This window comes from Galendromus occidentalis, unplaced genomic scaffold, assembly GCF_000255335.2.
Source record: "Galendromus occidentalis unplaced genomic scaffold, Mocc_1.1 scf7180000077515, whole genome shotgun sequence".
NCBI classification, from domain to species: domain Eukaryota; kingdom Metazoa; phylum Arthropoda; class Arachnida; order Mesostigmata; family Phytoseiidae; genus Galendromus; species Galendromus occidentalis.
In genome coordinates, this window is record NW_003805503.1 from 583,275 (window position 1) to 693,318 (window position 110,044).

Consider the following 110,044-nt stretch of genomic DNA (forward strand, 5'->3'; position numbering starts at 1 on the left):
GGTATGACAGTCGGAGCCTGTCATATGTAGTAGGTTGTCCATGCAGAGGTTGAGATGCATCGATTAGGCCATCGAATCTCTGAGCTCCTATGGCACCGAGGATAGCTGAAGTGTTTCGGTGAGACACACCGAACAAACAGCCGTCGGCATAACAAACAGATCGTCATACGATAAAGCTCCCACTCAGCTCCGTAGGTACATATCAGGGAACCGATCATTTCCATTCGATGGCTAACCGTCCGCGCCCGGCTCCGATTGCGGCAGCGTCAACGCCGGTGTGGCGTTTCCCTGTGGTAGCAACGCCGTCGTCGACGTCGCCGGTAGATGCGGCGGCGGCGACGTAGTCCATTGAGTCGGCGTGAGCTTAGTGGCCCGGCTCATCTCATCTAGCTGTCTGTGTAGCTTGTTTGGAGCCTTTGCCTGAAGTGAGCAGGCGAACCGCTTGCTTTCTTGCTACAAGGCCGCTCGATTGGAAACTGCTCCATTCCTACCTCCCTCCACATCCCAAGGAGCGGGTAAAGTGGCAGACTGACTGTCCGAGCTGGCACGCCAGGTGTCAATCCATCAATCTGTGCGTGCGAGCGTGCGTCCGGAATAATGTTTGTTCTATTTCGCGGTCTGCTGTGCTTCTCCCTCGGATCTCAGCGGTGCTGACTTGTTGCCGCTGCTGTTGGAGCTGGTTTCGGAGAAGTTGTTGTTGATTGTGGCCCCGCAGCCCCCTCCCCCGCTGGACGTCGTGCTCAATAGGTGACTGCATCCAGTCGATGATGAGTGGGCGAAGCAAGCCGGTTTAGCCGCTAGCTTCTCGCTGATAGCTCGTTTGGAAGCTCCGCGTGACGTCACTGGCATCAATGGCTTCAGTGGTGGCCAAGCTCAAGAGGCGGATGAAGAGAAAGCTAGTCAAGAGTTTGTCTGGCGAAGACCTCCCCAGAAGGTACGCAAAATTGACATATCCCCTGTCGCTATCGCCGCCAAGCTCGGTTTCCCCGGTCATATTACTATTTGTTACTATTTGAAATGGCTTCCGAACAGAAGGAGTCCCGCACCCTATTCATGGCAAACGATCGATTCTCTGATGAGTACGGCACGAGTCGTGCCAGCCGGTGCGCTTTCCGAAGTAGGGATATTCGCCTGCCCCGAAAAATTAGAAATCCGGAACACGGGGGTTGTATAGCATGAAAACCTATTACTATACCCTCAATATCATAGCCTCGAATATTGCTCACGGCACGAACACTTCGATGTGGCTGACGCAGTATTTTATTATTTTTGTGAAAACCCGCCGCTTCCCCATTTCATTCACGTTTTTTGAATGTCTCCCTCGCTGTGAATCAGTCCTAACACGAACGCAGGCGTTGAGAACATTCAGCCGATGATCGAAAAATCAGATCCTCGAATTTTCGGCGCAGTCATCTTCGACAGGGACGCCCCACTGAGTTCACTCGCGGCTTGAAATAGATCCACCATATTGGCAAAGGAGTCCGCGTAATACAATCCAGTGTACACACTGGAATCTCCCGAACTTGATAGAGGTGCCGACGAACGGTTCCAACGGAGCTATTGTTGTCCACGAAGCCCCGAAGCACGCCAACGGTTTACTTGCCCTCCCGCCAGCCAGCCAGCCTGCCTGTCTGCTCAATGACAATGGCGAAGATTAATTGCGTCGAAGCAGACCTCTTCGTCGGAAATTACGGATGTGACACAGCGAGCGAAACCTGTCAGAAGATATTTTGTGGAGCGCTTCAGAGCTCTAGGTCGTCCCGGTCATCCCCAAAGCGTCAGCTCACGTCATGCATACGACCCTTCAGCACACGATTGGTCTCTCTCGTGGCTTGTTGACTCGGCCAGGAACGAGATGTTTTGAATTTCTGAAAGCGGAACATCTTCAATCAGATCCCGAAAATATTTTCATCTTCGACTCCGATAACGGCGACGCGGAACTCCTGAAAGAGAAGTTTCGAGCTTGCTCAATTAGCACGGGCGTGCCGTTTCGCCGAGTTTCCGATCCGTGCCCGGAGCTTGATTTATAAGATCTGGATCCGTTGCGAAAGCGGAGTTGGAGAAAATGACGTATCGTCTCGCGCTCAGACAAAAATAGTACGGAGTAGTGGCCTGAGAAAATCATCGTCAGCGAAGACGATGACTGAAACAACACCATTCGATCAGAGAGGAGCTCCACACGAGAGTGTCGTCCGTGTATCTTTGGGTTGTGTTCAGGTTTCGATCAATAATAATAATCAATAATAAATGATAATAATAATCTACTGCTCGAATAGAAGAGGTCGGGGACTCGAGCGAGATGAACCTAGTATGCTTCCCGCTCGTCGTTGGCGCAACGGTTCTGCCGAGTCCTCCTCTGCTTAGGAGGGATTGCTCCGTAGATGTCGGCCGAGCGAGCGAGCGGGCAGGCTGGCGAGCATCAGACTACACAGCCTGGCTTCCCAAAGTTCGATACTCGCTGTGATGCTCGGGAACATCCCGAAGTGTCGTTACTGTGTGCAGGTAGCAAGCGGGCGACAATCAGACAGATGAAGCAGCAACCAATGCCAGCTCTCGTTTATTGTGTGACCTGCGGCAACAACGTCGCGCCGTCGTCGTCGTGAGGGAACTGCTCCTGAATACTGTCAAGCAAAAGTTCGCTGGGATCGACAAACACGCCGGTCGATGTCTCGCTGTATTGGTTACCGATGATTTTATTCAGCAGCCGTCGCGGAAGCGGGCATATCATGAAATGGAGGCTGTCGGAATCGTGTATCATTTTCTCCCGATCAATCCATTCATTTTGATTACCTCCCGCCCAATAGGTGAGCTCACAGCTGATCGGCGTATCTCTGATCCGTGCTCGGATGGAAAACGCAGAAGAATGCGCGAGCGATTCGAGCGGGGGAATTCTTTTGGGGGAATATCCTTGCGACGACCCGGTCGCAGCAGCGTACACGACCCTCCTCCTTTTTTGGTGGTTGGGCCCAGCACGTCCTTCCCTGGCCAACATATCCTCTTGCCATACGGTACGGGACCCGAGCGTCGACCCTCCCTCACTCGACGAGGCCCTCTCTCGTTGCTGCTGCCGCGCTGGCTCGCAGGCTCAACGGCTACACCAGCCAGCTGTAGGAGAAGGCCGAGGGAACATCCTCCACAGCTGGAATGGTCACGGCTTTCTGGCCTCGGAAACTTTAGAACAGTGACCCAGAATCGTCGACTACCACGGTGGCTTATGGTGGTGTACGCGTGGCCAGGAGACATCGAGCAGAGTGTCGTTCCGTCCGCTCGATTCTGCACGGGACTGGCGTCGACTTGTCAAGCTAACAACTTGTACAGAGCTTCCCGTGAGGTGGCGAATGGGACACGAGACACGAGCTCGACTCGGAGCGAGCCGATGATATGAAGTGAGAACATTTCAACGAGGTGCTGTGTTGTGACCGAGGATGGTTCTACGGCGACCGTGTGGCTCTCGTCAAACTCAGGGCAGCTTTCGTCATCAACCGTTTTCAACAGAAATCGAGCAACAAACGCAAAAACATTTCGAAAATATCGTCTCTGACACTCAACACAATTATTGAGTCGAGGAGAGTGGAGCATCTCTAACATAAACCTAGGATAGAACTTTGGCGCGCTGTAGACACATACCTGTACTGCTTAAGCCTCCGGAGTGGCTGAGCTGACTCGGGGCTGTTTTTGGAACAAACACCGGAGCTACCCTCCAGCTCTGGGAACTCGTCCTCGATCGTCGTTTCGCGAGAAATACGGATTCCGGAGCGGAGGACATTGGGAGTTCGGAAACTCGCTCGTGGACTTCGGTTTCACGAGCTCACCTCACACTTGGACGGAAGGCTCGAACGGGCTCCAGCGGCCCTGTACGGCAGGTTTCGGTCTACGTAAGGGCTTCCCACACGATTTTTGACAGCAAGCGACTTTTTCCTCCCCTCACGTGCTCACCCCGGCTCGCAGGGTTCTGTCACGCGACTGAAATAAGGAGAATCTCCGGCAGGAGCAGCGGAGCTTCACTGATTCATCTCGCTCATCAATAATTCGACGATACCCCTGAACAGGGGAAGGAGCAACGTTATCTCTGGAGCACATTCCTGGAGCACGGAATCGCATTCAAAATCCATCAGCCGGGAACTGAGGACGGAGACCTCGAAGATCAGCGAGCGAGGACATGCGAATGAAGTCATAATGTTGGTTAATCGTACCGAACAAAAAGGAGGTGAGAACGCCGCCCCAGGGGACGCGAACAGCGGCACCAAGAAACGGAAAAAGGTTCAGCTCGTGCTCGGCGGCCTGACCATGAACTCCCCCGACACGGCGACTCAGTCGTACAGCCCCCCTGACGTCCATGATTTCCCCATGGCTCCCACGTCTTCGTCCAAAATGAAGGTGATGGTACAGCATGAGGTCAAGGGGCCCATTCCTCGAAGGGACAGGTCTAGGTCCCTCTGCGTCGAAAAACTGCCCACGTTTCACAAGCAGCCCCCGAGCCCTGTGTTTAATGTGAAATTCCGCCATCTCGGCACTGCCAAAGCGAACGCCATCCTCGGTCGACGCGGCTCCGAGTCATCTGGAGCTGTCGCGGATAGACTATCCGTTCAGGCAGCCTATGCATGGTAAGAGCTACGACGGTAATCCCATAGCTAATGATGATAGCTATGCAGCTTTAGTAGTTGAGCTCCCTCCTTATGGCGACTGCTGGCCCTCCCACTGTTCCTGGACGGAGAGATTTGTGACACCTAGATCATCCCTGGTATATGTACACACATGAAGGCAGGAACGAACAATGGCTGCAGCTTCTGGGCGGTCGATCGGTCCGTCGGTCGGTCTGTCTATCTGTCGGCCGGTCGATTGCTTGAAACAAAGCAACCAGTAGTAGCCGACGCGTGATCAGGATCGGCTCAGCTGGTGGCTCAGGCTTGTGAATGAATTGCGCCCGTACTCTTCGCTCTCCACCTGTTTACGGCGACCATCAGCACTCTTCTCGACTTTCAGCGCCCGCGCGGTGGACCTCGCGGGGATAATTGACTCGCGCCGGAACCTGCCGCCTCGATGGCTAAGCGGGATTAGTTCTCAACAGATGCCGTTTAATTACTCGGCCAGATTGGTCGTAGGATGGGTCCAGATTCTATGCAAACCACTCCGAACGCTATTCCCCCGAGTGCTTCCTTCGGTCCGAAGAGATTGAGCCGTTCAGTATCTAAGGACCGGAATGCAATGCCCGATCAGTTTGTAAATCTTCCACCGACGCCGCATTATGATACTTTATGGTTCTGAATGCCGACCCAGAGGTCCGAGATTATCGATTGGTTGATTGGTTGATATATGAATTTGCCAACCGTTCCGGGTAGTATACATTTTGTTGTATGCGAGGGCCCCGTTCGCGAGTGGTGACTTTCCTCGATTGTTGAATGTTGGTGAATCCGACGAGCCCGGGAAACTAGTTTTTTCGTTTTCCGCCCCCTCCTCTCGAGACTTTCTTTTGTTCGCTCTACTGTTCCTCGTGTTGAGTCTTCATGCCCAGAGGCCTAGTTTCTCCACAGATCCTAAGGATCTCCGAGAAAGGCTCTGAGCCCTGTTCCTCCTTGCATTCCATGATGGCGTGCTCCAGGGTTTCTCTGAGGCGATAGCGGGACTCACAATTTGATATTATATCCGAGTAACCGTCTGCTGTCAATCATTCATGACGGGGAGCTGAATCGCTGGTCACGGTAGCTACATGAACGGGACTAGCTCGAACGAACTACGGAATTACGCTGATGTTTCTTTCTGTCACCCATTGGTCAAGTGGTCGCATCGTTCATATTAAATGTTTAATGTTCCATAATTGACAACTCGACAATCGCTCATCGCAGTGAACGCCGCGGTAACCAAGCACTCTTGACTAATGAGGCTGGAGTCTAACAGGTCTCCTGCGCGTGCAGCCGATGTCCCGATCCCGGTCGAGAGACGGCGGCGGCCGGAGGGAGTTTTTTTCCCCATAACACTGCTCCTGAAGAGAACGATTTCAGCAGTTTGAAAATTTCTCCCGAGTTTTTGCTCGGAAACACGAGATCGTCACGCCCCCCCCTTGTTCGACTTCCTAAGAGTCTGTCTACGTACTCCTGTTGATCCATCGACTCCCCGTCGACTCTTATCGTACACTTGAGACCTTGAGCGTCACCTGACGTCGGAAAGTTCCGAGTGAAGCCTCGGAATTCCGCTGCCCGTTCATGGAGCGACGCTGCATATGGTTCCTTCATGCATCAGGTCTCGAGAGCTCATTTTGCCTTTTATTCGCAAATGTGCCCACCGAAGGGCTTCGACTGCTAGTTCGAAGAGGCTCTCATCCGAACTTCTCCTCTGTCAAAGGTGGCGTTACCTTGATTTATTCTCTGGCCGAACTCGTGCTTTTTCTTCTCCGCCTCGAAACCCTCCCGAGGTTCCCTATCGACGTCAGTGCACGGTGTCTACTGACGTACATCCAATGCAAATTGAGTTGGTCTCTCTCAGTATGATCCGGGGTGGTGTCATCGAGTTCATCGGCCTTCCTGAATTTCCTATTACCTTGAGACGTAGACGTCCATCATAGCTGAACGGAAAACCTGACACACTGCTGGTAGGGAAAGGAATCTTCTCCATTATCGAGAACGTCGATGGTCCTAAATCTCCCTCTCCCGCGAATGGAGGACTTCCATTGTATGTGCCTAGGATTAAAGAGAGGATGACGAGGAACAACTCCCATGAGCACGAAGTCGTAACAAGCGAACTTTTCCGAAAAAGGAACTAATCCACTTTTCCTCTCGACTGTTCTACTCGATAACAGCATGCCGATGCTGAGCGCTTATCTCACTCACTCAGTCCGTATGCCTTCCCTCTCGGCGTTTTACCGTCGAAGAGCCTCGTGTATCCATTCCTCCCCGACTGTCGAGCTCCTGCTGCACTCGCTCCCATCGCTGTGCCTTCTGACTCCCCAGTCTTCTTGTCTCACCTCCTTCCCTTAGACTCCGCTCATCTGATTCCAGCCGGTGAGAGGTCTCTCTCTCTCCTGTTTATCATTGGAAAGAGTACATATATGGCACGCTACGAGACGTAGGTATCAGGCTGCGGGAAAGAAAGAATTCCTCTAAGGTAGGTAGTACATAAGATTTCATTGAGCCACATCGATCCCGTGCAGGCCTGATGCTTTCCCAGAGAATTCTCCATCGATACGATCGGCTCATCATAGTCTAGCTTCCTATTGCTCGATGTTCCTTGTTACGCTGCCCAATCCCAATAGAGTTGTAACGCGCAGCTTGCGATACATGCTCCACGTCTGATGATATAGAGAGAGCACAGAGAGAATATTCATGATATGGTTCCGGCGTCGGTTCCGACCAATCGCTCGTCAGCTACTGGAACGACTCATGGTCGGGTTTGTTTGTATCCGCTCATTCACCAAGTCCTGTAACTCCTTGTACGACTCGTGACTCCGGGAGCGTTTCTTCCCGGAAGATTGGCGGCAATCAGCTGTTCAATGATCGCAAACGATCGACCCTCGCTGTCCTGAACTTGGCGCCAGGACTCCAATCCGAGAGGATCGCAGACGGTGGTGCTCGGTATAATCACCGCTAACGTAGCGAAAATGAAGCGCGAGGCGCCCGATTCCATTAGGTCCTTATTTTTTGAAGGGACGTTCCCATCATCCGCGGAAAAACACGAGGCGAGTACACTATGTATCTTCTGAAGCTGAGCGGAGGTAGGATCAACCCGTGTTCTTGATTCCCAACGTTTTTCCGTTGAGAAGTGCAGCTGCTGTTCCTTATCCCGGGTGAGCTCCCAAGTGTCCACAAGTCTCAGTTCCGAATTGGAGCGAGGATATGGCTCCGATATTTCCTAGACTCGAAGATTCGAACTTTGCTGAGAGCCAGAACTTTTCCTGCCACCATGAAGTCCCACGGTGGATCGTGGCCCGGGACTGCTGCGAGTTCCACCGACAACAGGACTTGAGTCCACAGACGGAGCCGACGGTTCCAAGCGCCCGCCGTCGGAAGTTTGTTGCTCTTTGGGGGAATTCGGAGACGAGTCTCACGAAGGCTGCTGTCTATTGTTCACCGACAATTAGCTCTCATTGTGAGGAGTGAAACAATGAGCTCACAAAGGCGAACGACGTTCGTCGTTATTGCCATTGCTTCTCCAATTGCTGGGGCTTCTCTTCGTAGTGCACGTCCTGATCGGGATGCCGGACCCGTTCTGGGATCGCGGAGTCCATCTTCAGCAACAACGGTCGAGCACGTCTGGATATTCGAGCTGTCGCCAATACTCGTTTTATGATATGACTCTGCGTGCGCTACCATCTCGAGGAGGAGTCTCAGTCGTAAGGAGAAGAATCTATCACTCACACTGGTGCAACCAGCCGCGAGATCGGCCACGCCCTCCGCCAGAGGCTTCAGCTTTCAATATTCATGAGACGTGTGAGCATCGTATTCGTTCGTTCCTTCCTTCGTTACTCTGCAGATTTCCTTTCCGTGATGCCGTTTCCTCTCCCACGTTCGCCCCTGCTTCCTCCGTCGACTCCTTCCAGGAGAAAAGCTTCCCGTCCTTCGGCATTTTCCCGAATTTCCCGCTCTTTTCCTCCGGTCCGCTTTCTCTGTGCGGATACATTATTTGAATGGACTTTTCAAAATCTATTATTCCCGCTTTCCGGAAAATAAACCACCATCTTGAATATGCCAGTGGGCGAGGTCAGAAGGGTGGGTGAATGTCCGTCATGAGTGAGGCAACGACCCGCAGCTCGGTCAGGCCGTGAACGTCAGTGAGCGGATATGGAATTTAAAAAAACCTGTAGCGAAGGCAGGTGCGCAGCTTCCCGCTTCCGCTGCTCCCGCTGTCGCCGACCGATGTTGGGTATAGCGAGCCATAGACGCGAAGTTCGCATACCTCTTCACCGGACAGGTCGATAACGAGATTACTCTTGATCACCGCCGAGAATACCGTGACACTCGGATAGGGAAGAGAGTTTGCCGTACCGCAGAGCAACCAAGCGTTGGGTTGGTTGACTGAGCGAACGAGCTCTGCCGGTCCATCAACAGGCACTCTCTGACGTTCTTGTTCCGTGTGAACATAGAGGAGCACCGACAGCAACACGACGGTCGGTGTCTGAGAACGAACGAACGAACGGATGAATGACACGGGAAACGGAAGCGTCCGAGGGGGGCCCGGAGGCATTACGTTAGGCATTGCTATCGGAGGAGCCTTCCGGCGTCAGCGTCTACGACCCGCACACACCGTCGTCGGAGCCCTTGAGAGAATTTCGATGCAGGCGCGAGCTACCGCTGCGGTAGCCAAGCGCCGCGTCTGTGCCTTCCCTCTTTGTGAGAGTTCAGCTCCGAGAGCGGTACGGAGAAAACAGAATCGACGCTCGCGAAGAGGAGGAGGCGTCGCACGCGGGAAATTCCGTCGAGGGCCGGGAGATTAGGTTTTTCTGCGTTCCGTGGGTTTTTCGTCTCCGGAGCTTATTTCCCGGATGATGAACGAAGTTTCTCGACTGCTGACCCATCACCGTTCCGTCTCTCGGCAAACTGCGGGCTAGAGCCGGGAGTCGACCTCTCCGCCCCGTGTCTGCGGAGTCAGCGAAGCCTTCGGCAAATAATTTCACTATGAGAAACGCAGACTCGCTCAGGTCACCTCTCGCACAATCAGAAATGACGGAACTCCGGTTCACCGCGGGACGTCGAGGGCAACGGCGGTTTCAGACGTTTTCCGCGAACGCAAACCCACTCATGAATGCATAAACATGCATAGAGCCATGGTGGGGCCTGACTGGTCCGGCTGTCCGACGAGTGAGAAGGTGAGGGCGGCCGGAGCTTTTCTGTCTATCGGAGCTTGCCCAAATATATTATACATTCCTTACCATCGATGTCGCCAAGGGACGATCCGCCAGGCTCACACATTTGGATCGGGGAAATCCCTTTTTGAAGATTCAGAGATTACTGCCTCGTTTCCCGAGTAGAGGAAGTCGCTGATCCTATTCTTGCTCCAGCATGGAGAACATAAAGAATCGACTGTTACGAACGGACTTGCATTGGAAAGCCCAGTTATCCGCCGCCGTCATTCGTGCTGTTCGAGCCCCGTCGACACTCAGGAGGGGAACTCTCGTGTCCGGAGAGACGTCCTGTTGCACTCTATCGGAGCGTCTAAATCCCTGCGCGACGAACTTGCACAAACACTCATCTATCTGCAAGAGCCCGCAGTTTCCCTGAAGGTCACCGAAGACTCAGTCGTTCCACCTCCTCGACGCCGCAGGCTCCTCGGTATCCTGTTGACTGGCACCGCTTCGAAGCCGCTGGAACCATCCTTGATCCCGGTCTGGAACAGATTTGGCGATGAGCACCGTAGTATCGGGACAAAGTCTAGAGTCTAACTCAGACCGAGGTCGGACTCCGGACCCCTGGATCCTGCCGGGAGAGCCGGAGCTCGGCCGAGTCCCCCTGAGATTTTTCCTCCGATCGCAAAGAAGCTTCCGATGCAGTGGGAGGCGACGATCTCGCAGTTCGATCGATCATGGGATGAGTGATGCATTACGAGGAGGGCTCCGCTCCGCTGGGGAACACTCGCGAAACTCCACCGTGACAAAGAACAACCGTCGCACCGTCCGTCTCTCCTCGATTCAGTGGCTACCCTCCCACGCATTGCCGTACTGGCGGAAGCCCGAGGTGCCCCAGAGGCGTATCCAAATGACGTGCCCAATCGTGAGCCTCGGGGTCTGCGCGACGCTGGGCTGTGGACTTAGGTTTAGAAAAACTTTGGCGTATCGATTGCCTCTCCTCGCACTGACTAGTGAGCTTCGCAGCGGTGCTAAGGTGCTGTATATCCGCGCTGTGTATCCATTCAACCCAGTCTTGCCTAATCTAGCGTTATAATCGAGTATATGGCGCGACGGCGCGAATATAAAAGATATGTATACGTCCGTCGGGAGTTCCGGCATGAGGAGGTCCACACTCATAACGACAACAAACGAGTTGACCTTTGATGTGTTGATCAAATTAACTGGGGCAGCTGCTCGCTACGCCGGATGCTCGCCGAGCAGATGACTCGCGAGGGAACAGAGACCGGCGAACACCAACGATGATAACATCATGAGTGTCGTTCCATTGGATTCTTCGGATAAAGGGCGAGCCTCGCGTGCATAGCTCGTCCGAACTCCGCAGTTCGGTGCCTGGATCTAGCGCCTTCGAATCACTTCATCAGCGTCACGAGCCTGGAACGACCAGAGCAATCTTTCAGGATTCCTCGAATCCACAAGAGGAAGCCTCTTGTTACTTTCGGAGAGGGTATTGGGAGTTCCAGGGCTCGTCCTTCCATAGTTCTGCCCCCAGAATGTATCACTTTGGATGTGCAGGTCCGACGCGACGGCTTGTTTCCAGGATTGCATCTTTAAGTTTATCCTCAAGCGGAAGGGCCGTGACGCGTTTCACTCTGCACCGAGGTGGAGGTGCCGCGGCGAAGTTTTATTCCCCGTGGTGTGATTCCGTCGTCTGTTGGTTACGAGTGAGTGAATCGTAAGACCTCGCGACAAGAATCGAGTTTGACGGCGAAAAATCGCTTTCGGCATGAGGGACTATGCGGGGACAGACCGAAGCGGATGGGAAGGGAATCGAGTCCTCAATCGGCAATCGAACCCGCACTTGCGATTGAAGGTCCCCGCGAGTTTCTGAATGGATCAATAAGTCTCGCTGAATATTCGCGGGAATGGGCAAACTCGGCACTCCGGCCGAAGTGAGCTGCGCGAGCGAGCGAGCGAGCTTTTTCTCGACGCAGACTCGCTCATGTCTCGCGTCGAGTTTGATTTGCATTATTATTCGGAATCACTCCAACACATGGAGTCAGAAGTGTCGGTTCAAAGGGCGCGGTTCCTTTGCGGAACTTTCCATCAGCGGAACAAGGGTTTCCGTGGGTGTACCCTGTGAACTTCCGGTCCCCGCGAATCTTCGCAAGCGGAAGGCATTGTCGAGTTCTGTGCTCAGTCGATGGCGTTGTCGCGATGACTTCCCTGGAAGCGAGCGGACAGGGCCCTCCTACTTTGCACCCTGACGCCGCATGAATCGTCACGATCACATAATTGAGAACAGTTGTTCCGGTGAAGATTCGCCGAACGCGTCAACTCCACCCCCGGCGGATTTCGTGAGCTCAAGTGTGGAACGAGGACGAAACTGTTCTCTCATTACTCGAATAAAAACACTGGAATGCCGCAAGAGTCATGCACAACACCCTCGAGATCAGCGAGCAGCGAAACACTTGACACTCAAACGAGCCCTTGGGGCCACATTTTGGACTCTACGGCTCTACGCAGCAAGCCGGCTGGCTGGCTGGCTGGCGAACGAGGATGCTACGAGGAAGCTCCTCTTTTCACCTCCGCTCGGTTGTCTCTTAGCAACACAACCGAGTTAGCCGTTACCGTGGCATGCGTGGGACATATCGCGGCACCCCTACGACCAACTAGCATCCCGTTCGAAGCCAATGGTAGGCCGGGCGTTATTGCCTTATTGCCGAGGGTTTCCGGAACTTGGACGAATTCGTACCGAATCCAATCGTTCCCTTCGGAGACTCCACGATCCCTCCGCCATTGAGGCGCCGCGCCGCTGTCATCTCTGACCTCCGTATGGCGCTTGCCGCAACTTCATAGGCCTAGCGGTACATGCTCCATCGCGTTCAACTTCTGAACTGTATGGGCAGCCTCATCGCCGGGTGAAGGCATCACCCTGAGAATCGAATTCACTTTTTTCAATCCTCCGGTTGGTCAGACGGTCTATTTTTCGATCGAAATTCTCTGATCAGCAGGTCTATTTTCCGAACGCTATCCCCCGATCAGAAGGTCGAGCGTTCGGCCATAAGGAACTGTCCGACTCACTCCGGATCTATAAACGTCGTGTAGCGAACTTCCCAATACTTGCGAACTCCCGCCGCCAGCGACGAGTGGGAGTTACCAACACCTGTCGTGCTAAATTCTTGCACTTCCGCGTCCAAAGAAGTTGTCGGAAGGAGAACTTTGTCTGATAATAGTTTCACCAGGTCATCAGGACGCTCATGCAACTTTGGAAGGTCGTTGGGTCCAGCTGTGCTCGCGCAGGGAGGTGTCCTTGGATGCTAAATCCACTACAGTGGGATGGGAACAGGGTAAGGGGCAGATAGGCTTCCAAGCAGGCGGCCAGCTAGCCTACTTTTCAGGCCGGCAGATGTGACATGCTGTGCCTTTCCTTAATATCGACCGCCTGGTCGGGCGGATCTTCGTCCTGAAGTTCCCGGCTTATTCAACAGGATCGAAGCGCCCGACTTTCCAGGACGGACCTGATGAATAGACTAGGGGCCGAACCGTTTCTAGGAACGATTTGGCTCAGGAAGCCGGTCTGGATTCCGGTAGTGGTGGGAACGAGTCTTGCCTATGGCCTTGGAAAAGAAGAGAGTTCTCCGTCTCCGATGGGAACTCCGTGGGAGCCTCCGGGTCACTTTTGTCACGGTCGAGGGCGACTGCGAGACAGGGGGGCAAGACCCGGGTCTAGAGGCTGAAAACCTCGGGATCCGTTCCCCGCAGGACGGTGTCATTCTCGAGTTTGAACAATTCACAAACGGCCAACTTCCGACCGGACGGAAGCGCGAAGCCCGAAGGAGCGGGACTGACCGATCCCGCATTGCCGTCGATATCACGTGCCAAGCAGCTTCCGAAGCATTCCGGATCCCCTCTCCCCGAAGTTTCCGCCCTCAGGCGACTGGCTCTGGGGAACCTGTCGGAGGCCGTTGGTCCCTTATTCCGATGCACAATAGACTCGGTCAGGGATGAATACACGAAGAGACGATTCCGTAATACTCCGGGCACGCGATCAAACGGGGAACTCATCAAAGACTTGAGGGCCCCGATGTAATCGCTCCGCGGTCGGCCGCGCGAATAATAATTGAAGGCAGCGCGGTATCCTTCCCTTGGGGCGATCCTACGGGGGCACGCGGCCAGCAGTGGGAACGGACGAACACGCGACGCACATACATAACCACTTACAACTAAGGTCGACCGACAAACGGCAATGCGATCGCAGTCTGGACGGAGGGCGGAACCGGTCGTTGAGAAGATTCGACCGCAGCGATTCGGGAATCTTCGACAGCGGCGCTCGATGCCGTGAACGGCCCGAGCGCTCATGCTCAGCTCCGTTCCCACAATCCGATTTCATCGCAATTCTATTTATCCTGGTAATTAATTTCTTCCCAATCTTCGAACCCATGCGGAGAGCGCAACGACCGCGTCCCGAAAGCTGCGTTCCTCGAAGTCGACGGGGCCACAAATAGCCGCAGGTGCCCTCGCGAGTGCCTGTCGGTATCGAGATTCAGCGGAGGGAATCACTGCACGTAACAAGTATCAACCACCAGCAGCGGGGAAATATCGAGGGGAGCTGGAAACCCACATTTACTCAGGCAGCCAGCCAGCCAGCCAGTCGGTCGGTCGGTCGGGGGATGAGTGGGTGTGTCGGTCGGTCGATCGTGCGGCATTTTCGAAATCTGAGGAGAGCAAAAGAAATCGTACCCGGCGTTTCGCTCCACTTGTTGGAACTGCGGGAAACGGAAGGAAGGAAAGACGGTCAGGGTTTCGATGATATTACTTCGTTCGAGAATTGATGCGGGACGCAAGAGGGAAAGCAAACCAAATAAAGGCACAAAGAATTCGTTCGAGATTAAGGCTCCCGTACGAGCAGCCACGAACATATACAGAGCCTTCGCTCTTTGAAAGGATGTTTTTTATTCGTTCAAAGCCTCAGAAAGCTTGTTGTCCTGAGGCCAGAATCGCTTAACCTTACGCTGACCGCCCGTCCGGAACCGCGCGGCGGCCGTCGTGCTTCTCGCCATGTTTCCCAGTCTTCTGAACGTTCGAGCGACCGAGGAATCAAGCTCGCGTTCGCCGCTGTGTCCCAACTCCACACGTGAGGGCGTTTCGAAGCGGAACTGGCCGACTGATGTCTGTGTTCGATGCTGCTAGCATACTATGCACATCACCGCCGCGCTGCTCTAAGACGGATCTCGGATTGGAATCCGAACCACGACAAAGACGCTGCTGGAAGTTCCATCACAGACCGGAGTTCTAAGCCGACGGCTCGTCAAGGAAAGTTGATTCTCCCACACACATGTATCAGGGCTCACCGACTCGCTCCTTGTCTGGCTTGCACGCACCGCTCGCGTTCCGAGTGCCGTTTCTTGTTCTTGATTCAGGCGTCTGACGCCCACACGACAAATTACGTGCGTCTCGTTGGGCATAACGGACGACCTGTTGTTACTGAGCAAAGGGCGAACAGCGGCTCAGCTGGGACGTATGCTACGAGTCGCGGTCGGATGAATTGCAGGAAAGAACGCCCCAAGCTTTCAACGGACGGGCTCTCCCATGCAACGGTGCCTCGGTCTGATGGATCGATGCGTTCCCCTGGTCAGTCGCTCGGCGACCAGAGAGATCGTCGGCCTCGAAGAGTATTGTGAGCGTCGACATGAAGCGGCACCTCCAAGAAGAAGGCTCGGAGGCCTCCCCATTGTCGCCGCGGCGGGCATTGAGTTCGGAACTGCGGCTTCAGACTCCCGTGCCGTTTCCATCCAGAGGTACCATGAGTCGTCCGTATGTTCTCGTTCGCCACATTTGTGTCGATTGAGTTTCTTTCCGAAGTTTCCGGCGTGTTCCCTATTTGCTTCCCAAATGACACTGTCTGCCGGAGTGTCATTTGGGGAGGAAACGAGCAAATCAAATTCACTCGGCCGGACATTTTCAATTTCCTCCCTTCCTCCGTCACGAGGTCGGGAAGCACTTTTGAATTCGTCCTCAAACCACCATCGCTCGAAGCGGCCGTCGCCGTCACCTTTACCGCTCCCGGAACGGCCATCTACTTAGCCAAGAACAGGAGCTGCTCTGGGGAGTTCCGGTTGGAAAAAGCCTGAATCCTCGACGTGGGGTTGTGACCGTGTTAGGCGGACAATGAGTATCGAGGTCACGGAGCGGCGATGGCAGCTTGCTTCGTTCCTTCTGGTGCGGAGGCTTCCGTCGGAGATTCCCTCTGAAGAAGAAACGCTCGGGCGTCAAGATATCCAGAGGGATCATTAGCGATGTCTCGGTTAGACAGGATTTATCTGGTCTTTTCTGGGAAAGGACCGAGAAGCCTGTCGTCTGTGCTCACAGAAAGACATGGAACTCTGAGGACGAAACTTAGAACATGGGTACGTGCAAGGGGCGACACTCGTGCCGGACGAGAAGCTCCAGAGGTGCCCGCTCTCCTCAGTTTCGTCTTTCGGCTCTGGCCGAGCTCACTCGGGACACCGAGTCGTATACAAGGCTGGTTCGGAATAATCGGAAATGCAGATTACTGCATATGTATCATACGAGGATCAATTATCGAACCATCAGCCTCAGGAGCTGCCTTCTGGCGAGCCGGTGGCGAATGGCAGGAATCGTCCTGTATAGGAAGAAGCGAAGTTTTCCGCGACCGGGCGTATCACCTCTCGAACGACCAAGCTCTCCGAATGAACCGAAAAGCCAACACGGAGGCTGCTCAGTGAACACTCTCCGTCGTCTTCAGTCCGTGTCATCGTTCAAACCATCGAGTTCGCTCGCTCGCCCGCCCGCCCGCCCGCTCGTTCTTCCTACCGCTTCATCCACTCACGTCCTCCTCCAATCCGCCGCTTCTGCTCAAGAAGAATATAGAAGAGAGCAGAGAGAGACTCTAGAAACGAGCTACGAAAAGACGTACCTTCCCCAAAGTGACGACGGTCGAGGACGCCGCTCCAGCCATAGCGGCAACAGCCTATACGCATTGTTCAGTCACGTTCGAAGTACGACGTGTTCTATCGCTCGCTCGGCTTAGGGGTGACGTGCTCGTCCGGCGCCGGCCGCTGAGCACGAATTTCACTCATTGAATGCTTCTGCGAGCTCGGCGAAGACCATCGCTCGCTTGATTTTACCTATCGCGATGATTCAGTCAAGACGCGGTCCGAACTCTTCTCGATTCTCCGACCGCAGGGCTCCGTGGCTCATTGCAGAACAATGCCAGCTGCGTGTCATTCCTACCCCCGCTCGTTGTCGCGTCGGAGGGGGGAACCGCGCGCTTTTCCCCGAGGAATTCAGATGGGCCGCCGATGGTAACTTCGGACAAACTGACTGCGATGGTCGCAAGCGTTTTTCTACTGACGGGAGAGAAACGACGCAGAGCATCTGGAGTTGGATTTTTTTCTCTGTTCCATCTTCTACGCAGCGGTTCGAGCCGACGGAATAAACCCCGCAAGCAACCACTCGGCATTTGGTGGCAGCCGCCGCTTCGCCAGAGAGCCCTGCAGCGGACTCGATAGCTAATAGTACTAAAAGCTCACTTGAGACCAGGCGCATCAGGTTATAAGACAACAATGACAAGATCTAGTCGCGGCAAGTGGCTGCTCACGCCGTTCGACGAAGAAATGAAAGCCATCCAACACCTGTCACGGACGCCAAATCGGTCCCTCGCAGCGACGACGGGGTCGCCTCAGACGCTGCGTCGCGTGCGGGAGGGGAACCTACTATCTCGCGATTCGATTTTTCTGCACCGAGTGATCCTCATTAAATCGCTGAAGCTCCTCCCAAGGCAGAAGCGAACGTGCTCAACATTCGGCCCGCGGAGCTACGAGCGCGTCTGATCCTTCTAATTTGCTTGACTATAGAATGGCGACCTCCCCATGTTTTTTTTCACCCCTACTCTTCCCGAATCGAGTTTTTCCCGCGCAGGTAGCCAGATCCAGAACCCGAGGCGGGATTTCCCGTTATCCGGATGAATGAGGAACTGAATTTTGCAAATCTTCCTTTCAGTTCATCCGCCACCGATCTCGCCGCACGGAGAGGTGTCTTCAGTCGTCGACACTATGGTTCCGTCGAAATGGTGAGCTCTGCGAGATATCGCCGATTGCTGTGTGCGATGGATATTAAGTCGATGGGAACACGCCATATGGATACGAGACTGTAATTTATAGCGAAAATCTTGAGAGAAACTGGGAGCCAGTCTGTTTTAGAGATTGAGCCGTCAAGTGCTGGGGCGTTGGGCGGAGATCCGTTCCAAAGAATCATTTCAGCGCGAATCGTCTGTTCCTCGGACATGACAGGGAGTTCCTCGTGAACGAAGTCGCTCGCTGTAACGATAAGGTCGAGAATGTGAGAGCGGGAATATATTATAAGAAGGCATTTCCGAATGAGCGAGACGCATGTAATGTGTCTTCGTTCACGGTAGCGATCGGCTTGAATATACGTGATGGTTCCACGGTGAGGATCGCCAGAGGTAAGGGCAAACGCTCAGATCTCGTCCGGTCGACTTACTACCTTCTCATAATAAAATATTGGATAGCGGAAGCTCACGAGACAAAATCAAGGGAGCGATCGAAGCGCGATCCTTGAGTAAACGAAATTTCCGCATGATTGAAACGACGACCTTCAGTTGGTCGCTTCATTCATTACATTAGATGCTCGCTATCTGATCTCGGGACAGTCGCGAGGAGGGAAACAATGGAATCCGGTATCCCTTCAAAGCCAATATTCCTCCACGTTTCCATAGCTGATTCGACTATTTCCTCGCGATTATCCGCGATATTTCTGTGATCAGGACCTGGCGAGTATCCCGTGACGATGTCTAACGATCATCAAAACCTGGAAAAATAACTTCCATCATCTCGAAAAAGTGTTCGGGTTCTTCTGAGAGCATCGTGAGCATCAGAGGAGGTGATGGGCAATAACGCCCGTACCGCATCCGGCTTCCTTCCCAGGAACCCAGGGATAAGTGACAGATTTGCTTGGAGCTTGATAGACGATGTTTCAGGCGCCTACTTTCTGTGGTGCGCGTTGAAATCGATCAGATCTCGCATCTCCGTTTTCGTACGGAACTTTTCAGCGAGGATGCTCTGGAGTGAGATTCTAGCATGAGGCGTCTCTCGATGTAACTCAAGCCTGTTATCGGGTGGAAATCTATCCGGAATCGCCTCGAGAGGCCCCTCTTGAAGAAAGATGTTTCCGATTCCGAGACCCGTCGTGCGCACGATTCTCACTATTGGAAAGTATCGTCGCAAACGTCGGCGGAGCTCTGGAGCCGCGATGATGATGTGGAGAGAAGGAAAAGAAATGAGGAAACGAAGTTCCGCATCCCGAGGCGTGACGCCGAAAGGGAAGAATTCCGGAGAGAAGTCAATCGGAGCATTATCCGTTACTCCACTCCTGCGAACGACTGCCCGAGAGACGCATGCTATCTTGCGAGCTCTCCGTTGAGAGTCGGAGCCTTCTGTGGAGACTTGTGTTCCCAGAGTCTTCGGCAAGTATTGAGCACCGTATCCGAAATTTGCATTCTCCGATATATTGTGGTATCGATTGGAGGAACCGACTCCGATCAGATCGTCCTCAGATATATGTAGAGAGTCGCAGTCCATTACCATGAACAGTTCCGAGCTCTGACGGTGCTCTCCGCCAAAACGCAATTACGCCATCGGAGCTTTAGCTCTGAGCAGTCCTCGAATGTGATTCGAGAGAATTCGGTTCCTCGCTATTGCGAGACTTACCGGAATGAGAAAATGATTTGACCGGAATACAGCGCACCGTCGGAAAACCAATTTAGAACTTTATAATCAAGTGCTTGTCTTATCAACGGTCCCTTCTGAACGGCAGGCGCGACAGCGTTGGGCTAGGCTTCACTCCCCCAAAGAATTCGTTCGCAAATCGAGGAATGGAGACCGGAAGAATTTGAAGGCCTCCGCGTAGAATATTCGCGGAGTCAAAGAGCTCTTGTTCTGAGGTTGAGTCCGAGCGAGCAACTTCGGTTGGCCCCACGATACGCGAGCGAATGTCTCCAGCGACAATTTCGGGAGAGGCTTCGACCCTTGAATCGAGACGCCAACGATCGATGCTCTCGTACGATCTTGTCGATAGGGAAAACTCTTCCAGTTCAGCGAGGCAGCAGACATAATCCGCTTCGAGGAGTGACTCCGGCTCCATGGCAAGCTTGCCAACAAGGGATCGAGTATGCTGCACGGAGCAGACGAGTGAAGGAAAGAGTGAGAGGGCAAGCGTTCCCGGAGGTATTGCGCAATTTCCCCCTTTAGAGCTCTATTTATGGATTCCTCAGGGTCTGTTTGGCCATCTCGATATGGCGGAAAGATTTTATACTCCGACAATCTATGACCGAGCTACGATCTCCATACCTTTTGAACCGGATGCCGCCCACGACTCGATACACCCACCGAGCCTTAGATCGAACCGATCGACTGCGATCGCTTGCGACTGACGCATGCGGCGAAACGACGTTCGAACGTAGGAGACGATGCTGCAATGACTACTGACGTCTCTTATCAGATGTTCCCAAGTGAGGTCGCGAGTCGGCTGCGTCTTCCTGCTGCGTGTTTTCCCGCGCTAATGAAGGCACCTGTCCGGTGGTAAATTCGACAGCGGACATCGAGCTTAAGGACGATAACCACTTCCCTCCGCACGTCTCAAGAGAACTCACCTATACGTAGATCTCCATGCAGAAGCGCCGCACTCACCAGAAGTATTTCTGTCACCGAGAACCTCCAGAACCCGTTCTGTTCTCCGGGGATTTTCCTCCATGCTGGGCAGATGAAGCCTGGTATCCAGTCGCGGTCCCCGGCACTCAGTCGGTGCCTAATTACCCCGCTTGCTTGTTGGCAGGATCCCGCTACCGTGCCGTAGTGGGTTGTTGCTAGGCTCAATTTTTTACGATATCGCATTGAAAGTTCAGGTGAGGGACTCGAAGAGGCAAACAATACAATTACTTCGCGGGAACGGAATGCTTCGAGGATCGAATTGAGCACCTGCGCATCGAGCAGCCCGCCGTGGCAGCGTCACCTAAAGCAGAGGGAGATTGCTCTGGACGAGGGAACAAATCCTCAAGTGTCCGGTGTCATTTGAGTAACAATGAAGATCGCCCTGCTCTGCCGAGGGTAGGAAGCTTGTTGTTTTTAATGGGAGACATCGAGCGTAATTGCTTGTTGTGCAGCTTGCTTTATATATCCCTCGTATCCTGGATCCTGGTTGAAGTTGACGACTACGGCGAGGGCGACTTCGGCGCGGCAGTCGACTGGTGAGATGACAGCGATGGCGATGAAAACGATAGGAACATCGACGGCGAATAGTGATCGCTTAGTCCCGCGAACGTCGCAGCGACCCCATGGGGGAGCAATGAAGCACGTCGTCATCACAATCGAATGCTCGCGGCAAGACACGACTCATAGTGAAAATAATGTGCACACATATGTACGTCGGAACGATTCGCGTCCTGAGAACGATTTCGGGCGAGGCGTATCAGGGCTCTATCCCTCAACCGGAGGGAGTTCTGCTGGTTGGCGGGGAACTCCGAAAGCAGACGGCAGCAAAGTGGGCCGACGCAAACGCCGCGCCGCGAGTGAACGATTGGCTCGTTGCTCCCAGCACAGAACGGACGACGCCGTGACCGGAAGCTGAGTCGGAGCGAGATTTATTAGAAAGCCCTTCCGAGGAAATAGTTCTTCTTCTTTTTCTCGGCGACCGGCGACCACATCATCAAACCGGGAGACCAGGGAAGAGAGCGAGTGCACAGAAAGACGAACCGAGAGGGGAACATTGTCTCGTGGGATTCGACGGCGGATGTGTGGCTTCGCTCCGTGAGGAGATCCGTTGCCTATATCCAATTAGATCATTCCGTGCGGACTCAACGAAAACAACTCGGTTTATCGTGCGTCGCAACAGAGTATTTCCCTCAAAGACCCTCATTGCCGTCTGCGCTAGAGCATTGGCCGACTCCGCTGAGAAATCCCTCTCCGGGGCTGATCTCAGCCCGCCGCAATCGCGATTGGGCACCGCGTTCTGGATTGCCAATCGAAAGAGGGTCCGGATCGACGATTGGATGCATGCGGCCAGAACTTCCTTGTTCGAATTACCTACACATGGAGAGTTTAGATCGAGCAAAAATGCATACGCAGCTGACTCACATGGGGAAATGGGAGAGAAAAACTTCCCCCCCCCCCCTCCACCCTCAAGATCCAACTCTCGCCGCATTCCGTACAATCCTTGTGAGTGAGGCGAGGATGGTGAGTGTGGCCATTCGCGACGGAGGGGTCACCCTCTCAAGAGGGTCACAGTCGTTCGCCTTTCCGATCAAGGTTGAGCGCTTGGCGAAACTGAAAACTGCCCTCTCAACACAATATGGAAATGGTCGCCGGGACCGTCTGCCTACCACGATTATTTCTTTTCGGCTTGGCCGCAAATCTGTTTTCCATCCCAATGTTGAGCTCTCGTGCATGGAGACATCATCATCATCATCTGCTGACGCGGGCTCGGCGGGGAACCTCGCTCATGAGGCTTCCGCGGATCCCATTCAGCGGGTGTCGCGTCGCTCAAAGCACATCATGGCGACAAATGACCGTCTCGTGGTCTGACAACGCCTACAGCGATCCTTGCCGTCATGGTGGACTTCCGATGATCGACCTCGGTCTAGAGAAAGCAAACACAGACGATCGCGATTCCCGGCCACGCATCTACTTTGTGTTCGCGGGGAGCGAAAAAAAATAGACGAGAATCCCCCGCTTCTGAAGTTGTATGTCGCGCGAGTTTTCCCCGCTTGCTTCCCGTGCGAGAAGCGGCTCTGAGCGGTGCAAAACGCGGACAAAGTTCCGCGTCGGAATTAAATTCCCAGACAACACGTAGAGGATGGGGAAGACCCACTAGGTAGCGAGCAGAAGACAGTGTATTTTTTCTCCGATAGTCACTCACTCGAGCCGTTTTCAATTTTTCGCAGCTTGCTTCCTGTGATGGAGATAGTGAGAACGTTGTCAGACGATTCCGCGTCGAGACCGGTGAACGCTCCGACAAGGAGGAGGTAAGTATTGCCGATCGGATGTGAATTTGATTTCCCTGAGGGTCTCGCTCTCTTCGTTGACGTATCGATTTCCTCAGCGGACGTAATCGTTCAAAAGGAAAATAATAATGAGGAGGATCAGAACCCATCACGTGTACGACGCTCGACGTCGTGGATGAGCGAACTAAAAATAGATAAATAATCACCGCACATCGAATTCTAAGCGTAAATGTCTCCTCCTAACTACATTTTTGACCTTCATTTGATCTCGATTGGGCCAATCATACCGATTAAGGCTCGACGGTTTCTCTGGTTCGCGAATCTCAGGAGTTCCTGGAGCGGAGGCGCTCGTTTCTCGAAAATACTTGACTCGGGCGTCCGGGAACCGATTTCCGTAGACGAAAACCTTCTCCACGCCAGCTCCGTTTCTCGGACGTATCCTGGGCTTAGCGATCTCGACGAGCTAGCTGGAGTTGATGTTTTGCTAGAGAGGAATAATTGGCTCTTGAGTGCAAGCGTCGATGAGATGAAGCTCCGATTCGACGGTTGTTTGCTAGTGGTGGTCTAGGAACCTCCGCCGCCGCCCGCTGCCTCGAGCCAAAAATAACCCGATGTCTCGTTTGGCCACAGAACTCCTCTTTAGGCTCTTCTGGAGTGTCGGCAGCTTCGCCCGGGTCGCACTTCCGTCGGGTGCCAACTGACGAAGCTCTTAAAGTAAATATCTCGGTATACCCGCCTCAATTTGTCGATTGTTGCTTTGTGCTTGAGTAGCTAGGTCTCTCAATCAGTGCTAGAAGCCAGCCACTGTTCATTCTGCACGCAGCGCTAGACCATGACACGACAACCGTAGAGCGTATGACACACCCGTCACCAAGAGAGTCCAATCACTCCGTGGTAGGAACATTCCCGAAGTGCTCGTTCCGCGCGGGTCTCGAACGAGTGAGATCGAGCTTTATTCAAATCGTCGATCGGACCCGCTGCGGATTCGAGTGCACTAATCAAGGCCCGCGTCCCGCTCGAAAGTTGCCTGGAAAAGTCGATCGGAACATGAATATCCGATGGAGATAGCCGAACTTTGAGGAGGAGCCCTCCTCGGGACCCATCTCGTTAGGAACATTCTCCCACTCCCTGGGTGACTCGGCGCGTAATGAGAGGCGAACTCATTTTTTGAAGCTGCGGTGCGGCTTCCTCCACCCCTGGCGGTATTCCAGCACAATGTAACAGCGAGACTCTGCCGGAGCTATCCCGGGAGTAGAAGGCCACGAGAATCGCGACCGAAGCTATTCAGAGGCATTTTACGCACAATGACTTGGCGCGAGGGTGGCTTCATCTGGCACACACTCCTGGCGACTTTCCAGACAAGATTCCCCGGCTGGCTGCCCGATGGCACCGTTCGAACATTTCGGGGAAAATTAGCGCAGTCCCGTACATGCCGATTCATTTCCGAAGCGTGTTGTGAGGTCTACACCACGGGACGTTGGCGAGAAGAAAAAGTGGTAACGATGAACGCTGGGACCCAACAGCTGTGATTTTCGTTCTCCTTGGCGCGAGGCCGGGCTCAGCGATCTCAACACGCGATGCGCTTTCTGAAACAGGTCATCATCAACCTCGCTGCTACACCCCGTCGGGGTGCCCGATACCTCCGTGTAAGCTCCTACTACCATGATGCCTCGCAACGAGAATGGGTCTCCTGCGATCTCGAGACTCGATGGCGCGCATGCTTTCGCTCGCCTTTATCAGAGCGGTCACGGACATTAACGCGTGCTCCTCGGCTGACTTCCATTCCACTTGGCGGACATTCGGTTGTGGTGACGAAATGAGGAAACCCAACCAGGAAGCTCCCCTCACGTGCATCTAACGTCTTTTATGGAACGTTCCCGATACGCATCAAGCATACACTATCATGCCGTACGTTCGCCCTCATCCGAAGGACAGTCTACCTTCACGCGTGAACAAAGACCGATTTTGTGATGCGTCATCGCTCGGCTCGATCCCGGCACAGAGCCCTTCGTCTGAGCAACACGGGACGGGTATTTCGAATGTTCAGAACCTCCGTGTGGATCCCCTCGATGGAAATCGCGCCGAGACCCTTCCCCGGGCCCTCGGAGAAGAGATCCATTCCGCAAAAAATGCCCATTACACCCCCGAAGAACAATCCGATTTCCCATTAGCGACTAGAAGAATTCCATTAGTGTTCGAACATAAAGCACCGCAAGCATGTTCGGCTACTTGGACCTCCGAGAGTGATGAGGCTAGAACAGAGAGCTAAGGAGAACGATTGCCTTTGCAGCTGTTCGGATCCCCGAGCACCCCCGTTCTTGAGAATCCAGAGTATCAGACAAGATGGTACTTCAAGTATTTCCTCGGCAAACGTGAGTGTTCGAAATTGCGGGATCGGGATCTTTCTCTCGCGATTCGGAATGATTTCTGATTTTTTCATCTCCTCACCCCATCCCACAGTTCACCAAAACTACGTTGGAGCCGACGCTGAAAAAAACCCTTTTTTCCTGTCCGTCGTCTTGACCGACGCGAATTCTCAAGGCACTCAACAGTACAGAGCGATTCTCTGGAGAAAGACGGTACGTATCAATTCCTCTCTGCGTTTACGTTCTCGACGGCGGCCGGCCGATCCGACTCGAGAGGATATCGCCCATATGAGCACCAGGTCGGAAGCGCCAGGCGATCGTGTCCGGTCGAGCAGCTGACAATCTTTCCCGTATTGCTTCAGAAATTGGATTTTTATTAGAATCAATAAAGCTGCCGACAAGCTTATTGGAATAAAGCTGTCCTTACCAAGACAAGATGCTGGCGGCGGGTCGGAACGAAGAGGAAATTCAGCCGACTGCTTCTGATAGTGCCCGAATTGATATGGGTACAATTACTTTGAATAGACTTGGCCAGAATGAACGTGGCTGCGAACGGCCTTGGTGCACATGAGGGGAAACTTAGCTGCTTTTCCTTTCTTTCTCAACAATGTGTTGGGTTGGGACTTGTGCGAGGCATCCGCTTTCGGAGAGCTGAAGTGACTAGCCCGGGGCGTGAGCGGTCCTAATATTGCGTTATCTTAATTGCAGGGGGCGCTGCGGATTTGTCTTTCACATAGCCCCAGCAAACCATTGACTGTGAAATCTATTCTCAGCAACTTCGAGACGCTGGACAGGGTCGAGAAGGGCCCCAAAGAAATTTTCTCCCCCGATATCCAGAAGGTGAGCGCGAACGATCTCAACTATTATCCGTTATCCGGGCGTAGACGAATACTTACATTGTACATACCTCTACATACTACGAAGTTGGGAGAAGGCGAGCGGTTCGGGCCCAATGTTCGTTAGGGAACGCGGGAGAAATTCTCAACGCAGAGCCGCCGCAAGATTGTGATGGCGATGGCGTGTCAGAGCGTTCCCCCTCCATTAAGAGCGTCGTGCCGGGGAATGCGTAAGACGACAATTGCGCTAATATCAACCAACGGCGCCATTCTCAGACTCGAACCAGGGTGTGGCCCTCACGGCATTGCGTGTATTCTCCGCCGTCGGTCCAACAATTATTGTCATTATTCGCCGTCTGTTGCGCTCTGCCGGAATAGGAAATGGTGATTTGCGCACTCTCGTCATCTGGGAGATGATTTTCCCACAGTTCCGGGCGTTTCACGTCTGGAAACGCTTCCCTGAATTTTCAAGCCACATTCTGATTGAACGAACACGAAAACTGAGTCGACGGCGCGGAGAACAAGTGAGCTCCGGAGGAAGATCTCCTCCATGCCTATGGACGAACTCGGGACTGTTCGGCAGTCTCATTACCCAGTGCGGGGTACAAGGCCGCTCTAATTGAGTGAATTCATGTACCTCTAAGCTTGACAAAGCGACCTTCGACCAACGAAGAGACCGTTGTTGCGCCGTCGTCCCTGACAGAAAAAAAGTCACGGATTCGTGTTTGGACGTACACGTTGATCAGAGCGGAATCATCATCGATCGGAGTTCCCACTCCACCCTAAACAGCCCGCTTGCTGATCGGAGCGAACAAAGGACCCGACCGTATGAAAGAACTCTTTGTCGCGACGACTTCGTCTTGTGAAAAACTCTTTTTGCAAGTCGTCAATCAATCCTCTCCGTTCTGAAAGAACATAGTCCCAATCACGCGTCCCTCCTGAACGGATCAATTCATTGATTGCGTCGTTCCAGGACCTCCTGCTTCTCGAAGAACAAGAAGGCTCCGTCAACTTCAAGTTCGGTGTACTATACGCTCTAGCAGGCCAGACGACCGACGACGAGATGTTCAGCAATGGTTTGTATTTCTACTCCAAGATAGTGGCCACATTTCATTCTATACCACGCTTTCGGGAAGATCCCGAGTTCACCGATATTCGATCCTCCAGAGAGCGGCAGCAAGGACTTCGAGAAACTCGTCAGTTTACTCGGGGATAGAGTGCGTCTCAGAGGATGGGACAAATACCGAGGAGGCTTGGACGTGAAGGGAGACATGACCGGCAAACAATCAGTATATACCATTTACGAGGGACACGAGATCATGTTCCATGTCTCAACCCTACTGCCTTACTCGAAGGACAACCGACAACAGGTCAGTTTTGAGCGGCAACCTGATGACGACAGTAAAAATCCCTCAACTCCGAGAGACAGTCGCCCAAACCGTCGGCGTTTTCTCTATCGGTCGAAAAACACACCGGGTGCTCCATTCATCGACGAGATTAAATTCCCGATGACAATACTCCCGAAAGTAGCCACTTCAGGGTACACATGGTGCATCGAGAAGAGATCTGGGGAAGCAATTCCATCTAGTCAGATTCGAGTGAGCTCCGGGTGGAACTGACAGTTCCAATCTCGCTGAGTGATTCTGTCCACAACATTTCAGGTGGAACGCAAACGACATATCGGCAACGATATAGTGAATATCATTTTCTTAGAAGGAACCCATGAAGACCATATCAACTTCAAACCATCGATGATCAAATCTCAATTTACTCGTGAGTAGGAGCCGTCGCTCTTGTTCCGTTTGTCGGAGCGGCTCTCGCGACGTTCTCCCGGAGATTCCCCTGAGCGAAAAAGAATTCTCTCCCAGCCAAATCAAATGCTTCACAAATTGATATTAATGGTATCTTCGCAGACATCTTCGCCGTCATATCGTACGACCGGAGTGAAGACGCTTTCCGTTTATCGCTGTTTTCCGAAGAATCTGTTCCTCTCTTCGGGCCGACGCTCCCATGTCCTCCACTGTTCCACAACCATCAAGAATTCCGAGAATTTCTGCTCGTCAAATGTGAGTTAACAAGGTCGCATTCCTATCGCAGTGAATACCGAAACAGACAGGAAACAGCAACAAATCCAATCTCGATGTCTGCTAGGATGCCTCGATGAAAGCGACTGCCGCTACTCCTCGAGGCATCGCAACTTTCTCTCGCGTCCCTTTACCTTTTCCCTGATTGCAACCGATGAACGATTCGTTAGACCTTCCTTTGACGACCGATGTATTCGATTGGAAGTACCGGGAAGCGGAGAAGGACCGTGATGTCTTGCGGGAGTCCGAAGTCGTTCTCGGCGAATTAGACTCGAGTATATTCAGGCGATGGAAGGCCCGAGGCTCCATCACGCGTCTATAGTGACGGGGGTCCGATATCAACATTTGCGTACTCCTCTGGTTCATTCACCGAATTTAATGCTCGATTTTCCAGTGATAAATGGCGAGAAGGCAGCTTTCAACACACCGATCTTCGCCCAGAAAAGAGAGCGTACTTTGGATATGCTCATCAAGGATCTCTACCACGAACACATGTCAGACCGAGGGGTAAGCGACTCAGTAAGCCGAGCTGAATATTTGTCTGGGTCAATATCTACAGTCATACATGGTCGATTGTCGTTCCGCTCGGGACAACTCATGGCTCATATGTATGATGATTTAAATTGCATTCTTCCCCTTCCTATGTCATGCCATATACATACATACGCTTTCTTCCTCTGCTTCGGACCCTAACATCCATGCCTTCGTTCCCTGACCTAATGCTGTCCTTGCTTCGGATCTAACGCTTGCTCTACGACCATGAATGCAGCAGAATCGGGATTTAAAAGGCGGCAGTGGTCCGGGCCCCACGAGACAGAGCCTGCACTGCAAGGTAGTCAATCGAACTGAGCGCAGCTGTTCCACTCCGACTGTTGCTCTCTGTCCTACGCGTTGTTGGAACCTGTCATTTCACCCATAGATATTGAAGACCTGCAGCTCGGTGGACATCGCCTCTGGGCCGCTATCGAGGATAAGAGCGCATAAGGCTCCCAGCCTTCAAGCTCCTCCTAGCTTCCTATTCCCTCCGACATTGGAAGGTGTCCGATGGAAGTCTCGGACCCGGTTCTGAGCCCGCCGAGGATCCGGTGTCGAGCACACACCCCCTCCCCTCCACCAAGGCACTCTCAGATATATAGGCTCCAACTCTAGCGGTCCCGAATAGAGAACTTGACTCGTCTTAAAGCGAGTCCTAATTAGGCTTTGCGACCGCGGTTAATAACCGCCATTGCGGTTTTTCTTCAACATGGGACTCTATGGGAGACAGCGAATAACCGCAGTCGATAACCGCGGTTTTCCATGAATTTTGCGGTTTTTCGCAAAGCCTAGTCCTAATCACGGTCGTGAATGCACCAGATCATATATGCTCGGACGCACGCATGCATCCCGTAGCCGGACGCCCAATCTGTTCCTGTGCATTTATTGGTGGTTCCGAATAACCCTCGCAGCAGTGAGGTTGGAAGACCTTCAGGTGATTTACTACCGCATGCATAAGCCTCAGGATCAGTCAGACTCATTGTAGGACCGAAGTCGGTCGAGTCGCTTCGGTGTATTCGAATTTCAAACTGATGCGGTTCGTTACGGCTGCGTCGCGTGTTACAAGCTCCGTCGTGACGCACTAATCGCCTCCGGAATATCTCTGCTCTTCCCCGCAGGAGTCATTCGCGTTCCAGAGGCGAAGTATTCGTCGTCATAAGCGTAGCGCGATCGTTCTTCATTTCTCGAAAACTATCATCGAGTCGCACCTAGAATTATATTGATCCACAGCGGAGCAGTGATGTCGCATGAGAAATCTCTCTGATGCTTAGCTCTCCTCTGCATGTAATCATGGGACTCGATGCTCTCAGCTTATGATCGATCACCCCTTCCGTGGTGTATTTCCCTCTCGGGCTGTCTTCCCCTCAGTACGATTGCCTAGAAGCTCGGACGAGCTATTTGCCGCCACACCCTGGGCATGTCCCCGCGGCGACTCTGCTCCGAGCTGTATGCGGAACATTTTCGTGCCTCTATCCGCACCGGTCAAGTGGAAGAGGAGACGCACTCCGGGCACTGTCTCGCTCTGGCGCTGAATATAATTCAAGTCCCGACCATTTTTTCAGACGATGCTAAACCGACGGGCGTTCTCCGATGTCCTTCCTGAAACGCCTCGTGGATCTCGAAGGAAGGAGGAAGCACGTCAGGTGGAGTTCGTTCGAATCGGACAGGCACTGAAGGTGAGACAACGATTCGGTGATAAGACACTACACTTCGCGGGACGAATCCCGTACTACGACGCCACCTCCGACCTATATTGGTCGAGGGTAGTCGTTTCCTCTCCTCGCTCGGCACGTCTTAGGGCGAGCCGCCTGTCCGAAAGCGGAGTGCTTTTTTTATTGATCTCTCAAGGTCCACCATTTCGTCTGCTCGTGAAAGATCCGCCCGTACCGTCGATATCGATGTTTGCTTGACATCATATCGAGTCTTATAAGAGGTGCTCCATCTCTCTGTTCTTTACAACCTGTCGATTCACGAAGGAAGTTGGCGCCCCTGTTCTTTTCCGCTTAGCCGTCCCTTGTGGACGGGGCGCCTCACATCAATTGATTTGTTTCTCTGTGCGATCCTTCGCTCCGCTGCAAATATAGATATACCAAACAAATCGGAGAGATTCCTCCTGAAGGACCTGTCAGCTCATAGATCCGCGGTGGAGGGGAGCGTGGCGGGAATCAAATGGACGGGATCTAGATGGCGGCACCTGAATCGACTCCACGATGTTCCTGATGACAGATTCTCGACTTTCAGCTGGATACGATAGTCAAAGGCGATGCTCCGACGTCATTAGCCACAACGTCACTCTTTAAGAGAGAGCCCTGGGAGCCTCAATGCTTCTATCCAGACTTCCCCTTCGATGTGGTGTGTGGAGATTCTTGGGGCGAAAATCGCCTCATCCTCGCGACTGAATCAGGCATCTTTGTTATCGAAGGTGAGTCAAGTGCGAGACTCAAAAAACCCGGACGCTCTCGAGCTACAGGGACTTCCACCATAGGACTTGTGAACCGGGAATCGGCGCTCCTTCCCTTCTCACAAGAGCCGCCTTTTTCAGAGGGACTTCAACATCGAATGATTTTCGACAAGAGCGTACAAGTGAAACAGCTGTCCGTCATCGAAGCACACGGGATCCTCCTGATCAGAACAGAACGCGGTCGAGACTCCCGAATTCACGTGTTCCGGTTATCAGACTTCGACCTGGATCCCTCCCTGGTCGTTCCGAAAACTCGTCATGACATTCGAGGTAATGCCTCCAATTAGTTTGTCTCTGACTAATTTCGTTTCACAATCCTCATTCGAGAATAATAGCGCTGATAATGGCTGTGATAGAGAAGCAGGTAATTTATCATTCTATTCGCGGAATACGTTTACGTGTCATTGGTGATAATTTATTTATCCTGGAAGAGAGCCCGATTGTTTTCATTGGAGGAGACCGCCCGGTCTCCGGGAAGAATTCCTGTCAGGAAAGGAAACACAGACCCACATGCTCCTCCCGCCACAAGCGTCATTCCGGACGGGACGGAGGAACATTCTCTCGTGAATATTAACCACCCGCCTTCAGAGTCCTAGCATCGTGTGGGGAGGAAGGGCTCGAGGGTGGGATGCTCGATGCGCAACAAATTCGAGCTGCTTCGACGTCACCTAGAAGAGGGGAAACAATAGCAAAACCGGAACATCCTGCGGCGATTGCGACTTTTGCGCGAGTTCACGAAAATGTCAGCCGCGAATGCAGCCAACTGACCGGGTCATACGTACGCCTATTCTGAGCTTTGAGCTTGCGTCGCGATCACTCGAGCAGGAAGTTGACGGAACGTGTTGTCGTAGGCATGCGTAAACACGTCTTACATCTCGTACTCTCGCTCGTCCCTTCCGTTCTGAGACATGCTTTACGCGATCCGCAAACAAGGAAAATCTCTCCGAAGCGATGGGGACGGGTCTTCATGGCAAACCCGACATCAAATTCTGCTCCGAACTTCGGAAACTTATGAGCTTAGAGCTTTCGGTGTTAGGTTGGAGTCAAAGGGGAGGCGACAAATCTCTGAGGTCTGATCGTCACAATTCGTCACAGAACACCGGCTCGAACGGACTAAGGGATGCCACCTGTATTCACTGAGTAGACCCGGGGGAGGTCATTTAAGAGTGGCTGTTTGCATTGGACGCAAAATCGTCATCATGCAATGGAAACACTCAGCCGCGTGGACTGCATGGTGTGCGGCATCCGATACCGATACCATCGAAGGATTTGTCTACACAAAGGTGAGCTTTTTCTTACGAGAATAAATCCCTCACTTTGTCATATCCTTTACGGGAAATCCTCGACGACGAATTCCGGAGGGATCGCCAAAGAGAACAGATCAGATTGGGGGGCTTGGCGATCAAAGTTTGTTTTGGGAGCGTCCGGGGCTTGTTCAAATTCGGAGAGTCCTCCCAGAGTGTTCACTAAGCTGGACGAACCCGCCCGCGGTCGAGACAGCTGAAATTCGCTTTCCACGGCCCGCTCGAATTGTTGCGAGAGCCGAGTTTCCAACCGGAGGGATAATTACCATATTGCTTCGAAACTTCGTCAACGAACAGAAACTCTTCTCCAAACACAGAATAATACGGAGATCTCTTGCAAAGCTCCCGCAAAGTCTCCGACAGAGCTCTGGGAGGTTCCAGCGGGTAGGGTTCCAGAGCATGTCCACAGAACGACTCGGTACACTCTGAAAGTCCCCCTCCCGAGAATCCACACAAGACGTCCACCCAAGCAGAAATCAGGAACTGTTCAAACTGATTCGAATCTTCGATCCGACAGGAACTGAATGTGAATGAGCCGCCAGTGGTTTGCACTCTCGTAGACAGCGTGTCTCCAAGTACAGACAACCAGATTTGCATCGGTTACCGACATCAATTCGATCTTGTAAATGAAAAAACCGGGGACACTATACGACTGCACAATCTGGATAAAGTGGAGAAAGTTCACCTCGTGACGGCCTTGGACATATACGAAGACGACGAAGCCGAGGTCTTGCTCTGCTACAACCGTAAGTCTTCGTCATTTTTTGCACCAACCATTCGAAGGTCGGATCAGGCGCGTTATCAGCACGGAGGTTTTCGTCGATTCCTGGAAATCACGTATGATTCGCGTCGGATGCGGAGGCTCATCCTGAGCTTCGACCTCAATAGAAGAGTCATTAGTAGTCTCATAGTCTTATCAGAAGAGATTCGCCTCAAATTCGTTTCAAAAGGTCTCGATGAGAATTCCGACCGGAACCTGATTCCCTCTCCGCAGACACGACGCACTTCAAGAAGCTCCAAGAAGATAACACGAACGCCTTCGATTTTCAATGGAATGCCATACCCGAGGCAGTCGGTGAGTCGAATCATCGGCGAGAATCGGAGAGCTTATGACACTCATTCGGACCGAGTCGCTGTCGCTGGCACAAGCCCGAGGCGATTCTATTCCCTCCTCTCTTTTTCCGCTGCAGTTTGCGTCTTTCCCTACATCATGGGATTCAATTACGACAGCATCGAGATCCGGCTTATCATCAATGGGAACCTGGTGCACAACCTCGCAATGCCGAAACTCAAGCTGATCACATCGAAGAGCGACATTTTCTTCGTTTCTACAGCACCTGAATTCTTCCAAGTACGAAAAGATACGAAAGTCCGAGAGGACTGTCACAATGCCCTGCAGCAAACGAACAGCTCAGCCCAGCAAGCCTCGCAAGCCGGTCTTTTCAACAGGGACTCGTCGATTTCACCGCCCTCGTCGCCACACTGTAAGACCACGACGTCGATTTTGCGGGAGAAAGAAAGGAAGAGTTTGTTCTGGCTTTTTTCTCGTCTGTCTCTGTCTGCGAGTCAATCAGTCTCGCGATTCCCTCGAGAGCTCCCACCGCGCACTAGTATACACCTTCGTCATTGGTTTTCGGGCAGCGTCGCTTTGTTTGTTTACTCATTTTGATTGAAAGATTATACAACCCGACCGGTGTCAATCGACCTTATCCGGCTGATCTCACGACTAATGTGGCGATGCGATCGATTTCAGCGACCGGTAGCACTGGTTCAAACGATGGTGCAAAACCTCTACGGATATACAGGATTTCGTTCAGCGGTTTGACTGGTTTCGCAACTCCGAGCGAACGTAGATGTCCCACCCCGTCTCTGCCTTCGCCGGCGCCTTTCATGGGTGCCACACCGCAGAATAACTACTCGCAGCCCTATTTGTCGCCGGACTTTCAGGTTAATACGATTTTCTGCTCAATCGCACACCGTGCACTACATCCTTGTCGTTCAATGTTGATCGGCATCGACCGAATACTCTGATTGTATTATCCGTGTCCTCTTCGTTCTCGCAGCTCGATTCAGACTGAATCACTCGCCTCGACATCGAATTGTCCCAGGCACTAATTACGAAAATAATTCTCATGTTCGCAGGAGGGCTGTGGAAGCCGTCCGAGCCGTAGCGCGTGTGCATCTCCTGTTCCTCCTCTACGCTCGATATCTCCGTGTGGCGCAGCCACTTCGAAACGTAACCTCATGCAGAACGCCAGCTCTAACAGCTCCGACTCGGGTCTTGGCAAGAGTTTAGGCTCCAGCCCCCCTGCAAGCCCGTTCCCAAACAAAGACCATTGAACTTCCACAGCGAATCCAACCACAGCTAGACAGTTATTAGCGAAGCTCGTCAAGCACCTGCAAACAGAAGCTGATCTAACCTCGAGAAACCTTGTGACAGATTGAATGCTCTGAACACTAGATTCTTACCTGACAAACACAAACACGTCTTCGCTGAAACCGCTGGAAGTCCAACGAATAGCTCTGCCAATCGCTGATGAAGCTCAAGAATCTCAGCATCGCCAAAGATCCCGATGAGTTCATCTAAACAAGAGCTCCATCGGAAAATCGGTCTGCATTCCACTCCTGCTTCTCAGGGGAAGTCCCACGGATTCTGATTCTTCCCGTCCTGGGAACCAGGAGCATCGGGTCTGACCTGCGGTCCTTCGATTCGAATAAGATAGTGAGAACATTGGCGAAAACCGGCTGCTTCAGCGTCATTGCTTGTTTGTGATGGAATGGATACCCGGGATAGACATGCTTTCCATATCTCAAAATCAACACCCGTCGTCTGAACCGGTGTCACCTAGAGAGTTCAAAAACTCCTCTGCTGCGACGAATTCCGACTCGGAAACGAGAACACGACACAGGTCTCTGGCCCACGGAACCTCCCACTTGTGAAAACATACAGCGAATATCCTAACTATATTTGAATATTTATCGCTGGATTGTCGGCATTAGTCGCTGACGGAAATGGGCACTGTATGCGGGCAGTGGAATCCGAGTTGAAGCGAACCCAGAGAGTCGGTGGATCAGCGTCATCATGACAGATTCATCGGGCCATCGCTCGCTAATTGATGAAGACACATAAGTATACACTCATTCTTCTGCTGTATGAACGATGAAGCATCGTTGAAGCAAATCTCCCGAGGATTTCTCTCCCCTACGACGGGAAGTGTTGATCCGCGATCCCATGCCTTGTGTGGCCCGCGTAATATCCGAACATGGTGCCCCGTTCGGAGACGATTCGATTATCTATAATATCGGTTCTCAGCGATCGAGATCCTCTGAGATCATGGATAGATCGAGAGCGGGAAGAACGATCACTCGGTTAATCAGTTTACAATCCAGTGCCCTCGATCACTCAAATGCACATGACGAAATTTACTCCGGAACTAGGGTGGAGTTCGCTCTTTCTTTCGATTCCCGAGTCGTGCGAATGAGAGATGGATAATGATTACCCATCCCCACGTCTTGTACACGATACTTCCACGTAATTTTAGACCAGCAGAGGCTCTCCCGATGGCTTCATCAAAACTCTGTCAGTCGCTGGGCGCGCGCTCTTTCCACTGACGAGTTTCAACGTGTAGATTGGCAATAGGTACCTTGGCAATAAGGTGTTGACGAGGCCGAAGTGCCCTTCGACACAGAGACACAGTCAATCAGAGACGAAAATGTTTTGTCCACGGCTCGGTTGGCTTTTTTCGCGGCAATCGCAAGCGACCGCCCGGTAATTGATGAGCAGCTGACGCATGGCGAGAGATATATTTGATTGTGAGACTCGAGAGATTTTCACCAACGCCGCCAGCCAACGATCCCCGGAGTTCATTGATACCACCGTCGTTCCCACGTACGAAACCAATCAGTCACTATACCAGTCAGCAGATCAATCAAGCGAGCATCTACTACAGCCGAATAGTACGCCCATCCGGGTATATTGAGTTATCGTGCCGTAATGTATCGTATCTTAATGACGAGCGAAAAATGCGAACTCATCAACCTAGATAACAGTGATAGCGGTGCGTCATCCCGTCCCACATCCCAAGCATTCTTTCGGGTGCGGCATGGCAGTGCTCGACGGGATTTGACATGCCGCGGAAAGAGGGTTTCACCTCCGATAATGAATACTCAATGTTCAGCCAAACCTTCAAGAATCGATGACAGATGTTGCTTCACAGATTTCATGAGAATGTTGTTCGTTGCGCAGTTCCTTACGCAGTTAGTGGAGCTCTACGCTGTTAGACGTGGATCTTAAGTCACTTGTCGATTTGCCCCGCATATATCTCTCGAAAATGCTGTTTGTCGTTGGATTGTTCAAAGTGGTATCACGAAACATGACACGCGATGTTGGCGTCGAAAACGAAACCGGCAACCGAAACACGTTAACCACGGAGATTTTGAGAATTCTATCCCTTGATATGGCCTCTCGTTGTCATATGAGCGAGAGGGAACGAATAATAAAGAGTCGAGTTTTCTAAAAAAAGTCACGGTGTCTTTCTGCAAGTCCGTCTGTCAGCTCCTAGGAATAGCGCAACGATCAATCAGAGGCTTGACCCGAAGATCGTTCCAAGTAAGGAGGCTGCCTCTTTCGAAGGGGGAGCATTCAAGTTTTCCCTGACACGCTGTGAAGTTTGACTCAATCGACACAATGTGTCCGCAAAGGGACCCGTTGCTCTCTACGACACGTGAACCCCGATCCCTTGCCAATGGAATACGTGGACGTTCAAGGCATCCCCTCGCTTGGTCGCGTACCTTGGTCGAGCTTTCCTACGCGTCTCTTCGGTCGATGCGGTTACTCGACTGCGGCGAGCTTCCAGATCCGAATATTTGAATATTTGAATCTTACCGACTACCTCGACCAAATTACGACCGGAGGGACGATCGTGTTTTTATTGCGCATCCGGCCTGCTCGGACGTTTTTTCAGAGCCGTGAATAAGTTCTCCTCTAGTCGGGAGAGGAATCACTTCCTTAAGAAGGTGGACTGCAGCCTGCTCCCTCGGAAAGGCTCCGAAGTAGTTCACGCTCGCTCTCTGGGATTTTCACTTAATTCAGAGCATTCGCCTCCCATCCGCAATTCGCATCGCGATCCGATACTGTAGCTGGAGTCGCTTCGTGAGCCCTTGAGCGGGAAACTCAATCGCTGACTGAGTCTGCGAGTCCTGATCCTAAGCCTCAATCGAAGGATGAGGTGGATTCCAAGGCGTTGGCCAGAACAGAAGCGAGTTTGCTGGTTGCCAATGTGCACGTTTCCAATGTAGTGACGGGACACCCAGAGCGTGTCGTTCCATCCCAGGAATAATTCGCTCGTCAACGAAGGTGAAGAATCCCGCCAGTTTTTCCGTCTTCAAGTAGGAGCCCAAGTTTCCATCCGAAGGAGACGGGCAATCGCGAGGTAGCTGATGTCAGTGGTCGACTTTCCCTCGCAGGAAATTCCGTTGATCCTCATGGCGCGACAAGAGGATGCCACCGCCCCAAAAGAAGAAGAGGAAATCGAGTTCGTAGACATTCTGAACGTAGTGCAAAACCTGTTCGTGTCACGGATCCAAACGAGCGCATACAACCGCTTCAGGTCGTATTTAGATCAACCACGAAGAGGTTAGTTCGATGGGGATCTGTCACCAGGAACCATTAAGACCGCAATGCCAGCTGACTGAGCGAGGCAACCTGTTCGATTGCAAGTTTTCGTCGCTCGATGTTCACGATGCAGCAAGCATCGACTCCTACCGAACATGATCGATCCTGGCGGCCTTCACTTCGCGCGAACCTGTCTGACTAGTGAGTGCCTCGAAGCTCCCTGTCCTCTAAATTATCCCCCCTCTTCCACCCGTGGGATGCCGAACACAGATCGATATTTTTTCTTCGCTCAACATTTTTCGGCTAGCATCCTTCCTCCGGGAATTGGAAAGATGAGCGAGCGAGATCTTTAACTTGACTATCCACCCAATCGCAGTGAAGAGGCAGTGTTCGGAGCCGAACGAGCATCCAGGGCCGGCTACGGAGCCGCAATACCTACCCGGGAGCTTTGTGATTGTCCTGAATCCACTCAGCTTAGAGTTCGAGCCCGCGATTGTCGAGTTCTCCCATGATGCGTCTGGCGACTACGTGATGATATCGCACGATGAAAAGGGCGTACCCGTGAGAGTGAGTATTTGTTCTAAGGAAAATACCGCCAGCTCGCCTTTCGCATCGGCAGCCCCACTTTTCTTCCCTGTCGGGTGTCTCCTGGACTGAGACAGAGCATCCTTTCCAGATCGCGTACTTTGTGACCTTCTTAACGCACCGCGACCGCGGACCCACGGGTGGCTGGTTCCCCACGGAAAGCATGAAACCCTTGAAATATCCGATTCCGACGAAAATAACGAGCAAGACTGTTCTCGAGGCCTTCAGGGAATGCCGTCCGTACGAGTGCTATTCTCTGCGAGATCGATTGTTTCACTACTCAGTGATGTTACCCATGTTGAGAGTCAAGAGAGATCCGTTGGCGGATGACTTGAGCGATGATGAACTGATTGAGGCGGATGACTTGAGTGATGATGATCTGATTGCGACAGAGGGAGTGGAATCCTGATTCCTAAATCGATTATAGAATGTATTTTTCTAGATGAATGAAAAAATGACCTCTTGAACTGCCGAAACCGCCCTATTCCTCTCACGAAACCATTCGGTGTCTTAGATATCGAGCCTGGAGAAAAACTCCTAGACGAGTAGGATGTCTGATCTGGTGGCGAAGCCGAAAAACAACATCTGAGTCTCGGAGATGTCCAGCTTGTTGTCTTAGAAGTGGGAAGCTCCGATGGAGCAGGAACCCCCCGTTTGGAAGCTCAGACCGCAAAACCAACTATCCACGATGCGGAAATTCTGTTACAGATGCCAGTCGTCCGAGAGCCGACGATGCTCGAGGGTCATACGGTGGAAACGGGAAATTCGAACGCAATGTAGCTAGAGAGTCAGGCAGCCTGGTGATGTTGGTGCTTGTACGTATCGTCTCGTCGTATGCACGTAAGCCGCATGTCCTCCTTGCCGTCTGCAGAGGCCCGCAGCCGACAGAGCGTCAAGCATCCATGAGCAGCGGAGGTGATTAATTTAAAACAAGAGAGAATTATTGTGATTCCTCAACTCAAAGCTGCAGAAATGTTTCCACCACAATCAGGAAGTGTGAGTTACCCCTCTCCCAGCTATCGGGTCGATGATCAAACCTCTATTCGGGCATCGAGAGACGTCGACTCCGAAAGAATGCCTCAGATTCTTACCGACGGCTCTCGGATTTGAACCAAATGTGATGGTGCCAGATTAATGGTACGAGCGATCGATTGGGCCTCAGGTGTTCTCTGCCCATCGAGCTGTCGGTCGAGCCTCCGAGAACTTCAGAGTATATCTGGGAGGAAGAAACTCTGCCGTGCTATTGGCGCGGACGTCGAGACCCGACCCATCCAGAGGAGAATAATTTATCCAATCACTCGTTCGATGACTTGACCTTTCCAGAAGCCTGAGCAGTTAAATACCTTCGGTCCTATACACACTCTAGAGGTTCCCCCGCTGACCATGGATAAGCTGACGACGTTCCTGAACGAGACTCCAGATTGTATGGCTCTCAATATTACGGCTCGACCCTTGATGTTATCCCCATAATATCGTGATACGACAGTGTAGATCGCTCCAGGCCGTCGCGGAGCTCATGTTCCAACCACACTCAAATATCCTTGTAGGTTTTGTTTTCGAATGCGCCTCTTGCGGGAAAACCAGGAAGGACTCTCGCATCGCGGATCCGGGCCTCTTGTTTGAAGCGCGAACTTGCGCCATGGGTGAGTTCGAATGTCAACGCTCAGTGCCGCAAAGTCATAAATTGAGAAGATCCTTGTACATAGATATACGAACGAGACACAGTATGGGGAGGTTTGAACGATCGGCGAAAGATATGAATTGTGAACCCTCAGCGCGGAAAAGTTGCGATCGCGAGGAGGACCCATGGACCGCGAATACGCCCGAATACTTGCCCGGTAGTTTAGTGTTCGTCGATTACGGAAACACGCCATGGCCGGCTATTGTTGAATACTCGATGGATGAACATTGTGATTACGGCCTGAAGAATCCCGGCGAGAAAGTGCCCGTGAGTTCGGAAATTCCTTCCTCTACTTACGGCTCCACATAATTGACACCCAAGATCTGTCCCGAAGCAGGGAATTGAGCTGATTTCGAACGACTTACAGTACGCCTACTTCGTCACGCTCGTCGGCCTCGACAGCCACGCCTCGTACGGGGGTTGGTACTCGACACAGGCGCTCAGGCCTCTCAAAAGGATACCGACAGTGAGGTCCGATCCACACCGAGAGCAGGCCCTGCAATCTTGCTATGCGACCCTCGACTTGAGCCTCCGTCAGAGACTTCTCGCTCTATCATATGTTGCTAACAAAGTAATCTACCTTCGATTCCATCAGAATTGTTTTTCCAATCACGCTAACCTTTTTCCCGCTGAATTCTCACGTCGGCGTCGTTCCATTGAATTGCAGCTCCGCTTAGCAGGTTTCGTGATCGATGGCACCCCGATCGTGGGGGTAAGTATCGTCATTCCATGATGCCGCAAATAATGAGGATGTCATCTTCAAAACCTCGAGTGTGAGGCCGAATCTTTTCGAATTTCAGGATAACGAGGAAGTTGGGTATTCGAGTGATTAGGGGAATCGAGCTCCCGGATCCTCTGAGTGCAGAATTAGAAGAGGCAACCTCATATACACGCAGCGAACTGGAATTGTTTTTACACTCAAGTTTTTACTCGGTGCGCAGGATTGCCTTACCTGGGCGGTACCAAGTAATCAATCCATGCCGAACACGACGGATCGATTTAAAAAGATCCAATTTTATTGTTCATATCCAGTCATGCTCGATTCCAGGAGAGCCGCTCGGAACGGGCGAACAAATGTTTTCATAAATCTGGTGATTATAAGTACATACGAACATACAATATATATATATATACAGTATCGCTCCGAGATATCCAGAGGGAGCCGTCCAAAGGAATCGCCTGTTTTCATTCGGCAGGAGACCCTAAGAACACTTACAGCGACCGCTCTTCCGATTCTCGATGGAATACGCTTCTCGGAGTCGCCGGGAGGACCCTACTCCCAGCTCCCGTATTTCCCTGAGAGATCCGGGAGACAGGAATCGTCCCCCGAGGCTAGAGTCACGGCAGTAACTGTAGGGAGCCTCCGGCGGTGTACAAATGTCTTCCCCCGGCGTACGGATTTCTCTCCCGGGAAGAAGGACCGTCTGGGAACTCACTCTGCAGCTGGAACCACGATCTGCTGGAATCTCTCCGCGTTCGATTTTCTATCAGAAGAAGATGATGGGTCGCGCTTCTCAGATCGATTCGAAGCCAGGGAATGAAATCGAGGCATACCGGGGACGACTTAGAAAATGACGGTGGAGGCACCTGATATCGTCAGAGGAAGTCATGCATTTGTATGTATTCACGACGTCGAGCTGGGCCCGAGGCTCCTAGACTTGCCTCCATGGTCCGGCTCGATACGATGATCACGACTCCGGGAAGCTACACAGGACGCGAGTTCTATTCCAAGATCGCGCATTCGCGAGATGATTCCTCACCTGCAACGAGGTGACTACGAAGTTTTCGAGTTTGGGTACTCGCTCAATCGACCGATGTTCGGGACAAGAATTCGCGGATCAAGCCCTCGAAGAGCTTTCGATCGAGCTGTGCTGGATCCGCTCGCATCCGAACCTCGTTTATCCCAGGCTCTGATTCGCTTTCCGAGCCTGAGTCCAGCTAGATAATTAGCCAGAGCATGTTCGTGACAGGCTTGACCATCGCCGTCCACATCGCCTCAGATTGTAGGTGTTCCGAAGATGGGAGCAGCTCTCAATACACAAGCTCCAATGGGAAGCACTCTGGGCAACCGAACGATTCCGGGGCAGGCAGCCTTTTGTTTTCTCGCCTGAACGATTTCCCCTTGGATTCGCCGCTTCATTGGAGAACTCACTCGATCACATGAGTCGGTCGTCCCCCCTATACCGTCGATCCATAGCTGAGCAGGATGATGAGGTTTGAAGGCGTCAGATGCTGCGCTGTCGGACGGTGGAGACGCGCCTCTCTCCGTCGTTCCTAAACTCACCTGACGAGCTGTCCGGCTATTTCTGGCGACGTGTTCCTTGAATCATATATTACTGTCCCAGGGCGAAAGAGATCCACCAGGGGTACCAATCGAGATTCAAATTTTCCCACCAGAGACGGAGTAGACCGACACGACAGACGCTTTCTAAGCCGATACCCGTCAGAGAGTCATACCTAGGAGAATCCTGTATTCGGGTATGCCCACGATGCTCTTCATTGAAAACCGCTTCTGCCGCGCGCGCACGTGATATGGAAGTCATATCCGGCTTGATTCTCAGCTTCTGTGATCGGATGTTCAAAAGAACAAGGGAATCATATCGGAGAAGCTCTCAGACCTCGCCCCACTACTCGTCCTCACGGAGTGCGACGATCGTGGGCGGAGGAAACTCGCCCTTCTGAGAGTTTTACCCAGCCGGAATCGGATTCGCTCTTTCGACCTAGTCGACTCATCTCTGAAATACTCGTTACTCTATCGCTCTACCTCGTGAACGGAATGAGCTTCCTCGACGAATAGAACCTTCTGGGTGGAACTTGATATGCGCTAGCGCGCTACGAGTCCAGGACTCACGTTTCCGTGGAGCTCGGCTATGGACTCACTCCTCAAGCCCCGATGAGCTCTTGCCGCTCTCGACCACTTTTATATGTACGAAAGAGCGGGTCGATATCCGAACGCCCCCCTTCGCCCGCTACGATTATTCATTCTCTCAATCGAATCAGCCACGATTTCCATGGATGGAGTCGGATGAATCACTCGCCTTCCTCGCGACTGACCTCTAGCGAGGCTTCTTTGTGAGCTTCCTCAAACTCGGCATGAGCCATGGTGGGCCCCATGGTTCCCTATTGACCGATTCAGCCCTCTATACATGATGTCCGCGAGTTCTCGTTGGTTGGAGAAGGGATTCGTCGGGCGCATCGGATGGGCTGTCAGGGGAAATTCCATGATATTCGATTCCGGCTGTTCCGATACTCGGACATAACCCAGAGGGTAAAGGACTCTAAGCGATTTTATCGAATTCCCTCATTCAGCCGAATTCGGGAGAGAATCTGGAACTTCAAGTTTAATCGTGCATCTCCCAGTTCCGACTACCGATTCCTGATCTGTCCATTTATACACGATTGTCATCGTCTCTGAACTCGCATTCCTTCAAGTGCCTACATTGTCCGACGCTAAGAAATCGACTCGGAAGTCCGATGACTGGATTATGGACATTGTTTATTGGTGTAACGACAAATGATTTATCACAGAAGTTTGGGTACATCACCTTTCCATGATCAGACTCCCAGCAGTATACAGCGACCTTCGTGAACTTTACGGATGTGTTTGTTCATGTCCGCGCGTATATGGCATCTATAGTTGCAGTATTCACACATGAACGTCCGTTTGTCCTGTGATTAAGAATTTGATGAGCTCTAGATTAGGTGTGCCGAAATCAGGTGTGCCGCTACGATGTGAGAGAATAATGGAGAGTCCTTTCTCGAAGGGCTCATACCTTGAAGTGACGTCGATTGAGATGATTGTACAAGGTTGCTTGTTGAGCGCATCGGAAATCACATTGATTGCAGGAAAACGGTTTCTCCGAGGTATGGGTCCTGCAAGAGCACTCGACACCCTTAAAATGGGCTTCGATAATAGCAAAGACTGCTGCAGGCAGAAAGAGAATACTGGCGACAGACCATAATTATATGATTCTCCTCTGGAGCGGCTTTCTTGCTCGGGGTGCACTACCGTATTACCTCATGTGGTTGTTCAAGTGATCGCTCCGGGCTGTTCGATACTCGCATTCTAGGCATTGATACCTTTTTCCTTCGGCGTGCGCCTGAAATCGGTCGATAGCCTTGAGCTGATGCGCTGGAATCGTTCGACGAGGGGCTCCATAAGAGGAACAGGCTCCATGGAAAGCAATCGACGCTCACCTTCATGTGCCTCTGCAGGTAGCTTCGATGTTCAGTTATGTAATTGCAGTGAACACATTTGAGAGCTTTTTCCTGGGCATCGTCTTGCTTGGTACACCTGAACACCACGTCGTCCATCGTATCATCGCCGAGGACGTTCTCACATTCCTCTTCGTCATCCTCCCACGGAATCACGATCGGGGAACCCACTCCGTGATCGACGAGGGGACTCGACTCCCCATCGTTTGGATAGCCTTAAAAGTTCTGATGATTCAGAGAATTCCTGGCGTTTACTTACGCACACGAAATGGAGGGTTCTAGAAGACATAACGAGAAGAGTGTGGAATATATTTATGGCTTTAGGTATTTGGACAGGGAAGATCCGTATCCTGCTCAGGCTTCTTCGGGAGTATTTGGGCTCGAAACGCTCCTCTGGAAGGAAAAGCTCATGAGACTCATTATTACTATTTTATTAGACAACAATGAATTCATCACTCATCACTCATCATCGGTTTCGGATTCTCGGGCAATCGACCGCCCTCCCACATAGTTATATACGGGTGGAGGCCAGCACCATCGCTTCCGTGATTTCCATGCGTAGTGCAGGCTTTGGAACACCTCTCAGGTAAGAAATTTCAGCGTTCGAGGGAACCCTGATCCCGGAGCTTCAAAATTAACTACTTCGAGGAAATCGAACAATCTCTCGCCAGAATTGGATATCGGGGAATTCTCCACCAGGAATCGTCACAACTCAGCTACTGACTAATAATTGAACTTTTTCAAGAAGGAGCCTCAGATGCTTCTTCGAAGTGTCCGCTATCGAGAGAGCCTGTTCGCGCTGTCTGTTTACTAACACAGCTTTCTGCTCCTGTCGGAGGGAGGAGCGGCGTGGCGCCGGCGCAGCAAGGTGCAGAGAGCAAGACAGCTCCCTTCTATGGCGATACTAATTTGTGGGATGGCTCGGGAAATGGTAGCATTTCATGGGGAATCTCGTATGACGAGTCGCCTGTTGTTTTGTGGTTCACCAAGCGGTCTAGACATCCGAGAATCGGGAACACCGCAAGAGAGTCGGGAATGCCACCTCAGAGCTAAGACAGAAAGCCGGCAGCGATCTCTTCGAACTCCCTGGCGTGTCCCTGGGTTCGGGATATCCGTCGAATGCCTCGATATTCGCAATTGCCAAGGGCCCGCGGAAATTCTCCATTGATAACGCCCAGGAGAAAATATTTTCCATCGCAATTACCCCGGCGCCGTTATTCGCTGCCGCGGGTCCTCCCTCATCACCTCATCGTCTGTTTGATGTGCGATGGCAACCGAGAAAGGACCGGGAATATTTCCTTCCGGTGGTTCGGAGTCCCTCCTCACTCCCTGATGCAAGATTCCAATTGACTGAGACTCCAGTCAAGTCTCTCGCGGTGAAGCGACAGATCCGCAAGCTCAGAAGGAGAACTGCAAGTCATGATCTCCTTCAGAACATGAACGGAGCTGAGTAGGAAACGAAGCGGAGAATGTCTAGAAGATCGTACTTTTTTCCCACTGTGATAATCCCGTCCGTTCCGATACAGTCATTCCGATCAAACCATGGAGGAACGGAGTCTCGTAGAATGGAACTCGGACTCGTATGAGATTCCACCGTATGTCTCGCCAGAGGAAGGATATCGATGTCTTCCCTTCGTCGGTCCTCGGTGATCCCCGCATAACTCCTTACCTTGGAAGTCGGACCTTCTTCCAAGGAACCGATAAAACCCGACTCCATTCTACGGGAAGGAGCCTCGAGACAAGCACCCTACGGCTAGGTCGGAAGATCGGGAAACACGACTCGTACGTGAAGGAATGCAGTGATAGCCTCCCGTGGAGAGGGCGAAGCTTCCGTAGAATCAGGATATCGAAAATAACGCTCAGAATTTGTCGGGATTTTATTTTACATCAGAAACTCCTTCGCGCTCTCGTTACAGTTTCGTTTTGAGAATACATCGATAGGTGTTACAGTAGTTCCTGTGAGTGTTTACAAGAATTATTGTACAATGAGGCGTCTTCTAGGAGTGGACGCCGGAGACTAGCCGGTCGGCGGTGCCGTGAATGACGTGAAAGAGATTCTCGCTAAACTTCTTGACCAATGTCTGTCTGACTAATGGACAGGTAGATCGACAGAACGATTATCGATCCTGAAATTTCTTTGCCGGCGAACAGCTCGGCGGTTGTCTCTCGCTTTGTGAGCCTCAGTACCGAGTTGAGAAAGGAACGTGCGCCTACGTAGACAACTTTTCTTTGGCTTCAGTGTCACACGAGTGTCACATTTGCTAAAATTGAGTCGATAACAAGAGTTCCACGATACTGTCGCAAGACGACGAGACCGGAACAGCGGACAATTCACGCATAGCCTCGTAGCGGATATCGAGTCCACGGGGGTCAAGGTTTTGGCATTCGGCATTTGGCAGTTGACGAGGGGCACCCTCCACTGAGGGCTAGAACATAAATCATACTCGCTTCTTGACGGTCTTCTTGGAGCTACCAAAATGGTACCACTTCTTTTCTTTGCCGAAGTCTGGGGCGAAGTGAGAGGGAAGGCTTCCGGAGCGATCTTTCAATGAAGGAAACCTACCCTCTTCGACGTCCAAAGCCTCAGTAATTGCCACGTCAGGTCGGTGCGCTCTCCGGCCCTGCACTGAAATTCCGGAAGACCGAAGTCAGGGGGATTCAGACTTTCGATCGGCGTATCGGGAGCGTCGATCAGAGGTTCGAAATCGGCTCTACTCGACGTGATTGAAATCAGTGGGAACTGGGGGGAACCAACCTTGTGGTCGGGCTTTGTTCAGGATCGAAAGCCTGGTGAGCTTCCTCGTGTTTTCGCTGATCGTGTAGCCTAGCTCCTTGTCTTTCCGAACGATGTCTCTTTCTCGGTCGAACGAGGCTAGCCAACGATTTTTATCCTTGAGCGAACGACAGCTGAAGAGGAACCATCTTTCCGTACTGGCACAGTAAAGCTTGAAGGCGTGTTTGACTGTGATGCCGAAATTCGGTTCTTTTCCGTCCGGAATGTTGACCTAGGAGGGGAATTCGACGTTAGTAATGGGCTGAACAAGGGAAGTGCTCGGCGGGGTCGCAACTCTCTGAGGCTGATCAGAGCATCAAAAATCACAATATAATGCATTGTATCAGGGGCTCCTCCGTAATTCATTGCCGGTCCTCCCTCACCAGAGTCAGAGCGCTGGTGTAAATGCGTCCTCGGTATGAAAGTGAGCTCCGGATGAATTCTCGACGGCAATAGATGATCACGTTATCGAATAACCACATGGTGACGACTTCTTTGTTGCAAGAACCTTGGCCACTGATGCCCATCGTGTAACGAGTCACATCTCCACTGTGGATCAGGAGAGAGGAGGTCTCAATCAATTCAGGGCCTTCCCAGTTCAAGACAGCTCTCTGCCATACTTCGAGGGTTTCGAGACTCTCCATCCGTCGTTTCCGCTCGTTCACCTGCAGATGGACGGGGGAAATGAAAACGATTGCAATATGTATAGCCGCGATCTTCGGATCGTTGTCAGCGAATTTTGAGCCGGAGTACCGGTATTGAAGGAATCTCCGGACATTTAGTGAAGCTCACCATGTGTGCGACTCCACGCATCGATTCCAAAGCAAGCGTGACGTGAGCGCGGTCCGGATGTCCCGGTGGCGTATATTTCAGGAGTTCTGCTAGCTGGAGCGGGTACTTGCAGATTCTTTGCACCGGCGTCAAGAGGAAGCCATCGAGAGAAATATCACTCATCCCGCCGCGGAGCCTCCGGCACTCCTCGAAGAACTGACAGTATTCGGGCTTCCGATACAATTGTTCGAGCTCCGCCATGGCCAGTGGATGATTGTTGCAGTATTCGGAGTATATTGAGAATTCTTTGCGCTGGAATAGAAATCGGTTTTATGAGAATTGCCATGATATTGCCGAAGTGCTCCCGGTGAATATCCTTCCCGACTTCCAGCACATGACGAGATCACTAGAATTGACATGCACATGCAATAGCGCTCAGACATCCGGCAAGGTTTCGATTGTAAGGAGGTATACAGGAAGCTGTAGGAAAATAATCGGATGAATGCTCACGAAACGCAAAAAGCACTCCCCGACACAACTGGCATGGGGCTGTTGGGTGTTGACGCAGGATGCGAGCTTAGTGAGGAAGCTTTTTTGGAAGACGTAAAGCTGCTCGACATTCCCGAAGATTGTGGCTATCTGCTCCAATGTAAACATCGCGGGCCGGCTACGGCAGCGCAGCAAGTATCCCTGCAGAAAGGAATCACCGTTATGAGTCCCTGTCACGACGGTTCTTCGCAATAGTTCAGTCTCCCGCATCTCAAGCCATGGACGTTTGATCCGACGCACGGAAAAGACGACGCCGTTTACCTCGACGATGTCTCTTAAATGCTTCACGAAGTCCTGCTCCGTATTGATGAGCTCCTGGACAACTTTCGTGCGGATCCGGTTCATTTCCTGCACTCCAGTCGATGTCTGAGAGTAGGGAACGTAGCCTTCCTTGTTCTCTTGATCGACCCTGCAACGCGAGGTCGATATTTGCTGATTATACTGTGCTGCGATTCTCAGCTCTCGTTATGATTTTGAGAATCGTCGAATGAGCTCATCAGTCAGCGGTAAAAACGAAGAATTAGGAACTCGAAGTACGAACCGTAATCGTACGAAGTTGGCAGGGAACCATCCCGTTCGCTGTTCGTTACTTCCTAAAGCGCCCCACCACCAATCTCGGTCACTTCGGTCTGAGACTCTGATCACTTCTCCCGCGCGGAACGCTAACTCTTCGGGGTCAAGAGTAATGTGATCCCAGAGAGCTTCGACGTACGTGACCTGAGCATTGTGATCGCGGTTGCCGTTATCGATGGCGCAATCTTCATCTTCCGCATCTGAGGAGGTGTTGATCTCGCAGGGCTGACTCTGGGACCGTCTGGAATGATTACCGGGTATCGTATCAGTATCCTCAGAGAAAAATCAGGGGGGGAAATTAGACATCGATTGTGGACAGAGGGGACAGAGGGCCCCACCTCAGGTATCTCCTAGAGCTTCTCTGCAGCGCTCGAGACCTCCTCGGATTGAAGGAGTTATTGCCATCCTCGGAACCGCTCTTCGATGAAGTAGTTTCTTCATTGCTATTCGAATTCAGATGGATTCCCGAGTCTTTACTCAGAGACGGAGAGTGCTCGACGCGATTTCCGTTCCGATTGGCTGTTTCGTTCGACTCAGAACTCGGTAACATATCAGTTTCGAGTGAGTATCCCTGGAAAACGATCGACTGCTCTTTACTCTCGACCGGGGAGTACAGGCAGGAACAACAGGACTGGCAGTCGCGCACATCGAATTCTCATCGTATCAGAGAGCGATTCCCCGAGAAACGAAAGATCCCCAAGCGGAGCGACGCCGATATCGTATCAAGAACGAACCTTTCCGAGCGGCTTCTTCTTATTCCTTCTGAGAGAAAAGGTTTTCGAGAACTTGTTCAATATCTTCTGAGGACTCGAATTGCACGAATGACTGGTTGGTTCCTGAAGGTGACTCAGTTGCGCGAGATCCATGGCAACGACGGGCGCGTCGCAACGTCCGTTGAATAAACCTGCAACGGGATTTGACAGATTTTGAATTACAGCACGCCCGCCTGCCTGTCCATCTGGCCGCCTACCGATTCTCCTCTCCCGGTGGCTTAGAGCCGAAAAGGAGCTATAACAAAACTCATCATGCAGCTCCGGGCTCTCCTCGTTCCCCGACGCAAATCCACGTAATATCTCCACGAGGATGAATATTCCGAGATAGCGGAATAGAGTCGCCCTGCCGAGGCTCGAAAAGACGACAGGCGCGCTCATAGATCTGATGATAGGAGCGATCAGATGAGTGCGCTCAATCGTGATAAAGACTTTGAAAAATGAAGAAAAACTCCGCTGATTGTGGAATGCTCCTGTGGGCCATATGAATAAAACAGCCCATCAAGACCGGACTCGTCTGATATTCCATCAAAGGCGAGTGCTCACAGCGTGCATGCGTGTTCGCGTGCCAGGTTGCCCTCTCATACGGCAGCAGCCTTTCCGTACGGGAGATCTCTCCCCGCAGGTGGCCTCGTGAAGTGGTCAAAAAAGATCCAACTGGCGGAGCGTTGACGTCGCTGTCAGGCTGCCATCCCGTCCGCGCGTCCGTCTGTTCGTCCGTCCGACCGAACGCTGGCCACTGAGCCAGTATTTTCGGCCGACGGAATCGTATTGTCCGATTAAATGTCATTGTGTTTCCGCGGCGGTGTTCGCCTTTCAACGACGCCATCGTCAGCGCGGGCTCCCTTCGTCAACTCGACTGAACGTGACTGACTGAGTGAGTGAGTGAGTGGAGGGAAGAGCCCTTCAGGTGAGAGGTCTTCATTCAGTGAAGATTTGTTTATAACGCGGAGATCTCGTAAACGCCTCGCCCACCGATCTCGGATCAGTGTTCTCGGAAGCTCTCGGATATCCGAAGTTTATTTCCCGGAACGGTGTTCACGTCTAGACGAGACCTCTACGGCGACGGTCTCTCCGCATCCGGTCATTTTCGAAATCTCTCCGCGATAATATCGTCCCGAGGAAATTATGTCCTCAACGAGACGTGTCACTCATTGTGGAAAACTCGTTTTCCCCTTTCGTTGCAGATTGGCGAAGCCGAAGGCTCCTGCTTTGATTGGACCCCCTGACGCGCGCCGAACAGCTTCCGATGGAGAATGTGAGCGACATCCACGTACTGACGTCTGGTCTCATCTTACCGACGAACAGCTCCGAGCAGGACGAAGAAGAGATATTTTTCTACTCGACCGTCCAGAAGGGCCACGACTTCATCCTACGTAGTTTCCTGGTGCTAGGAATCGCTGGAAACATCGTTAATCTGTTTGTGCTCACGAGACCCTCTCTCCGTGGAGTGACGTTCGTGTACCTTTTTTGGCTGGCTATTTCCGACCTGTGTTTCCTACTGATAAACCTGTGCGGACACGTCATCTACTTGATTGATCCGGAGCTCCGTTTCCATAACTATCCCGTAATGTTCGGCCTGTGTCGCATTTTGTTCGCTGGCAGCAATCTTTTCTGTGGCAGCAGCGCGTTTTTGGTCACCGTCCTCACAATAGACCGACACCGTGCAGTGTTGACGCCATTCAAAGGCAAGAACACCCTCAGTCCCAGGAGAGCCTTCATAAGGATCTCGCTCTCGTTTCTCCTGGCCTTCGTTATCGACGTTCCAATGGTGTTTCAAACGAACGTCGAGCACTTCACCGAAGAGGTGCTCTCGACCACCATCGACATAAACGGAACGGCTCTGTACGACCAGAAGGACGTCTATCTCTGCGGGGCAACCAGTATCACCGAGAACGGCTACTTCAGAGCGTATGTCGTCCTACGGGAAGGCATTTCGAAAGCGGCGACAGTGCTCATCGTCACGGTTCTCAATATTCGGATCATCATCGCGCTACGGAAACAAAAAACCGAGAGGAAAAGTCTCGCGTGCTCGGCTCAGCGGAACCGATCGGCTGAGGAGCAGAAATTGGTGCAACTTCTGCTCGCAATCGTCATCGTCTTCCTCGTGTGTACGACCCCGCAGCTGATTTTCTGGATCACCTTCTCGCTGGATCTGCTCAATTCAAAGACATGGCTTATACTCGACCAGCTGGGAGAGTGTCTGCTAGTTTTGAATGCGTCAGCGAATTTCTATATATATTGTTTTTCTTCGGTTGCCGTCCGCCGAACTCTCCTGAACCTGCTCCGGTCGTGCTACCGACCACCTCACAGGACGGGATTTTCATCTCCATGGACTACCTCAGCAAGTGTTCCGAACGATACGACACAGACCGAGAAAATCTCCCTCGCACCGACGCGGAGCGACGCTGTCACTCAGTTTTGAATCCTACTCTTGTGAGATCCCCGAGAGTATCCGAGAGCATGATGTGTAGAACTGTTACCAGTTGTTCCCGCTCCAAAACTGTGTGTTCCTGACGACAATCCTTTTTCGGAGAGATCCGGTTTCAATGGGCCTTCCGTGGACGGACTCGTTTCATGTCCTGTGTCGAGAAGCCTCAGGAAAAGATGAGCCTTCACACCCGGAACCTGCTATCTTCTTCAATCCTCGCGGACTCTCTCCCGACTTTCGGAACGCCGAAACGATACGCGCGAGCTCGGGCTCCCTGACTGCCCGAAAGAGACCTACATGGGTAAATCTGCTCCGCCTTCAAACTCAAGTCCAAGACTTGACTCACCTGGAAGACTGTTGGCGTTGTGAGTAGCAGTGAACATCTGCTCGTGGAGAGATCTCGGTCGGCCGGCGTTCGGATCTTTGCTGTAGTCCAATAAGGCAAAGTCATTCGCTGGCCCTCGGCCATTCCCGATTCCGTTCGGAAGTCCGGAGTAGCCGTCACTCATTTCGGGGATGCTTCGGGTCCGGCTCAGCTCGGAGGCATCAGAAACTCCAGTGTAAACCGCCATGAAACCATAATCGTCCATATCGCCCTGTTAGTCGGAGAGGAACCGATTTACATGATATCGATTAGAGAGATTCCCTCTTTATCGTGGGAATGACATTGCCATGTATTTATACTGAAGAAAAGCGTGAGAAAATATCGAATGGATATCATTTCGGGATTCTGTCGGCTCGACAACGGATCAGAGAAGCTACGTAATCGAGCTACACCTCAGATATTGCTTCGAGCAGGGAACTCACCGCATCTTCCAACCCTCTGTAAGGCTTCGTCCTTACAGGAGTTTGGGGCTTGCCGATCTGCACGCTTTTGTTCAGGATGCTCGACGGCTCATCACATGGGCTCCACATGTTTCCAGGCGGGAGTCCTTTGCCAACAACGCCGTTCAAAGGAGCCAAAACCGACGGCAGCGGAGGCTTATGCCGGAGTCGAGACTCGGCAATATTCGCCAACTGGTTCAACAATTTGGCAGATTCCCGACTGTCAGCCCCGACCCACCGATTGACAGCGGCCTCCTGTAGAATTAATCCCATGAGAAAACGGAATGCGACGCGACGACGTCGACTTTATATGAGCTTCGCATCACTGTCGAGAGAGGCATCCCGAAGATGACGCCGACCTTAATCTTGATTATATTAAACTCTGTGAATAATTCCGAGACGGTTCGAATCATGATTTTTTTGAAGGCAGGGATTCTCCGATCTGGATCCTCGAACCAGTTAATGCAAGCCTAGCGAACGATCCCTAGTCTACTTACGATCGCGGTCGTGGGATCGCTGTCTTTGAACATTCCTGGAGGTGACAGAATTCCTGTCGGGTCATTGCTGTTGGGATTCCGTAGAAGGGGAGATAGGAAGACCTGATCCGCGAGAGTCAGTGGACGCCTCTTCTCTCCCTCAGGATGTTCTGATTGGAGCCCGTTCAGGACCTGCTTCCGATGAGGGGAGTTGTTCTCGCTGCGAACAGCCCCGCGATGAACTGCCGACACTGTGCTTTGGTTGTTGCACTGGAAAATCAATGAGCTCACCACTTGTATACTCGAATCCCTCTAGATAGGGACCGATGACCCGAAAGCATGGAGATATGGGGAGCGAGCTTGGAACAGAAGGCGGGTACTCAGGGCGGATCGAGTACACGAAGTAGTGCTCGTCGACCATGTGCTATCGCGCAAGGTGTGAATACTTACCGCGCACGTTCTCGGGTCGCATTTTATCGTGGTACACTGCTCGCATTGATTTCCCTGACGAATTTGTTGAGGGATAGCTGGCGGCTTTTCGTATCGGGGCGGACTCGTGACAGTTCGATAAGTCCCGAAAACCAAGTGTTCGATATTCGGACTGTATCTGGAAATCAGACCGGAACAAATGAGGATCAGACTCGCTCGGGCACTTACCAGCTACGATGGAGCAGAGGAGCTCCCCGGACGCCCCACGCTTGGTATGTCAGCGGACTTCCCTGTTGGAGACATCACGGGGCGTGTTCCCCGCTCAAATCCACCATCGATACTCTGGAATGCATCAACTCACCCAGGATCGTTTTTGAGGCTGACAGATCGATGTGTGCTGCTGGACGCCTTCTTCTTGGTCCTAATCGTTTCGGCGAGTCGGAGGAGACGGCCTCGATTCTGACTAAGGTCTTCCGGGACGGCCAGAGGAGCCGACATCTTCCTCCTTCGATGCTTCAGCACAAAGTCGGCAAACTGTCGTACGGTGTCGTCCGAGTATCTGCGGAGAAAAAAAATTGCTTGATGTCCCCTCTTAGCCGGCTCGGTTGGTCCTCTCGTGAGAGTGTATTCGGACGTCCCGGAGCATCCTCTCGTCGCCGCGGCTAGACGGTGGGAGATTCTTCTTATCGAGGTACTAGTCTCGCATAATTCAAGTCGGCCATTGTGGGATCATGGCGACAGAACAAGCGTTTATGATGCGTGACGCAACGCCGTCGTCTACGTACTATGTAGTCGCGGCGTGCATGGAGAAAAGTCCACGTGCAAGAATATCAACGACGAGCAGCTGGATGTCGTCTTTGTTGGCGACTCGCTTCCATTACAGGCAGCCAGCGAGCTTTTTGATGGATCCTTCGGAGCTCGCGCGCATGGCCTGGACTAGTACAGCAATAGTTCGCGTCGTTCCGTCTCGTATTCCTTCAGGCTTCTAGACAGATTTTTCAATTTCGAACAGCTCCGCCCTTGACTCCGTTCACCGAATAGAGTTCGAGAAGCGGAACTCGACAGAATCTCTCGACCGCCGTCAGCGGACTCGGCTCGTTTCGAGACAACGAGGAAAAAACAATAAGCCTCGGCTTTAAATAGTACGGCTTTGTTGCGCGAGCTCCCTCTGAATTTAGACGGATTGCGAGTGAACTCTTAGTTTATCGTGTTAGTGGTGTTAGTCGCCCCAGCGAACGAGCCAGGAATAGAGACCTGCACTTGACAGCTCCGAAAAAACTGTCGTCCGTTTGCGCCGTGTCGAGGTCTTCGGCGTTCATGAAAATCTAAATTCTGTGACCTTTCGAGGCTCGCAAAGTTTCGGGAATCCACTGAACTAGATTTCATGATGAGAAAATTTCCGTCGCGCGCTATTCTGGGTTCTCTGAACTTTTCCCATCGCCACGACTGCATATCAGAAAAGAACTCATTGATGCTCATCCACGGCCATCAGGGGAGCAGGATCTTGCGGATCAAGTCCTCTCGAACAGGTCGTGCTCCGATTCACCGACTCAGGTACCGTTAAAGGCGTAGTCGCAGAGTCTTTCGTTGTTCTCGTTCTAATCCTGCTATCGTTCGATCATGGAGCCGCTTCTCTCGATGCAAAGGGAGGGAAGCGCCCTCAAATCGGAGCAGCTCCGGTGTTCCACTGGCAGGAACAACCTATTTGGGAACGATCGCCGCACACAGTGCAACCGTCTGCGCGCAATGACTCCTCCCGCGGGGAACACCCGCTCCCGAGTGTGCCTTTTGGCGTTTCCATCACGGTACTGACCACCGATAAGGATGCATTGTAACCCATGAGAGTGTCGAGACGCCTCTCCGATCCATAGCGAAGAATGTGCGGAGCTCCCATCGTTTCCGGAGTCGGATTCCCGCCGCAGTGTGTATTCCGATCGACAGCGGTTCTCAATTCGGAGAGCTCCGTCGCCGGACGCGCAGCATGACGTAGTCCCGCTGTAAAGCTTTTCGCACTTTGTAGACATTCGAAGGTCAGTTTCCGAGGGGAAAAGGTGTTCTCATACCCAAGGTATGTATGAGGTCATCGGGCCCTCGGGCCTCGAAATTTCGTTCGCAGGCGCAGGCAATCTCCCGGGGCTTGCTTCGAGCGAGCACGAGGCCACGAACATAATCAGGCGATAGCCCGCAATACGGTTCCGTCCATTTGGCCCGCGCACGCCTCTCAAAGCCTTGTACATACTCTTTCGAATGGGGAAAAAAATGATTTCCTCTCCGTTCTCTTCTGTGTTCTTCAACTTTTCATTCTCGAACAAAGTGCAGAGGGTCCTGCAGTCTGTATGCTTTCGTCGTGTAGGATTATCATTAGCGCAAATACGTTGCCCTCGGAGCAGGGTCATTCGATTAGTGCCGGGCAATCAGTGAATCGGGAGACGTTCCGTTGTCAATGTGAATATTCTGCTCCCGAGAAACCGTCTTCGGTAACTAGCGATGGTTCGATCCCTTGACCCGCGGGCAGCGTAGACGAAAAACCCTGTCGGAATGAAGAGCATTCGATCTAATGGACGCATCCCCCGTCCTTCCAAGGCTTCCATGAATAAGGACGGCTGACGCCTCATACGCCGAGCCTCTGGGAACGACTCTGCAAAGAAAGAGAGGAAGAGAGGGAACTGCTTGTGGCTATGCCTCAGATCTTCCCGACTAGCTCGGATGGAGTTTTCAGGCGCATGGCGGATGCCTGCGGCCTTTGCTTGCTCGGAACACGGGAGGCGCGTCAGCCGACCTGCCGACGAGCATACCGTTCCTTCCGGAATGAGTTTGGCGTCCTGCCTTTGTGACTACGCGCCAGTCGCCTGTAGTGGGCAATGACCCACGACGCGGAAGGACATGTACGTCGTGGTGCCGGTGGCATGCGACCGACCAAAGGAGTGAGGAGCTCTCTCCCGTCCGCCCACAAAGCTGCAAAGCTGTCACGAGTTGTTTCCACACCCCGTTCGCTATAGGCTGTTATCCTCCCTTCCTGCCTCCGGGGCCATTCTTTCGGACCGCGCTTGCAACGAAGCAGAAATCTGCTTAAAACATTCTTTCATCAAGCCTCTTCTACTACTACGAGCACGGACTCGGTCAGTGGCAGCCGACGTCGGGGAAAGGAGGGGGAAGGGCGTCGGATCGTCCCTAACTCGAATCAGTCTCTTCGACGCGCTCATTCTGGAGTGTACCCAAGTCGACCATTACCAAATCCATCGACGCGGACTCCTGGCGTCCGGACCCAATCGGGCGCCGAGTCGAATTACCTGACCAGGGCAATGATACGCGAGAATCGACCATCGGGAGGAGAGACGCTCCACCGAGCGGTCGACCGGTCACCCGTTCGCAGCCTCTCGATTACTCAGTTGTGATTCCGCTCCACCGAGTCGGGAATTCCGATTCGCGGACTTGGATGAACCGGTCAAATGGATGCGAGGACAAACGCGTCGAGATTTCTCCGATCCCGCTCCGAGGCTAACTTGGCGACTCCCGCGAAAATTGAGGTCGTGTCGACGAGGAGATTCCGAGCTGCGCGGAGAACCCTCCCACGAGAGTGTCCGTGTTCCGTTCGTTCCCGACTCGGAGGTCACATATGATTCCGCGCTTTGTGGCGCTCCGAGAAGGCCCGGGGTTCGTGCAGCTGATTTGTAACAATGGCGCCGGCCATCTCTTCGATTTCCTTGCGTGTTAACAACGGGAGCGACCACCAAATCAAGCGAAGCCCGCTCCGACAAGCACCGTGACCGAAACCTCGCTGCTGACGCTGGTGCCGGAGCGGTAGCCGCAAAGTGGCTCGGAGAACGGTCAACAAAAGCTGATTTCTCGCGGGCACTGACGCGAAAGAAGGCGCGCACGCATGCGGAGTCCGTTCTGTGTACCAGCCCCCATCCCCTCTCCTGCCCACGAATGTCTGCCCTGTCCTCTTGTGAGAGTCCGGCTGCGAGGCTTGCACACCCGGGCTAACCCTGATCGTCCGAAAGGCGAACGCTACGTGGCTTCTCCACCTCCGACGCTCTACCTGATCTGCGCATCCTTGATGCAAGGGCTTCCCGTTTCCGTGAACGGTTCGAATCAAAAGTAGGAGCGTAATGTAGGTAAATGTTCGATGCTGGAAACGACGGGCGGTCCAAGGAGTCCGAGTTTGGATGGCTCTCAAGAAGACCCAGAAGATGAATGATGCCACGATTGAGCGCCGAGACTGAGAGGCTCGGCGGGCCTACCTTCAACGGTCGTTGGTAGTTTATTGTATTTCGTACAAGCAGTAGAGGGAGCGAGGGACGAAAAGAGGGAACGCCGCTGACGAGCGTTTAATGTTCGAAGCTTTCAAGTCCCAACTCCAAAGGCCTTCATGTGCACGGACATCAAAGAAGCGGAGGACGAACTCGGCTATCATCTATCATGTCCGTCCGCGCCACCGGGTAACAACAACAACCTCTATACCGATGAAGTGGGGGAAAGTGACTCCGATTGACTGACCGCCGAACAAACGTACTGATGGACGACGGGAAGGACAGGCGCATTCGCAGGAGCGACTCCAGCCGGGCCATGTCGTAAGACTCGAGCCTCAAGGCTCGCTTTCAAGGTCAATTATTAGAGGGCTCGAAAAATGGACGGACGGATGACGGCGATGACGATGATGCCGGAGTCGAAAGGGGGACTTCGAGAGTTCTCTCGACAGCGAGCACGAGGTTCGCATCAGGTCATCGAGTTGCGTCGCTCATTCCCGATTCAAGTCTACAATTTCCATCCAAACCGCTCGCTTTCTTGTTCGACTTGCCCGAGTGTTTCGGTTTCTGATGCCCGCGTTATCCGATGCGAGTCACGAACTGTTTGCCCTGCATCGTATTGCGCGCGCGCCAGTCTCGTCGATGACCCGCGCAGGAATCTAAATACCCCCTCGGATGACCAGACTCTGGGAACCATGCGCTCAGAGCGGGAACGAAGGCTCTCATTGCTCAGAACGAGCTCATACGCACGTCTGAATAGGCATTATCAGAACTTCCGGCGCAATAAGGGCGGACATTCGGTACGAATGCCATACCAAGGTTATGCTCGTCATGCGGCGCTAATTGACGATCGGAAACTCATACTTCGATTCATCGATGAGCTCTGCCAGCGAATTCTCCGCGAAACCGTGCGAAAATCATCGTGATTTTCAGAACTCCTTCTAGACAGTACTCGGGTATTCGCGAGCGCCGTGCTTCCGGGGATCTATGGGAGGAGGACAGCACGCGTCGCCGCCGACAAACTTGTGCGAAGCGGAGCCTACAAATCGATTCCTTGCAGAATCTCACGAGTCTGTGATACAGAAGATCGAATGATCCATGCACCTTTCGGGGGCTTGCCCATCCTCTCCTCCACGAGGATCGGGGAATACTGAGGAATTGCGCCGTGACGAGTCGCTGCTCGGCACAGGAGCCTTGATCATATCCTCTTCTTTCACTTGGGATTTCTTCCGCTCGATAGACTACGGATTGCAAGTTCCAGGAGCGTTGTGCGATCATTTCCGACGCGTAGGCGTGAACGAGGAGTACCGACCGCCGCTCCGGAGAAGAGCAGATCGCTCAAAATTCGACCCGGGTCGAATCATCCAATCCAGAGGAACGAGTCTCGGGCTTTTTTTTTCGGTTCCGAATATCGCCCGAACAGGGAGGAGTTATCTCCTTTCCTCTCGAAGAGACGCCCGGATTCTCAGCTTCCCTGAGGATCTGAGGTCCCTTTCTCTTTTCGGTAACAAGAGGGGTTATCACTGGAGAAGAAATGCATACGTTTTCTGGAGAGCTCCTTCCACGTCTCGATGGGAATTCAAGTAATTCTGATAGCTGTTGAACCAGAAAACTCCAATGATTTTTGCGGAGCTCGATCGTGATCTGACCGTCCGTGCTAGGCCGTTTTTTTTCTCAGGGTGGCTTGATTTCTGAAGTCGGTAGAGCGAGGGATCTAATCTGCGCTTACGAATCCAACAGCCTTGACCCAGGACGCTTGTGTCGTGACGCCTTCCGCTTGCCCACCGTGCAACAAACCAGGCGAGATACTCACGATTTCATTACCGAAATTCCGAAGACTGTTGTTTTGGGGCAATTACGGTGAAATTACGCCAACCCGTCGTTGTTTGTCACCAGCACACAAGCAAGCAGGCAGGCAGGCAGGCAGGCAGGCAGGCAGGCGGGAGTACACGCGTCGCGATAACAAGGGACTCACATGGCAGCCCAATCAAATGCAGCACGACCGTTGTTCAGCATTCTGTAAGTTTACGTACACGTGTCCAAAACGTGAAATTGAATTGATAGGCGACCTCGAGTGCTCATGTTTGGGCGACTGCTACCAGCGAAAGGGCCGACTTGCCAGGGCGAGCGCTTCCGTTCAGCCGCGTCTGAGCGAGCCTCCCACGTTCCCTCAACCCCGGATGACCCTCGATACAGAGAGTTCGACCCGAAACAGTATCGCGTACGTTTCGTGGTACCGGAAAAATACTTGCAGGACTACCTGACTGGGAATGAAGCGGTCCACGTAGGTTCACGCACATACGTTGATCTGCGCGGACTCTGGGTCGACGACTTGCCGCATGTCGACTCATGCATCAGAGGACGTGAGTTTTGCGGGTTCTCCGTAGAGTGAGACTGACATCTGAGGTCATCGTGGTCAACCAGGAGCTCAGAAAACGAAGAAACCCACATCGACCGATGGGTGGCTCACCGATATGATCAGTTGCGTTCTAGCGGGCTCTCCGTCGCATATCGTCGCGCTGCTCTACTCAGGCTATCACCACACGCTAACGTACCAATTATAGCCACGGCTATCAACCAATCAATCACTTCTGACGATTAGGGCCACATATCCACGAGCAGACCTGAATTAAAACGTCCATCGTCGGCGGGTGCTCGAATCAAGTTTCTCTCGAAAGCTCCTCACAGACACGTATACGCGTCTACGTCAACAGATATCGTACATGGCGCGGTGGCAACATGTTTGCATACATGCTCGCATGAAGGTGATGTGATGCAAACAGAAGAGCAGCTGCACGATAAACAGCGGCCGACAGCGGCAGTAAAGATATAATAGGTTTAATAAACGAACTTTCAGGTAGCTAATGAACATCACCCGGAAACGCGTGGCATCCTCGCAACGAGTTATTGCACGTTTTACGGTCGGTGTACATGGCCGGCACGCGCATGCGAATAACATACGATGCGATTCTACTACCTGACCGTCCATCAACGAAAGACGACTCCTAAGAGCTTCACCCCTTTACAACCCTGGGATTCCAGAGACATTCATCTCCAGTATCGCTGTCGTTCGATGGACGTCCTGACGGACGCCTGATCTCGGATCGCAAATCGCAGCTCTCCACAAAGTCAATCAGCCGATGGTCCGATGATCCGAGGAATTCATCAGCGATCTCATCTACCGAGAGCTCGTAGGCTTGAAATAAACGGCAGTCTCTGATAGACGGTCTATTTCCAGAGCCGAAAATCAGGTGATTGCACTCAAAGAAGCCTCGCTCCATCCTCATCTTGGGGGACGGGGAAATGGCAGCCTTGGACATATGCTCATTGAGAGATTCAAGAGATCATTGAGCGGATCAGTATCAGTGTTCGTCAAGTGGGTTTTCAGTGAACGGATCCGATCCCCTCGTAAAGCCCGTGCCTCCGGAGTCGTTGCTCGTTCCAGATTCACGTTCGGTGTCATTTTTAAACGAGTTTCATGAGCAGAAAGTGCACTGGATGCCATCGTAGTTCAGCTTTGACGACGAAGGAGTCCGAATGTTTTGGATCGCATTGATTCTTCTGACTCTTGTTCAATAGCCGCTGCGTGTGCGGCCGCTGAATTACTCGCCCTTCGCCGGGCGTGCAGCTCATCCGGAACGCTCCGCTTGTCCGCTCTTCGGAGCGGTTCTGGCTTTTTTTCTGCAGATCGAATGAGGATCTAACTGTCGCATTCAGTTCGGGCGTTCTGATTTGAAGACGGCACCAGGATCGGCGAGGATCGATAGGGTAGTCGAATATACTGATCGAAAGATGGCGGGTCCCAGCCTTCCGGTGAGACTCCTCGCCCGACCTGGTAAGCCGCAACTCCAGTTTTCGGCTCACCCGAGTTTTCTCTACGATGTGTGCTTTTCGATGTTCGAACTTTGAGTAGAATCTTTCCTCACCTGCAAAGGAAAGCCCCCTCTGAGTTCGAATTCCGAGGCAACCCCGCGGTGAAACTTCACCTCTTATCTGGAGGATTCGCTACATGTCCCACAGAATTGTCATGTGGTGAGCATGGGGGCCGGCGAAAGTTGGTTTTCTAAAAAAAGTAGGAATTCTCCGACGTTTCGTTGAGAAATCGGATTGCTTCGTTTGTTATCCGAAACACTGGTTCAAGGAGGACTTGGGTACAATTGTTTCATGCGGGCTAACTTTCTAAGATTGGCACGGGGCTGCGGAAACGAAAGTCGGACCCATTTTTTTTAGACAACAATGGACCAGCTGAATAATCCACGGATGAAGTTTTGAGGATAAACGAGATCGGTTTGGAAAGCGACCACGAACGATCTTGCGGTTCCATCCAGAGGGCTTGCTCGAAGTGCTTTTTTTGCGACGGATTATTATCTCAAGGTGCCCCTGAGAGCAGTCCGAACCCCTATCGACGCTCGAAATCCTTTTCGAGGGAGGTAATCAGGGCGCAGAATTTGATTCATTTCCCTCTCGCTAAACTTGCTTGGAAAACTTTATAACTGGCAGTTGTGATAACAAAAAACGTGTTGCAGGAGCTCACGAATCGCTCAACTGCCCTGAGTGCCCTCTCCGGCAATGCGAAGCACAAACCTAACGCGGTACCGAATGAAGGGAACCTCGGCGACGCCCAGAGCAGAACGATGCGGGAGAATGGCTCGAGCAAAAAAGCAACGGGCCCACAAGCAACGGAATGGATTGATGTCTCACTGACCGTTGCTCTGACTCTGCGGCGTTTTTTGGCAAAGTGACTGTGCGAGGAGCTCCCTGCCCCACCGACCGATCGACTCACCGGCTGGAGGGAGGACTAGTATTCTTCATTCGAATCATCTCCCTGTTGCCCCATTTTAATGAGTCGGATCCCTCACAAAGCGGGAGAAGCCCGGAACCAAGTCAAAGGAGAGGTTTGTTCCAACTTTTCGAGTGACGTCTCCGCGACTGTCTCGTGGCTGCTTTATTCCCTCTCCGGAAAACAATACCGATTGTGGTTAATGATGGAAACCGCCGCTCTCACAACGACGTTGTTCTCGATCGCATCCGATGTCTCGTTTCCCGTCGTTGGCTTCACCTTTTTCCCGGGTCGTTCGCGCTCCTTCTCACAGGTCATATTTCATGCAAACACAGGCAACTACAATTAATAACAATCCACACCATGAAACGACATCCAAGGGCAGCTGTTCGCCGTGGAAGCATTCGCCGTATGTCGCATATCTTGTTTACGTGCCGGGATTTTGCCGCGTCTCCTATTGAAGTTTTGAACAGCCATTTTGGAATTTAGGAATCGGTCCTCTCTGTATTCATCGACGGCTGTATCTTCGTGATCGTTTATCGTGGTGGTGTTTTTTCTTCATGGACCTCCTTCTCTTCACGTGCTTGATGGCTTATCCCACTCCCGGAAAGACAACTTCGGATTCACCGATTCCTTTTCGATGACAGAATCGACGCTGAATAGTGATTTTGCTGTCGTGGAAATCGGCATCGTGAGATGGAAACCTTCCGAGAACTCGCGGATCTCTCCCTGAAATTTGCGATGCTTCCATGGAACTCACGAGCGCTCTTCGCGGGTGGAGAGGAGACGATTCCGGCTGGCCAGAATCTACATATATCCGTCGGAGCGAGACTTCTCGGGAATGCTTCATTCAGAACGTAAATAGAGCTCCTATGGGCATACGATCAACAAGTCTCCGGTAAGTCGACACTGCCCCTCCTGATCTTATCATACTCTCGGATCGTTCCTTGGGACCTTCCCGGGGCCAGCAGAGTCTCGTCCCAGCAGTCGGAACACATCATGGACGCAGCGTCAGATTTCTCGACTTCCGCACTTTCATGAAATGGGCCATATAAACATCTCCGAACACGGAGACCTCGACAGCTCCATGGAATCGGGTCAATGGCGAGATATTTGCCCGCTCAGCTTTGTGTCAGGAAGTATATTTCCGTTGCCTGACGTCCTCGACCGAATCAGCTCCTTAGAACTATGGCCGTCCTCCTTCTCTCGATGGTCTCTATCGACTATGAGCCGATTCGACAAAATTCTGATGAGACCGGGAGTGACATATACCGACTCTAGCGGATTTCCGATATCCATCCCCTGACCCTGACTCGTGAAGGAGAGAAATGCCCACGGACATGAGTATTTACCGCTGTTTCGATCCGAATCGGTCTTCAGTTGGGAGCCCTCCAGGGACTCCTTCAAAAACGGCCGGAGTGAACCGCAGTTTCTCTCAAACGGAGCATCATCTGCTTTGCATATTTCCGCTTTGTCTTTCGCGTAATTTGCCATGGCCTTCTCGCTTGCGCAGCGAATTCCTGAACGTTTTCCATCGCGTCCTTCTCAATCAGACATTCGAACGTTCCCTCCGCCATTGTTTCCTGCCTTTCCAGAAGAAAGAGCTCAATCTAACCTCGACGCGGGGTTCGCCTTCCTCCCCCGTTGGTCCCCGTGCTTCCGTAAGCCTTTCCGCCATACCCGTTTTGTCGGGCATGGCATCTGCAGTTGCAAATGAGAGTTTCCGCAACAATCGTGCGATCGCAATGAAGAAGATCCTCACCGGGGTCCGCCCCGTTGGGAGGTCGATGCGTCTTATTGATCGTTACAGGGAACGTTCCTCGATAAAGGTGTCGGAGAACAAGCGAACTTTTCTCCGGTCCGCATCGGTTCCCTTCGGTCAGTGTTTCCCGGCACGAGATGCCTCAGACTCGATCCGTACCTATTGGAATCAGCAAAACTTCTAAACACTCGGATACTTCGACCGTGGTATCGAGAAAGAACCATGTCGCTCAGTCTGAGAATTAATTACGCCCACAATCGATCGGGGGCGGACCGGTGGAGAAAGCCGTCTCAGGGGTGGTTAATCTTGCTTCCACTCCAGCCAACGCTTCCAGGCAGCCAGAAACAACGACAGCAAGATGGAATCCCTCGAAGACAGAGTGGAGGCGAAGAAGCGTATCGAAAGATCTCAGTTAAAGTTGGCATTGAGACGGAGGCCTTGGAAAACCTCGTCCTCTCCACCTCCTCGATCTTCATAGCCGACGAACGAAGAAGGGAGCGATCGATGATCATTTTCGCTCTCGGTTCGGCGCCAAAAGCAAGACAATGGCACCCTTCTCCATCCCGATAAAATTCCCGCATTAATTTCCTCCTCGATTCCAAGGGCCTTGTCTGCGTCAAATCGACCAGGGAACCTGTCAGGCCATCGTTGAGCTACCCATTCTTTTTCTCATCACCCGTTTTCCCCATCGGCGTCTACAGGAAGAGGTGCTCGAAATATACATGACAGAATCTTCCCCTATTGGTCCGTGGGAGCGGACCGAGGGCGAGACGCAGGAGCAACGATTTTCGAACATCATCATCGAGATTCTCGCCCTTATCCAAGCAGACAGGAGGGGACGCTCGGTCGACAGCCTAATTGACGTTTCACCGGTCAGAGGCAATGAGCAAATAGAGACGGAAAGGACCAATGGAACATCACGGCACGGGGGACGCGATCATACGGCAGTCTTGCTCGAAGAGAAAATCAGACAGGCGTGATCAGCTTCCCGAACACGAAGAGCACGGACCCATGGTCTGTGTCCCACTGCGCTCGTTACTTTTTCCACGACTTCGCCACTGATTACGACGTGGGGAAAATAAAACATTCATAAAAATTACTCGCCTCTATTTGTTCCGCTGATCGAGCACATTTCGATATTCCATGCGCACTCACGGCCGCTCACGGGCCTCGATCGAGGCTGTCGCCACTTGGGATATCCTCGACGGGAAATCCCCTTCGAGCGCTTTTCAGCCCCAAGCTCACTGGAGGAGGGGAATTAGCCGGGCAGACATCGCGCAGCTCACCCGGAGCTACACTTCCACTTCCACTCAATGGGGTTTAGTCCTCGCTGCGTCAATTAAAACCTCATCTGAAGACTCGGCTCAGCAGAGCGCGCCCTTCTCCTTACGACGAGCGAGCCGATTGAGCTTTCGATCTTCCGATAGAGATCCGCATCGCCGCCGTGCTCCATCCGCCGTAGATCTGGGACCCACGCCAGGAATCCTACCGGATCTTCCGATAGGTTCCGTTACCGCCCCTTATACAAACGGCTCGAACATCACTACCCAGGCCAGCGCCGGGGATCTTCCTCGTGCTCCGCACAAGATTCTGTTTATACCGAGGAGCTGCGAAGCTCCCAGCGAAGCTCAGCCCTCTCCTGCAGAAGCTCGACTCCCAGCCGCGGACTCGGAAGTTTTCTTCGCAATTAATGGTACGACACGTTCATTCCTGGCCGGTGCATCTGTTGCAAACATCCAGACGCCGCTCTTCGAGGGAAAAATACATCGGAATAACCGGCACGAATAACGGAATCAGCGTCGACGTCCCTTGGTGCCCTCCCGAACTTTATTCATGGAAGCCGCTTAGTTTTCACGTCTACCGTTTGAATTCACGCTCGGGAGCATTGGGGACCATATTGAACATGTTCAAAAATAAATACAAATGGTTTGGGCTCGGCGGAGCGCATGACGCAGCCGTTTTGAAATTTCCTCCCCTTCGCGGCTTCTCTTGCTTCCCCGTTATACAGCAAGACTTGAGATCTCTCTCTGAGTGGGTATTCCTAGAAAGGTGCTCGAGTCCTGAAGTTCCCATTTGACCGTATGCCCCCCTGTTGGAGGGAGTAGACCCCCATCGATTTCCGCAGCACATGGACGAGGACGGGATCAGGAGCCGAGATCACCGATGGGACGGCCACGCATCGCGGCATCGGGCCGGAGCATGAGCCCAAGAAAAACGCGAGAGGATTTTTTTTCGAGTCCCGTATCATTGTCTTTATTGTCGGTCTGAATCTCGGATCTCTCGGAAGAGGCATTTTTCTTCGCCTTTCAATTCCGATCATCATCAAACAGCTCGCTCGAGTTTCCACATGGGAGCTTCCCGGGGTATACGCGACTGTATGATGGGTGAATGTCGCCATCTCTCGCGCCCACCAGGATCACAAGCCATAGGCTGGATCGAATGGTTGTTCGTAAATATGTAAGTAGATCTCGTGGTCGCGCGGCTCTCCTTTCGTAACTTCTGTTCGCCCGGACGTCTGAGCTCTCCTTGGGAGAGAGAGAACTTTAATACTCCCAGCTCTGCCTACGCATTCCCGTAGATTCGCTCGAGTGGTCCGAGTGGGCGATCCATAATCCCCGAGCACGAAATGAAATTGTCTTCGAACGAATTTTCGCTTCATCAAAGTGAATCTCCCGCTTCTTTCTCGGTCCCTCACTCGCAGGTGTTGTAACGTCCCATGTAACAACGCAAGCACCGACTGCTCAGCGCTCTGACACGGCAAGCTATGAGGGACGAGCAGGGTACACGCGGGAAAAAAATCTGACCTTTGCGCTGAAAGATCACATGTACGGAGGATTCCTCCTATCGTGCCGTCGCCCACCGATGTTCGCTCTCACCAGCCCTTTCAACCTATGAGCCGATGCCTCGAACATCGATTGCGTACGACTCTGAATCGGTGGCACCAGACGTGTAGGGCCCGATTCCTAAAGACGCGCGCTCCGGCGGCAGGAGCGACAGCGAGCTGCTGATTTTCCGCGGCAGCCGCAAATACGCTCCTTATTCAGCTGCGATGACAAGATCGCGATCTCCTCGCGATTCGGGCCCGCACTGACACATTGTTACAGAAGACGGTCCGTTTTCGAGAAGTTTCCTCGGATTCGGAATAGCCGAGAACTTTTAATGCGGAGCCTAGTTCTCTCGTTTCCGCTTGTCGCTGGTATGAATCCTCGCGCTTCCGACAACGGACGAAGTTTCAGACTCGTTCGCCCGGATTCACCACCGTCCATCGTGTGGCTCTCGTCCTCTGTCCACATCACAAGACAAACGACGAGTCACTTGTTGTATCCCGAATGAACAGCCGAATCGTGCGTGACGAAGGCGACTCGTAGACATGGAGTTCATGTGTTTAAAGACGCGGGGACTCTCCGGCAGAGAATAGTACACCCCGATGTGGTCTGAACGGATTAATGCGTGAGCAGCGTAGTTTTATTTTAGAGAGTCCGCGCAAGCCGGTGACGAGTGCGTCCCTTTCGCCCATCGAGAATCCGGAACATCGTCGCATGATGGAGATATAATTCGGTGTTTGCAGAAGCTCACGGGCAAGAGAGGTCAGCTCGATTCTTCCGTCAGAGAGCTGTGTTCCCTTCGATTCACGAAACCTGAAGTTACTCATGAGCTCCATATTTTCTTAATTCTCGATTTTTAAACGAATGACGCAAGAATGCGATGCGGGAGAAGGATCGGGATTCGCCTCATTCGCAAGAAACCTTTGAAGCAGAGCTCACAGAAACTCCCCGAACCAAGATGCGTGGGGGAGTTCCTGACGAGGCGACGCCTGTGTACCAAAGTTCACAAAGACTCTCCGAACCAGGATGCGAGGGGAGTCCCTGACGATGCGACGCACGGGAAATCTACGCTAGATTTTGCGTAGGGCTGTCGGTTGTGTTCGTTCGGAAACGACTTCGGAGAGGATGCCCGTTCGGTCGGTCTGACATCAACCGAATATTGACACACTGAGGTCGACGCCTCCGGTTCCGTCGCCAAATGGGGCATTCCTCGAAACTTCCGACACTTCCTGGGCTCGACTTTTGTGCAGCGGAGACGACACGGGCCCACCGTCAGGTGCACACTCTGACAAACTCATTGCGTTCATGTGTTTACGAACGGGTTTTGAACATCTTGAACGGACTACATTCATCCAGGGCTTGAACCTGACTGAGATACAAAAACCGTCGCGCTCCCCAGCGGATTTGTGTTCAGCTTCTCGGCGCGAACAACAACGTCGACATTAGGAGCGGCGACTCCTACTCCACCGAGGAAAACCACCACAGAAGACCGGTGGAGCGGTACGAGCAGAGGATATTCGGAGCGCTGGTGCAATCCCCGGGTTATTCAGCGCTCATTCTTGGAGGAGGTTCTTTCGAGTAATGCGACAGTCTCGGCACCGTCCGATCCGGGAGCTTTCCGGACTTTTGCTCCCTCAAATGCACAAAGTATATTTTCGCTTGCTCGGCGGGCTGTTAGTTTACTCGCCGCGAACTCAATTACGTAACGACCGACACGAACTTCGATGTTGTCCGGTCGCCGATCAAGGGCTTCTTGTTGCTACACGTCGCTGAGCCCAAACTTCACAGCGGGACGAACTCGGGCAAATCCAGAATGGGATACCGGTAATTTATCTGTTTAGAGTGGTAGGAACCCGAGATCGCTGAGCAACGAAAACGCTCAGGAGAAGTGCTTTATTCTTTAGTTCAGCTTCGTTCGTTCGTCCACTCTCTCCTCATTTCGGTTAGCGAAGGAGGGCGGATGCGTGAACTCGGAAAGGGGAAAACGAGTCCACAAAACCTTCTTCAGGAGCTCAATTCGGATTCAACTGAGCCTACTCTTTGCTCGTCGGCCGTTCGCCGACTGCGAATTTCTACGGTACGGGTCCGTTGCGCAGCCAACCTCGGCGCCGCGCACAAATTGGGAGATAAGACCGCCCGGTCTACCGTCCGCCCGCGATCGTCGCCCCCTCCTCCCGAGACGGTTCCCCGAAAGGGATCGGTACGTTCCGCGAGGGTCCATCCTCGGGTTTCCGGTCGTATCTGTGATTCGACGTAGCTCTTACAGCTCACGGAGAAAGAATTAGATGGATTTCGAGAGAGATCGCTGAATACCATTCGCTACCAGCTCTTTATTCATCGGACTCAGCCGTTCTTCTCTTGCATTAGAATGTTTCTATACTTGCAGGAGTAACCTTGAGCCGCCGCCGTCTCCCTGTTTGAGACGACTCTGTTGTATAATGGGACTTTGTTTAGAATTTTTCAGACAATCGGACGGAATCCGAAATGGTCACCTTGCTGGCGGCAAATCCAGCTTAAATGCGGAATTCGATGCGAGCCTTGATATGATCACTGTTCTTGGCGGCAAAGCAAGGCGGTGAAGAAAATGGTCCGTTGGAGTAAGCCTTTTTGGAGCATCAGGAAAAATTCTGAAACTTCTGGACCAGCGATGAGTGCGTTCCCCAGAAGCCGACTGTTTGCAGTGCTGCAGGCTGCAGTAGCTTCCACCGGCTGTAGGTGCTCTCTCTAACACCGGAAGATACTCTCGATAACGCTCGACTTCAAGCGAATCTTTAGAGTGAAAAGAAGATTCCGGCAGCGATAATAACTCATTCGCAGGTGTGTTCTCTTTCAAGGAAAAAGTTCGCGCGAGGGAAATCTCGCCGGGAAAAAAATTCCCCAGAGAACAGCTCCCGATCGAGCCCTATCGATCCGTATTTACCGTATCGACGAGACCCGATAATTAAGCTGATCGACAAACAAATATTGTGTTAGCCCTGGAGATAACGAGCGAGAAAGACCGTGCAAGGAAAGAATAGCGATCCGCGCGGCCGCGCGGGCCCATGGCATTGACTTGCGCCGACCAAAATCTTTTAAACAGAGGTCGCAAACCATTGTTCCGAAAATTCCAGGTAGACTTTCTTGTTCTTTTTTCTTGCTTAACATCAACTTCTCATCATCAAGCTAGTTTAGCAAATCTTCCTTGAGTGTGAGGTGTACGTTCATCGTCGAGCCCCTCCGCTGTTTTTTTTTCGTTTTTCAGCTGATGCTGATATTAACGGCTCCGGATGAGTCCTCCAAATTTTCCCATTCTGGAGAGACCAAAACTCAGACTGCATAACTCAGAACGCGTTATTTCTATTCGCTAATATCAATGAGCCAATATTCCGATCGACATGGATATCGCAGGATTCCCAATTTTCGAGGAATTCCCTGATGCTGGCGAATTTATTATCCCTCCCTGGCGCAGAGCGGTGCAGTCTCTCAGTGAGTATGCCAGGCCCCTGAGCGAGGCCGAGAGAGCAACGATTGCGTACCACATTTTAACGATACTCCGCTTCGGAGTTTGTTGGTTGCTTTATCTAGCAAGACTTTAATGTGACGCAATGATCCAGAGCTCTCCATAAATCACACCGTATCAGACTGGGGGTCCCTCAGGAAACTCCGCAGCGACCTAGTACTGCTGCTGCTGATGCTTGGAGCCCTCGAAGGAGAACACGATAGCTGCCGTCACAGCTGCCACCCATCATCTGTGCCGCGAGAAGCCGCCTGCACCTGAAAGCTCCCTCGCTGGACTTTCCCTCGTTCGCTCGCGCGTTCGCTCTTCCGCACGTCATCCGCGCGATGTGCTGCGCCGAGCTGGATCTGGCAGTTGGTGTGAGGCGTTTGAGCTCTTTCTCTCTTACCCGACAGAAAGATAGATAAACCCGGCATCGAGCACAAACACGGTTAGAGTTCTTCTCGCGTCGAAGAGATGAAAACTCGGTAAGTTCCGAGTCCTGACCTCTCAATGTGGAGTCACCGGGTCGCCTCCGTCTGCGGGTGGGAACTTCGTTTCATAGCCGCTTGTATGACTTCGACGGCTCCGGACGGGGTCGGAAGTACGGGGCGCAGCAAAGCTCGGCTGTGTTCCGATCGCCGGACGTAACTATCACTACGCATATTCGTGCCCTCGGTGTCAAATTATCGTCTCGTCCGCGAGCCCCGTGCGAGACTCGCGAAACGATCAAAGCGCCCATATATATAGAGGATTCGATCCTTTATTTTCTTTCCGCACCTAGCGAGACCCGATTCTGACCCCTGGATCTCCCGATCGAGCCGAGACCCCGATGGATCATTTCATTTCGGAACAAGAACGCTTTCCGCGGCGCACCTATTTAGCTACCAGGTTCCCTCTGCTCTTGTTCGTTGGAATTCTCTTTCTTGGTTCCATCATCGCTGTTCCTTTTTTCGAGTTTCGACGGGACCGGCCGTCTGAAACCACTCCCGATCATAGAGGTTTGAAAACAATCGATCCGTTCCATTCAGTACCTTCCATAGGCTTCTTGCAAACCCTCCACAGCGGTAGTTCCGATGAGGGGAATAATCCTCTGATTGAGGAACGATAACCAGTACTCTGAAGCCACGGACTTGCATGGAACGTCGGATATTGGTTCAGATTGTTTTCCTTCTTTCCTTCTGGCATCGATAGACCCGCTGGGCAGGAATACGAGCGAATCGAATGGGACGGTGCTCCCAAACCGTGATAATTGGTTCCCATTCAAACTCTCACGGCGGCGCGACCGAGTCGTTGACACGAGATTCGATACCAAGTCCCAGTCTGATCTCTGCACCCTATCGCTTCAAGCAAATGAATGGGTTGTATGAGGCGCGATATTCCATCAGAAAGGACCTATAGAACACGAGCCTGGCTCTCGCCCGTCGTTATGAGAGGTTGTTCGATGTACGAGGCGACCGGACGAGGCCACGTAGCGGTTCGATATTAAATGTTGTATGAGCAACGGATCCATAAGGGATGAGACCCCCATGAGATAATTCGAGTTTAAGGCCGCTCGGGCCGAATTGAGTCGTCGGTTCAATCGAGCGGCCTCCTCCGGCTCTCTATCTCGCTCCGATATGTCGCAAGAATCTCGCCGAAAATCGTCGTCCAGCTCTTCTGCCGCTTGGGGGGCTGATGCGCTAGAGTGGTTCCTGTTCCGTACTCTACAGTGGCCTCGGAGCGGGCGCAGGAGAGCCGCAGCGGACCTCAAAAGAAACCCGACAGGCCGACGCACCGACACAAGGAGGTCGAGCACGAACAAGTGGCGGCGTAGGGAGAACGACTTTCACGAGAGGATCGTTCGACATTCGCCTTCCCGCAAGGTCGACGCAGAGGCTTCATTATCGAAAAGACAGCCGACGAGACCTCTGAAGGCGTCCGCGAGAGTCAGCAGAGCGCCAGTTGGTTATTGTAGAGGCCGAGCCGCAATCGAATTGACTGTTTAGGTCGAGTAATATTTTCTCTTCTCAACAAAATCGAGCGCGCGCTGGGAACAGGCCCGTCGGCAACGTATGCCACGCGACGTGAATGCGAACTTCACATAATGAGGAGCAGATTTCTAAAAGCTTCCAGGCTTTTACGCCCTCACGGTCGAGTAAATACAATTCTCGAGCTTCTGGTCCGCAACGAGTCCCGATCCATTATTCCCACGGACTCACAAACGATCATTTAGAATCCCACATTCATCCTTAGATAATTTCCTCACGAATCCAATAGTTGGTTTTCGATAGGTGGATATTGGGAGCTTCAGACGATGACTATTGAGGGACTTTAAAGTCTTCCCGGGACATTTTATTTTTATTTTTGAACGCAATCGGTTCGCCGACGTCGTACATTACACTACCGCCACGGGGATTCGGGGGAGCTCATTATTGAGACAGAATCGAAAACTGACTGAGCGATCTCGGTGTTCTTTCCTTGGAAATAGAATTAGTGCGGAATCAGTTGAGCTCCCTCGCGCGTGCGGTCAGCTCATCATTGTCGATTCAGTACTTCGGAACCGGTAGTTCGTCAGAGTAGCAAGCGGCTTCCTCTGAATCAGCGGTCGAGATCCAGCCGCGAGGATAGCCCTGAGTCAGTGTGTGAGCCTCGAGAGCTCCGCATCCGCCCACTTTGCGGGACTCAAATGTTTCCCTTGACATTACCCGTGCGACGGGGGACAAGTTCCCCACGGCAGCGAGGCGGGTCGGGAGACCCGCTCAGATCCGACTCGGAGGGTCTCTCCTGTGCGGGCTCCCCAGGCCCCTCGAGTCCAGTAAGGAGGTTCGAGCGAGAGAGAGTTCTCAAATCACGAATAGCGGATTGAATCACGGAGGATTGGCCTGACGGGCGGAAAGAATGTGTGCCTTGAGGGTGGCCTCGACTCATGGAGTTTGAACACTTTGCATCGCAGGACCCTGTCGATATCCCAAGCTTAACGAACTGGTACTGTCGATCGATCATGCGGACGCATGAACTTGGGAAATCAAATTCAGCCGAGCTCGCCTCGACGAATTGGAGGTCACGGGAACCCTCACGGAAACCCTCGCAAAAAGTCTCACGGGAAACCCCTACCTACCATTACACCTCATGAAGAGCGTCAAGGGAAGCACGAAGACATAATATGTCGGGAGCGTCTCTGAATACCAGAAGGAACAAGCCAAGCTGCTGCCATCGGTGCTCCATGACCCCGAAATACCCTGCTCCGCGCGCGAACGGGTACAGCCCGATTCCAAGGGGACCGACGATGTTTCCACCGTGTTTTGTGATAATTTTCAGATCGGTTCACTCGGAAGTCTTGTGCGAAAGCATGTGACGTCCGATGGCCCTTTCATTTGCTCGAGCCCTGTCGGCTAGCGTGTAAAATTCAAAACAGGCAAAAAAATTTACAGCCGATTCAGCTTTACTCATCTGTTAGTCGCCGGCTTCCAGCGGAAAGAAATACTTTTCCCAGATCTCTGTCCGCTCATCGCCGCCAACGCTATCATCATCACAATCACCATCATGATCGCGGTGGTCGTAGTTGTAGTGGTGAGGTGGTGGCGGCGGCGGTGATGCTACCGGTGGTGGTGGTAGTCGGAAAAATCAAAAACGCTTCCTTCTTTTTCTTCTCGCAGCGCTTCCAACTTTGCGCTTAGGCCCTTCTCGGTCCTGGAGACCATTCCGCCACCGTGGACTACATCTACGAAGCACAGAAGCTGCGAACATCCCGCTCCGTTTTCGCATCGGACTGCGAGTCAGTATAACGGACGCTGATTGCAGCCGGGGCAACGTTTTGTTTCCTTCTTCTCTCCGACCGGTAGCGATTGATCGATCCATTCATTCACTCTACGGGCTGACGATCGAAGCGATACGACATCGCTTGTTATCGTGTTTAGGGATCCGGAACCCCGATTAGACGTACGTATGTATCCAGAGCACGTAATTTGAATTCTCATCGCGGGATATTTCCTCGGCCCCGAGAACTCGAGAAAGTTGTCACTGCAAACCGAGTCGAAAAGGAAAATGTGGTCACCGGCCAGAACACCGAGAACAGCGGAAGGACATAGAGATACTGTGGAAATTCAGATCGGCCTATTCAGATCATTCTATTTTTAATACACTCTCTCTCCGAGCAAGGCAAGCGATATGCTCTCGACAGCACTCTCTCATTTCATCTCTCTCGCAAAGACAAGACACCACCTGTTCTATCCGTCCGGGAACGGGGTACACCGGTCACTCATTCGCTTGCGAAAACCAAGATTTCCGGTCTGATTCAGGTGTGGTCAACGATTGCGGGTCGCGTCATCGCGCCCTCAGGACTCGAATTCGCCCAGAACACTCGAAGGATCAGTCGTACGGATCTCGGAGGGAGAACCTTGAGAGATGGTGTTAATGAGCCTCGCTTATCGTCACAAAAGCTGATATTTATTGATATCGACTCGTCTGATTGAGCCTGTACGTGCGACGTGCCTACCCTGACAACAGATTGGTTCGCAAAATTCTGCCAAAGTGAAATGAGCGTTCATGTCATCCATCGGTAGTCGGTTGGACCGGCCACGATTCAACGAGGAATCGTCTGTCAAGAAGCGCTGTGTAACTCGCCCAATGTAATCTGACCATCTCGCGCAGACGTACCTAATCGTTGCGAGCAGCCGAGCAATGATAATACATATCGAAGTTCGCACCGAAGGCGTAAGCGACCCTCAGAGGAAGGGTGGAAGTCGTTCCGATTCTTATGGAGGCGTGCCGACATCTGAGTGTGGAGGGATCGCTCGCTAGAGCGAACCGTCTGAATCCATTTGCAAATTGTAAAGGGATAGTAATGAGACTACAAAAAAATACTCGCACAGATTCCGAGTCTTGCGTGCGCCCAGGGACCTCGCCTCCATACAGAGCCGGGCAAGTGTTCCGGGCAATTAGAGCTCGCAGCACGGGTGCACTGTGTCCAAAGTCTAAAGGCTAAATCGGGATATAATTCCTGGTGGAAATGTGTCACATTCGAAACTCTGAACACCCTTTCTACCCTCTTTGTTTCACTCTTCGTCGCTCCGCACCCGAACTCAGCTGTTCTGAAGCTCCTTTGCAGGCTCCTTCGAATTTTTCCCGTTCCACCTCTGGAGCGTCGGCGCGTTCGAAAATGCCGATCGGTATATCGCGAGTTCTCGAAGAGTGCTGATCCAGCTGAACGTGAGCTCACGTGAGCCGCGGGCTCGTTCTGCCTACCTTCCGGAAATACAACGTGGGGGCGAACCAACAGGCCGGTTCGCGAAATCATCGAGAAAAAGGGGAAAACTTCTGATCCATCTCAATTTTGTTTCCAGTAAGTGTTTTATTCTTCCGTATCTGTAATGACTCGGCCCGGACGCAAAACACGAAAGATCGAGCTGGTAAGGAGAAATCCGAATTCCTCACCGTTTTTTTTCTAGAATATTCTCATCGCCCGCCCCTAGACGACGGTCTGTAGCCCTCAATTACATCTTGGTCCAACGTTCCGCCGCGCCTCCCTCTGATTTCTGCCTGGCGAGCGACAAGCTCTTCCGGAGCCTGATGGTCGGAAAGATCCTGTCCGATCAGATACCTCGCGCATTTGAAAGCGCAAATCTGTCTATCTAACCTTTGTCCGATTTAGCGTTCCGATCTGCCTGCGAAGGAGGGAGTGAGGAGGCCGAGTTCCATCTCGACGGCGGAACTTTGCCTCGCCGCTTCTTTCTCGAACGAATATTAGAGGAACATTCGAGGAATCTCGGCTCCCTCCGCCTCCTTTTGTCCTCCGATGAGGAGATCCATGAATTCCTCCATGAGAGGAGAGCATGACTGAAACCCGAATCGTTTCCGCTCGACTTGGCGTAGCTGGGTTCATTCAAAAAGACTGAAAAAGCCAGGAGAGCGCGTTGCGCCAGAAACTCGTATGGATCGTATGAGCTTGCGCACATGGGGTGGCGAAGTGTTCCAATGCTCGGGAACGACGCGACGGGAAATGAGCGAATTCGGTCCTGGCTCCGCTCATTCCCGCTCTAATGGAGCGCCGCAGCCGGTCTGAGAAAAGATTCCGCCCTGAATTATTATTGTAACTCGGCGTCAACTAATGTGCGGAGCCGGCCGACACGACTACCTTCCGACCTGACCGGCTTCCTCGCCGGACTGTGTTCGGCAGCGGCCGGAATCTCGTTCGAAACGAATGCAATTTCGGAAAACCCTCTTTTGACCGCCTTTTCGCGACTGCTAGCCTCCGAGTCCACGGCGCGCCGCCGGCTCCGACGGCGAACCTACATTCTCATAAATCGAGCGTCGGGCGACCCTCTGGAGAATTCGCTGCGAGTGACGCCTGGCTTTTCCGAAACACGCTAACCATAACTGTCGAGAACGCCAGAAAATGTCCCATTTTGAAAAATACACTCTCTCTCCACAACCGATTCATTTTCTACCGGAGTATACGCGCTGCTGACTCAGCACCAAAATGCGGTCTCGACCGGTATCGGATGCGAAATTTCTGAAGGCACAGAACGAGTTGAACTTTTCCAAAGAGGGAAATGGATCGAAAAGCCCGGAAAGGCCTCTCGGTCGCCGACCGATGAGGCGCCGCTCTCATGGATATCGAGTATATGCATGCGCTGACAGATCTCAGAAGTGTTCTCCGATCATTCTGCTGAGTCGTCTCAAGAAGCGCCAGGACTCTCACTAATCGAGCCTCCCTTCTGACCAAGCGATCGATCTCGTCTGGAATTCGCGTCGAGGGTTCGATGATGACCTCGCAGTCTTGCCGCTCTGGTCCTCTTTCGGCGGAGCCTACCCCTCGAGAAGGGGGAAGGAGACAGAGTCCCCAACATGTACCTAATTAGAGGAATCGAATGCATGGGACATTACAGAAAATGCCTCTCCCTGAATGCTTATACGGAAACCCCCGGGGAACGTTCAAAGGATATGTACACGGAGTGGGTGGATGATTGTCCGATTAGCAACTGCGCGTTGTAATCACAGATGGAACGCTTTCGGTCACTCAACCTACTTCTTCCGAAACCGCCATAGAGTTCAAACTCATCGAGAGCTTGCTCTAGCTACAAGCTTCAAATCACGGAAGTCCTCCGCTGTCGAACGAAACGAGGTCTCTCCGAGCATTAGCGTGGGGCTCCGTCCGGAGAGTTCCTCCGTTTGCGTGACCTCATTCTTACGGAAGCGAGATGCGTCAACCATATTGCACTATGTACTCTTCGCTTCTGTGAGGAAGCCGTTCTGCTCCCCGCTTTCCTTCTCCGGCCCGCTTCTGCCACAGATCACGGCCAGGTTATTGCTTCACCGGGACCAGAGCGGAACAGCGCATAGGGAGAATTTACTTGAACCCGGATCCGATACTCGACCCTGGAGAAGTGGAAGCGTTGACATTGAGTTGAATATAGTACACGCCCTGGTACCTTTCGTACTCGCCGACGTCGGCAACGAGGTCTGCTCTGACGCTATCAAGGGCAGTTTCTCTAGCGCGAGGAAGGTGATAGACGATCGCTTCGGACCCACCCGTCTCTCAGTATGCTCTTGGCAGCGTTACTGTGTTTTCCCCGAATCCCCCGCGGGAACTTGACGAAGAAGAACGACGGTACGGCAGTGCGGCTCCGAAGGACCACAATGCATGATCTCAGTCAATCCCGAAGCGGGCACCCTGTTACAATGGAGACTTGTTGTTCGTCCGTCGGAAACCCGGTAGTCGGCAGGGCAGCCCTGATGACCGGCCAGCATCGGGGTTGCGCGATGTAACGAGCAAGCTCGTTCTACCCGGTTTCGGATCCCGTATTCTATGATCGCTCACGTCGCCACGGAATTGTTCATGCATCCTCGAATGACACAGAGGGCTCCCCGCTTCAATAGAGATCAAGAGCTGCAGTATCTCACGAGGATTGCGGAATTGTCGAGGGCCGGCGACTCTTCTCCGATAGCCCCGCGAAACCCGGAAATATCCGATCCGCGAAATTCCATGCTATCGCTGATCGGGATCCCGACGATGATGTAACGATGTGCGTGTGTATGCGAAATCAGAGCAGAACGAATCGAATATGATTCCGAGAAGAAGAACTCGGGGGGAGATTCGCGATCAGCGACGCAAAAGCCTAACTTCTTTTTTTTCCCCGCAAACAAACCCCGTGGTACTCGGAATCAGCTGCGGCAGGATCATCCGTCAATGGAGCTCTTCCTCAGAGCCTTCCACTCTCGTTCGGGGAATTCGGTGTCGTCACAACGTTTCTGAGCCCAGCGGGATCGAGAAAGTGAGCTTCACCGAACTATGCATGTCACATCACAGAAAACCGCTCCCTCACTGTCGCACACGAAGTTCTCTGAAATGAAATTTAGCTTCGGGCAGAGGCTTGGACAAGTCGCGAAGTGCTTCAACGGCCGGAATAACGGCTGAGCAAAGAGCGACGACTGGCAACGGTTCCCAGAGAAGCTCCGAGAATATCACCTTTGGCCTCAATAGTTCCGTCTGAGAACTCATTGTGCTTTGCGGAGTGATACATACACAGGAAGGATGACAAGCGACAATTAGACAAGGAATGGAAACGCTTTCACGCTCTTCCAGACGGGAAAAAGAGGACATCTGACACATGCGAGCACCTTCCCACGAGAGGGTATTGTAGGTGATTAGGGGAGAAATTCAATCTATGACTCCACACGTCGAACACGGCTCTGACCTGTTCATTCTTCCACCGCGAACTTCGAGACGGTGGAGGAGCTAGCCTCTGCACGGCTCATGCGGTTTGAAAGAGCTGTGCGCTGCATTCGCCGTAGCTTGACCGGGCAATAAACATGATAATTCAACGAACTTCCAGCGGTGATTCAAACTTGGACGCCGGATCTCCCAAGGATTAGTTTTAAGCCCAGAATTTTCTGAAGCTTTCAAACAGCTCACAGATGCGAACGGATTGAAGTTTGAACTGGTCCGCGTCACTCACGTGGTTTCGGGTGTATATTGGGCCAGTAGTTTCCCCCCGCTGTCGATGCAATACTTTGCGGAATAAGTGCTCGAAATAAGCTTTCAGTAGTACCTATCACCCCCGTGACTTCGCTCATGGAATACGATCTCAAACAGCGTCGACGCCTCCAGTCACGGACGTTCCTTCGCTGTGCTCGAAGCGCAACCTGTCTCGTGAGCAGCACACACGGATCGCCTCCACGTGAAGCCAGCTTGAATGACGATTATTTAAATGCCGCTTCTGAATGGAGCCTTTCAACAAATTCACAATAGCGATTACATCAACTACAGGAAAGATGTTTACGGCGGAAGCAGCCGTCGTCTGCTGCCCAGACTGCTCAACCGGTACAGGCGCTAGATTTTCACAAACTCGATTTTCACGAAGTCCATTGCTAGATTTCGTCGTTGAGACCGGGGATACATGTAGCAAGGGAGCATTATTTTGGCTCAATGATAGTTTTATGGCGCTCAACACACAATCTGAAGCTGCGATGTTTGTTATGGCCACTGGGTAATTACATTTAAAGGATACGATTTTGTGTGAACAACCGGGAACTTGCCTGTCAGGGCTCTGAGCAGTATCGAAGCCCGACATTGAACTTTCAGATATTCAACGGGCGAATTATTCTCCACTTGTCCGCGAGACGTATCAACTAACCGAGAAGTTTCGGTCGCGGTGCTGTTGCCCCGAACATTCCCAACATGAAGTAAACAGTGACCATGCCGTGAGAATGGAATAACGTCCGCCTCTCTCGAATGAAGAGGCACGTAGCCAGATCGTCGAGCTCGGACGCTTCTCGTCGGCGAGGCGCAGCTTTTCCGAATCAGAAAAACATTGAAAACTGTTTACGGAAGCAGAGAGTCGATCGCCGCCACGTCGGAATCCTTAGCGGCTCTGAAACAAGGTCTACAGCCACAAACGAAGGGCAACAAACGACTAAGGGTCGGCCACGTCGAGAGAAACAACAATGACACAACTAGAGGGAACAAAGCTCATCCCGTAAATAAAAGAAGAAGAAATCTCAGATTGATGACGAGAGCTGGAAACCGTTGGGATAAACATGCCACAGATTATCACGGTCGAGGCTCGAACGTGTTTTTGAATCGACCACGGCATCGTTTGTCCGCGAGAAATGGTCGAATCTGCTAGGAATGCACCGCATGAGAGAGGACAGTCCCGAACTCGAGCTAAATGAAAATCGTTGCCGAGAGCCGGCGTGACTACTGCGGGGGAAAAACTCTGACACCCCGACGCGTCGTCCTAAGCTAAAAATCAAATGGTTACCACAAATCCAGTCGCGGATTATTCGCGAGCGAGAAACGTGTCAGAAACAGTTGGAAAACCCTTGGCAACTCATCGATTCCCCCTCATCCAGTCGACCATCTCACTCAGCGAGATATGAAATTTCGCAAACGAATTCCGATAGATACGCCCTCGAGCTACTACGTCGGTGCTCACCGCAAAGCAAACACAAGTCCGCATCGGAGCTTTCTGAAGCTTTTCGGAGCGGCTTCAATGTCAATTTCGATTTCCAGCAATCTCCCTCGTTGATTCCTTGGCAACGTTCACGTGCCAGGGAAGAATAACAACAATCGATTCGCTCGCGCCCGAGGCGTGCTGTGCGGTGTTTCCACTCCGCCATCTCTTGAGACAGGATCTCGACTGGCGTTCTCCACCATATGCCCTTGAAGGAGCGAACATTGGGGAGAAGCTCGTCCTTGGCGTTTGGCATTAAACAAACCTCTCCCTGTGAATATTCGGCGTCCACATCAGCAATTCTTCGATTGGGTCGTGCAACAGACTCTTCGATCAAACATTCGCTTCTCTTGACTCATCAACGAGCACCGAAACGGTGTTCCCCTCCGGGTCGCTTCCGGGGGCCATTCCTTTTTCGCTGAGGGTGGTTTACTTTACCTGCAAGGAGAAGAGGTAGGCATTAGCATCGGTGCACAGAAATCCCATCCTTTAATAGACCCATCAATTCGATCCCACATGCCGAGAATTTGAGGCTATCAGGGTAATGCTCCTGTGCCGGAAAGATGAGAGGCCGTCTCTCATCCGAGTCGGCAACATATCCCACGTACAGGCCAGGACTCGAGTTCCTGCGCCATACCCAACTTTGGGAAGTAGCCACATTCAAGGTTGGGGGATTCCCTGATCCCCGAGCCGAGTAGTTTGCAATCCGCTTAGTGTTTATGCTTGAGAGAAGAGGGGGCGAGGATAGGCAATCGAGTCGCGCGGTAAACGAAGTTAGATCGAGATGTTGTATTTCGCGCCAATCGATCTGAGTGAAAAAAAGAAGCGACGCCTCATTCACCTGCGTGCGGGAAGCGAACGAACGCCCCCCCATTATGAGCGCAATATTCATAATTTCTGGATTATTTTGAGATGGGGATTCAGTATTCTCGAGACGATTTAATGAAAGGCCTCGAAAAGTTATAAGAACTCAAGCCGATTAGAGCTCTCCTCTTCCCCGGATCCGTCCCTCTAACAATAGAATCCCTGTGAGCTCTCTGGTCGCCAGAAGGCAGCCGAGAGGTAGGGAAAAGGGTAATACTCTGATCCGGACACCCTCGAGATGCGGTTGCCGAGAGTGTGAGGTTTTGTGGGCTTAGCGTCGGAGGCGCGTCGCTAATATCCAGCTTGGTCAGCGGTCCGTCAAGAGACTCGTACCTTGCTTGCCGGCGAGGAGCCTGTGAGCCAGCTGATTGCTGGGTCTCGCTAATTAGCGGCACGTCCAAGAGATGGAAAAGGATGATCTTATTGGACCGATTTCCACAACGGAGCGGAGTCAGACCGTCGTTACGACGACGCTGACGAAAGCGGCCGCTGATGGCACCGTTAACGGTACCACAGTGCAACAATTAACCTCAGTCACCCCGGGTGCGATTAGGCAAGCGAGCACCTTTCTGTGGGTGAGATATTTATGTTTCAGTTCGGTCTATTCAAAGTGAAGGAGGGCTCGGAGAAGTCACCCCGGGGAGAGCTCCTCCGACTTATGATGACATCGCCAGAGGAAGGAAAAAAACGGAAGTGAAAATTGAGAGGGAAGCGGAAACGTCTTCTTCCAGATCCCGGATCATCAGCGGCAGCGGAGGACACACAGAGGAATCGCAGAGTTTCCGGACCTCCGCAGCTCATTAATAACCAACTAACATCATGCGCAGATTGTGCGGCTGAGCTGCTCTGCTTTGCAGCTCTCTGGATACGATTGCGGCCCGTTCAGCTTTTCGATCGCGAGAAACTGGCGTCCGGCCGACGTCCTGTGTCCCAATGAGCACCACCTTATTAGCAGTCGATCAGAAGGAATAGCGAGCGTTGGAGCTTTTCGTCGATTGATTCATTTCCGTATGGTTCTCAGATTCGGCAGCAGAAAACCCTACCGACCTGAGCTCGGACCCATACAGTCAAGCTGATGTGCTGATGTTCCCGGATCATCCGGCTTCCTCTCGGGGTGGGATAGGCCAAAAAAATAAGGATCCTAAATCCTGAATTAATATGCGAACGACTACAATAAAACACGGGGAAATCGAGGGCGGGAGTCCTTATAGCGTGGCGGAGAGTAAAGGGAAACTCGTTCAGGTAGGTTCGTGTTTCGGCGATGGGTAACCAGAGCTCTCTGTTCCCTCTTACGCGAGATGACGACAAATTGGATCATATGAGCGAAATTGGCTATCTGCGCGAGACGGTCGAGTGTCTCAGGTGTTTTGGTTTTTCTCATCAGGGGGCAGTATTGCGCGGGACTCGTTGATAAGAGGAAAGCACCGGGATTGATACAGAGGGAGATTCCGGCGCCCGATCTACAGGTCCGGCGAGCACCGTCCCGAGAGCGTACAGCCCGATCCGACAGGTTCACCGACTAACATTTAAATTAACGCTTCCCTCAGAAATACCAGTGCATGTTGGGAACAATTTCGAACATTGCGCCGCATGTTTGGAATCTCCGCAGCATTCACAGGATCATTCTCCGGAACCCTCTCCCTGTGAGAAGCGACTCATCACCAGTTCACGAGGTCGGAAATCGAAGTGATATCGATCTCGAAGCATATTTCGAGCACCGGCCGTGGTCGCGAGAATCTTCTCGCGACCTCCACTAGAGCTCGAAAGGCTTTGCGAGTAATGATCAGAGATTCACCCAAGGTTAAGGTTCGGGTCACTCTGAGAATCGCTTGCCGCTTCGTGACTGAGTTCACAAGGTTACGCGAAGGCCTAGTCTTGTGGCGCCGTAGTCCGTTGGGTTCGTCACCAATCTCGACGAAGCTATATCATACCGAGACGCGCTCTCGTGTCAGTGGACAGAGAGTCATCTCTCACTTACTGGTCAAACGGATTGTGATATTCGCTGCGTGCACGTAATCGGATGGGGAAATGCGTTCCACTCAATAGCGAGGCGCTTTATGCGTCGCTCTACGAGGTAGCTCTGGCACAATTCAATATTAGCGGAAGTCGAAAACACGATGCTCACGTAAAACCGCATAGTATCGTCTCCCCAATGGGAACCATGACTGTTTTCGCCCGTTTGCTCGTGCATCTGTCTCTGCGCTCATTCCCCAGACACATAGGATATAATCTATAATTTATCACTGCGACCGACGCGCGGGGCAAAGCGACTTTCGTAATACCACCAGAAGTTTCGGCTGGCAGCGACGCGAACTAACCAAGCAGAACATAGATCTGCTCTTCGGTACCATCTGGTGCTCTAGAGCGTCTAGGGCACCTCGTGTTTCCCGATCGCTCTCTGTTTCATTTCGTCTATCGTCTGCCGCCGTCCTACTAGGAAATCTATCCAACTCCAATCGGATTCAGCGGGAGCCGGGCCGTGTACTGCAAGACTGATTGCGGGGGAGGTGTGCCGAAAAATCAGCAATGCTCTTCCATCGAATCCCGTGATTTTCGAAGGGCATGGAAGGCTCCACGGCCCGTGGTTGAATTAGTGACAATGCTGGCTTTGGCGTAAACAATTCACCCGCACGTAAGGAGGAGAGCGACTCACGTGTAGTTCGCAAGTCATCCTACACCTGTCACAAGTTGCAGCGCCACCCGACCTGGTCCATGAGGCAACGGAAAACTAGGAGGAATAAATTCCAATCGAAACGTGTTGCTCGAACCGTTTGCGCGACACTCTGTAGCTGATGTTCGACGGTGGGAAGGAAGTATTATTTCGGAAAGTAATTTGGCTGCTAGTCTGGTTTGTCAAGAAAATAGCTCGCTCTTCTCCTTGTTAGCCTTGGCATTGTCTGAGCCGCCAGCATCCGACAAAATGAGAGTCCCGGCGGCGCGGCGGCCAAAACGATCGGGCTGAAAGCGACTAGACGCAGCTCGAAGAACGAGGAGAAGATCGACAAGGCAGAGATGGATATAGTCTCTCTTTCCTTCGAAGGATTTACCTCTTCTTCCTTTTTCTTCATCCGGTATCAAAACTAGACAAACCGTCCACGATCCGATGAGCAAATTGGACGCAGGCCTCGCTATCGAGCTTGTGATCAGATATACCGTACCGGTGTTTTTTTAGTTGAACGTCTAGAACCGGGACCGGAGAAGCTGCATGAAGTTCCGAAAAATTTCATTATCTAGCAGGGCCTAATTTTTTCCCCGTTGATATCTCGTGAGCGGAGAAAGAGCCACCCGAACGGGAAACTTTTCTTCAATAATATTCGATACCGTAGTCTTCCTAGTCCGAGACATCACCGACAATGGAGAATCTTCTAAAATAATTAAAGTCTCCTTCAATGCAAAGCTCGTTTGATCGGTGGGTCAGCACCGCGCTCGGTCTGAGCGGACTTCCCGCGCTCAATTCTAAAAATTCGAATGCCGACAATGTCTAGCAGATCTGTCTCAACAATGACGCATCCTTCCAGCAGGACAAAGGCTCTAAAGAGATGTCTTGTAGTCGACAAGTCAGCGCTCATTCTCGTTGGTTCGGAGAACGTCTTCGGATGTTCCCGCCAACTCGACAGTATTCGAGAGTAATCGACTGGAGTCATAATTTGTGGAATGAAACCTATTGAGCTATCTCCCGCATCAGGATGAAAACTTCCCAACATTACCTCAGGGGTTCCACTTCCTTCGTGGGACTCTTCATCATCGAACTCTGCCCCTAAGGGCCCGAGGAATTCCTCCCGCTCACTCCTCCCTGGTCTGTCTCCGGCCACAACGCTAGGGGCACTACGCCCAATACCACGAAAATCTCGCAGCGGACTTCAAATCGGGGAGCCAAGGGCCGCCCTCTTAAGATTGTGAGAACCTTTTTCCGGTAGGAAATGCCGCCCTCGGACACCGCACCATGGGCTTCGGAGGGTCACCGTAGCCGGCCGCTGGATTAGTGACAGCAACCTTCCGCACGAGTCAACTTCCATTCAGATTCGCAGCTTATGTAGACGCGGGCCAGACCGATCGGATATCCGTTGCTCGAGCGAACGGTATTGACGACGATTCTCGAGGAAACTATCCCGGAGCGCGGAAGGATATTTCCAACCGCGGAGAAAAGGACCCGACCTCGCAGGGTGTCGCTAGAATAGAATATGATGCATTGGACTGGGATGTCACCGAGGGAACAAGGACACTATCGACGACAGCGAGGCCGTCACCAGAAAAATAGACCAAAAAAAAGAAGTAAGGGTTTGGACGTACGACAACCCACGACTCGCGGAAAAGCTCTCGCGAATAGCGTACGAACCACAGCAGGTAATTCACTTCGGCAGCAAATCTACATACGGTGGAAGGGGCAGGGCGAGTGCCGGGCTGGGACCGCGTCGCAGCCGCCGCTGGGAGTCATCCACGCGCGCGAAGACAACGGAGCACGTCGAAGCAAATTTGTCAAATAGCTTTTTCCCTCGCGACGAAATCAATGTATGTACACACATTGAGCGAATACGTTTTCCCCTCATTGGTAGCTCGGCCGGCCGCAGAATCAGCGAGAGGAAATCAACAAGTATATGAGGAAAAGGAGGCAGGAAGATGAATCTGTTCGCGGAACATGATCCCACGCTCTCGTGATACAAAAATTCTTCTTAACGGGAAGCTCTCAATAATGAGAATCAACCAAGCAGCCGCACGGGCGGCCCACATTGTTCGGTTTCGATAGGAGAAGACTCGTTCGTGTGATCGGTCTCCGACAATGGCGACGCATCCCAGATCGACTCGCGTTAAGAACCAGTAAAAGGATTTCTTACCAACGCTATCGGCGGGCGGAGAGATTGAGCTAGGCAGCGACGTCGATGGGCTGTAAACGGCGTCGTAAACATCCGCCGTTTCGATATGTTATGTTTCTTAACAGGGTGAATCAATTTTCCACCTCGATCCTCCCCGAAGAATTGATTGATGCGTCCGCAACCAAAACCAGTCGGGCAGATTAGAGTACTCGCACACGTTGTTCTGGTGAATTGCCAAGTCATCGTCGAAGCCAAACTGGGAAGCATTCAACTGAGTCACGCGGTCTTCACCACCAGCGCTCGTACGGGATGGTCTCGCTTCTGACCGAGTAATTCCACGATATACATATGTATTTACTGTCGATCCCGGCATACACAAGGTCAGCTTAGGGAATCTGTTGACAGATATAATCGGATGGAGATATCGCGCGCTGTCCATGCTTGACGGTCAGCTTACCTGAGCCGTTCACAACGAAATCCGAGTTTCGAAAACAAGAAAACCCAAGTGAGTGGCTCCTCCGAAGGAGAAATGCGTCACTAGACTTTTTTTCGACATGAACGGAAAAATGAGAGCGGTCAGGGGCCGTGAACGCCGAACGCGCACGAGCTCGGGGATAGAGCTACAAATACATAGTATAGCTGTATCGAAATGCAGGACGAGTGCCTGCAGAGCAATGCTTTACGGTCGCGGATTTAATTCTTCGGAACGGAAGCCGCGAAGTGCAGCTAGGGGCCTTCACTAAATCTCGTGATGACCGCTCAACGGTGTGGGAGAAGCTCGAAAATTCAATTGCTCCTCAGAGTCTTCAACCGAGTCTCCTAGACAGATCATCTGTTGGAGTTGTAGGTTACGCATCGCTCGTCGACAATCTTGTTCAGCAGACCGGGGTTAAAGGCTCGGGTGACACGGGGAGCCCACGCATTGACTCCAATCCAAGCCTCGGGAGCGCTTTGGCGGATGTTTTCCGAAATATTCTGGTTAGCAACAAAATCGTAACCGAGAGGCGTAAATAGACTGCTCTAAGAACACATCAGTGGAGGAGTCGTTGCGTACGAAACGTTCGCTCAGGAGTCACGAATTTCCCGCTTGCGTCGATCACGCAGAGAGCTGCTGGTGGTTTCTCGCATGATGACTCTGAAACTATACAGACGCCTCGGGTCTCGGGTGGCGTCCATAATAATTATTGTGGCTCTTGTTTTCGCCGTCCCTCTTCGGATTGTCGTCATTGTTGTCAGCGCTGTCTCCGCGCATCCTAATCCGACCCGTCATCCCGCTTTCAGAGAGATTTATCCGGCGAAAAAATTATTCGCTCGAAAAACGGTGCAAAGCACGCCAGCCCTAACCGAGATTCGAATAGATAAGAGCATGCACGCGAGGGTAATAAGTTAAGAAGGACGTCCGCGATAGCCGTTTCTGGCCGTGATAACAAGCGCTCTGTATCTCGCCAATCTCGTTGGTGTTTCTTTACGTTGCTGTGCTGAAACCCTGCGCTCCGGCCGCCGTCAGCTGCTGCGACGACAACAATAAACACACCGACAAATAATAAGGAGCTGGCGGAGCTATCCATGGAGGAAACACTGATGGATCGAGCTCGCTAATAGCAGGTGGATGGACGCATGACGGAACGAGATGCGAATAAACCCCTATCAGCTGCCGCGGTAATAGAGCCATCGCGGGAATCACGGCACCCTTGAAAAAATCCATGATTGAAATATTTCTCGCAACGGAGCGCTTCCGGAGGGCGTCTGCGTTTAGCGCTCAGAGGCTCCGGACGGTACCGGGTATCGTGAGTGATTTTTGCGAGGGGAGCTCCTATCCCGCAGAGCATCAAGAAGCGGACTCGTGCCATTAGAAGATTCATTCCCACGACCCCTGACTGCCCAGGATGGGACGTCCTTCTTTGCGGCACCAAAATCGTGCCCGTTGGTTGAAGGAGGTCTTCGCGCGCTCGGCTGCCACGAGCCTCCCGTCTCGCTCTCCCATTTCGCCATCGCGGTGTTGCTCGAACTGTGGTCAAGAGGACAGAAGTCCAGAGAGCTGCTCGATTCCGAGGTTGTGCCCCCCTTCGAAGGGTCGCACATGCGACTACATAGTCGACCGTCGATCGGATACAGCTTTCGAGCGGAGTATCTCCGTGCGGATAAGTTAACCGAAAGAGACGAATAAACGCCCCCGGAGAGTTCCATGGAAGGAAAAAATCTGCGGAAACTCACCTGGACCGACGAACGTCGCGCCGCTCGGCTGTCTCCGGACTGGGTAGCGAGCTCGACGGCTTGCGCCCACAGAAACTCCTTTCCATTAGTTCGTCGAGTGGGCGAAATGGAACAAACGACAGAGGAGAAAATAGGAGAACAGGCGATTCGTTACGAAACAACAAGCCGCTCCCCAGTCTCCTGCGCTCAGCAAAGTCAGACTGATTGTGTAGCTGCTGCGGCTGCTTTATTCTCTCTTGTCTCGTCAGGCATCATTCGGATGAAAAACTGAGCTGCGTCTCCGAACTTCTGCCTCAACTTCCGCTCAACCTTGGGACGGCTTTCTTCGTAAGAGCGAACCAGCCCAGGATATTTCGATTCTGCAGCTTGCCCGACGGCGGCATCCATGTATTGGCCGTGTGGAGGTCGCAGATACCGCGCCGATCTCGGGACTTCTAACCCGAGTCATTCACTGCCGCCCGACGTATTCCAAGCCCAACTTGTCGATCTAACGGACGAATCTTGTGATCACAGAAAATGCTCGAGTGGCTCCCCAACGAACATAATACGCACGTCAGAGGTCAAGTTAACAGGCCCCTACTGACCGCGTCGCTCTACTCCTGTTTCCTGTTCCTTGGGACAATCGCAAAATTATTGCAAAGCGAGACGAAATCATCGCAAGCAATCTTCCACTTGGGCGTCTGATGATAATCTGATGGCAATAAACTTTACGCACGCCCACACTACTCCGTAGTTTTAGTATAGAAGCCAACAGAAGCTTTCTTTCCCTGACGTCGACGTCTAGACATGTGAGTCGGTCGACCCGCCGCCGCTGGCTCGGTTACTCGGTCGGTCAAAGGGCAGGAAGACGAAGCCGTAATCAGATCTGATCCCTCACGTACGGCTTCCTCCGAAGAACTCGTGGGGGAAGTGCACTCGAACGAACGTTTACGTTGATTCCTGGGTCAACGCCGGAGTGAAGGGGTACAACTCGAGCTCCCAGAAGAAACCTTGAATGGACAGTTCATTCCACCGGATCCACGCTTGCCAGGATGACGCGCTTCCTGCTGCGTGGACCGAGCAGGACGCGCCCGATGGTCTCCCTCGCTTCGGGAATGAGGTTGAGCCAGAGGAGCGGAATGAGCAGCGAATGGACTTGGACCGAGTCACGAGAGAGGTCCTAGTGCGACGTCTCTTAATCGTCAGTCTGGCATCCGCAGACGGATAGCCGCACGGAATTCCGTTGGAGGAACGGAATGACCACCTTGGCGGTCCCAAGCAATTTCCATTCCCAGTTCACGGATTCCCATTGAGCAGTTTTCGCTAGATCGCCCCGGCGGAATAATAGTTTTCTAAACGCACCTCATATTCATGGGGCCTCGGACCTCCAGATCCTCCCGAGTTTCGCAGGAAGCGACTCGACGAAGAGAGTCTGACGCGATTAACTCTTCCGAAGCTTCGACGTCCGAGAGCAGCTGATACACAAATCGATCCGACTCGCTAGTCGCTCATCTAATGGGATGGGATTACTATAAGTATTCCGCTCTCTTCTCCGAACACCGATTCAACGAGAGGGAAATATTTTTTCCTTCGATCCGGAAAATCTCCTCCAGCCGCGCTCAGTTGGTGTCTGACTCCGGCTAGACATTACGACGTCAACGGCACGATGATCACGTAACGAGGGCGCAGTCTTGTCCCAAAGATCTCCCACCAGGATCAGAACAAGGCACGTGACGCTTGCAAGCCGCGGATCGGCAAAAGCATCGAACAGATCCTATCGTCAGGTCGAGCGACGCGGGTAACGGGACGAGATCCGCCCGCGTAATCGAGACGAGTCGAAACAAACAAACGAAGAAAAGCGGAGATCGAGCAAGCGAGCTACTGAACCCGGTAGTGCTGGTACCAGCGGCAAGTGGTATTAACCTTTTATTGAGCTCATACGATTCCTCTGTTCCTCACCGAGCCTTTCTCATCGTCGTTAGGTCCTGATTCCTGATGCAACTCCTCGCGCAATCGGGCCTCGAAGGCTGAACGGAGATCCTCGTTTTGGGGAACCAAAAAATTCCGCGTTTCTTTTGTTCGACTGAATACGTCATTTTTAACAGACGAAGAAGCGACCCTCCGAACGAACGATTGACACACCGTTTGAAGTGACTGCGGATGAACACGAGAGATGGCGGCCGAAAAACAAATGATAAAAATAGCGCCGAAGATATCCCGACTGTAAAAACTCACCACTTCATTCGAAATCACAACATTGGACGACGATGAAGATAGCTCGGAGGTAACACACAGAGAAGAATGAATATGAGGAATATTTATGGATCCGAAAGACTTGCATGATTCGAACAATCCCGGAGACGACGAGAAACCGCAAGAAAAATGCAGGACGATAGCTCGTTTCTCGAAGATCGGAATTCGTGCAAAGACGATGAAGTCACATCAAGAAATATACCTCATGGCTTGGGGTAAGATGAGATTCGGGATTTGGGGGCGAATTTTCGCTCATAACCCCACCGGGGATTCTCTCCAGAAAACGACTAGAAACGGGTAGAGATGAGGGGAAAGAGACACGGCTGGCTCGAATGCGGATATTCGCAGAAAGAAATATACGCACAGACATGAAGAGACGTAAGTGAACGCCGGTGGGTTGAGAGTCTCCATCGCTCAGCGTAATACCGGTGGTAGAGAGCTTCTGATCGGAACGACGTTTCTGGTTAACACGTATTTACCGGTGAAAGGCCAGTCGAGCCTTTAGAGAGTCGGTTCAGTGGACAGTCAGCCAGTTAGCTGGCCAGCCAGCGGACTGTGTAGGTAGCTGACGAGGGAGCCTCTCAGGAATGAAGCGGAGCCACAATAAATTCTGTCGGGTCGAGCAGAAAATGCTCGACGAAGAAAGTGATGCGAATAGAGTGAATGCACCGTTCGTCGTCTCTGGCAACCCTCGGCATCCTGTTCAATAGAGTCGGCGCCGCCGGTGAGAGTTGAATATATTATATAGCACGTTGTCGGCTCTCGAAACTAGTTATGAAGTCTCTTTGAAGCCTCTCTCAACTCGGAAGTCCGGCGAGCCCTAGACTCCTAATCAACTAGTCAACGATGGACACAAGCTCGACACTGTCTGTTTACCCCAGTGAGCTGGAACGCAGCCTCCAATTCAACCGCGAGGGTGACGCTTTTCAGGGAAGCAAGCCCGAGTTGCCCGCTTCAATATACCTCGGCCCCATCTCCTCAATCTGTAGGTACAATGGCAGAATTCCTCAAAGAATTCCTCAGAGAATTCCGTCCGGGGCCCTGGACTGATTCCAAGCGCAGAGGAACTCCGGGAGCAGATGAGAGGGCGAGAATCCATTGGAGTTCTCGCTGTTATTATGCAATGGATTCGCTACATGTGTTTTATTGCCGCGCAAATTCGGCAAAGCGACGCGACGCTGCTCAGATAACCAGTAGATAAAGGATGCAGTTCAATTTCACGAGCCAATCACCCTCCAGAGGCTGAACCGATATCGATTCTGAACATTGCTGGAATGTTTTCTCGGGAGAACCGAACTGAAAACCGAGAACTCGCCTACAAATCTTGAATGAACAATAATTCTCCACAGTCCCGTCCTTCCCTCTATGGGAATCCGAGTCTGGACGGATCTATAGGTATCGATAGTTATTCGAATTTCAAGCCTTACAACATTGGATATCCGACCGGAAAGCCCCATTGGTGCGCCGGCGCCGCCAGCTGGTGTTAGGCTTGTCTTCCTGGAACGAAGCCGCGCAGGTCCCGAGCCCCTCAGACCCGGAGCGCTAGGGGGAACATGCATGCGGGTGGGTCCGGAGAAATCCCTCGATTGGCATCTCCAACTTCCCCCCGAATGGAACCCGAATGCAATGCGAGCAGTCCACTCGGTCTTGAAGAGGATTGGATCCTCCGGGAAACCTCCGACAGCCCGGTGTCCCCTTCTTCGTGTGACGAACGCTTACAACACATTATGGTGTGATGGGAGGGAGCAATAGGGAAACCCGAGAACACAATAGCTTTTCATTATTCCAAACTCCGAGTGATCCCAGACCTTTCTCCAGGACGAACAAGCACCGCCGACTAGGCACAACGCCGGCTCACGACCAGCGCTGCATGCAGCGGAAAAATCATCTCTCAAACCGATTTTCCGCAAAGCTCTTTCACTCGGAGATAGCTCTGGAAGATTCAGTCGCCGTTCACAACGAAGACAAGCTTCTGTTTGACGGACGTTGATTGGAAGCGTTCGCATGAAATCTGTGCGATTGTTAGGAGGCGAAGCGCGCTCTTCGGCGCTTCGCTTTTGCTCCGTCTGAATAAATGCGAAAAGTAGACCGTTCGAGCATTTCCATAGCTACAAACGCGTTAAAGGGATGCAATTCTTATTCGGAGGTATCACCGTTCCGCTCAGGCACATGAGCGACTCGCAGATGGAAGGAAAAGCCGCCCACCTGAGCACCCATAACGAACCTTGGCGATTCCTCCTGAATGAGATCAATCCCGGATCGAATCCCGGTAGGAATCCCCGGGGAAAGGGGAGAGGGGGTTTGGCCTTCGATGACGTGTCCATAACACTGTTCATGATAGGTACCAGGGTGCTTCGCAGTTTCCCTCCATTGGAGCGGGGGTAGGCAGAGCTCGATTTTTCTGAGATGACCCGAGGGCCCCCTGTTCTTCCGCAAATGGAGGGGTCTCATTAATTATTGATCGACGCATCAAGAGCGATGCGAGATCCTCCCATTGTGAGCTCGCCGGCGGACCTTCTCGCCCACACAATCCCCCCCCCTCCTTGACTCTAGACTCCTCGGAGACACTGGAACTGAACTGGCAAGGAAGCGAGCGAGATTGGGATAGCAGGGAGAAGCCCTCCTCCACGCTGCTGTCAGCCGCCAAACGCAAGACACAATATAACTCCGTTATATCTACGCGAAAGGGAGCTCTACGCTTCACGAGGGAGGGGCTGAACATCATCCCGATCATCATGTACCTAGAAGAGCCCGCAAGGCGAAAGAAGCGGCCGGGAATAGCTCACGACTAGCGGGAGGCGCACTGTTGAATTAGTATTCGACGGCTCGGACATCCCGTGGCCATCGGAAAAGAGGAATAGCGGCCATGCGGACAGACATACGAGAGAGCCGAAGATGATAAAGACAAACTGAGCCTAATGCAGGCAGACCCGGTCGCTTCATCCGATGTCCAGCTAGCTTCTTAACGGACAAAGACATCCGTCGCCGGAAAACCGTGATCCCCGCAGTCGCCATTCGATTTCAAGCTCGAGTGCGCCTCAAGTACGGAGATATTGGATGTACGTTTGAAATGGATTTCGAATGCCGGTGATGATTGCCTACCGATGATAATCCAACACTATTCACACGCGGAGAAGCCTGGATTTCGTGCGCGAATCGGAGGCTCATCGCCGTCTACCGGTGGTCTCGGTGAAGGCGTCTCGCGAGAAGGGTGTGGTTGGTAGCCCTCACGACTCGCAGCATCTGCTTCTGTGGCTGCCGGCTCGTCTAACTGCTACTTTTACTCGTGAGCTGCTATTCTTCAAGATCGCCGCACCGTTAGACTTCCCACCAGGAACCGTCATCGATCCGATAAGAGTCCTTGTTTTCGAAAGTAAATTGTTTGTGCAATATAATCAGACGCCGAGGATTTCCACGTTGAGGTTCGACGAACGGCTTAGCCTCTGAGGGAACACAAACGATTCTTCGAGGGAAAGCGCGTTATCTCGACTCGGAAAGGTTCGGCGTCGAAAAATCTCCGACCCAAGCCCGTTTGCTACGACGGCGGTCGTAACTCCTGTTTTTCGTTAATCATTCGAAAAAGCCCGAACCATTCGTTATAGACGGAAACCTTCCGGAGTATGACGTTCTCGACGGCCGGAACTTTTCCATTTATATTTCTCCATGTTCCCACCGAGTAGAAAGGGAGCAGACTGGTGAGCTCTGTCGATTTGTCGGCTCGTAACCAGTGGGCGCTTGGCCATCCATTTTGGCCCAAGACAGGGACCGGCACTCGAACTCGCACGCATGTAAGGAGTACGTACAGGCTGGGAGGAGGAAGTACCAGATGTTTCGGATCATTTTTTCTCTCCAGATTTTCCGCAGACTATGCGGAAATCGCGATCTACAAAAGATTCCGATCATCATCCGGAATTCTCAGTTTTTTTTCCCGCTCTCCCTCCATCCAGTGATAATTGCGCCCGCTTCCGCAGTCTGTCGAGTATTTAATTATTGAAAGCACATTGTTAACACCACCGCTACCGTAACTGCTCGTGTGGCGCTGATTGACAGCGGGAGCGTCCGCACGAAGCTTTTATCGCGCTCTCGTATGATTGATACGGGACGAGATTCTCGCAACGGAACTTGAAAGGCATTGGAATGCCGGTTGCCGTTGGTATCCCCTTTTCTTACAGCGACCCCAGCAGAACTTGCGACTCTAACTTTCTTCTTCGAGAGCGCTCCGGATTCCAGTGTCTAAGAGATCTGGAATTCTGCCGAGAACCCAATAACTTCTCCGGCTCGCATACCAACGTGGGCTGAGGGGAAATTTTGCCTCTGTCACCGTCTATCCCACTGCCTCCACCGCCGTCGTTATCGGTTGCGAGCAGTTTCTCGAAAGTTTTCCGAGACTGTCTGCTCAAGCGTCTTCCAAACGGTTTCCCGGGCGGTCGTTTCCTCCATTCTAATGAGGCTCTACCGACGCACGCCAAATCGTCGCATGATTCGGGAGCACTCGACGGAGCTCGCGGTCGACAATCGACTATCGGAGGATGTGCGGACGGGGCACGTAAAGACCGTTCCGCTCAATTTCGCAATCGACTTTTTCTTTTCATCGATTCTGAGGACAATGCGGCTGAACCGGGGACGCCGCGGAAAAATACGCAGGAGTGATCCTCGGTCCTTGCCAGCTCACTCTGGAGTCAGATCGGGATGATTTGCTGTCTCCTACGAAGGAGTCGGCAGTCAGCCCGCGGGAGGGAACGGATACAGCCGAACGATATTTCAGTTCGTGTCACCGGAAGAAGAGGAAGTTGCCGAGAACGCAGGTCGTCCTGATCAACTCCCGTCTGGCTGAGCTATCTGGGAGCTTCCAGGGGGAATGCGTCCGCTGACGTTCCGGCCCCGCAGGGGGACTGCTGCTGGTTCTCCCATGAACATCTTCAGCAGGAAGGAAACTCTTCAATCGTATCTATCCATAACGAGGTCTCTCTTCTTCTGATCCGAATAATTCGAGATCCAAGCTTCAAGTTCTGCTCTCAGGGTCGATCTCATCGAGAGGACGTTCACAGGCAAAATAGGAAGGGGGCGTCCACAGAGCGTCGCAGTTGTCAGATAGCGTTCTGAGGGGCTAAATCAGCGATCGTGCAGCTCGTGTGGATTGAACGGCTTTTTCAAGGCAAGCTGCTCACGTTCGCACACAAACACGCTGCCGATGAAAAAGCGAACAAATCAAATTGAGACGAGGAGGAACTTCGGAGCCGCGAAGATCCACAAGCGAACTTAAACCCGCAGCAGCAACTGGAAACCGGCCGACAGAACGAAATTGAAGGCTTTGTTGCTCGCTGGTTTGTGCGTCGGTAGGTAAGTCCGTTTTTCTGTTCGTCCGTCGGTCGGTCTGACCGTCTACCAGCCATCGTGCGGTCTTCCGTTGATCATTCGCTACTCTGCAGGCTCTTGGTGCTCCAAGCTGTTTCATTGTCGACGATTGATTCAAAATCGGCTGTCCAACATGGAGCACGAACCGCGAAAGCGAGCGATTCGGGTGCTTGTCGGGAGAAAGTTCCCTGCGACAGAGCAGATTTTAAGCATCCTCCGGCCAAGAACAAACTTTGAGTAGGTAATTGTAAGTGCCGTTCCATGGCGGCGCGGCGGTGGCGACGGAGACGTATCGTGGCGTCATGACGCAAGCGAATTCTCCTGGTCCGTCGAGTCATTCGTTATAATGTGAGGCACGCCATTTGGATCTTGGATGCCATCACCTCATTCGCTGGCGTGTCACTCATGGCGATACTTATTCCGTGAGATAAAGGACCTAAAATGTCCTCCGGCCCGACTGGCTGAATTCAGCTGTGACGATGAGACGCTCCTCTGCCGCATTCGATCTCCTGCCGGCAGATTTTCTCTGCTGATTTCTGGGCTCTCGATGGAGAGCGAGACCACGACGACGACGACAAGGATGAGGATGAGGTCACGGTTCTTTTGCCTTAACGGAGTCGCATCGGGGCAGAAGTCCACGGATGAGCTCAAATGAAGACGTCCCCGATCGGACACATCTGCTCCGATCTCCTTTCGACTCTATACCGTTCGCGCCGATTCGCGGCGGAAAAGCGTAATTGATGAGAGCTGCGGTCAAAGCTGCTGACACAACAGAAGTCCTGCGACAGGACGATATATGCGCACCAAGCCATTGCTTACGTTTGATCGAGGGACGGATCATCTTCGATCAGACTCCATCAAAATCATATCTACGCGTAATTGCAGCTTTTCGGTCACGGATCACTGACTGGATCGCGGCGAATAGGTGTCGGCGAACATTTAGAGTCGTGTGTTGCTCGACGGTGGTTTCGTTTTGTCGGAATTGGCTGAGCTTCCGCAATACATGTGTCTACGCGGGAGATTCCGCTCCATTTCACATAATGATGTGATGACAATAGAGAACATAAACAACGGAAACGTCGGACCGATCGGTAGTTCAACCCACCGACCGACGAACGGACGCGCGGATGAACGAACGAACGAACCTCTGACTGACACAGGGTCGGACGGGCCGACATACAGGCGGACGGTCGGACGAACTGGCTGACTGAATGTCTATCTGACTCCGGTTCGACTAGCGAACGAAAGTAATAACAGCCACATTCCGCTTTGATGTGTTCAATGTTGCATATACGAGCTCCGTAACTCACTTTCCGTTTTGACAATCCCGGAGGGTAGCCGTCGGCGCGAGAAAGGTCAGGAATGCGACAGAGCTACTCCTCGAGCTACTGCCGTCTGCCTGAGATCCCATCGAACCCCCACGATCCGGCGTGCATCCGCTCGCACGACGACTGGGGTCGCGCACGTAGGTCTTATCGCTGAGATCCTTCCAATCGGATGGGCCTTTCGATTATTATCGAACGGATCGTATTGAGCATGGAACCGACAGCAAAATCCATGGGATCGTTCGACGATGGTAAGTTCGATGCTGCCCACACTGTGATCAAGCATGGACAAGGTCGTCTCGCTAGGAGCGGTCACGAGGGACCAGAAGACGCGAGCCGAGCAAAAATCGCGAAAAAGCCAAGATTTCTCACCCTTGCAAGAACAACAATGACGGCGGCGATAAGAATGGAGGAGGGAAACGTTCGAGGAGCTCCTTCGAGAAGTTGAGTTCTTATACGAGGCCTTCCTTCTTCTCGTACACCTTCCACGGGAACGAATTTCGAGTGGATGCGGGCGGCGTGTCTATATGATGGTGGACACGATATCGACGGGTGATGTGCTACGCCATAGACTCGTCAACTCCAGACCGCGAATTCTGTGCTCGCTTGGCGTTGAGTCGGTGAAACTGAGCGCTTGGACCATATATTCAACAACGGTCGAAATGTTTTCCGTCAGAAAGATGGAGGAGGAACGTAAAGTCTCAATCGAAGTCGATGGCTACCTTCGAAAGAGCCGTACGTCGCTCGCAAGAACATTCATGCGTTTCATATGCATAGTCATGCCGATCAGACTCTCTCGTTTGGGTTGTGGGGAGAGGGGCGTGGGGTAGGTGAGCGACGCGTGACTGTATTGCCCTACCGTCGGAATTCGGCGATGCCTGGCCGCACCAATACGGAGCAGGAAGCTCCAATATGATTTCAGGTGAAGAACGACCTCCTGTGTCCACGGCGACCCTCATTGCGTAATGCGGCTCATATACGAGAGGTTAGTTTCAGCCGTGACGTGTGTTCCCCCTTTTACAGCGACAAGGAGTGCTTGACGTCACCCGAGAGAATGACGCTATCCGCCACAGCTCTAGGCAGATGGCTTCAGTGCGAGAGCCTTGAGTCGAGAGCTTCTCTGCTTTTGCCTTGGAAGGTGTCAAAATTGGAGTCGAGATCCCCGCGCGGATCATCCATCCAAGGGAAAAAATCGAATGTGAATACAGTCGAATTCAAATTCGGATCGGTCGTTTGCACAGTAACGAGAACTCGCGCCTTATTGATACTCTTCGGACAAGCATTTTCTGTTGCATCGGAGCTGTCGCGGGGCGAATCAGATGAAGGAGGACGTCAGTTGGAACGAATGCCCTCGATAATTCTGAGACACAGAGAGTTCTGACAGAGAAGTCCGTCTCGTTGGCGGGGAAATTTCGGTCAGTCTCGTTGTAAACTCCGTCTTAATATGACCGCGTCATCCGTGAGCGGCGCAGGATTCGAATTGAGTCACGTTGTAGCTTCCCGCCTGCCTAGTTATCGGAAACGACGACACACGAAATACACGCTACACCGAATCCCGAATCCAGAGCAGAGTCCGAAACAAACATAGGTACTTTATGTCTAATAATACACGCATATGACAGCCAGCGACGTCAGGGAGAAGATTTGCCGACGACAGCACGTGTGTGCTCTCGAGCAGCTGACGTGACCTCGTTCCAGAGTGACAACTTGGTCTAAATAAAGTTTCTCTCTATTTTTTTTTGGGTGACCACTCCGCGCGGACCAGAAAAGAGATTTCAGGCTCGTAATGAATTATGCACGGACATAGTGGTGGCTTCTCTTCGCTTAGGTCAACTCTTTCTCTTTAGCTGCGTATTTTCCCTATCGGCACGTGTATTGCCCTCGACACCGTCCTAACAGAAAGTACAAGAGGTGCGGCTAGAGATCCTCCGCTCGGTGGGAGGGGGGGGGAGAATTTAATTTGGAGCTTCAGCTTCGAAACGGAAGATCCCGAATGTATCCGCGAGCCCATCAGAGGTCCGCCAGGGTCCTGACCACGATCAGTCGGGCAAGGGCGAAAACCAATATGTGATATTCTATTCGCGGATCATTCCGCCCAAACGCGAAAATTGCTGCAGAACACCCCGATTAGCAGTGGCGAGCACGACGACGACGGAAGAACGAGGATGAATTTGAGAAGTGATCCAACATATGGTCGAACAGCACGAGAGCTCCATTCTTCAGCTCGCTCGCTCTGAATCCGGAGCGCTTGCGGCTCAAAACCGAGAACCGCGCCGTTATCGACACGCGGCGCATCAGTGTGTTCTTCAATGGTGGTGCAGCGTATTTTGGTTTCGTCGCTGATATCGCTGGGGAAACTCCTCAGCTGAGATACGTCCCCACAACGAATTCGGTCCGATGGGAACAAGGACGATCAGTGACTTTAGAACAGCTCGCATGCCCTTACGCACGGTAGGATTCATTCGGAGCGGAGCCTTGACGCACTCGGCAGCCCTCAGTTTGACGAATGTTGTCAGAAGACCTAGGAGCCGATTCTTGTTCGCTGACCATGATGCCGGGCGACTACCGCCGAAGCAGGCCGTCTGCTCTCTAGAGTCACCCTCACCACCACCCCACCCTGCACAAGGCCGAAGTGACAGATGGCGCGGAAGGAACTCAGTCAGCGACTGGGGGCCGGGCGCTGGGGCGAAACGTCAGATTCCTGTTCGACTCAGATAGAGATCCGCACAAAGACACGCACACGAACGCACAATGATGAAGGGGGAAGGTAATGCTGAAAACGGAATTCCGAGTCGCACTTGTGCCGCTGAAGTTTGCTCGGTGACTGGAGCCCCTGAACTTTCGAGCATGCTTCTGAGCTCAACACAGCTGAGAGCGCTGTTTGAAAGCTCGCTGTGCCTGCTGCTGCGGCTGCAGTTCTGACGGTGCTCTTCCTCCTGGCTGGATTTGCACGGGAAGCCTCTCGTTGATGACGGCAATCACAGAACCAGCTTCCAAAAGAACAAATATCCATTTCCGTGTTAATGGCGGTATTGATTTCCCTCGAGATTTCGATGTCCTTGGCTGACATCGATGATGTGGAATGAGTTCATGTTTTGAAAACTACTCTCCGCGGGCGGAGCAGCATCATCATCCATACGTCGAGTCGTGCCGCCGCCGTCGTTGTCGTCGACGACGTCCTTCGCTGCGTCCGTCCATCTCTCCATCTGCTTGTATATGCAGCCAGCAGAGCATGATATTTTGGGCAAGCCATTCTCGATTCTAAACTCGTTCTCTTCATCTAACCATCACGGGCAAGCGGTGCAGCAGGTATGTCACGGACGTCTGTACGAAAGTAGTGGAGTACATCGAACATATAAGCGGTCTGATAATTGTTTCAGAACTTCACTCTTCCGTACATCGCTGGTTCTATGAAACGTTCCACATTTTGGAATCTTTCACAATTTCTGCCTTTCCCCAAGCGTATTTCCGAAGATTCCTCATCCGGAGTTCTCGAGGCGGATGTTTCAGTTTGCGACGGAGAAAGAGTGAGCGCGGTCGAGGAAAAAAATCGAATTCTTCTTCTGTCTGCCGAACAGGGACCAATGTCAGACATGCCGTACGGATCAGACTCGGCGCTGATGCCAACAGTCGAGGAAAGCAAAAGTCTTTTACGTGATCAGAAACTGCTGGATATCTTCTTTCGATGGATACGAGCATGGATTCCCGGAGAGAACAAATCACCGAAAGGGAATTCTTCGCGAATTATCATCCACAGGAGTAGGGATTAGAGTCTCTGATGTCAGATGTTCGTCGACGAGATGCTCGTGGCAGCAGATGCTACTTAGAAGTTCGAATTGACTGAACGAGGCAGAACTCTTCTTCGCGGGGCGCAGGGCTGCGCAAGCGAACGGGCTAGCTGGACAGCCATCCCCGACGATCAACATTTGAAATTCTCGACACGTAGCTCGCAAACTCTTGAAGTTCTTCTTCCTCTGAGCCGCGTCTCGTTGATTTTTTGCCGTTGGTTGATCAGGGAATTTATTTCATTTTTCCACCGTTCCCAAGTTTTCCCGGAAGGATGAGCGGCCTGGACAGCGAGAGGATCTTGAAACACTCCAGCGGTAGAACTTCCCTTCTTTACCAGCTGAGTTTCTCGGTTTTGTTTGCGTCATTCAAAATCGTTCCATTCGAGTCAGGTAGCGCAGACTTTGGTGCACATGTCAAGAGCGACGCATGGCCTCCGAGCTCCCTTTCCCTTTGTTTTGTGAAACAGATGATGAACGCCTGCATATCGTTAGAGAACACTCGTTTCACTCCGAGTTAGACGACGACGGTTGGAAACCAGCAACACGTGTTCGGACTGGACAACAGGAACCCTCATGTCGGGAGGAAATGTCGGCTGCGGGAAGCAGAGAAACTTCAGTCGACCGGATTGATAGGGATATCTGAAAATTCTGGGATTAGGCAAATGATGAGATACCTTTGCAGATTCTCATGAAGTTAAGGTGACAGGTCCGCTCTGTTTTCGGTCCCTCTCCGCTGAGCTAGCTTGATGGTAATTCCAATTGAGTACACTTTCGAACTTCACTGATTGACGATGGAGTTTAATTTGGGCGAACTTCACGCCACTCCAAACACAAAAACTTCACAAAAACCCCCTCAGAGATGATCAACATTTGAGAAATGTCGCGCTTCTGTCACTTTCCGAACGACACTCACACGTGATTCCGGATCGAACGTAGCCGCCGGCAAGGTAGTGTTCAGGCCGCGCTTCGGAAGCCGACTGAGCAGCCTGTGTTTCGAAAATCCCGCTCTCCCCCCGAGAACTAAAATGCTGGGGAAAGTGTGGGTTTTCCCTCTCCGAGCCGACGGGAGGGAGAGAGATCACAATCGTCTGCTTCGAATCACGCAAAATGAGGGATCTCACGGAAATGATGAAGCTCTCTGGAACCGCCGCATCCGGCTGCCAAGGATTCCAGCACATCGGGTCTGAGAGGGTCCGGGTCTCAAGCGGAGCTCGATTCTCGAGGTTTTCGTCGCAGCGCTTCTGAATCCCGCGCCGAGACCCCTATGGCGTGCAACGCCGCCGACATGGGCTCACGTTGTCTCCTAAATATTTTTCTCGTCTGCTAATCCGGTACAGTCAGATGTGTGGAGCGGTGGTGGTGTTGGGCTGGGCAGTTTTGGAAAAGCTGCTCGCAAATTAAATTTCACGACGTTGCACGACGGCAACCAGCCTGCGAAAATCGCTGGAAGCTCAGCGTACCGACTATGTGAGCCGAACCCGGCTGTGGAAGTCACATTCACGGAGAGCGCGAAAAATGGAGATATTCTTCCCCAAAGTCGTCAATTATGTCTGCACTTGCGGTGCGAGGAAACCCTTGGACGTTCTATTTTACTGCAAGCATTGTTTCAAGCTGAGATGCGGCGAATGCGTCTCTCATGAGGTAAGAACGCCATCCGGAGCGCAAGTTCTTGAGGCTCATGTTTGAAGGCTTCAGGGTTGCGAATCAGCTGTCACTCGAAGACTTTCGGACATGACGCTGCCTCGATGAGCTTGAATCAACGTTGATTCAGATTTTGACTTTCTAGGTCGATACCCACTACTGCCCGAATTGTTTGGAGTTCATGACATCTCCCGAAGCGCGTGTTAAGAAGAACGTGTGAGTACTCCGTCGGACATATGCAGTCTTCGTTGCTGATCAGCTCCTTCTGCTGAATGAAAACGCTAAACTTTTCCGCCGGTAGGTGCACGACCTGTTTCGAGTGCCCGTGCTGCGGTATCGCGCTGTACAGCCGGGGAACCAGCAAACAGGTTCCGTCCGAGAAGGATCCGAGCAATATGGTGGTGAACAAAGCTTATTATCTCATGTGCAACTCCTGCAAGTGAGTCGCGTTCCTGTAAAGTCACCGAAGAAATTGGTCTCCGAAATCGTCCGCTACTTATGCGAGCTTGCTTCTCCCGACCTATATCTACGTGAGCGTCTGAGATTTGAAGCGGTTGTTTAGATAACAAACTAAAGCTTTCATCTTCTAAGGTGGTCCACCCATGATCAGTCTTTGGAGGACCAACCTACGCAGTCCGGCGGATGGCCGCGATTGGAAGCTCCGAATCAAGATCGTGTCCATCAATTATGCGAGTATTATCGGATCGTAGCACACCAGGAAAAAGTTGAGAAAGACAAGAAACGAATAACTCAGAAATGTGGCTACTACATCAGCGATAAATACGGAGTAGCTAGCGTGGCCGCTAAAAAGTACATGAGTCTGCAAGTGACGCCGAGAAAGTGAGTCTCGAACCGCGAGAAATGGCATCAAACCGGATGGAGCGATCCAAGTCCGTCGACCTGATATTTACATCGATCCAACCCTTGTAGGGAGTCCCAGAAAGTGGCGGCGGAATGTTTCGCGTCGAAAGCGAGCGAGGTCGTGGATGACCTACCTAGCGATTTCCTAGAGGAACTGAATATCGACGAAGTTACGAACATACGGATGCGCTTGAGTAATCCCGACATTCAACCAGAGAAAATGAGCATGCTGAAAATGAGGAACCTCAAGTTGCTCACCAAGAAGTCTCAAAGGTGAGTACTCGGTGCAAGTGCTGCGCTGACGCATCGTCACCATGCGGAACAGTCTCCGCAATATCGGTGCTCGTTCCAGATGTAAGGAGTGCGGTCACTCTCTTCGCAAGTCCGAATACAACCCTGGATCGGTGAAGTTCAAGATCCAGCTGTCAGCCTACTACCACATCCCATACGTTCGGGTGAAGCAGGTTCCCAACCTGATTGCGGGACGAGAGGTTACCATAGAGCTGACTCTGACCAATCCGACGTCGCACGAAGTTGCGGTTGAGCTCTTGCCGATGGAAGAGGCCAATACGCCTTCCGGCTCGGGACTCCTCTTCCCAGAAGTAACGTGCTCCCCACAACTACCAAAAGGAACCCTCTACCTGCCTGCGAAGGATGATACTGCCGAATACGATGATCCGGCAGACAAGATGGATGACAGGAACGATAAAAGGTTATTGTCGAATTGCTCCCTCCGATTTCCCTACCTTGACCCGAGGTTTCCCACATCACATTTCATGATGTCTACTGGATGATCCGATTTCTCGTTTCTAGCGTCGTGACTTTCAAGCGTCTGAATAAGCTCGGGATCAAAATGCAAATTACTCCGAAACAAGCTGAAAACGTTGCGGTAAGAGATACCGAAGATGTGAGAGTATCGAAAGCGCTCATGACGCAGCGAATGGGAAGCTTGTTTCGGTTACCTGGACAGAAGCGATCAAGTTCTTGAAAATTTCAGATTGGCCTCCGGCTGAAGCACACCTACACAAATCTGATCATACAAGGTGATAAGCGAGAATACGAAGTTTTGTCCCTCATTCATCCCGTACTTCTGAACCTCAGCCACTTCGCCAAGAACTCGATCAGTGCTTGATCGAGAATGTATAGCGTGACGTTTCCGAATATTATTTAATGAGCAAATATTTATTTATAAATGTTCATGGAACTTGAAACAATCTTGTCGTTCATCGGGGGTTGTGGAGCGAAAGGCAGAAAGTCTCGCGAAGCGGCTTCCCACGTCACAGTCAGGGAGTTCTTCACATTATGTATTTGATCCATCATCCGTGATCCAAGCTCACGAAGGATTATTGATTACTGTGGGGCCATAACAATTATGTCAATATTTCTGAGCTGAAGAGATTTCGACTCTGCAGTTTGATGACTTCGTTTCCCGCGCAAACCCAATTCGACTTCAAGGCTCGAGCGAATAATTCCAAACGCCGTGGCTTATTCCAATTCGCTCCGAAGATAATATCCAAGACTTCGTCCAAGTTCGGTTTGTGGGAGTGCACCGCACTCGGAACGGAGACCAGAATCAGCTGGTCGCTCTCGATGCTTTTTGCTGAGAACGTAGCGTCAGGTCTGGCCGCTAGCAATAGATGCTCGTACGGCTTCTTGAAATTACGTCCGAAGGGGCAGATTTCTTTCCCAGAGGTAGTCACTTTTAACCAGGTCCAGTTGGCGAGGATCCGCAAATTCCAATGAGCCAAATGATCTTTCAACTGACGATAGTGTCGCTCGTTGTGTGTGTACCAAACGACGAGCAAACCATCGTCGTGGAGGAGATTTGGGATCGGTACCCGAGAAAGTATATCTTCAGCAGATTCAGTCATGTAGCGCCGTTGTCTTTTCACGGATTTGTTCATCCAAGGAGGGTCCATGACGATAATGTCGTATTTGCCTTCACTCCCGTATAAATCCTCGGCGGCTTCCAAGAGCTTCGGGGTGGTGAGGTCAACATCGAGGGAACCAAGAATGCCACGAGACATCGGAGGCAGTATGAACTCCCGCTTTTGGAAAATGAGGGTCTCGGAACGTCCCGAGACTTCGGCGAAAGTAGTAGACTCGCATCCTTGAAAGAAGAAAGCTGAGGGACAGCTCGCAGCTGCAGCTTTCGCTGCCATGTTCAATCTGTCTGAATCACGCTGAGGCTCCGAAACAAAGAGCTCTGGTTTGGATTTCACGAAGTCCCTCAATTTCTTCTCGATGGTTGCATCTGATTGCCAGTCGGCTGTTGCGTCAGCGAACTCTGGACAGGACCGTTTACTTTTGCCTTTCTTTGGATCATCATCTCCGGGGATGGCAGCAAACTCTGTCGAGATGGCGAACAATTCCTCTTTCAGAAGTAGGTCTGCTCTTCCGCTGCTCAGCTTGCTGCTTCGTCGATGATCCAGAAAGATGACATGGTCCATCTAGAATGACGCGGAAGCTGTCTTGATCTGAATGTCAGAAATTCTCCGAGTGGAGACAAGGCGCCATTCTCACTGGGGCTCGGCTCGCAGCTTAGTGGATGTCATTCACGAGTACCTCCGTTCTCGCTAAGAAGGAAGTCCGCACGGTGCGCGATTACCTTGTCATACTTTTGGTTTCTTTAAGAGGTGGGCCGATCCTGGATGTAGTGCAATACCAGGCCAACCCGCGGCCGAGGTGGAGCAAGCCCCGAGCACTCAGCCCTGTCCCAAAAAATAGTTTAATATCTTGGGGGACGATGTCCCCCGTATCAGATATTAAGCTGATAAGAACAGATACTACACTTTGATCTTAGCCAAAAGGCCGAGAAGCGATACCTAGCAATGGTGGGCAAAGCCAGTCCTACACCCAGAGCTCGATGCGCCACCTGCTCCTCGACGGGCTTCCGAACCAAATCACAGATCGGGCTCGACCTCGGAGCCCTCTCTCCCGAGACGCTCAGGGACTTGGATAGCTGAGCGGGATTTCTATAAGTCTTTCGGGCGCCTTGAAGTACTCACGGTAGCAACATCGGGTTTTCCTACGATTTCGAACGCTCAATGTGCCTGTATATGAGCGGTTTGCCGGGGTTGACCGATACCCGACGGGTTCTCCGTAGAAGAGTCATAGGCGGCGCTGCGGTCGTCGGCCCACCGTCGGGCGCGGACTCTCGCATTCACCCCACGATCGGAATGACTGACAGCAATCAGCGAATTTCCAACGCGGCAAATGAATCACTTATACCCATAGACTTTGAAGCTCACATGGAAGATACAGGAGGAAACTTCTTCCTTCTTTCCTCTCGGTGATTCGCGATCGGCACCAGGATGTGCGCGAGAGAGACCGTTCGGCGCGTCCGTCGTCTGACCTCACAACGAATCATTTCCCGTTGAGTAAGACGCAGCAGCTGTCCAGGACAGCTGTTATCCCTCTCCAGGAAAACCCCCCGCATGCCCTTCGAGTATCGCCGCGGGCGTTATTTGTAGAAGTCCGCGATTCCGAAAAAGTTCTGGGCAGGGGGCTCAGCTCTGGACTCTCCTCCTACAAGTGGATAACCCGATCGGAATTCGGAATCGACGCGAGCGGGCCTTCGGGAAATCCGAGTGGGCTGAGCTCCCGCGCAATCAACCCGCCGAACATTGTGGTACGTTTCGTTCGAGTTTCATGATATGAGCCAATCCTGGACTTACTTCGTTGCCGGACGAAGCCGCGACCGAGGTAGAGCAAGCCTCGAGCGCTCAGCCCTGCTCTGGGGAAAAAGTCCAATGTCTTAAGGGACCATGTTCCTCGTTCCAGATATGTATAGAGCTGATAGGATGGAAGGATACCACACTTCGATCACTTCGGTCACTTTGATCTTTGAGGCCGAGGAGCAATGCTTGTTGAAGGGAGGGGGCGAAGCCAGCACGATCTTGGAGCTCGGAGCGCGAGCTGCTCCAGAGCGAATCCTCAATTCTTCCTCGGAGTCCTAATGAAGTCCCATGCTCTATGTCATTCGTGCGAACGTATCCCGTTGAATCTTCGGGAATCTTGCTTCATTTAGTCAGGTGGGGGCGATAAGATTTTCACTAAAGATCTATCGCGTTCCCTTGCGAATTCGGGGCCATGGTCCGCTTTTGAATGCGGTCGCAGACGGTGACCGATACCGAACGACGCCGACGTTTCAATGGAACACCCATATGCGGCGCTACATTTGAGGACTTTTTGAGGGAGAAGTCCCCTCAACAATCGACATGACCGCAATCAGCGGAATTCCGAAACGGAGAATGCAGCAATCAGCCGAATTGACTTCTGCTTTGACAAGCGACAATAAGAGGAGCAATGAGACTTCTTCTCTTTTATCGGTGATTTCTGAAGGGCAGAGAGGTGCGCGTGGAGGAAAGCGACCAGTGCATTCGCGAAAATTCGGTCGGACCACGCAACGAACCATTCCCGGCTAAGACATGGCAGCTGTCCAGGACAGCTGCCCTCCGTCGAGAGAATATCACGCAGACCCTTGGGGTCTCACCTTCGATACAGACGGCTCAAAGTTTTCATAGGTGTTTGACCGAGGGAAATGTCTCGCGTCAGATATTTGATACCGGGAAAGGCTCCAATACGCCAATACGTCGGTCTCGAATGATATTTACGTACACGAAAAAAAAACAGCTCTTGAGCATACTCGCAACGAGCTCAAGAAATTTTCTGTGGAGCGATTAGATAACGACCGCTCCTCAACGTCGCACTCTTGATGACTCGGATGAGTCGTTCTGCACGGTCGAAGAACAGTGTCGCCTCGGAATGAGCGTTGACTTACAATGAAAACAATCTGTGTTCTGTGCAGCTATCTATCTCATGATCTCTTCCGTCGCAGCCGACTATCTCGTCGAAGTCATCGGTCGTGAGAAAAAGTGAATCGAAGAGTAAATCAACGGATTGTCGCTGAATTTATTGGTACTATCATCGTCTCGAGCGATTCAGTTCTCCGGTTCTTCTGAAAATTCGTAGAATCTCCAGGACAACGGATATTCCTCAGAGGCTACACTGAGACAATCGAAATAGACAGAGCGCTACTGCCTAATTCGCGACGGGCGTCTAATATTGTAGAAAATCCCATATTTCCAGAACCTCCAGAACATTAAGGAACTCACGCTTTCTCTCGAGTCCCCGCAACTCGTCCGCGGCTTGCTCATGATCACCCTCGTCTCCATGATCGTCAGTTGTCGGGAATGTCCGAATAGAAGGCCCCTGAAGGCTTATCCTGCAGCGTTTTGTAGATAGTTTCGTTCAGTTGTTCCGGGTAAACGAGTTTTGTCACTAGGGGGCAACGAACTCGTTTCCCGTTCAAGACCTAATAAGTTAATGAATTCA

General features: G+C 52.2%; 7 protein-coding genes and 1 non-coding gene across 8 annotated transcripts; 4 read left to right on the plus strand and 4 right to left on the minus strand.

Annotated features, from left to right (window-relative positions):
- Positions 1-4,176: 4,176 nt before the first annotated feature.
- Positions 4,177-34,736, plus strand: LOC100905110 (GTPase-activating Rap/Ran-GAP domain-like protein 3). The gene is made up of 21 exons (XM_029112557.1): positions 4,177-4,604; positions 17,798-17,867; positions 22,752-22,832; positions 23,442-23,525; positions 25,102-25,183; positions 25,272-25,390; positions 25,886-26,017; positions 26,987-27,089; positions 27,181-27,383; positions 27,675-27,786; positions 27,927-28,079; positions 28,492-28,604; positions 30,194-30,307; positions 30,873-31,053; positions 31,174-31,362; positions 32,188-32,375; positions 32,914-33,142; positions 33,391-33,471; positions 33,587-33,880; positions 34,150-34,343; positions 34,539-34,736. The coding sequence occupies exons 1-21, from the start codon at positions 4,177-4,179 to the stop codon at positions 34,734-34,736; spliced, it is 3,348 nt and encodes a 1,115-aa protein (XP_028968390.1).
- A 3,050-nt stretch (positions 34,737-37,786) lies between these two features.
- LOC100897937 (uncharacterized) lies at positions 37,787-39,064 on the plus strand. Its single transcript, XM_003747234.1, has 4 exons — positions 37,787-38,031; positions 38,116-38,211; positions 38,387-38,577; positions 38,687-39,064. The coding sequence occupies exons 1-4, from the start codon at positions 37,836-37,838 to the stop codon at positions 39,002-39,004; spliced, it is 801 nt and encodes a 266-aa protein (XP_003747282.1). The 5' UTR covers positions 37,787-37,835; the 3' UTR covers positions 39,005-39,064.
- Positions 39,065-39,543: 479 nt separating this feature from the next.
- LOC100898083 (uncharacterized) lies at positions 39,544-41,451 on the plus strand. The gene is made up of 7 exons (XM_003747235.1): positions 39,544-39,591; positions 39,919-40,018; positions 40,143-40,238; positions 40,371-40,543; positions 40,644-40,847; positions 40,944-40,988; positions 41,077-41,451. The coding sequence occupies exons 1-7, from the start codon at positions 39,568-39,570 to the stop codon at positions 41,107-41,109; spliced, it is 675 nt and encodes a 224-aa protein (XP_003747283.1). The 5' UTR covers positions 39,544-39,567; the 3' UTR covers positions 41,110-41,451.
- Positions 41,452-43,831: 2,380 nt separating this feature from the next.
- On the minus strand, positions 43,832-44,590 carry LOC108864776 (protein krueppel). The gene is made up of 4 exons (XM_018640975.1): positions 44,474-44,590; positions 44,294-44,376; positions 44,050-44,149; positions 43,832-43,945 (listed from the first exon to the last, which is right to left on the minus strand). Exons 1-4 carry the CDS (start codon positions 44,588-44,590, stop codon positions 43,832-43,834), a joined length of 414 nt encoding a protein of 137 aa, XP_018496491.1.
- Positions 44,591-46,360: 1,770 nt separating this feature from the next.
- Positions 46,361-103,184, minus strand: RhoGEF3 (Rho guanine nucleotide exchange factor 3). The gene is made up of 15 exons (XM_018640976.2): positions 102,880-103,184; positions 54,450-54,647; positions 54,110-54,266; positions 53,681-53,929; positions 53,166-53,438; positions 52,705-52,954; positions 49,892-50,061; positions 49,496-49,728; positions 49,126-49,398; positions 48,846-48,993; positions 48,546-48,725; positions 48,057-48,347; positions 47,648-47,929; positions 47,247-47,496; positions 46,361-47,117 (listed from the first exon to the last, which is right to left on the minus strand). The coding sequence occupies exons 2-15, from the start codon at positions 54,584-54,586 to the stop codon at positions 46,930-46,932; spliced, it is 3,081 nt and encodes a 1,026-aa protein (XP_018496492.2). The 5' UTR covers positions 54,587-54,647; positions 102,880-103,184; the 3' UTR covers positions 46,361-46,929.
- A 367-nt stretch (positions 103,185-103,551) lies between these two features.
- DCTN4-p62 (dynactin subunit 4) lies at positions 103,552-105,913 on the plus strand. The gene is made up of 8 exons (XM_003747237.2): positions 103,552-103,846; positions 103,992-104,062; positions 104,148-104,285; positions 104,438-104,686; positions 104,777-104,980; positions 105,060-105,419; positions 105,521-105,596; positions 105,705-105,913. Exons 1-8 carry the CDS (start codon positions 103,721-103,723, stop codon positions 105,837-105,839), a joined length of 1,359 nt encoding a protein of 452 aa, XP_003747285.2. The 5' UTR covers positions 103,552-103,720; the 3' UTR covers positions 105,840-105,913.
- Positions 105,914-106,077: 164 nt separating this feature from the next.
- Mettl4 (Methyltransferase like 4) lies at positions 106,078-107,157 on the minus strand. Its single transcript, XM_003747283.2, has one exon. It carries the CDS (start codon positions 107,155-107,157, stop codon positions 106,078-106,080), a length of 1,080 nt encoding a protein of 359 aa, XP_003747331.2.
- Positions 107,158-107,338: 181 nt separating this feature from the next.
- On the minus strand, positions 107,339-107,530 carry LOC114828429 (U2 spliceosomal RNA). Its single transcript, XR_003777129.1, has one exon. It is a non-coding gene; the product is annotated as a U2 spliceosomal RNA (small nuclear RNA).
- Between the last annotated feature and the right edge of the window lie 2,514 nt (positions 107,531-110,044).

Bases quoted from the DNA above. Each gene is read 5' to 3' on its own strand.
- LOC100905110 (XM_029112557.1), top strand. From the start codon at position 4,177: ATGTTGGTTAATCGTACCGAACAAAAAGGAGGTGAGAACGCCGCCCCA. The intron at 27,090-27,180 runs GTTTGTATTTCT...TCGATCCTCCAG, and splicing joins CGACGAGATGTTCAGCAATG to AGAGCGGCAGCAAGGACTTC. The intron at 33,881-34,149 runs GTAAGACCACGA...GATCGATTTCAG, and splicing joins ACCGCCCTCGTCGCCACACT to CGACCGGTAGCACTGGTTCA.
- LOC100897937 (XM_003747234.1), top strand. From the start codon at position 37,836: ATGTCAGTGGTCGACTTTCCCTCGCAGGAAATTCCGTTGATCCTCATG. The intron at 38,032-38,115 runs GTTAGTTCGATG...TTCGATTGCAAG, and splicing joins TTTAGATCAACCACGAAGAG to TTTTCGTCGCTCGATGTTCA. The intron at 38,212-38,386 runs GTGAGTGCCTCG...ACCCAATCGCAG, and splicing joins CGCGCGAACCTGTCTGACTA to TGAAGAGGCAGTGTTCGGAG.
- LOC100898083 (XM_003747235.1), top strand. From the start codon at position 39,568: ATGTTTCCACCACAATCAGGAAGT. The intron at 40,848-40,943 runs GTAATCTACCTT...ATTGAATTGCAG, and splicing joins TATCATATGTTGCTAACAAA to CTCCGCTTAGCAGGTTTCGT. The intron at 40,989-41,076 runs GTAAGTATCGTC...TTCGAATTTCAG, and splicing joins ATGGCACCCCGATCGTGGGG to GATAACGAGGAAGTTGGGTA.
- LOC108864776 (XM_018640975.1), bottom strand. From the start codon at position 44,590: ATGGACGACGTGGTGTTCAGGTGTACCAAGCAAGACGATGCCCAGGAA. The intron at 44,150-44,293 runs GTAATACGGTAG...GTGCTCTTGCAG, and splicing joins CACTTGAACAACCACATGAG to GACCCATACCTCGGAGAAAC. The intron at 43,946-44,049 runs GTATGAGCCCTT...TCTTAATCACAG, and splicing joins TCAATCGACGTCACTTCAAG to GACAAACGGACGTTCATGTG.
- RhoGEF3 (XM_018640976.2), bottom strand. From the start codon at position 54,586: ATGTCGGCTCCTCTGGCCGTCCCGGAAGACCTTAGTCAGAATCGAGGC. The intron at 53,439-53,680 runs GTAAGTAGACTA...TTAATTCTACAG, and splicing joins GCGATCCCACGACCGCGATC to GAGGCCGCTGTCAATCGGTG. The intron at 52,955-53,165 runs GTGAGTTCCCTG...TCCGACTAACAG, and splicing joins ACAGAGGGTTGGAAGATGCG to GGCGATATGGACGATTATGG.
- DCTN4-p62 (XM_003747237.2), top strand. From the start codon at position 103,721: ATGGAGATATTCTTCCCCAAAGTCGTCAATTATGTCTGCACTTGCGGT. The intron at 104,286-104,437 runs GTGAGTCGCGTT...TCATCTTCTAAG, and splicing joins CTCATGTGCAACTCCTGCAA to GTGGTCCACCCATGATCAGT. The intron at 104,687-104,776 runs GTGAGTCTCGAA...CAACCCTTGTAG, and splicing joins CTGCAAGTGACGCCGAGAAA to GGAGTCCCAGAAAGTGGCGG.
- Mettl4 (XM_003747283.2), bottom strand. From the start codon at position 107,157: ATGGACCATGTCATCTTTCTGGATCATCGACGAAGCAGCAAGCTGAGC.